Raw genomic sequence first — 144,012 nt, forward strand, 5'->3', positions numbered from 1 at the left:
TTCAACAACCAATCAGGTTTGAGATATCCAAACTACGTCATAGGTATCCCATTGCGCCCACTAAAATCTAGAACTGAGACGAATTGTGCAAACGACTATTTAATAATTCAAATAGTTACAATTAATTAACAACTTTCAGAATAAATGTCATAAACTAAATTAAATCATCATTTGACACATTTTTTACTTCGTAAAAACTTACTATGCTCTTGCCTGACTTATTATATGTTAATTTTAATAAGTTATAAATAATGCTTTATAGACCCCAATCTTAAAATCAAAGTTTTTATATGTTTTGCTGTACTGAAACTCATTTTCAATAAGTTTTCATGATTATTTAAGTAGTGTTCAAGATTTGCTAAATAAAAATTGCTTATGTAATATAATGCATTTAATAAGCAATGTCAACTAAATTTTACTGTAACTTAAAAACGTCATTAAAGTCGAGATTTATTTGTCTCTACTTTTTTATAAACATAGATGTTAGTGTCATTTTATTCTTCAGTGTATATTTTACATAAAATATGCCATGGTGATTTGCTCAGATATTTTAATAACACTAATATTTATTTCCTTTGTTATTTTCTTTCAATTATAAAATGCCCGTCATTTGTCATGGATTTGAGAAAATGTCATTTCTGCCAGCAAAAAAATAAGCTTGATCTTTTTTGTGTCATTACTAGAGATTTATAAGAAGACACAATAGAAAAAAAATATATAATAGAATTGACTCCAGGTTTAGTTGCATTATTCTAATGCTAGAAAAAAAACCAAGCTTTTTTAAGTTTTCTTTCAATTATAAAATGCCCGTCATTTGTTATGGATTTGAGACAATGTCATTTCTGCCAGCAAAAAAATAAGCTTGATCTTTTTTGTGTCATTACTGGAAATTTATAAGACACAATTGAAAAAAATATATAATAGAATTGACTGCAGGTTTAGTTGCATTATTCTAATGCTAGAAAAAAAACCAAGCTTTTTTTTATGATTTTCCGATATTTTTTAAGATTGGAGGCTAAAACTGACGATGAAAGTTCCAAGTTTTAGAACTCTAACATAAATGGTTTTGGAGTAATAAGATAAACTCTTACATTTATTATTAATATAATATTGATTTATTTTACCTCATTAAATTTCGGAGTTCTCAGTGGATGGAGGTATTTAAGTGAAAGAATGTTTCGAGTGCATTTGGAAACAAACAATCAGCAAATAACCTTAAATAAAACCTGTATTTTGGTAGTAAATTATAACGCCACGAGAGCGAACAGTTTAAATAAATGTCAAGAATTAAAAAAAATCTAGCCAGTTAAACTGAAGGACAAGAAACAAAAGCGAGGCATTATCTTTACTTCCTCTTGTCACTCTCCACTCAGATCTTCAATTTACAATTCTTGGATTAAAACATGAATATCGAAATAATAGACATATCGAAAAAGACATATAATAGACTTATCAAAATAGACATATCGAAAAAGAGAACAACACAACTTAACGGAACAGTGATTTATTGAAATTTGTATTAAAACAAATGAATCGTATTTCTGTGAGAAAAAACTTATGCTTCCAGAAGAAACAAATACATTTTAAAATGACGTAGCGTAACATTTGTTCATTTTTTAGATCTTAAAACTTCCTTGAATTCATTAATAGGAATTTCGTTGATTTCTTTAAAGTCTGGAACTTCTGATTTCATTTTGTTTAGCCAGGCAGTGATTTTAGGGTAGGCAGCATAACTGAAGTCCTTTAACTGGAATAAAAAGGAAACAGAATTAGTATAATTGTTATGTTACAGTACAATCTTGGAATTGTTTGTTCCAATAATGGCCAACAATTAATTAAGGCTGTTTTTCGAAGGCTACATCGTAATATGAAATGACGCTTTTTTAAGAATACTATGCTATTTTGATAACTGCTGTGAGTTTGCAATCGTTACTCATCATGACTGTTAGCTCAAGTTTAGTCTATCTAAAGCCAGCACTGTCAACGCTTATTTTGAAATTGGCGTAAAACGTCAATATGGGGAAAAGCCAGTTGTGTGAAAATGAAAAAAGTGTTTGTAGTCTAATTTTGTAAATATTTTACGCGAATCTGTTAATAATTTTAAAAAAATAAAAAGTAATTGTTTTTTAATTTTCAAATTCTTTTTTTCATTAAGTTTATTATGTATTCATATTTTCATTATTGATATATAGGACCAGAGAGATGTGAGTAAGAAGAATTTCATCACTTGAACGATGTTTTCATTTGCTTTGTTTATTTAATAGTCAGAAATCTAATCTATGAATTCTGACTAATCGAATTCTGTAGTAGGATCGTCCAGAGTTCTGGACAGCCATACAGTGTACAGTTTTCCTTAGTTAGCAGCAGCATCTGATGGCAAAATTAGTAACTAATTATGAATTTCGGTAAGAATACGCCTTTTATTTTCCAAGCAAAAACGCGTCAAATTGATTTCTATCAATCTCTGATTAATCAAATCCCCGATTTTTCACATTGCTACTTACTTTTGAGACAATCGGTACTTCTACACTGGAATACTTTCCCGTACCTTAAGAACTCCGAGGAGAAGACTGCCAAGAGAAAATTGCTCATGTTTTTTTTACAAATTTGTAGAAAATATATTTATGCTAAATTTATTTCCTTCTATTTTACTAACCGATGTTAAAAAAAAATTTAACACGTAATAATTTCATTCGATTAACGGGTCTGGTTTTCAAAGTATGTCAATATTGTCTTTCTTTGACAATTGCAGTTAATTATTTTGCAAATTTTCTGTTGCCTACCTTTTAAAGATCATTGTCAACTGTAGATTTATTTATTTACTAAAACTAGAGTTTTTACTAATATAAGTAAATTAAATATAAATATTGAATAAAAAATTACTTTTATAGTTAATACATTTATTAATTATTACACCTTATTACTTATTTTTTAACTGAAATTTCACTTCTATGGCAATATAAAACTAACGAAAAAAAATATGTTAAAACGTGTGCGTACACGTGTAAAAAATACAAGCAAGTAACTTGCGAAAAGCGTGTAAAAAATACAAGCAAGCATAAAAAATAACATTCAAAGTTGAGCAGAACTCTTTTATCAAGAGAAACTGAATTATTCGGAATTGCAACCTAGTTGCACCAAGACATACCAACAAAACTGAGAACTAAATTTATATGACTTTGGCTTTTAACTGACGCGTGAGATCATATCATATATCATATCATATATCATATCATATATCATATCATATATCATATCATATATCATATCATATATCATATCATATATCATATCATATATCATATCATATATCATATCATATATCATATCATATATCATATCATATATCATATCATATATCATATCATATATCATATCATATATCATATCATATATCATATCATATATCATATCATATATCATATCATATATCATATCATATATCATATCATATATCATATCATATATCATATCATATATCATATCATATATCATATCATATATCATATCATATATCATATCATATATCATATCATATATCATATCATATATCATATCATATATCATATCATATATCATATCATATCATATATCATATCATATATCATATCATATATCATATCATATATCATATCATATATCATATCATATATCATATCATATCATATATCATATCATATATCATATCTATAGTAAGTTAGAAATTGAAACTAGAAAAAAAAATTTAAAAAAAAAACACTATCAAAATCTAAGGAATCATGACTGAGGAAAGTGAAAATTGCAGAAAGGAAACCTAAAAAAAACGGAAAGGTAACTATTAGAAACACCATGTCCCATCAGGCAATCTAACTGGATTATGATATTTTCTGTCATTGCCACTTTACTATAAAAAATGTGATGCAACATATGCAACAATTATAGTGATGCAACATATTTTGATTACGTTTTTGTATCTTCCTCGATTAAACTCTGATTTAAGACCCCTACGGTTTACAGTTTTTCTTCCCATCACATTTTTTTTACAAGGATTCTAAACAAACGAATTTAGAGCGTTGATCTTAGAGCATATTGTACAACATGTTCAGCATAACGAAAACGCTTTATAGCTAGTTACATTTCAGCTACTCAGCAATAATTAAGTAAATTTTAGTTGTCTTACTTCTGCAAAAGTTAGACTTGCAAGGATGGAGAGGTCAGCAACAGTCAGATGATCACCCGCAACGTATGGAGTCTTGGAAAGAAACTCTTCTAAGAACGCCAAGGTTTTCTCAAAAGCTTCCTTCTTTTCGGGATCTTCTGCTTTTCCCATGAATAATGTGGGATACTGAAAAAGAAGAACATCACATTAGGAAAAATTACAGAGATATGCAATAATTTTTGCTAAGAGAATGTAAAAAGACAAATTTCAAAGCGTGGCAATAAGCATACACTTTCTAAACAAATGGGTGCAGCTACGGTAATAATATTAAATACTAATTAACATGATGGGGTTATCGTTTTTTTAAAATATTGGTAATTGAACTTACGAAATTTTTATTAATCTTATGGTTATTTTACTTCAGTTTTGTAAAATGCACTTGAATATTTTTTTTCTTTAAGCAATTTTGAATTTTAATGAAGACCAAGTGCATTTTTATCCTGGCACTAAAGACAAATTACGATTGATTAAAATAGTTTAATTTCTCCTGTATTATTATTTTTTTAAAACTTTTTACTATTTTGAATAATCATATTCATAAGTTTGACTTGCACCCTTTTACACTAATAGAAAAATAAATAAGGGTTATTTTTTCCAATTTCCCTTAAATGTTACTTAGTTTTTTGTCTGAACGAAGTTCCAATATAATTTATTTCAAAACCGATGTTGAACAGTCGACCCGATACTGAGCTTACGATCAGGAATGTTCAAATCTGTAGCCTTGTAATTCAACCCAGAAGAAAAGGGAACTCCTGGATTGAGCATTTGGAAAAAATAGCCTTTGTAGAAGACATTTTGATGGAACTAACCTGCATTTGCGTTACAAGAGAGGAAAAACACGAAAACCTCCCACGATCAGCCTGACAAATGATCCGTCTACCACTTAGGACTAGCACTCTGTTCCACTAGCAATGCGTTCAGTGAGAGTAGGAAGCAGAATTAGTTATAATCAGCCATCTCGCACTTGATTTGTTTAAGAGCATGTCAGCTTAAGATGCACCATTTTTAGTGAACCAATCAAATTCAATGTTCTTGCAGTAACATATAGTTGCTTCTTTTTCAACGAAACTATAACCCATTTTAAATAATTCTTTGATATACATCGTAAGAGTTAGTGTGAATTAAATTTCCGTCTGACGTGTTTAACTTTAAAAAGGCTTTGATATTGTTTTGAAAGTATATTTGTATAGTTTGATACCTAAATAAACGGAAGTATATGCTGTCACGGATGATCTGATTAACCGCGATGGTCATTTCTTAACTTGCAACGGAGTATAGCGTTACGTCAATAAGATATATAGAGGATATTAAAATACGAACCAGGTATTCACCCTCAGCCTTATAGAGAGTGCCAATATCGAAGTAAAGCAGCCTGTCGACAAGGGCTCTTTCTTTTGGATCCTTGGGATACAGAGGACTGTCCGGAGAATATTTGTTCACAAGGTATGTGCAAATAGCACGACTAAAAAACAACAAACATATTAATTATTCAAGTAAGTCAGTAAGCACATAATTTAATACAAAACTTGATTTATAGTTAATGCTTTTTATGTGAAATAATTAACATTTCCATGAAAAGTGAACAACTTAATAACACTATTTAGTACATTATTTTTAACTTTATATTTCAATGCTGTGACTTAATTTTTTTAAAAACAAATATTTTTAAAGCCTTTTGGTCTTAACAATATCTGAGGTTTTTGTCTTTGTAATTTTGTTTATTTTTGTATGATAATTAACCAGATATGTATTTATCGCTTCTCTCATTATCACCCCCCGGGTTAACTCCAGGTATTGCAAATACTTATTATCCCTAAAAAACTGGGGAGTGTGTCAAATGTGCTTCATGTTTTTTTTTTTTTTTTAAACAGTAGTTTACTTTTTCACTAAGATTTTGATTTAAATTTCCTCTTACCTTTCCCAAAGATAGAATCCATTATCATCAATAGTGGGAACACCATGTTGTGGATTCATCTGCAATACAAACAGTAATTAAACGTTAAGAATGATTTTTTTTATAATAATTAGTAAAATTTAATATAAAAAAAAACTAATTATAACCGAGCTATAAAGAATACATCAATTGTTAATGTCAATACACTTTTAGTTGCAAGGTAAAGAGAAAAATAAGAAATTTAATTAGAAAAAATTAGTAGCAAAGAATTCAATACATCAACATATTATAAGAGGTAATAACAAGTAGAGGATAAAGAAGAGAGTTTAGGAGGTTAAACAAAATCTTAAGGTTTTTATTATCTGGATACTTTAAAACGAATATTACCACCCTACAAAATTTTATCATCTTGTGATACTCGCCATGCATTTTTCGCGAATTCCGTGAGTGAAAGTTGGAAAACCCTAACGGTAATATTTAAAAATATCCAAATACTATGCGATTTAGAATAAGGTGAGGATGGTTTTCAAGAATGAAAAATGTTTGTTCTGTGCCATTCAGGTATTAACTGCTCTGATAGAATGAATTAAGAAAAGATAATCAAATTTATTCAGTATGCTATCCACGTAACTAGAGTTATTTGTTTTAATTATTGCGAGTCATGAATTTAGTTTTTAAAATTTTAACATCACCATTAAAAGATAAACTATGATTTATTTCAGTTAAGGTTTTTTTTCTTGCATTTTTAAGAATATAATTTTTGAAGAGTAGACAAATTTATCCCATACTAATTTTCAAAATGCAATAAAAGTTCCCGAAATTTAATTGTATGAAAGAGCTTGGAATGGTAAATCAATATTTATTATTAAATGCACATTTAAAAAAAAATATATTCAGTGTTTACTGAATATAATTTTTTTAAACTGGATTGGATTAATTTCTTTAAACTGGATAATTTTTTTAAACTGACTTTTTTGATTTACTGAAGTAAATCAAAAAGCTTCACATGAGGCAGTGTACATTTTAAATAACGCAAAAAAGGTAACTGAAACATAAATTGATTAACAAAAATCAATATGAATTATTGTAACTATATATTAAGCCAAAAATTAGTTTCGGTGACTCCATAAAAAATGTCAATTAAATTATTGCTAAATTCAACTCAAAATTTTAAACTTTTTTGAAACTCTTTCGACCCTAGCGTCCTACAATTAGAACACATCATTACATTACTCTCTAAATTCTCCATTTTTATAGTTTTTTTTTATGGCGATTCGGCAGAATTCGACACTAAAAATGAGGAACATTGATAGATGCTTTAATTTATTTTATAACCGTCGATGAACAACCGACTCAATTTTGGGTTTTCGACCACTAATATTCAACTCCCCAGCCTAGTAATTTTAAATCCAATCCAGAAGACAAAGAAACTCCTGGATCAAGTATTTAGAGAAATGTTGCCCTCATGGAGAACTTTTTGATGGAACTAACCAGCATTTGTGTTACATGAAGAGATAACCTCCCACGGTTACCTGACGGCAATCCATGATCAGTCTACCACTGAGAATATTTTATCTTAACACTGTGGTGGTGCAAGGCGGGTGAGGAATTCGCTATCGCTGGGATTCGAACCCGGTTCACCTCATTGGAAAGTGAAAGCTCTATACCCTCAGCCACCATGGTTCAGGTGCTGTAAGATTTTATATGTAACGATATATAGAATGCAGTGTTTCTAACCAGTCATAAATTTTTATCTACTCAATTCATATTTCAAGGCTGAAGGAGATAAAAGAATGTATATTATGTTCCGCATATTATTTCAAAATTTGGGAAAGAACAAAATAATGAATTTGTAACAATACAAAAAGATTGAATTGTCTTATTAATCTTTATGGTTTTTTCTATTATCGAAACAATGAAGAAGATAGATAAGAAAAGAGAATGGATTCCTCAATACCAACTCCCTCCTCTTTTATCAGAATGACACTATTTTATTTTGTAGTTTTTTTAGCGTATCATAATAATTGTTCAATTATTTTTTAAAAAAAACTTAAATGCTAAGAATGTTTATTATGTAAATGTGATAATATTTCCAAATACTTTTGAATGAAATTACCCCCATAGTAGATTACAATAAAGTTTCTAAGCAAAATTTTAACTTAAAATATCTTTTTAGCAAACTTTAATTATCTTAATTTTTATTCTCATCGAACACATGTATTTAGTAAGTGTGTTTGAGTTGATTGATTGAATGTGCAATTTAATGGTACAACTGCTTTAATGTTCATAGCAGGAATAGTTAGGATGTATTCTAAGTAACAAAATCTTATGGTATCAAAACCTATCTGAGAAACCAGAGTAAGAACGAAACTAAGACAACTAACTGAGAAACCTATGTAAGAGCAAAACTAAGACAACTAACTGAGAAACCTATGTCAGAACAAAACTAAGACAACTAACTGAGAAACCTACGTCAGAACAAAACTAAGACAGCTAACTGAGAAACCTACGTCAGAACAAAACTAGGGAGCGTCAGAACAAAACCAAGACAACTAACTGAGAAACCTATGTCAGAACAAAACTAGGGAGCCGTGAAACATTTGTATTTATCACAAGAAGACAGCTATCGAACAAAGGATAGCATTTCAGCATAAAAGTGATAAACTAAAACTGGTACTGTAAGGTACCTTTTTATTTACTTCTCACTAGAGCTGCACAATGGGCTTATAGGCGATGGTCTGGGAAAAATCCTTGACGATGATCCGGAGGAAACACAGATAGATTATATCCCGTTTTGCAGGACACATTTACACAACATACATCCATACGCAGATAGTAATTTAGTCCTGAAACAGAGCATGATCAATCTCCGATCCAGTAACCCTCTAGAGGTATTGATTTGTTAAGGGAATTTGGAGGACATCGTGACCTCGACAGATTTAGTGTGCGCCGGTTACCATTTTGTACACGGGGAGTCTTCGGTCGACGGGGATCGAACTCACTACCTCTCGAACATGAGCTCAACGCCTTACTAGCTAGGCTATACCAGCCAAACTATGACTGCCAGGAATGAAAGCATGAGAATAAGACTAGTAAATAAGTATGCGACCAAAGCTGGAAAGTATAAAATTTTAGACTGGTGAACATAAAAGTGTGAGAGACTAAGACTTAATAGGAAATAAGAAATAAAAAAAGGTAAGCATAAAGGTAAAGTTGCTGCTTCGTAAAACAAAAAATTATTTAACATAATATAAGCTCTTCAACGTTTATTTCATAATCATTAAAATGACTAGCACATAAAAGGTTAAAAAAAAGCAGTTTTAAAGAACAAAAAAAAAGATCTATTGATTGAAGAGCATAGAGAGTCACAGAGAAAGAAAGTATTAAAAGAATTAATCAATGAACAAAGTATAATATTATGCGAAAGCAGGACAATGAGCATTTTTTCGCCAAATTATTAAAAGCCTCAGAAACATGTGACATAATTGACTAAGCAACTAACGGAAAAGTTAAGTTTTAATACCAGATTAATCCCGCCCTTTTTTTCTGACAAAGTTAAAATTTTCAACTTTTGTTTTCGTCTTATTAATTTTTATATTAATATTAATATTCGCCTTATTGTTTTAAATCCCCTTAAGCGACAATGGTCTACTTTTTTATCAATACCCAGTTTAAAGCTATTTTACTTATTTCTCAGTAAATAGAGTTTGGATCTTATGCTCTATAATGACAATCCACATTTTTAATAACTCAAGATAGCATTTTTTCAAGATCTTGCTTGGTAAAACGTTTATGTATCTAGTGGAAATTATAGAAACTTGTAGAGTAACTGTGAACAATATTAAAGAATAGTGTGTGTATATTTTACCAAACCTTTCACACCATGGAATACAAGAAAAACTATAATAAAGGATCTTGACTGTTCTGAACATTCTGATGAATTATTACGTAGTGAATTTATTCGATCCCTAAGTTTTGATTTTACCCCTTTTCCTTTCTTCGAAACCTTACACAAGTCTAATAGAATAACTTAAGGGGTCACAGTACCTTTGCAAAATTTTTTTTTGAAATAAAGGTATAATAATTCATTTTGTGGAAGCTTTACATGTTCATTTAAATTTAATCATTTTTTGAAGATATATTATTGATTATAACTGTTTGATTTTTTTAAAATTTAAAAAAAAAATTAAATCCGTATAACTTTTTTTTAACATAATTTCCGTATTTTTTTTCTTATTGCTTGCAATATTCATCTCAATAGTTTTGTGCATTCATTTGTTGATATATCAGTTAGAATATTTTTTTATGGATTATTTTGTAAAAAAGGTAGAAAAAAAGGTTAAAAATTCCTGTTAGGTATATATAACATGCTGTAAAAATTTTAATACCTCATAAAATGCTTATTCCATGCACAATTGAAATAAGTGTATTATACTTAAGATAAAAAAGTTTACTTCAAAGATTTATCTTAAATAGAAAAAATTCTTTAGGGATTCAATTAAGATTAAAACACAAAATTATCATCTATGATAAAAAGCACTTTAAAGTCTGTCTGCCGAGCAAGTTTCTGTATTAGCACAATCTAAAATCATTCATAACTTTTTTAAAAATGTAGATAGAGAGGTGATTTTTTTTCAGTGCATTTGAAATTGTTCGAAGTTTTAATCTAAGCAATAATTTTTTCCCTCGATATTTTGGTCATTTTTTGGCTGACCCCTTAAATCAAAATATTTTCATTAAGGAAACAAAATTGCTATTGATATTGAAAACTGAATTATGATCATTAACCATTTCCGAGTGCAATTGGTAGTTAACCCTCAAGGGTATGAGTCATTCTAAAGAATTATGGCACATAATCCGCTACCAACCGGTGTCCCAGATATTTAGAATTAATCTCTTGCAAACATGTAGTGACACTCATTATTTAGAATTGACTTAAAAAGAAAGTTAAAATCCACAGGTCGTGAGATCAGGTCATGTTCTTATTTTGAGCGTTAAGAAACATTGACACTTTAGAAATCCCATCGATTGCAACACATTGAATGAATTACCTGACTTTGACGAATCAACCCACCAATGCTTTATATGTTATTGAAACTGAGATGCAAATGTTTTCTTTTTATTAAAATCAAGTTTATTCATTGGAGTGGGACGAGATAAAGGTGAAAGTAACAGCTGGCCATTCGCCGTGCGGCGAGTCAACAAAAAAAAAAAAAAAAAAGTGGCGACTTCAATTAAATAAACAACTAGCCACTTTTAATTTTTTTTTGAAAATTATTAAATGATAAAAGTACATCAATGCAAAAAGAGTCTAGAAAACAGAATTTTAATTAAAATTCCCAATGATTAGATTCAGAATTTTGATCTTTCAGAATCCATCAATTAATAATGAAAAGATTCATGTGGAAGGAGAGTTCTTTAATGATTCACATATTTCAAAGTTGTAATGAATACATTACATGAATTTAGCTGCCAAATTATTTTTTCAAATATTTCAGTTCGTTTAACTAAATTCTGTCAAATATTTATATAATTTTTTATAATTGAATTAGCTTTTTATAGCTGTAGATTATTTAGAGTGATTAAAAAAAAATTGTGGCTTTTAAATCGCAAAAAGTGTCGATAAAATGAAAAGGACCGATCGATATCGGTCACTGACTCAATAGGATTAAGGAGAAAGTGGCTACTAATTTGTCTACCGTCCACTGGCTACTCACTGAAAACGTGAATTTTTAGGTCTAGAACGAGATAGCCACGATGTAGAAAAGTTGCAAAGTATGAAATAGAAAAAGTAGTACGTTACTTTTTCAAAACGGTTTTACAAGATTATATTTTAAAAATGTAAAAAAAAATCTTTAATTTATTTTATTTAACCTTGACACCGATGGGATACCGGTGTCCCTTTCACATATTTTTTTCTGTCGCTCTAATTACAAGAGAAAAAAAAACATATTTTGGTATTTTTTAAATTAAAATTTCTACATTATCGGAATTATATTCTTACTAAAATATAAAATTCTAAAAAAATAATTAAAATTTTTTTTCTTCCATTCACATTCAAAGTTTATCAAAAATTGATTTTGTAAATAAAAGAACTTTAAATGATGAATTAATTGTTTCTCTTAAATCATAAATAATTGTGAGTAAGTGCAAATGTTAAAAAAATATTCCTTGGAAGTGAGCTATTTTTGAAAGATTTAATCTTAAACGCAAATATATATATATATATATATATATATATATATATATATATATATATATATATATATATATATATATTATTATATATATATATATATATATATATATATATATATATATATATATATATATATATTTATATTGTAATATTGTAATATTGTAATATATATTTATATTGTAATATTGTAATATATATATATATAATAATATATATATATATATATATATTATTATATATATATATATTACAACTGGCTTCAGTGGTACATGTTACTGCCATCTACCGGCAACTGCTTAAATTAAAAATTGAATACTTTCGGAATAATTTCATATGTTCTTTTTTGCCATATTCGTCTTTGTTTTTTTACGGTAACGCTTCGAAACCCCGGAAGGAATTATGAATAACCCTGTGTATATGCATATACATTAGTGCTTTATGTTGTATTTCATAACCATAAATAATCAAAACTTTGAAAATAAAATTTTCCACTTATTTTGACGTAAATTAATACAAAATAATGAAAAAATATGTTTAATAAAAATTCTCCGTCAAACTCCCGAATATTTTCCCAAATTTTTACCTCCAGTGGAATAAAACTTAAGGAGGAAGAGCCTTTTGGAACTCATCCCATTTCATCGCACAGTCAGAAGATAAAGTAAGAAAAAAATGACTTTTACTCAAAAATTAAATCATCGATGGTATTAAAATTTCGCATACTTCCAAGATTTGAGAAGTGATTTACCGAAGGAATTTTCGATCACCTTATTTTACAGGGCAATAAATTGTATAATTTATACTAAAATTGTGTTTTACCTTCCCATATAACTCTGCCGAAACTTCAAATTTAAATTATATCTTAACTGTTACAAGGATACGATGCAATTGATTATGAAATTAATTTCTGAATAAAATGATTTGCGATTTTTTAAAGCGAAACAACTTTTCTATGGATCTGCACGAAAAAGTAACATATAAAATATTGCTTGCATAAAAATAGAGTTTATGTAGTCTCGGCTAATTTTTCAAATAATAGAATCATTTCATGTCAAGTTCATATAAATTATACGTAGTCTCGGCTAAGTTTCCAAATAATAGATTCCTTCCATATAAAGTTTATGTAGTTGCGACTAATTTTTCAAATCGAATCATTTCCCGTAAAGTTCATACACAATTCATGTAGTCTCGGTTAATTTTCCAAATAACAAATTCATTCCAGATAAAGTTTAGGTAGTTTCGGCTAAATTTTAAAATAATAGAATCATTTCACGTAAATTTCATATTAAATTTATGCAATCTCGGCAAATTTTTCATATAATAAAATCGTTTCTTGCAAAGTTCATATAAAATTTATGTAGTCTCGGCTAACTTTCCAAATAATAGATTCATTCCATATAAAGTTTATCTTAAGTTGTGTTGTAAGAATTTCTTATAAAAATTTTAAAAGATTTTAAGTACCGTCATGTGGGGCTACTTTGTGCAAATTCGAATTTGGCACTTTTCAAGTGGTGCTATTCAGTATTATGTTTTTTTCACGTTAAAAATGTGTGAAATTTGAAGATAGAAGTCTTCACTACAAACTACAAACATTACTACAAACATTTTTTCGAATTTTAAAGCAATCTTAGAGTGTGTTTTGTTTATCCAATGTCAACAACTTTCCGAGAACGTCGGACGTCGAGAAGTGTGCGAGGAAACTTCAGCTGTGAAATGCAAAGACGTTGATAAAACAATTGTCGTAAGCGTAAAATTTTTTACTTATATATTAATAAACAATTATATCATGTTAGCGTTAAAAAATTTGAAAATTAATAACAAATAAAGGGAGAATGAAAAAATGTACTGTGGGGCTACTTTGTGCAAAGTTTCATTCGTTTTTTTTTAACGGCAGAAAAATTGTCAGACGTTATAAAAAAAATACATGGAAAGAGAAACTACCGTGATTACACTTTAGAAAATCTGCAACAATGTTTGCAAGCAGTTGCTGGTGGTATGTCGATTGCAGAAGCTTATCGGAAGTACAAAATCCATAGAAATACTATCTCTAATAAAATTCACAAGAAACACGTGAAACGTGCAAGTAAACTATTATTTTTCTTCTACAAAGATTTCTCTAATGAATTAATCAAACGATTTTACACATAAAAATATATTTTACAGGACATCAGGTGATTTTGACAGAAACTGAAGAGCAAGTTCTGTCATGTTCATTCAAGCATGTTATGTTCAAATTTATCAATATTATAAATGTTAATGAATATTAATAATTATTATTTTTGGAATTTCATTCATTTCAATGTTCAAAAATGCATATGGTTTCTTTTTGTTTAAACTCCAATGTTTTGAAATAAACATTCTTTTTAAGAAAAAATTCTTTATAAAAAATTGTTTTTTAACGATGAAAATTATTTTCAAACTAATATCTTTACATATTTTTATGTTTTTGTTATTAAAATGTCAACAATTAACTTTTTTAACAATTTTATATCAATATTTTACTAAAAACATGGTTATTAAACTGAATTCCTATCAATGCACAAAGTAGCCCCACTTGGGGGCTACTTTGTGCAAGGTATGTTTTGACTTATCATTTGTAAATATTACATGCAAATAATGCCTATATTGATCAAATTCACTCGTCTGAGTCCAGTTATGAATATAATATAGATAGATTTTACTAAAGTTTAAATTAACATAGTTTTTTTACATGTCAAAGTTCGAAAACTGCGAAATCCTGCACAAAGAAGCTCCACATGACGGTAAATGATAAGTTTGTGGTTTATTTGAATTTATTTATGTTATTTAAAAACCACTTAATTTTCATCTGCTTTCTTTAAAAATTTCACAAGAAATTCTTGCAACACATTTTAAGATTAACTTGGGTCGACTTCATAGCATCATTTATTGTAAAAGTCTTTTGATTTCTCACTATTTCATTTAAAACTCAAGATCCTTGGAACGATACGGAGGACCTTACAAGACCTTTAATCGTATCTTTTCATACCTATTACATACAATCGATGCCTGAATCACAAATGATAGTCTTTTCTAAGCATTTCCGTGTGCGTGATCATAACACACGCAATTGTTTTGAAGAGAAATAAATTCTCTAAAGATTGCCTTATTATAAAAAATATATAAAAAGTTAATTTGCCTGATATCAAACAATTGCATCATCAACTTCGAAGACACTTAGGATTAACTATTTCCTTAATGTTGCATTGTGATAGAAGTAATATAAGCTTTCCTTTCTTTATCTTTAGTGAGAGACTTTATTACGAAATGATAACGTTAAGATAAATCTACTAAACACATATAAAGCAGGGATCTTTGAAAGTTGAAATTTCAGGAGGGAACTTTTAAAATATAATTTTGCAACTATATATTTTATTTTTTCATTTTATAACCGTTGTTGAACAGCAGACCCCATTGTTTGGGTTTACGACTCCGTAGTTCAACTCCGTAGCCTTATAACTTTGAATCTAGACTAGAAGACAAGGGAACTCCTGGATCATGTATTGGGAGAAATTTGCTTTCGTGGTGGACTTTTGATCGAACTAACCCGCATTTGCGTTACAGGGAGAGGGAAACCACGAAAACCTCCCACAGTTAGAATGACGGAAAGGGGACTCTAATCCATGATCCGTCTACTACTGAAGATATTATACCTCAACACTGTGGTCGGTGCAAGCCTGATGCAGAGTTTGTTTTGATCAGCCATTGCTGGGATTCAAGACCGGTTCACCTCATTGGAAGGCGAACGTTCTATCCCCTGAGCCATCACGGCTCTGCAACTATATATTGATGGCTAACGGGGTCAAATATATTGAGGCTCTTTGAATTATTTTGCTTATAGCTCGCTTATTGTTGAGTGAGAGATAGGATGAAGTTTACAGAAGATGAACAGCTTTACGGAATTGTGGAAATGATTATGGTCTGTGATTGTTTGAAGCAACCAATCATCGATGACACTGCATTTCTTTTTCATTTAAGATTGCGTGGTATCTGACTTAACCGTTAACCGCACCGTTTATTTATAGGTACAAATTTTTCAATACAAACTAAAGAACACACATATGAAAAATTATAAATTTAAAAATAAATTAAGAGCATACATTAGAAAATATAAATAAAAAATGTTGATCAGTAAACTTGGCATTATTATTTTTCCAATTACAATTTAAGTTTTACGAAAAATTTAAATTTAACAAAAATTGTGGTCAGAAATTGAATGCTCTCACATGAACAAAAAAATATGTAAGTAAAATAGTTTCATTAATTACAAATAGTAATAATTCTTCCTCTTTTAGGATAAATAATGAAAAAGAATTTTTTTAAAGAAGAGAAATATCTCTTAGTTGGTCTAATTTAAATTTCCTTACTGTCACAATTTATATGAAAATGACTTATGAATTCAAGCTCAATTAATTTTGGTATTCCATAAAAATTATAATATATAAAATATGACATGGATTTCAAAAAGAAAACAAAACTCTCTCGTTAAGGGTTGAAAAAAAATTATTCATAACCGTTTAGACGAAATAATTTTAAAAATGTTCATAAAGACTAGAAATCCTTAACTATTACCAAAATAATAAAGTAATTACAAAATATAACATTTGACACATTTCTAAATTAAAAAATAATTCTTGAATAAAAAGTTCATGAAAAAAAAGCGATTATGCAAAATGAAAAATTTAGAATATGGTCAAACATTATGAAAAGCGGAAAAAATGTAATGCATTATTCGAAGGGAAGAATTTGTTGCAAATTGAGCAAAGCATTAAATTGAGTCTAACGAAAACCAGAATCGCCTTTACTGCACAAAACATTTGGGTAAACATATATACTCTCTGTAAGCTGATATATACTAGCCTGTTTTTGATTAAACAAATATTTAGAAACTATCACATTGAGTACAGGAGTCGTGGGATCAGTGTTAACTCAAACAAGAAAATTCTCCGGAAAAAGACTAAGCAATCTAGTTTCATTATACTAAGCAAAGAGCGATTTATTTCTTATTAATTTTTAATAATTTTATTCGAATTTAGGAATGATACTGAATGTTAAAGAAAAAGTTGTAAGTCAATAATTTAAATTATGGATTCTATTAACAAAACCTCCTTGATTTTATAAATATAGACTGAACTAGATCATAATTTAACTGCTACTTATCATTATAATTAAGTTCAGTATTGATAAAACTACTAGCATTAATTTAGTTAAGCGATTAACTAACTATGTAAAGAATTGTTTTCTTTCTAATATTAAAAAAAATATGACAACAAAACAAAACTCTGTAAAAATTGCACCTTCTGTGTAATAAATTTCTGGATCAATATTCTCTAATAAGAAATTTCATTAAAATGAGGAATGCTCATATCACCTCCAACTCATATTTCACAGCAAATCAGAGAATTGTTAGATAATTATTTTTAATGAACTCAGTGGCGCGACAGCCCGCAGAGGGCCAAAGCCTACTGTGCCCATCTCAGTTTTCTTGACCTTGGGCTCTGGGGTGCAGGAGCAAATGTTCCGGTCAGGTGATCAGCCGAACGCGGAACCCCCAGTGTTTAGTTTCCTAAGCATGCTTGGTACTCATTTAGCGACCCACTGAAGGGATGAAAGGTTGAGTCAACCTTTCCCGGACCGAGGATCGAACCCAGGGCCTGTAACACGGGAGCGCGAAGAGCTACCGCTCAGCCACAGGGCGTCCATAATTTTTAATAAGTCAACTATTTTATAAGATTTAATTAAACAAATAATAAATCTAGATATATTTAAAAAAAACAAGATTTTAAGAATACACATAATCAGCTCTACGTACTTTAAGATATTCAGGTTTCAATTGCTCTCCAGCTAATAAATCAACATATTTCAGGTTTAAGTCAACACCCAAACATTTGGCTGTCATTAGAACGGCCCTGGTGGGACCGCTTGCAGGGTGGTAATACAAATCGATCGTCATCTTTGCTGAGTCTAAGAATCTGAAGAACTAACTTCTATCTTAAACAGTTGATAATTCTATCTTAATCCTTATCTTCTATCTTAATCAGTCTTCAGCTTCTTATTTACTCAGCTGATAATTTTGACCGTCATTCTTCAGACGGGGGGAGGGAGGGAGACGCCGCCAAGTGAGAGGGATGTTAGGCAAAAGTTATCATTGTTTCAATTGTAGTTGAAGGTTGACATCATAAAACTTCAAAAGCCACTTGTTTTGTTAGTTTATCTTTTCACGGTGATTATCCTCCCTCCCTTGATGCTTTCAGACTTTTTATTCCGCCGGCTATATCGGTGTTTCAGTGGGGGGGGGGGAATCGTGTACATCAGGGCACAAAATGTTGAAAATTTTTAAATGTCCCATCGAGCATGTTACTCACGGGGACATTTTCGGTAGATTTATTTCGCTACAGAGATAATAAAAAAAAAAAAAAATTCATTATGAAGTTTAAAAATAAAAAGAAAAAAAAGAAAGATTCCTTTCTTCTCAGGAAAGTTAATAATTCTTTAAAAAAATATATTATATTTGTTTCTTTCTTATGTACAAATAAATTTCTTTTCGTCTTAGAAAGTTTAATTATAGCTGGTCTCATATTTACAAGAAATGAGTTTAAAATCAATAAACGAAATGTAAGAAAGTTATGATAACTCAGAAGCTTCATAAGTTTGGTGACCAAAGATCTACATCGTACAAGCTAGAATGAAATTTTCACTTGCCCAAGCAATAGCTTATTACTGAAAAAAAATAATGATAATAGCAATTAATACTCTGTCTAAAAAATGACCTTAGCTGCATTGTTTGCATCAGCACTTTTATTTCAAGCATAAATCTGAAGTATTAATAATTATTAACAGAAAAATTGGTATTTACAAGGAAGATACAAATAATCAAGTCTAAGCCTGTCCTCCGCATGAAATTAATGTAAGTTATAAGGGTATTTAAATGAAAATTAATTGTATCCCTGATTTATCGATATTGCCTGCAAAAGTTATTTTTCATTTCTCTTAAATATTATTATCTATTAATACGTTTTAAATTTGGAATATTCATGAAAAATTAAGGTTTAAAAGCATAAATGTTTTATCTTAATAAAGAAATCTCGTGATGTTACCTTATTATGCAACGTTCTATAATAAAGATATGAGTTACCGTTTTACAATCATTAAACAGTACATAAAATGGATAAGAAAAATAAATATTACTTATGTAAAACTGTGTTTTGTAAAAATATGCAATTAAAATAATGAATACAAAAAAAAAATTACTATTTGAAATTCTAGAGCGATTTCAAGAATAAACTTTCGCATTATTGCTAAATAATATCATCCGGCAAAAGAATATTTGGAACAAATTTGTGTTCATCAAAAATTTGAACAAATTGTGATTGAAGCTGTAACGGTAACAGCAAAAAAATATTTTATCCCTATAGAATTGTAAAACTCAATCTGTGAAGCCAAATAAGTGTTAAAACTGTGAAAACAAAATTTTAATTTAATAGTTTTTATTTTTAATGTAAAAATATTTATGGACAAAAATAAAAAATTATAATGAATCAATCTGCAGGTTTTGATGGACGATTTCTTTAAATAGGGCACATAATTCGGATGTTAGTATTTCAATTTTCAAATTAGGTTTGTTCTGAAAGCTACCTTTTTTAAAAAATCAAAATCATATTTTTAGTTTAGTTTATTTTTTTATCTGAATATACAGGTTAATAAAGAATACAATGGCATATATATATATATATATATATAAAGAAACAGGCAAGTCCATACGTATATATATATATATATATATATATATATATATATTGATATATACGTATGGACTTGCCTGTTTCTTTGAAAATGACACGTAAAAAATAAAACATATGACTTTGACGCATCGCATCCTACACTAAAATGTATTATTGCTTTTTTCCTACCATTCCTTCCGTTTAAGAGAAGTGGGGAAGCTTAATATCCACTTGAGTGCATTTTAAAACGAATCCTGTTTAGAAATATATGATTAAATTGTATAAAAACTTTAATTCATAGATAGAAACCGATTACAGATTTGAAAACAGAGACACGGTAATGTTTAAAATCCGCTCAAAAATCTTTTAAAAAAAAAATAAAATAAAAAAAACTGAGAAGAATAAAACTTGGAATTTCTAACCAAAAACCGATATATTAAATCTTTAAATACAACAAAATATCTTAAATTCTTTATTACTCAAATATTTGCTTACGTAAAATGAAGAATAAAAGAGTAATTTGTAAGTAATTTGAGGAATAAAATATAAATTTTTAACTAAATTTAATTATGAAAGTCTTAAGTCATTGTTTATATGTAATATATTACACATATATAAGAAAAAATAAGAACATTTTGCTGGAAATAATAAATTTTTCTAATGGAGTATTTTCCGCATACATTTACTTACAAATATTTTTTAAGCGAGGATTTAAATTTTTGAGAATACATGCCCTTTATTCTTCCTTCTCTTTTTAGCTTTATTGTTTTTTCTTCTCTCCTAAATTTTTTTTATTTTATTACCATCCAGGGGCATGTAATCGAATAGTTTACGGAAATTCATTCATACATAGTTCATTACTGTGCAAAATAAAAGAACAAAATTCACTACATGCGTTCTTTATTACTAATCATTTAAGCAAAGTTAAAAATGAAAAAAAATTCTTTGGTCATAAGAAAGGATTGAAGTGCACAAAAATAATTCCGCAAGTGAGTGAAATACGTTTTTTTACGAGAAATTAAAAAAATTTAACAGGTCACTTTGATTAAAAGTTTTAAGATTTAAAAATGTATCATGAAAAAAAATCTATATTTTCCTCAGAAAATCAAAATTCCTTACACTTGAAAATTATTTCCCAGAATTTTTTCAGAAATTAGAAATTTCACACATTTTTAAGAATTTCAAAGGTACGGAGAAATGCAGGGACGTCACTAAACTTAGAATTTCGCGGAAGTAGAAAGTCGCGAAAATATTTCGTTGACCCTTTATTTGAGGGTTAGATTATAAAATGGATATATAATCAATAAGATAGAATAAGAAAAATGGTTAAATCCGTTGAATTAAAATAGATAATGGGAATCATTACAGATTTTAATTCCTAATTTTATTTTTAAATTTTTGATAATTACTTACATTTTTTTTTTATCAATGATGTATCAAAAGCAGGGCCTTTGGAAGTCAGGAAATTTTGGAATAAGAGACCCGCGAACTCAAAAGAAAAATAGCCCATTGTGAAGCTCTAGTGCAACGTTAATAAAATTACCTACCTTCAAACACAAGAATTTAAAAAGATATAAGATGATCTTATTTTCTATTATTATGATTTTGCTAAATAGAAATGTTGAGACAATTAACAACTGCATTTAAGAGGCAGGCCTAGGTATGGCTTTATTGCAATGATAGTTTCTAATTTTTGAAACTAATATTCAAAGAAACTAAGTTTTTTTTTTTTGAAGAAAAAAAAAACGCAATTTTTTAAAGTTATTATTCTTATTTTTGATTCGGATATCATCGGCATGGGACTCCCATGCGGTCCCTAGCGATGCGACGTCAGCTTAGTGGATGTCTTGAATTTTCCTTTCACAAATTTGAAAATACATAAAGACTTTAAAAAGGAAATGAATAATAATTGTTTTCTTACCCTTATGTATTCAGGCTTGAGTTGTTCACCACCAGCCAAATTCACAAGTTTTTTATTGACATCTAGACCAATCATTTTGGCAGTCATTAATACGGCCCGGCATGGGGCGCTTACAGGAGCAATGTAAACATCGACAGGCATGTTGATTTCTTGAGTTTTACCACCGACTGAACTACACGAACCCAGGGCTGATAACGAGTGTCTCACTTTTTTATAAATACCGGTCCAGATATCTCAAAAATTCTCAGAGCGTTGATTGGAGAAAATTTCGTGAAAAAAGATAAAAGATTGCGTATCCGGTAAGTATAACAAATGCAAGAACTCCAAGTGACAACATTCACTCAACGTGTCAAAAGATTAAAAACGAAACAGGTTTATCAACAGAATTGGACGTAAAAACAATTCAGGTTAATGGCGGTAGATGGCGCTTGCTAATGAAATGTTGCAGTTCATTCTCGTGGCTTTTGATAAGGATATGCACGAGTTGAGAGCGGAACGAGGGCCCATCTCCATATACAAAAAGAATGTATAGTAGATATTTTCAGTAAAAGTTAATTTCAAATATAACAAGCAGGATTTAATGTTTAGAAATAGGTGCTTTTAGAAGAAAAAAAAACTATTTGAGGCACTAACTATTATTTTATTTCTAAATTAACTATAATTAGAACTTTTTTTTTCTTCAATAGTTAAAATTCAAATTTAGCGAGAAGGAATTAATGTATAGAAATAGTTGTTTTTATTCCAAAATAAAAGGTGATTTTCTTACTTTTTTTCAAAAAAATAAATAAATTAATAACCATTTTAGGTACAAATTAATTTTACCTCTTCAATTTTTCTTTAATTTTTAAAGTTCAAATTTAACAAGCAGGACTTAATGTACACAAAAAGTTATTGATATTCCTAAATAATATGTGACTTTTTTTTATTTAATTTCAGTGAAAAATAGTCATTTGAGGTACAAACTATTATTTCATTTTAAATTAACAATTAAAACACTTTTTCTTCAATTGTTAAATTTTGAATTTAACTATCAAGACTTAATGCTAACTATTATTTTTATTCCAAAATACTTCTTCATTTATTTTCAGAAAAATAGCCATTTGAGGTAAGAACTATTTTTTTTTTCTTAAAAAGAACCCTGATTAAAATACGTTAAAAATAGTTTTTTTCTATTAATAAAAGTTTGCTAAAGTTTTCTAGTTAAGGGAATACGTGAAATTTAACCAAAATTCTTCGTAGGAGTGATTGTGGTGCCGCTTAAATAATTTTCCTCTGCAATTTATTAAATGTCCAAAAAAAAGGGCAACAACTTCTCTGATCCATCAGGAATAAAATATAACATGGCGACATAATTGTTATCTTGGTTTTGCTCAGCTAAAGTCAGCAGTGAGAGTCCAACAAGGTCACACTCTTCGCTGTTGAAAGAAAAATTTTTCAAGTGCTTTGCTGAGTAATCACGTAAAAAAATTGCGATCGACATCAAAAATTGAAACTTCTTTTCAAATTCTTTGAAAATTTTTGTTATTATCCCAATATGTGATCTACCTGCGTAATAGATATTTACTTTTTTAATAGTTGTTTTTTTAGCTTTGCTCTTTGAGTGATGCTGCCCAGTATACATTTGCCCGGTATATACCCCACACTGGTATATTGTTTCAAGGTTAAGTGCCACTGCCCGGTGCAACTGATGCCCTTGCAACTGATGTTTTTTTAAGATCAAGTACCGTGCGAGGAGAACTTTGCCATACTATAGTAGCGCCACCTAGTGATCCGTAAAGTAACTACACATTATCTCGCATTAATATGTGTTCACAGTATGTCGGGATTTGGCCAAACGAAGATCGATCATTTAGGTTTCCATAGCCGAAAAAAATCAAAAATGTTACTCTAGTATACTAAACTTTTAAAATGTATTCTGAAATATTATATATTGAAAAAATAAAAGTTTAAAATGAATAAAAGAAACCTAAATTTAAATTACTTTGCTGACGTGCCCAAATTATACCAATATTTTTAAAATATTATTTGAATATTTAAAATAAATATTAAAATTATCTATAAAATTATCTATAGAGAGTCTATTTAAGTAGTGTTCAAGATTTGCCAAATAAAAATTGTTCGTATAATGTAATGCATTTAATAAGCGATGTCAAATAAATGTTATTGTAAATTAAAAACGTCATTAAAATAGAAATCTATTTGTCTCTACTTTTTGCAAACATAGATGCTAGTGTCATTTTATTCTTCAGTGTATAATTTACATAAAACATGCCATTTTGATTGCTCAGATATTTTAATAACACTAATATTTATTTCCTTTGTTATTGTCTTTCAATTATAAAATGTCGGTCATTTTTTCATGGATTTGAGACATTTCTATCAGCAAAAAATAAACTTAACCTTTTTTGTGTCGTTACTAGAGATTTATAAGAAGACACAATTGGAAAAAAAATATGGTGGAATTAACAGTTAGTTAAGTTGCATTATTCTAATGCTGAGAAAAAAACTAAACATTTTTTATGATCGAAATTCACATTTTCCCATCCATACATTGAACATGCATATCATGTACATGTATACATATACATATTGTACATCATACTACATATATTGTGCATGCTACATATATACCTATATTGTACATGTATACATATATTATACTGTTCATAAATAAATTGTACATGCATGCATGGGACATACATTGTCCAGACAATGTATGTATGTTTGTACAAACAACAAGTACTTGTATATACATGCGTACATGAACATAGATGTACATTTTACATACACAAATATTTGCATAAAATGCATATATTCATTGTGTATAAATGTACATGTCTACATTGTTTGCGCATACATACGTAATTATTAGCTATATACATACGTACATATATTTTATACTTACAATATAAGTGTATGTACATGTGTGTGAAACTAAAATGTCTGTACATATGCACTAGATAAAATCATATGTGCATACATTTTAATTACATTCATTTGTACGTATACAAATACGTACAAAATGCAATACATGTAAATACGTGCAAAATGTATCATTATGAAATACATTATACTATCTACTGTAAAATATAATCATTTATAAGAATACAATAGTCTTGTAATCGTGTATTTTGATTACATGTAATCATAATTACATAAAATCAAATTACCTGTAATCATGATTATGTGTAATCATATATTTTGATTACTTGTAATCATAATTAACCGTAATCGTTTTTGTTGTGATTACTTGTAATCGCAATTACTTGGAATCATGATTACAGTTGTAATCGAAATTTTGATTACAGCTGTAATCAAAATTTTTCGAAAGTTGTAATCACGATTCCAAGTAATTGATTACTGTAATCGATTATGTAATCATGATTACAGCTATAATCAAAATTGTAATCACGATTACAAGTAATTGATTACTGTAATTAATATTGTAATTATGATTACAACTGTAATCAAAATTTTTGAAAATTGTAATAGATTACTGTAATCAAAAAATGTAATCGATTACATTTTTGTCCAACTCTGCACATACTTTCATACATTCCCAAGGCAAAATTCTTGAGTGGACCATTATGTGGTAATGGATTTTGATAGGCCCACAAACTTCCATCATTTCATGTTGGAAGATAATGTTTTACAATATGATGGTCAGCCAACATGTTATGTAAGAATTTCTTAGACCAACAAATTCCATCATCTCACGATGGAAAATATTGCTTCAGGACTGTGATGATCAACCACCAAGTTATGTTAGAAATTCTTTGGCCGACAACTTCTATCATTTTATAATGAAAAATGTTGTTGTTGTCTTTCAAATTTTACAAACTGTCAATCTTACCAATGCTGATTTTCAATATTTAAATGTTGTCAATGTTTTATAACCTTGCACAAAATTAATGTAAAATTTAAATGGTTTAAAAAATGAATGATTTTCTCTTTAATCATAACGTGGTTACTATCTCATTCACTTCAGATTTCACTTTAGTGAATAAATATGAATGACTGTAATAAATATCGTATCATGTCTTATCATAATGGATAAAACTTATTGTCAATTTTACAATTATGGACGAAAGACTGTTGAATTATATTACAGGTGAAAAAAATTATTCGTACTAAAAACTTGTGTTCCAAAATATAATAAGGAATTATTGTTTTAATTATGGATAGATTTTAATGCTTTTTTTCGAATTTAATATACAGCTTTTAATGTCTTATAATTGATAAGCGTGCTAATCTTTTATTTTGGTAACATAATTCAATTTTTTTTTAGTTTTGTCCATAAAATTTGCTTTACGGTTATGCATTTTTTTTAAAAATCATTTTAAGAAAAAAAATATTTGAATGAGAAAAATGAAAGTGTTATCCCCCGAAACAAGCATAAAAACAATCGATGGAAAAGCAATTTTTTTGCCCGGAAAACTAATTTTAATGTTAACAAAAAACGCTTTTTTTTAATTTCTTCCCTACAGTTTTTGAATTTTGAATAAAAGTACTGTTTAAAGCCATTAACCGCTTCTCAAATAAATAAGAAATTGCTGTTTTCTATTTCCCAAAAATAATCTTGTATCGAGACTTTTAACTCTGTCTTAAAACAATAAAAATAATGCTTATTTCATTTATTATAATTTTTTTTTTCATGAAATCTTAACTTTTTGTTTCCGTATCTACATTAAATTTTATACGATATTCAAAATTTGTCCTACAAATTTTTAGCAGATGACGTCAAAATCTAAAACATTTATAAATTCATGAATAAATAAAACCCTGTCACCGTGAATGTCATCTTGCACGCGGGTGGTCAGTATTTTGGTTGCTTTCATGAAGTTTAAGTAAAATATTGGACAAAAAATACCTTAGATTGAATAAGTAATTTAAAGGATTAAGCATTTATAAAAGTAAAAATACTTCTGCTTTAACATTTCCAATCGAACTTTTCAATCCAAAGTGAAAAGAAAATTATAATTCAGCTCAATACATACGCCAAAAACAAATCTTGGAACTAACTGATGCTTCAAGTATTAAATTACATGACATAAAACCTTATTCTAAGACTAGAATTGATAAAACGATGAAAATTTTTGTTATTATCCCAATATGTGATCTACCTGCGTAATAGATATTTACTTTTTTAATAGTTGTTTTTTTAGCTTTGCTCTTTGAGTGATGCTGCCCAGTATACATTTGCCCGGTATATACCCCACACTGGTATATTGTTTCAAGGTTAAGTGCCACTGCCCGGTATACCTTGCAACTGATGTTTTTTTAAGATCAAGTACCGTGCGAGGAGAACTTTGCCATACTATAGTAGCGCCACCTAGTGATCCGTAAAGTAACTACACATTATCTCGCATTAATATGTGTTCACAGTATGTCGGGATTTGGCCAAACGAAGATCGATCATTTAGGTTTCCATAGCCGAAAAAAATCAAAAATGTTACTCTAGTATACTAAACTTTTAAAATGTATTCTGAAATATTATATATTGAAAAAATAAAAGTTTAAAATGAATAAAAGAAACCTAAATTTAAATTACTTTGCTGACGTGCCCAAATTATACCAATATTTTTAAAATATTATTTGAATATTTAAAATAAATATTAAAATTATCTATAAAATTATCTATAGAGAGTCTATTTAAGTAGTGTTCAAGATTTGCCAAATAAAAATTGTTCGTATAATGTAATGCATTTAATAAGCGATGTCAAATAAATGTTATTGTAAATTAAAAACGTCATTAAAATAGAAATCTATTTGTCTCTACTTTTTGCAAACATAGATGCTAGTGTCATTTTATTCTTCAGTGTATAATTTACATAAAACATGCCATTTTGATTGCTCAGATATTTTAATAACACTAATATTTATTTCCTTTGTTATTGTCTTTCAATTATAAAATGTCGGTCATTTTTTCATGGATTTGAGACATTTCTATCAGCAAAAAATAAACTTAACCTTTTTTGTGTCGTTACTAGAGATTTATAAGAAGACACAATTGGAAAAAAAAAATATGGTGGAATTAACAGTCGGTTAAGTTGCATTATTCTAATGGTGAGTAAAAAAAAAAACTAAGCATTTTTTATGATCGAAATTCACATTTTCCCATATTTTTTAAGATTGGGGGTAAAAACCGATCTTAAATCTGTTCCAAGTTTCAGAACTCTTAGCATAAATGGTTCTGGAGCAATAAGACAAACTCTTACTTTTATTATTAATATAATATTGATTTATTTTGCCTCGTGAAATTTCGGAGTTCTCTGTGGATGGAGACATTTAAGTGAAAGAATGTTTCGCGTACATTTGGAAACAAACAATAAGCAAATAACCTTAAGAAAACCTGCGCTTTGGCAGTAAATTATAACACCATGAGAGATAACAGTTTTAATAAATGTTAAGATTTAAAGAATTTCGCCAATAAGAACAAAAAATTAAAGCTATACATAATCTTTACTTTTTCTTATCATTCACACAGCTCTTCAATTTACAATCTTTGGATTGAACTGAAAGCATGGACTAAAATAATTTATAAAAAGGAGGAAAACATAAAAAAAAAAACAGAACAACACAACTTAACAGAACAGTGATTTATTTAAATTCGTATTAAAACAAATGAATCATATTACTGTGAAAATAACTTATGCTTCAAGGAGGAACAAGCGTATTTTAAAATGACAAATGTGCAACATTTCTTTATTTTCTAGATTTTAAAGCTTCCCTGAATTCGTTGAGAGGAATTTCGTTGATTTCTTTAAAGTCTGGAACTTCTGATTTCATTTTGTTTAGCCAGGCAGTGATTTTAGGGTAGGCAGCATAACTGAAGTCATCCAACTAGAATAAAAAAGAAACAAAATTAGTATAATTGTTATGTGACAGTACCTTTAACAGTTTGTTCCAATAATGGTCAGGGTAATTTTGAGAATACGGCAGCGAATTTGATAATTTTCATCTGTATTGAAAAATGACGCCAAATTAGCTATTTTTTAAAAAAAGTTAAATAGCTTTTCAAATATTAAAGTTATTTATCTGTTCTAAAGCCCAGATAATTCTTCACGGCAAGATTATGTATGTAGTTTAAAATAATCGCATTATCGACAAATATCGAATAAAAAATTACTTTTATAGTTAATGCATTTATTATTTATGACATCGTATTATTACTCATTTTTTAACTAAAATTTGACTTCTAGAAGAGTGTGAAACTAACGAATAAAAAATATGTTAAAACGTGAACAATTGAAACAATGCAAACAACTATAAAAAAATCCCATTTAAAGTTGAGCATAACTGAGAGGAACTGAATTGCACAGAATTACAAACGAATTGCATCCTTGTTACACCAAGACCAAACTGAGAGCTAAAATTAAATAATTTTGGCTCTTGACGGACACGTGAGATTAATATATATATATATATATATATATATATATATATATATATATATATATATATATATATATATATATATATATATATATATATATATATATATATATATATATATTGTATGTATATAACTATTGCATTAATATATTTTGTTTTGCCTATATTGATGCAATATCAGAAAGCACTCTTTTTTTGAGGATATAATCGTGTGGACTGATGAAAAGATTATATCTTTTATATTCCAGTTTTTTTTGAAAATTTCATCCTTTTTTTTTTTTTTTAAATCAGTTGTTAGCTATTTTTTTTCATTATTATTTCCCCCCCCCTTTTTTATGTCTATAATTTTCCTTTGTTTTGTCTTCATTTTGAACATATTCGATAAATATATATATATATATATATATATATATATATATATATATATATATATATATATATATATATATATATATATATATATATACAGTGGAACCGGTAAAAGGGACCACCTGGGTAAAGTGAGCACTTGAGTAAGGTGACCAATTTCTACAAGTTTTATTTAAAGAGTCCTTTTTAAGGAGTCTTCATAAAGTGATCACCTCTATACAGTGACCATTTGACTTGGTCCCGAGGGTGGTCAATTTAGACAGGTTCCACTGTATATATTTATTCTGGAGGGCTATGCGCCTGTTCGCTGTCGCTCACCAACCCCGATAATTGCTTCGCAATTATTGTCGTTTCTTATACTAACAGTTTTCCTATTAAAGTTAAAATTATTCGCTTAACATGTATGTACTAAAAGAAATCCTGTTTGCTTACTCTTGTGCCTTCACTTCCCACCCGAAAATCTTATTATCTGTTAGTATTATAAATATTTAGACACATTGGTAAGAAGAATTAATTTTTCTAAGTAATCATTTTTTAAAATAATAATTATATTTTTATAACAATATATAGTTATAACAATATATCGTTCAAAAAAATTTGATGAGTTTACAACCGTAATTTAATATTTTCGTTTACCAAATGGGCGGACATATTAAATACTGTTTTTGTTTGCATCTCATTGTGCATGATCATTAAGTTTTAAATCACTAAACAGATCTCTTTAACTGTAACTTATTACAGTATGTTAACGTTATTTGCACAACAATAATAATTGTAAAACGGTTAATGAGATTTGACGACCTTCTTAGCTAACTTTATCTTAAAATGTAGAGCAGAATTACATTATAATAATAATAATAAATGCAACTATTCTCTTAGTTTTGAACCAAAAATTGAATTAAAAACGTAATAATAGCTGTACAGGAAAACTAAGGCTCCTATTCTATCAGAGCTGACCTATCAAGCAATATTGGAGCAAACAAGTTCGCAAGTTAGCGTTATGTTAGTATTAGTTATGTTATGTGCTTATGTTAGCTCTTTGCTTGCTACTTATAAATGATAAGTCGGCCTGTCTAATTCAGGAGCTCTACAACTTTAAATAAGGGATGCAAAAATCTTTATAGAAAAGCAATTCGCGATCGCAACGCTCGAGTACGCCGTCTAGCGGGAGCCTGCAAATATCAGACATTAATTTATCACTTTTTCATTTAGCTCCATCAAAATCATTGACTGAATCAGACGACATTTTTTAGCAGCAAATAAGAAACAAAATTTCCCTAAGGAAAAAGCCGAAGAACTTGAAAAAAATCTCCAGAATATTAGTAAAACTTTCAGGAACAGAACACGCCAATCATTTGAAGAAAAATTCCTCAATAATTTTTAATTTTTATTATCAACAAACTTGCAACTGATGACTTCCGATTTCGGATACTGTTACAGATGTGTGTATTAAGGTAAAATGCATTTCTTCTGTCTTCAATTCATTACGAATTAAAATGAAGTCAACATTGCTTTCGTCTTTCCAGTGAATAAATATGAATTCAGAACATACAGAATTGTAATAGTTATAGCATATTCTTCTTCGTTATAGAATAGTATATATTTCTGTATCCATATAATTCGGAAAACAACGATAAAAAATTATCCAAGCTACTTGAAATAGTGCCATTTGTGCTGATTCGTAATTAATTTAAACGTTTTCTTGGTAAGTATTTTTTAGTTTTGAAAGAATAAGTTCAACTAGAATTCAACTATTCTGTTTTTAGCTACATATTCAAATTCATATCAATTATAAAATTTTGCTGTGTAGTATGTTATCTGAAAGTAATGAAGGGAAAAACTATGTATCTTTTATTTGAGAATAAAGTTTTCAAACAAGGAACTTATCATTTTGGAATTCTCCGGGAATTATAAATCAGGTAAGTGCAATGATTTTTACAATAAAAAATTTGCTTGTAAATATTTTTTTTTTCATTTGATGATGGTTCTATGCAGAATGGTTTTTTACGTCTGATTAAGAACTATAAGAATAAAAAAAAGAAACAATATGAAAGTTTTTATTTCAATGTAAAGAATTCTTAAAATCGTTTTTTCATCCTAAGAATTCTTTATTTTCCGTTTTTTAGTTTATAATTTTTTGATAAAAATTGTTCTCAAAATACTTTTTTTGAAAAATTAAATGGTATAACATTATGTGTTTATGTATACTTCTTGTATATTCCAATGTTTGAAGTAATATGATTCAGAAAAGTATGGAATAAAAATTCGGTACTTACGTATTAACGCCGCCGCCGCTACAGATTTGGCGATTAAGTGCCGCAAATTTACACTTAAAATTTTTGCGACAATTCATAAAATAAAACACTTTATTTAAAATCAAAATAGTCAATCTGATTTCAGTGGAAAATGAGCCGATATAGAGTTTAGCATAGATTCAAAACAATCATATCGCCATATGAACTCTGATAAATAAGATTCCAAATGAAATAACATTTCCAAAACGTACGTTTACCAAGATAAAGTTTTATGTTGTGGGAATTGGTACATTTTCGTTTTTTCGGTAAAATATTTCCCTCCTGAAAAAATAAAATTGCACCTTGTTTTGTTTTTGGCAAATCCCAAAGACGAATTTTCGTAGCACTAAAAATGGCGACAAAAAAGAATTGTTTTTTTTTTTTTTTTTTTTGTTTCGTCAGCATTCTTTATTTTACGTTTCTTAGTTTCTAAATAATGATTTTTATTGAAACTTGAAATATTTTGATAAAAATTGTTGTCAAAAAACTTTGTTTAAAAAATTAAATTTCATAAAATTATGAGGCTTATGTATACTTTTTGTTCATTTTAATGTTTGAAGTAATATGATTCTTAAAACTATAGAATGTAAAGTTTAAATGGGCCTTTCATGTTATATCAATAAATTTAGTAATACTATTTCTCGGGCATTAGGTTTTAACTGTTATAAGAATATACATATTTTTTTCTGTTAATGTACAAATATTTTTCCGATGTGTTTTGGATATTCCTTCTCTAATAAAAAGAGATACCATTTTGTTTTCGTTTGCATAAGAAAGAATATCAAGCATTTTTCTTTTTTAAATTTAATTAGCCACAATAAAGAAGGAACGTTGTAATGCTACGTGCTACATTAACGACGTCTCTAGAGTAACTGAATGACTGCTCATATAGAAATCGCAGGTATTAGTCTCATACAACAACGCCCCCTATAGTTCGTTGCGATCGCGAATACCTTTATGACTTTTGTTAGTTTTATGCTGATGACAGCCAAAACAATATGGAAATGAATGAGGAAATACTGGATCCTACCACGTGATTTTCAGGCCAATAAAAATGCACGGACAGCAATGTGAAACTGGTACAACATCATTAAACATAATCAAAATAAAATAAAAATCGCCACTCAGCTTTAGCTGGTAAGTTTAGTTGTAGCATTTTAGCAACAGCATTATTAAAAATTATTACCTTTTCACACACATGCGTTCTCAATTTTAATTGGCTGTTTTGTGCGTTACTAACCGCAAGTCTTCTGTGATTGGCTATTTGTTATCATTTCACTCTCTTGTTATATTATATAAAAGATAGATGTATATATAGAAAACTGATATTAAAAATGTAAGTTTATTAAATAAAATAAATCCTCACTTCTCTGAACAGTGCACAGTAATCAGCGTCCTTTTTAGAATCCTTGTCAAAAATGAAGTAAAAAAAGTGTGAATACAAGCTGTCGCTATTTAGAAATCGAAACAAGAAAAATTAAAAATAAAACTGCCATCGAAATCTAACAAATCACTACCGAGGAAGGCGAAAATGAAAACATCAAAATATCTTTGATTGCAGGAAAAAAGTGGAAAGGTAACTATTAGAAACACCATGTCCCATCAGGCAATCAAACTGGATTATGCTATTTTCTATCATGGCCAATTCACTAGTGATGCAACATATTTTAATTACGTTTTTGTGACTTCTTCGCTTAGACTCTGATTTGAGACCCCTACTGTGCATAGTTTTTTTTTGTCATCGCATTTTTGACATGGATTCTAAAAACACGAATTAAGGGCACTGAATATTGTACAACATTGCATAGAGCATATTGTACAACACTTTTAGTATAACGAAAACGTTTTATAGCTACTAATTACATTTAAGCTACTCAAGAATAATTAAGTATATTTTAGTTGTCTTACTTCTGCAAAAGTTAGACTTGCAAGGATGGAGAGGTCAGCAACAGTCAGATGATCACCCGCAACGTATGGAGTCTTGGAAAGAAACTCTTCTAAGAACGCCAAGGTTTTCTCAAAAGCTTCCTTCTTTTCGGGATCTTCTGCCTTTCCCAAGAATAATATGGGATACTAAAAAAAGAAGAATATCCTATGAGTGTAAGTTACAGAGAAGCGTAGAGAGTTTTTACTTAGTGAATGTAAAAAGACAGTTTTCCAAGGGTTGCGAAATGGCAACACTTCCCAAGCAAATGGGTGCAGCGTCTTGCCAAGGTAACAAGATTAAATGCTAATTATATGTTGGGTTTATCGTTTTTTTTAATTATTTGTAATCGAATTTAAGAAATTTTTGTTAATTTTACGGTTGTTTTACTTCAATTTCGTAAAATGCTTTGATGTTTTTTCTTCCTTAAAAGATTTTGAGTTAGAACAAAGACTTCGTATATTTTTATCTTAGCACTAAAAGTAAATTCCGATTTGATTTAAATATTTTAATCTCTCATGTTTTATTTTTCTTAAACTTGTTACTATGTTGAATCTAACGCATATTTATATATTTGACTTGCAACCTCTTAAACTAATAGAAAAATAAATATTGTTAAGGGTTGCTTTTTCCACTTATTTAAATGTTACTCAGTATCTGTCGGAACGAAGTTCCAATATAATTTATTTCATAACCGACGGTGAATAGTCGACCCAATACTGAGCTTACCCAGCTTATAATCAACCCAGAAGAATTGGGAACTGCTCTACTGGAAAAAATACTAACCCGCATTCGCGTTACATAAAGAGGAAAGAACACGGAAACCTCCCACGATCAGCCTGACGTCACTCAGATTCTAACAAATGATCCGTCTACCACTCTGTTCCACTAGCAATGCGTTCGGTGCGAGTAGGGTGCGAGTAGCGCGCATGTCAGCTTAAGATGCGCCATTTTTGTGAACCAATCAAACCCAATGCTCTTGCAACACCATATAGTTGTTTCTTTTTCAAGAACGTTCTCCTCATTTATCGAAATAGGCCCTCAAGTCTAGGAGTTCAGTAAAACTACGAAACGGTAATCTGTTTTAAATAATACTATGATATATATCGTAAAAGATAGCACGAATTAAATTTCTGTCTGACGTGTTTAACTTTAAAAGGCTTTCATATTGTTTTGTAAGCATATATTTGTATAATTCGACAACGAAATAAAACGGAACGACAGGCAGTCGTGGATGATTACTTAAAGTGATATTAGAGTATAGTGTATGTCTATAAGATATATAAAGGATATTAAAATACATACCATGTATTCAAGCTCAGCCTTATAGAGAGTGCCAATATCGAAATAAAGCAGCCTGTCGACAAGGGCTCTTTCTTTTGGATCCTTGGGATACAGAGGACTGTCAGGAGAATATTTGTTCACAAGGTATGTGCAAACAGCACGACTAAAAAACAACAAACATATTAATTATTTAAGTAAAGGAGTAAGTACATATTTTCATACAAAACTTGATTTACAGTAAATACTTTTTATGCGAAATAATTGACATTCCATGAAACAAAAATAGAATATAATAAATAACGGAAAAGTAAACAACTTGATAAAACTAAATTTGGTATATTATGTTTGGCTTTAGATTTCAATGTTGCAATTTAAAATTTTTTGAACTCTTTTTAAAGCCTTTTGGTCTTAAAAAATATCCGTTTTTTTCTTCTTTGTAATTTTATATTTATTTGTATTTTTCTGTATGATAATTGTATGTATTTACAGCTTCCCCGATTATCCAGAGTTAACTCAGGTATGTATATATTTTATTACCATCGTTGAACAACCGACACAATTATTTGGGTTTAATGCTACTCGGTAGCTTTGTAATCCTGAATCCAATCCTGAAGACAAGAGAAATCCTGGATCAAGTATTGGCATAAATTTGCCTTCGTGGAGGACTTTTTGATGGAAGTAACCATCATTTCAGTTACATGAAGTGGAAAACCACGGAAACATCCTACAGTTAGCCTGATTTCAAGGGGACTCTAACCCATTATTCGTCTACCACTGGAGAAGCACTGTGGTCGGTGCAAGCCGGATGCGAAATTCGTATTCGAACCTGGTTCACCTCATTGGAAGTCGAACGCTCTACCCCCTGAGCCATCCCGGCCCAGGTATGTATACATTGCAAATATTTATCATCCCGAGAAAACTCGGGTGTAGCAGAAGTTTTCAGAACTTTTTGTTTCATGAAGCTTTTTGTTTCATGTTGAAGCAAAATATTAATAATAATTATAGTAATAATAATTATAATAATAATAATTATAATAATAATAATAATTATAATAATAATAATTATAATAATAATAATTATAATAATAATAATTATAATAATAATAATAATAATCTGCTGTGATTAGAAGATAGCCAAGTTTTGAATTTGTTTTTTAAAAAAATTAGTATGGGAAGCGGTTAAAGGTGAGTTAGGGCTCTCTTCCAAAGGTCCGAATCCGCCTGTTTAAGATATACATAGGATTACTTAGAACCAAAGTCAGCCCCGAACCTGAAGTTGGATTAAGGCCAAATTTATCTCGTTGGACTTTGATATCCAAACAAAGAAATTAGTGAATAAAAACTTTTCTATCACCAACCTGCGAAAGTAAAAGCAAAGAGAAAAATTGAACCAACCGAAACTTCAAGATGTTTAAAACAAAAAATGAAAAATCAAAATATTAAGCTAAATATAAATCATTTGAGAATTAATGCTAGACTCACGAGGCAAAAGAACTGAACAAGCACTGTAAATTTTATACTTCATAAATTTTACATTTCTTATACTTAAAAAGAGAACCAAATGTTTGTTTAAAACAGTAGTGTATTAGAGAAACAGTAGTCTAGTTAGTAAGTTTGTAGCAAAGAAGTTAGTGAAAATTTGATCATGAATCCGAGCTAGTCTCATCTCTAATGTGTATGTATTGATTTCCAATAGAGCCATAAGTCGCAACAAAATTGCGAACTGCAGCTTTACGCTTCGAAAAACATGTATTCTTTTTCTAAAATTTCCTTTTAGTAGCCTGCGCATAAATTTGAGAAATTAGGTCTATCAGGTTTAAAATATCCATACGAAATATTTATATCTGAATTGCATTAACAAGATTTAAACCAATGTTACAAATGTAATTTATGTTTAATCTTCACAAGGTGCTATATAATTAATACAGGAATTTTCAACAATATATATTATATATATATTATTAGATTAAATATATCATTAGATTTTTAATGGGCCCGAATAGCCTGAATGGCAAGTTGCTGCACTCGCGTTCGTGAGAACGAAAGTTCGAACTCCGCCGATCAAAGACTCCCCGTGCAACTGGTGCACGTTGGATCTGTCGGGTCACAAAATTCTCCATTTTCCTTTAACTAATTGTACCTCTGGGGGTACTGAATTGGAAATTGATCATCTCTGGTTCAGGTCAAAATTACGATCTATGGATGTATGAATGGGTCTACCCTATAAACGGGTGTGACGAATGGGTGTGGCAGGAGTCAAATTCTTGCATAGATGGTGCCACTGTAAAACAAGAAAAATCGCACCATTTGTCTTAATGGCCTACAACAATATATTATTAATGAATAAATTTAATACAAAATTTTTTCTCATTGCTTGATGTCACAGTGATGTGTGACGTTTTTTTTTCTAATTGTTTTAATTTAATCCCTTTTTAGTTTAATGTTGGTTGTTTGATGTCACAGTGTTGTGTGACAATTTTTTTTATGTCCGGAATTTAATTTTAATTTAATTTTAATTCAATCTTTCATTGTTTATAATATTTGCACTTTTCTTTTTATTTCTCTTCATTTTTTTTTCTCTGTGAAGAGAATTGAAAATGTCTCTTTTTACTCTTAAGTTAGCAACACATTTTGTGTTTTTCTCCTTTTCACCTTTTACAATTCAAGGTCGTCTGACCCCACTGTCCTTCAAGGACGAATTCTCTTCCCTCACTTTCTTTTACGTCACCACTTAAATTCTTTTCCCATCACTTTCAAGTAACCTCCAAATTTTTGCACGTAGTGATTCTTCCGGTTGGTTTTTCTAGAATTTTCCAGAATTTTTTTTAGCGTGTTCACGCCTTTTTGTATGTGTGGGAGTACTATTTTTTGCACTGATTGGTGGTGACCTAATCGTGTAGTAATCCCCCCATCCAATCACAGTCATTCTCTCTCCTGCTTTTCAACTCGCATTTTCCCGCGCTTAAGTGACGCCATTATTATTAACGTTTTTTGGTACTGAAGAGTACACACTTCTCTCGGGGATTGCGGTGCGGCTGGTAAGCTGGCCCTCTTGGTCAGCGAGCCACGCCAAACCACCCCAAAGCTACTTTTTTTGCCATTTTTTTTTGATTCATCATTTTTTTATTTTAGATCAATTTTGTGTTTAGCCAGTTGCTTCCCTTTATTATTATAACTACACCCCTCCCCACTCAGGGGATTCGATGGTCCTCTGTAAAAAAAATGTATTTTAGAAATTAAATAAGTGAACCTGAATACTTTGTATTTTTTTTTCTCAACGTCTTTGTCGTCCCTCGACGTCTTCATGTTTGTTCATCGAGGTGAGTAACTCATTTTTTTTTTTGTGTATTTATTTGACTAGAGGATAGTTACAACTCATTTATTGTCGTGTATAAATTTCATAGATGTTATTCAGTCGTCCCCTAACTTTATCTTGACCACGAGCCCTTGCTGTTGGGTTAAATTCACGTGGCACTTAAGCAATTGTCCTCCCACTATTTTCGATCACTTTTGGCCTTTTCTTTCCATCAATTTATGATGCTCCAAATTTATCATCAAAATTTGTTATTTAATTAATCTTTCATTTTTCTTTAATTATCTTAAACTTGATCGACTGGATACATCTATCAAATTTTACAACCCAATTCTCTGTATATAATATAATCTCAATCACTTAATCTACTACGGTACCTCTCCTTTTAAATTTATAATTACTTTAATTTTCGGCACACAAATAAATCCTAATACTGCAATAAAATTTTAAAATTGGTACACTTGAATTAAAGAAGCATTAGCGTGCAGGTTAAATAACAACTCTTCAGTAATCAAATTTAAAGACGTAAGTTTCGAAACATAAGCGTAACTTATTCGAATGCAATGTGAAAGCAAAGGAAATGTAATAAGAACTTACAAGTTTTGCGTCGGCAGAGCTATGTGTGATATCGTTTATGTTACGATGTTGTGCATTTTATTTCAGTTTTCTATCAAATGTGCTTCATATTATTTTTAATCAGTTTACTTTATCGCTAAGATTTTGATTTAAACTTCATCTTACCTTTCCCAAAGATAGAATCCATTATCATCAATAGTGGGAACGGTATGTTGTGGATTCATCTGCAATAGAAACAATAAAACGTTAAGAATAATTGTTTTATAGTAATTAATAAAATTTGATAAAAGAAAATTATTACAACTGAATTAAAAAGAATACATCAATTTTTAATGTCAATGAACTTTTTGTTGTAAGGTAAAGAAAAAAACTAAGAAATCTAAGTTGAAAACATTAGTAGTAAACAATTCAATATATCAATATTTTATAAGTATTAAGAGCTAATAGCAAGAAGAGAATTTAAAAGGTTAAACAAAATGTGTATCTTATTAAGGTTTTTATTATCTGGATACTTCATAACGAATATTATTACCATACGAAATTTTATTATCTAGTGATACTCGACATGCATTTTTCTCGAAATCCGCGAGTAAAAAGTTGGAAGACCCTAACGGTAATATTTAAAAATATCCAAATACTATGCGATTTAGAATAAGGTGAGGGTAGTTTTCAAAAATAAAAAAAAAGGTTTGTTCTGGGTCATTTAGGTATTAACTGCTCTAATAGAATCAATTACAAAAAGATAATAAAATTTATTTTGTAACTGGTAAGACTGGAGTTATTTGTTATAATTATTGCGAGTCATGAAGTTAGTTTTTAAAATTTTATAGTCACCATTAAAAGATAAACTATTAATTATTTCAGTTAAGAATTTTTTTTCTTGCATTCTTAAGAACAAAATTTTTGAAGAGTAGACAGATTTACCCCATGCTAATCTTCAATAGTAAACTTGCAATAAAAGTATCGGAAAATTATGTATATGAAATAGCTTGGAATAGTAAATCAATATTTATTATTAAATGTACCTTTTTTTTAAAAATTTATATTCAGTGTTTACTAAAGTAAATCAAAAAGCTTAACATGCAGCAGAGTACATTTTAGGTAAAGCAAAAAGGTAAATGAAACATAAATTGTATTAACAAAATCATTATTCATCATTATGTGTATATATTTAGCTAAAAATTAGTTTCGATGAGTCCATAAAAAATGTCAGTTAAGCGATAGCAAAATTCAGCTCAAAATTTTATTGTTAAAATTACATAAACCCTTTCGGTACTAGGGTCCTAGTATTAGAGCGCATCATTACATTACTCTCTAAATCCCTCATTTTAATGACTTTTTTTTTAACGGTGAGTTAGCAGAATTCGACGTTAAAAATTAAGAACATTGTCAGATTGTTTTATTTTATTTTATAACCATCGTTAAAAGGCCGGCTCAATTTCGGGCTTAGGACTAATAATGTTCAACTCCACAGCCTTGTAATTGTGAGCCCAATCCAGAAGACAAGGGAACTTCTGGATCAGTATTGGGATAAATGTTGCCTTCATAGAGGACTTTTTAATGGAACAAACCCGCATTTGCTTTACATGGACAGGAAAACCTCTCACGGTTAGCCTACGGCAATGGGCCTCTAATCCATGATCAGTCTACCACTGAGAATTGTGGTCGATGCGATCCAAGTGCAGAATTCGCATCGACAAGCTATTTCTGGGATTCGAACCCAGTTCACTTTATTGGAAGGCGAACGCTCTATACCCTGTACCACCATGGCTCGATTTTCTGGGGTTGTAGGATTTTATATTTAAAGATATATAGAATGCAGTGTATCTCACCAGTCATCGATTTCTTTTATCTGCCCAATTCATATTACAAGGCCGAAGGAGATAAAAGAACGTAAATATGTTCCGCATATTATTTCAAGATTTGGGGAAGAACGAAATAATAAATTTGTAACAATGCTATAAGATTGAATTGTCTTTGGTAATCTTTATGGCTTTTTCTGCTATCGGAACAATGAAGAAGATAGATAAGAAAAGAGAATAGATTCCTCACCAATAAAAACTTTCTCCTCTTTTATCAGAATAATGCTATTTTATTTTGTAGTTTAATTAACGCACTAAAACCATTGTTTAATTTTTTTTAAAACTTAAATCCTAAGAAGGTTTATCATGTAAGTGTGATAAGGTTTTCAAATACTGCTGAATAAAATGTCCCCATAGGTGATTACAATAAAGTTTTTAGACAAAATTTTAGCTTATAATACTTAAAACAAATTTTAATCCTCTTAATTTCGATTCAGATCGAATACATTTATTTAGTAAGTGTGGTTGAGTTAATTGATTGAATGTGCAACTTAATGGTACAATAGCCGGATACTGCTATAATGCCCATAACTATAAGACTTAGGATGCTGAGTAACAAAACTTAATGGTAGTAAAACCTTTGTTATGGTAAGTAAGAAAACTTAATGGTAGTAAATCCTATGTGAGAAACCTAAGCGAGAACAAAACTAAAAAAGTATGGGGCCGTGAAAAGTCTGTATTTATCATAAGAAGACAGCTATCGAACAGAGAATAATAAGTGGGAAAATAAGAAACAAATATTTCAGTTTAGAAGTGGTAAACTGAAACTGGTACTATACAGTACCTTTTTATGGACGTCGCACTAGAGCTGCACAATGAGCTATAGGCGACGGTCTGTGAAAAATCCTTGAGGATGATCCGGAGGCAACATGGATAGATTACAGGGAGGACACATTCACACACCATCCACCCATGCGCAGATCGTAATTTTGACCCGAACCAGAGCATGATCAATCTCCGATCCAGTAATCCTCGTAGGTATTGATTTGTTATGGGAGATTGGAGGACTTTGTGATCTCGACAGATTCAGCATGCACCAGTCACCTTTTTGTATAAGGGCAGTCTTCGGCCGACAGGGATCGAACTCACGACCTCTCGGACATGAACTCAACGCATTACCAGCCAGGTTATCCCTGCCAAACTATGTCTCCAAAGCTAAAGAGAATAGTAGGGCTAGTTCACTCCTTTGAAGAAACTCTCGCCGGCGCCAAACTTCCGATTTTCGCCAGTGACGTCACGGTGGCGCAAAGCTTGAACTTTTACTTCAAGAACGAAGCGTTCGATCTAACTAGCTTCAACTAATATTGGAGCATTCTTTTTTGTGACATATTCCAAGACATTCTCTGTTTCCTATAATGATTCTTCTCAGTTTTGTGAAGTGAATTACAAAAATTTAAAATTATTTATGAAATGCCAGTTTGTGCCATTGCAACTTACAAAAATTCTGATAGAAACACAAAAGGAAAAAATATAATTTTCCACGTGTTCCCTAAAGTAAATGAACAACTATGTAAAGAATGGCTTCAACATTGCAAACGAAATGACCCAGTTAATATTAAATATGAACGAATATGCAGTTAGAATTTCTTAAAACAAGATTATGAAGATAATATGAGAAATCGTTTGCTTGGATTGCCGATTAGAATGATTTTAAAATTGCTCTAACTCTACCGAGTGCTCTCTTATCTAAGAGAGGACTAATTGTTCCGTCATCTGCATGGATGAAAGTGTCTCAGGAATTTGAGAACATTTTTCAAAGTGTGCATGCAACAGAAAATCAAAAAGTGTCAAAGAATTTATAAGTGTATTTATTAGAGGGACGATATACCGCAGTGAATAGAACAGAAATACGTTTATTTTGCATTTCAGAACTTTTATAAGAATTCGCCATCTAAATTAAAACAGCCCAACTATTTCAAAAATTTAAAAATGATTAAGTCAGAGAAAAAAAAACTTAAATGAAAAGTATAGATAATTAATAGTTAAAATTCTCCTAGTTTCATAACTTAGTTTTAAATGTAGTTATTCTAAATATTTATTATTTTTTTAATTATAATATAATTATTTTTTTACATAATTATATTCTTCTAAATTTAAATATCTATAAGCAATTGCAAAATTTCTAATATTTTTATGAATCTAAATTATTATTTTGTTAGAATAATTAGCGTTTAAGGCTGTTGTTTCCCAACGATTAAGTATAAACAAATTGCCTTAACAGCATATTTTAAAATCAAGATTCTGAATTTAACCTAACTTTACAAATTATTGTTATCGAACAATATGTAGCTAAAAATGCGTCGATATACGAATTAATTTTTTGCTTAATAATAAAAGTTAAAACTGAAAATTTTAACATAAAGTATTTATAGCGTCATTTACGACAACTAGTAAAATATTTTTACTAGTTTGAAATGGTATTTAATTTAATATTTTGGCCAAGAAAATTATTTAAAACTATGTTTTTGAAAGGAAATAATATGTTAATTGCATGAAGTTCGAAATCTAATATCAAGAAAAAGTCGAACTTAGTTTTGTGGAAAGAATGATACAAAGTTTTCATAATATATTTGCTTGCGATCTCCGAGATCTGTGTGCAGCGTGACGTCATGAGGAGGGAAATCGTAGCTTCAGCTCTAAGAGCGGAATGAACTAGCCCTTTAATTTTTTTTAGCCCTGCTGCCAAGCGTGAGAATAAGACTAGTAAATACGAAAGTAGGTGACTAAAGCTGGTAAGTATGAAATTAAGAGTATGAAGAAGGTGAGAGAAACTAAGACTAAATAAGGAACAAAAATTAGTATTGAAATTAAAATTTGCTGCTACGTAAAATCTCAAATAGGAAATAAAAAATTATTTACTATGATATGAGCTCTTCAATGTTTATTTCATAATAATTAAAATGACAAAAACATAAAAGGTTAAAAACTGTTTTAAAGAACCCCCCCCCCAAAAAAAAGATCTTTCGATTGGAGAAAGTCACAGAGAAAGAAAGTATTGAAAGAATTAATCAATGAACAAAGTATAATATTATGCGAAAGCAGGTCAATGAGCTTTAGTTGTCATTTAGGGATAGCGTGCAAACATTGAAAAATGATAAGCATGTGGTTTTACGACGTTTTTTCGCCAAATTATTAGAGGCCTCAGAAACATGTGACATGATTGACTAAGTAACTAGCGGAAAAGTTAAGTTTTAATACCCGATCAATCCCGCCCTTTTTTTTTTTTTAATCAAAACTAATTTTGTCTTCATCTCATCGTTATGTTTTAAAATACTTTAAGTGATAATCGTCTACTTCTTTTAATTAATACCAGTTTATAGCTATTTTACTTATTTTTCAGTAAATATGAAGAATTTGGAGCTCAGGCACTCTAATGACAAGCCACATTTCTAATAGTTCAGGATAGCTTTTTCTTAAGATCTTGTTTGGCAAAGCGTTTCTGTGTATTGCGTTTCTGTATCTATAAGAAATTCTAGAAACTTGTAGAGTAACTATCTGTAAGCAATATTAATGAATAGTGTTATCTATATTTCCCCAAACCTTTCACACCATAGTACACAAAAAAACTATGATAAAAGGTCTTGACTGTTCTGAACTTCTGCTATTTATGATGAAAACTCAATTATGCTCCTTAACCATTTCAGAGTGAGTGCAATTGGTAGTTAACCCTCAAGGATACGATTCATTCTAAAGAATTGCGACACATAATTCGCTACCAACCGGTGTCCCAGATATTTAGAATTAATCTTCTTTTGTAAACATGTAGTGACACGTATTATTTAGAATTCTGCAGTTCGTGAGATCAAGTCACTTTCTTATTTTGAACATTTAGATACATTGATATTTGAGAAATTCCATCGAATACAGCCTACTGAATCAATTACCAGAGTTTGACAACTCAACTCACCAATGCTTTACTTGCAATTAAAAATGAACGGATGCAAACGTTTTCTTCTTACTTAAATCGAGTTTATTCGTTGGAGTGGGACGAGATAGAGCTGAAAATAGCCGCTGGCCATTCGCCATGTGGCGAGTTAACAAAAAAAGTAGCGACTTCAATTAAATAAACAACCGGTTACTTTCAATTTTTTTTTCTAAAACTATTAAATGATAAAAGTACATTAATGCAAAAAGAGTCAATAAAACGGAATTTTAATTAAAATTCCCAATGATTAGATTCAAAATTTTGATCTTTCAGAATCTATCAATTAATAATGAAAAGATTCATGTGGAAGGAGAGTTCTTTAATGATTCACATAATTCAAAGTTGTAATGTATACATTACATGAATTAGCTTCCAATTTTTTTTTTAAATATTTCAGATCTTTTAACTAAATTCTGTCAAATATTTATATTATTTTTTATAGTTGAATTAATTTTTTATAGCTGTATATTATTTCGAGTAATTTTTTTAAAAAGAAAATAGTAGCTCTTAAATCTCAAAAAGTGTCTATAAATTGAAACGGACCTATCGATGTAGGCCACAGACTCACTAGGATTAAGGAGAAAGTGGCTAAGTTATTAGAGTCTACCGGCCACTGGCTACTAACTGAAAACTTTAATTTTCAGGTCTAAGACGAGATCACCACGATGCAGAAAAGTTACAATGCATCGAGATAATAAAAGTAATACCATACTTTTTCAAAAACGTATTACTTGGTTGCATTTTAAAATTTAAAAAAATCCTCTTTTTAAATTAATTTTATTTAACCCTTTGACGCAGATGGGATACCGGTGTCCCCCTTATATGGATTTTTTTTTTGTTGCTCTAATTTCAAGCAAAAACATATTTTGGTATTTTTTAATTACAAAAAAAAAAACAGTCTAATAGTTACTAAAAAATTCCGTGAAATTATGGGTACTATATTTTTACTAGGTAAAGGGTTCATGGTTACAGTTTAAAATTTAAAAATAAGAATTTTTTTCTTCATATCTTATTTAACCCTTTGACTCAGATAGGATACAGCTGTTCCTTTCTTATATTTGTTTCTGCCGCTCTAACTACAAGAAAAAACATATTTTGGTATTTTTTTAATTAAAAAAAAACAGTTTAATAGTTACTAAAATAATCTGTTACTATATCGGAATTATATTTTTATTAAAATAAAAAATCTGAAAAAAGGAGTTTTTTCCATTCTTACTCAAAATTTACCAAAAATAGATTTTGTAAATAAAAGAACTTTCAATGACTGGATCATTGATGATGATGATGATGATTAACCGGCATTTTTGAGGCAATATTTCGCTTAGATCGCGCTTATAGTAGAGTGAGAGATGTAAAGTGAACTAGTACTACCACTGAGGATGAAGTTTATAGAAGATGAATAGCTTTAAGGAATTGCAGAAATGATTGTAGTCTGTGATTGTCTGAAGTATCCATCAGATAGGACTAACCGTTTATTTAAGCTTGCGTGGTATCTGATTTAACCGTTTATTTATAGGTACAAATTTTCCATTACAAACTAAAGGACACACACATGAAAATAAGAAATTTTTTTTAAAAGAAATCAGAGCATACATTACTGATCAACATTTTTTATTTTATTTAATAAAACATTTTTTATTACTTTTCGATTACAGTTTTTTATAAATTCGACGAAAAATTAAAATTTAACTTTCTTGTTATTGATTTTTACATGATTTCGCTAAATTAAATGAGAACGAAGAGGGTGGCTAGGTTCGTACAGTGGGATAGTATTACACTAAAGTGTGGCTGAGACTTGAATGTTTCGCCCTTACCAATTAGGGTTAAACTCTAAAATGTTTAATGTTAAACATGCCTAACCTTGCTCCGGAACGCTGAGAATTATTTTAAGGGGCACTAAGTGCTCCGCAAAACTTAGTCTGCAATCAAGAATGATTTTTATGGTAAGGCAAATTATCAATAGAAAGTATATGTCGTTTATAGTAATTTTTTAAAAGCCTGTCACAGTCTGATCTCAAATCTATTCCTTTATACCGCAGTTCTTTTTTCTTCTTGAATTTAGTTATTTTATTTTGAATTAAAAAGCTGGATCGAGAATACTTATAATTTTTTTATAAATGCATATCCCTTTTATATTTTACTTAATTTATTGATATAATTTTTTTTTTTAAATTTTTTTACTTTTTTTTTATTGACATTTTACAGAAATAATTTCTTAAAAACAATCGAAATGTTAGATGAATTATGGATTGCTGAATTATGGATATAAATATTACTGGTTTAAAAAAATCCCAACTCTCGGAATACATGTGATCCTTCTGAGGAACTTCTTTTACAACAACATCAGAAGTGTCAAGATTGTGAGACAATCTGAGGTGATTTTACAGACAGAGGTGATTGACATTTTTCAATGAATAAATATAAAACGAAGAAAAAATTAATGAACTAAAAGTGAATTAGTACACTAATCCAAAGTCACATGGTGAATTCATTACATCGTTACCATTGACGTTACATCGTTACCATTAACGTTACACAGTTAAAATTAACGTTACACCATTACCATTAACGTTACACCATTAACATTAATGTTGCACCGTTACCATTAACGTTACATCGTTACCATTGACGTTACATCGTTACCATTAACGTTACACAGTTAAAATTAACGTTACACCATTACCATTAACGTTACACCATTAACATTAACGTTGCACCGTTACCATTAACGTTACATCGTTACCATTAACGTTACACCGTTACCATTAACGTCACATCGTTATCATTAACGTTACATCGTGATTTTGTTCCGATAATTTGTTTATGTCAGACTAAAGTCGGAATTTCAATAAACGAGAGATGTCCTTTGGTGATATTGCTGATAGTAACAATCAGGAAAAGATCTAAACTTGTATTTTCAGAGACAAATTCAATTGAAATTTGAGCACACCAGCTACTCGGAAAATGGTCGAAATTTGGATTAATTATAAATTATCTGTTCCGATAATGGAGAAATAAATTCTGTTTGTAGCGGTCAGGAAAGGGTTGTAATTTACATTGTCAACAGACACGGAAGTCAAGCAAAAAGTTGGTCTCTCATGGGATTGGGTAAGTGGTCTAAAATCAATTGCACTCACATAAACAAAAACAAAAAAAATAAATATAATAGTTTTATTAATTAATAATAGTCTTCCTCTTTTTAGGGTAAATAATGAAAATGAATTTAAAGGTAAATAATGAAAAAAATAAAAAATATCTCTTAGCTGATTTAACTTAAATTTCTTTACTGTCACATTTATATGGATATGACTTATGAGTTTAAGCTTAATTAATTTTGAAATTCCACAAAAATTATAATAGATAAAACATGGCATGAATTTCAAAAACAAAACAAAACTCTCTCGTTAAGGGTTAAAAAAAATTTTTTTATTCATAAATGTTTAGACGAAATAATTTTAAAAATTTTGTAAAAGACTAAAAATCCATAACTCTATTACAAAAATAATAAAGTAATTACAAAATATCACATTAATAAATAATTCTTGAATAAAAAGTTCATGAAAATAAAACTCTGATCATGCAAAATGAAAAATTTAGAATATGATTAAACATTATAAAAAGCGGAAAACATGTTATGCATCATCCGAAGGGAAGAATTACTTACAAATTGAGCAAAGCATATAGCTGAGTCGAACGAAAACCAATATCGCCTTTACTGCGCCCAACATTAGGGTAAACATATATATTCTCGGTAAGCTTATAAATATTAGCCTGTTTTTGATATTTAAAAAAAATATTTAAAAACTTTCCCAATGAGTACCAGTGTCGTGGGATCAGTGTTAACTCAAACAAGGAAATTCAAACAAGGAAGGAAGGAAACTAAACAATCAAGTTTCAATATACTATGCAAAAGAGCGATTTGTTTCTTATTGATTTCTAATAATTTTATTCGACTTTAGGAACGACACTGAATGTTAAGAAAAAAGTTGTAAGTCAATAATTTAAAACATATATTCCATTACACTAGATCATAATTTAACTGTTACTTATGATTATAATTAACTTCAGCCTTGATAAAACTAAAAGAGCACTACTCTATAGCATAAATAGAGCAGCGATTAATTATAAAAGCAATTGTTTTCTCTTTAATGTTATAAAATGTGGCAACGAAACAAAACCGGTTTAAAAATTGGACGTTCTATGTAATAAATTCCCGGATCAATATTAATAAGAAATAATAATAAGAAGAAATTATAATAAGAAATATTATAAGACATTTCAGAATCTCCGAATCTACGAAATTTCATAACCTCTAATAAGAAATTCATTAAAATGAGGAATTCTTATATCACTTCCAACACATATTTCACAGCAAATCAGAAAATTGTTAGATAACCATACATCGTAAAAGCCATTATCTATAATAAGTCAATTATTTCAACTGATTTAACTAAACGAATAATAAATACCGACATATTTAAAATTAAAAAAAAAGATTTTAAAGCTTTAACGCTTAAAAAAACGCTACGTACTTTAAGAAATTCAGGTTTCATGTGTTCTCCTGCGAATAAATCAACATATTTCAAGTTTAAGTCAATACCCAAACATTTGGCTGTCATGATTACAGCCCTGGCGGGACCGCTTGCAGGGTGGTAATACAAATCGACCGTCATCTTGCTATGAGTCTACAGAAAATCTGAAAAATTAACTTCCATCTTCAGCTTTTATCTTCTATCGTAATCAATTGACAATTTTGACTTATCATCTTTCAGAGGGGAAAAAAATACGGAGCCAAGTAAGTAGGAAGTTAGGCAAAAGCTATCGTTTCAATTGTAGTTGAAGGTTGATATCATAAAGCTTCAAAAGTGCCCCCCCCCCTCCGGATGATTTCAGACTTTCATTTTATTCCGTCGGCCATTTATATTGTATGATCTACTTAGTAAAGAAGGGATGTATTTTGTAGTGGTAAATGTTTATTTATGGATGTTACTAAAGTAAGAGAAATCGGTCTTTCAGTGCGAAAAAATTGCCTTCATCAGGGCTCAAAATTCTGAAAATTTTTATACTTCCCATTGGGCATGTTAGTCTATAAAAGTCCAGTGATCTCCAAATCGTTGATCGCGAGCTACTAGTAGCTCACGCAGACATTTTCGGTAGATTTACTTCTCTACAGAGATTAACTTGATAATGAATTTTAAATTTTTTTTAAAGAAAAAAATTATTTCTTTTTTTCACAGAAAAGTTAATAATTCTAAAAAAAAAAAAAAAAAAAAAAAAAAAAAAAAAAAAAATTATCGTATTCTTTATTTATTACTAATTACACTTCAGTTTCTTTCTTATGTACAATTCAATTTCTTTCTGTTTCAGTAAGTTTATTTAAAATAGGTTTCATATTTACTAGAAATAAGTTTAAAATCAATAAAAGAAATGTAAGAAGGGTACAATTGCTCTGAAACTTCATAAGTTTGATCACAGATCTACATCATACAAGCCGGAATGAAATTTTCACATGCCCAAGCAATAGCTTCTTATTAAAAATAACTAAATGATAATGTTGTTGATAGGAAACTGCAAACAGCTATCACAAGACTAATCAGTGGTCATACCCGCGGACTAACATGTGTTCAGAGTCAAGAAACTTTCCCTGTATGCCTAAAATGTAATGTGCACCAGGCTACACCTGATCATTTGCTGTCCTGTATGGACCTAGAGAAGAATTTTATCTTGGAGGGACCGGCGATGGCATATGATTTTCTGTCGGTGAACGATCTTCTGGACTTGGTCTGGACTCGGACTATTAGCTCGGTGAAACCGAGCAAATTTAAAGCAGAGGGTGCTCCTCTTGTTTTTCAGTGGCGCCATCCTATGGCCAAGAATTCGACTTCAGCCACGCACACGCCACAGCCCGTTTTATAGTGCTGGCCTATTCACATGCCCATTCATTCATCCACAGATCGTAATTTTGACCTCAATCAGAGAACGATCGATCTCCAATCCAGTAACCCCAGAGGTATTGATTTGGGTGTCTTGGGGTATTAATCCGTTTTTAGATGCACCTGGATTTCAGCCCCCACCCCTCTAAGAAGCTACAGCCATGATGGAGGAGATAATGATATAGGGACTTAAAGAAGGGTGGTGCACGTAGGGTTGCACACCCCTTCGTTTTGGCGTACGAAAGGGACACCCCTTCGGGTTGGCGTCCGTAGGGGTGACGCTCCAGTAGGTTGACGCTCCAGCAGAGGTTGAATTGAGGAGTCTTACTTGCTGATAAAAATATTCTTAAATGTATTTTCGTCAAACATGAAGTGACTATTAACTATTTTTCATTATATTTTTAGAGATATGTAAATTGATATATTAAATTATTTTAAAATCAAAAGTTTTAACTATAAGGATAAGATACGATTGCCCGATATTTTTATCATATATAAACTTCAGAGCATGATGACCACATTTTATGTATTTATCTAAATTATTTAATATCCTTCCTTATCCAAATGCTTTTTTTTTATATAAATTCCGGAAAAATATGTTATTAATTGCCAACAATGTTTAATTTTTTTTCCCCCATTCAAATGCAGCTTTTGCTGAATTTGTAGAGAAAATTTTTTGATTTCCACATCTGGGCTGTTTCAAAATAATATTTTAAACACAAAAGACTTGCTGAATTATTATTGGTTATTTTGTTTATTTTCAAATTAAGTGACAAAATGCTATAATTTATCATTTTGCTATCATTTATAGACACAGCGGTCGCTGTGTCTTATTAAAAATATAGCGGTGGTACAGAATATTAACAAATTGAATAACAAAGTTGAAAATTGAATGGTATTTTAATTTTATTTACTTTTAATAATTAACAATAGATTAAATAATTATTTTTATAACTTATCCACAATAGCCCCCCTCCCGTGTCTACAGTAGTGTTTAATTATTTTAAACAAAATGATTATTGAAAAAGCATACTTCCAAATTATTAAAATCATAATGTTCGATTTTTCATTCAAAATGAAGATAAATGTTCGAACTTTGATTAAAAGAATACTACAAGAGTTGCACAAAATAATCGAAAGACTTCGATACTAACAAATTTTTTGATATTTCTCAGAAAATACATAGAAAATCAAATAATAAATTTAGATCCTGCGATTTCTTATACATATCAATGAAATTTAAAGCTTTTTGAGGGCTGAGGCACCGAGAATGAATGACAAACGGAAAAAATGCTTTTGAACACACTATGACAAAAAAATGTAGTAATAAATTTGTAACTTATTATTTTGGTTCTTATATACAATAATTGAAATAAACTTCGTAAACGTAGCTTAAATATTTTTGAAAATATAAACATTTTTATAAAAGAAAAAAATTTAAAAAAAACTTATTTTTTTGTTTTGCGTTTTTTTTAATAACTTTAAAAAAATTCAATAAAATAAAATAAAAAACGTTTGAATCAATTTTAAATTGATTAAAAAATTATTGACATAAAAATTTAAAAAAAAGTTTGTTTAAAACTGCTCCAAATACGTGTAAGTAACGTTTTTTTTATACTGCGCATATACGCAAAAAAATAACTAAGTAAAATAAATAAATAATTTTCTTAATTTTGTAGTGAATCTTATTTGACAACTACTTAAGTCCGATTTGAATATCTTAAACAATTTTCTAAGGAGTTTTTTTTTTCTTTTTAAAAGAAACCTCAAAATAATAAAGGATTTTCCACAAATTTCATTTTGTACTATTAAACAAGATTTATAAATGACACCGGTTGGAGATTATGCCGATTAAAGTATCTTTTCTTTCGCATGTTTTATTTCCTAATTCCATCACACTTTGTTGTCCAGACCATCATTTCTAGCGTATTATCATTTGTTAATAAATCTTGTTTAATAGTACAAAATGAAATTTGTGGAAAATCCCTCATAATTTTGAGCTTTCTCTTAAAAGAGTAAGAAAACTACTTAGAAAATTACTTGAAACTTTTTTCATTTTTAAGATATTCAAATCGGACTTAACTTATTAGTTGTCAAATACGATTCACTGTAAAATTAAGATAATTTTTTTTTAAATTTTTTTCCGCACATGCGCTGTATAAAGCAACTACTTCAATTACTCTTATCTGACGCAGTTTTAATTATTATTTTTTTTAATTTTAAAGCAATAATTTCGTTATCAGTTTAAACTTGATTTAAACGCTTTGTTTAATTTTTTTTAATATTTAAACTATAGCAAAAAACCTAAAAAATTCTTTTTTTTATAAAAATTTTCATACATCTCCATAAATATTTAACCAAGGTGTACGAAGTTTTGTCCAATTATTGCATATAATATCCAAAACAATAGTTATGAATTACAAATTTATTGCCAAATTTTTTGGCACAGTTGTTGAAAAACATTTTTTCCGTTTGCAGTTCATTGTCGGTACCTCAAACTTCAAAAAGCGTTAAACTTCATTGATATGTCGGAGAAATCGTACCATTTAATAATTTTTAAATTTGTGAACTGATTCTCTAAGTATGTATTTATTTTTTAAATATTAAAAAATGCGTTAGTATCGAAGTGTCTCAATTATTTTATCAAACTCCTGTATTTATGATTAGACACATACATATATATAAATTTAAAATAAAATTTTTTATTAACGCATGTCATTCCAAATTTTTTTTTCATTTTTATTTAATAAAATCTCCTCTCCTAGAGATTACATTATTACACTATTCTTTTCATATCCTTCTTATCTTTATTAAAATGACATAATCAGAAAGCTATAATGGGTAAATGTATTATATAATTTTTTCCCTGTCTTAAAGCATTTTAAAACATGTGGTGAATTTATTTTGCTAAAAATTTTATAACACAAATTAAATCTAAGACACATGTTTATTTAATTTTAATTACATATGAAGCTTTAATGAAAAACAAACTTTTTATTTTAGTGAATCCTTTTGTTTTAAAATATATCTGTGAATAACAAAATAAAGCGATTGAAATAAAGGGAAAAGAAGAAAAAAAAGAACTATAGAAATGAAGATTGGTACTTGGTCAAGTAAGCGAAGAATCACTTTAACAAAACAGAAACTAGCATCCGCACAGAAATCGGAACTTTTCTGCTAAAGTTTTCATTCCGGATTCAAAAAATAAAAATAATTGGTTTTGTTGGCGATGATCTCGTAAGGCAATAAAGAATCATGCATAGTACACACGCAGAGCATTCAGAATTCGTCGCTAACAGCTTCTAATCGCTTTCTAAACGATAATAACAGGGGCTTCGATATTCGACGGGTAAGGAAGGGGGAATGAAACTCTCCTCGAAGGAAAAACGGATTAATACCCCAAGGAACCTAGTGGGGTGTCCCTGCTTTTCTCTGTACCTGAAATGTTTAATTATTCAAATCTTAGTGCAGGGTGTTTAGCAATCTGAACATACAAGATAACTTTTAAGACCTCTAAAATTCTAAAAAAGTGAGTGAAATTTCCAATTTCTGAAAAAATTCTGGGAGATAATTTTTAAGTGTAAGGAATTTCGATTTTCTGAGGAAAATGTAGATTTTTTTTTCATGACACATCTTTAAATCTTAAAACTCTTAAACAAAGTGATCTGTTAAATTTTTTTAATTTAATGAAAAAAAAACTTATTTTACTCACTTGTGGAATTATTTTTGTGCACTTCAATTCTTACTTATGACCAAAGAATTTTTTTTAACTTCGTTAAAATGGGGTGTAGTAAAGAACTTATGCAGTCAATTTTGTTCCTTTATTTAGTACAGTAACGAAATATGTAAGAATGAATTACCGTGAACAATTCAATTATATGCCCCTGGAGTGTAATAAAATAATAAATGAAGGGGAGAAGAAAAAAAACAAAGCTTTAAAAAAAAAAAAAAAAAAAAAAAAAAAAAAACGAAGGATAAAGGACATGTATTCTCAGAAATTTAAATCCTTGCTCAAAGAAAATTTGTAAGTAAATTTATGCGGAAAATATTCCATCTGAAAAACTTATTATTTCCAACAAAATATTCTTATTTTTTCTCATATATGTGTAATATATTATACATGTTACCGGCAAAGTATGATAAGGCCGGCATTGTATAGAATAACTATAGGCTTTGTTCTTTCTGCTGTTTTCAGGCAATGTATGAAATGTGAGAATTATTACATACTTTGCCTAGGCAATGTATACAATACTAGGCATTCTACAGAATGCCAAATGCTATTTAGGCAAAGTATGAAATGAACGTCCTGATGAGGTTATTATGTAAATGATGTGCATGTTACTGTGAATGACCGAAATCGGTGGTTGTTGACTTTCAGCGGTGAATGTTGACTTTCAGCCGTGGATATTGACAATCACATAGTCGCTTTGGTGAATGTCTGAAATATCTATTGCATCCGGTTACGGGCAATGTAATTATTTAGGTCAGTATTCATAATGCTTAGTCATTATGAATAATGACCATTAAAATTGGGCAATTTGATAAATTTGAATTACTTTACGATAATTTCTCACATTGCCCGGTCATTATAAATACCGGTATTATTTCTTTGGGCACTTTGATTATTTGATAGCAATGAGACAACCACGTGCGTGTGTTGTGATTTTGGCTGGCCAATGTTCACCGGTGAATGTTGACAATCAAATTAGTCGCTTTGGTGAATGTCCGAAATATTTATTACATCCAATTTGATACTAATTTATTCGTGGATATAATTACATTTATTCGATATTTTAATACTTACTGACGATAGATTAGAACAAACATCAGTGTTTGGAGTATCGGGCAAATATATACCGGGCAATGGCACTTGACTTTAAAAAAATATCAGTGTGGGTTATACCGGGCAGTGGCACTTGACCTTAAAAAAACATCAGTGTAGGGTATACCGGGCAAATGTATACCGGGCAGTGGCACTTGACCTAAAAAAAACATCAGTGTAGGGTATACCGGGTAAATGTATACCGGGCAGTGGCACTTGACCTTTAAAAACATCAGTGTAGAGTATACCGGGCAATGGCACTTAACCAGACCTAGTATGACAAGACCTTTGGTAAATGTCCGAAATATATACTAGGTCTAGTGCCACTTTTGCTATAGCTTAAATATTTAAAGAAAATTAAACAAAGCGTTTGAATCAATTTTAAACTGATACCTAAATTATTGCTTTAAAATTAAAAAAATAATAATAAAAACTGCGCCAGATTAGAGTAATTGAAGTAGTTGCTTTATACAGCGCATGTGCGGGAAAAAATTTTTAAAAAAATTATCCAGGTGCATCCACTCATTTGGAATCGCTCGACCGGGCAATGTAATAATTGCAACGTAATTTATCATTTTGTCATATCCTTTTCGGCACTTTTTAAATTGCGGCATTATTTACATTGCCCGTGACACACACGCACGCACACACACACACACACATATATATGTATATAAACTTGTATATTCAGACAAAAAAAAATAAACTAAACTAAAAAGATTATTTTGATAAAAAAAAGGGTAGCTATCGGAGCAAAACTAATTTAATATACTAACATCCAAATTCTGTCCTATTTAAAGAAATCGTCCATCAAAACGTGTAGATTGATTCGTTATAATTTTTTATTTTTGTCCGTAAATATTTTTACATTAAAATTAAAAATTATTAAATTAAATTTTTTTTTACAGTTTTAACACATATTTGGCTTCACTGATTGAGTTTTACAATTCTATAGGGATAAAAAAAAAAATTTGTGGCTACCGTTACAACTTCAACCACAATTTATTAAAAAAAATTTTTTTAATTTTTGATAAACACAAAATTGTTCCAAATATTCTTTTGCCGGGTGATATTATTTAGCAATAATGCGAAAGTTTATTCTTGAAATCGCTCTAGAATTTCAAATAGTCTTTTTTTTTTTGTATTCATTATTTTAATTGCATACTTTTACAAAACACAGTTTTACATAAGTAATATTTACTTTCTTATCCATTTTATCTACTTTTTAATGGTAGTAAAACGGTAACTAATATCTTTATTATAAAATGTTGCATAATAAGGTAATATCATGAGATTTCTTTATTAAGATAAAACATTTATGCTTTTAAACCTTAAGTTTAATGAATATTTATTATTCAATATTCATATAATATATCAGGAATATATTTAATTTTCATTTAAATACTCTCATAACTCATATTAATTTCATGCTGAGGACAGGCTTAGACTTGTTTATTTGTATCTTCCTTGTTAATATTAATTTCTCTGTGAATAATTATTAATACTTCAGATTTATGCTTAAAATGAAAGTGTTGATGTAGACAGTGTTGCTAATATGACTTTTTTTGTATGTTGTTACTTATTTCACTTTGGCCCAGAACGAGGCTAGACCGGGCCGGGATAGCCTGGTCGGTATTGCGCTGGACCCATGTCCGAGAGTTCGTCGGTTCGAACCCCACCGGCCGAAGACTCCCCGTGTAGTAAAGTGATTGATGCACGTTAAATCTGTCGAGTAGCAAAAGTCCTCCAAGTTCCCATAACAAGTTCCTTGGGGTATTAATCCGTTTTTCCTTCGAGGAGAGTTTCATTCCCCCTTCCTTACCCGTCGAATATCGAAGCCCCTGTTATTATCGTTTAGAAAGCGATTAGAAGCTGTTAGCGACGAATTCTGAATGCTCTGCGTGTGTACTATGCATGATTCTTTATTGCCTTACGAGATCATCGCCAACAAAACCAATTATTTTTATTTTTTGAATCCGGAATGAAAACTTTAGCAGAAAAGTTCCGATTTCTGTGCGGATGCTAGTTTCTGTTTTGTTAAAGTGATTCTTCGCTTACTTGACCAAGTACCAATCTTCATTTCTATAGTTCTTTTTTTTCTTCTTTTCCCTTTATTTCAATCGCTTTATTTTGTTATTCACAGATATATTTTAAAACAAAAGGATTCACTAAAATAAAAAGTTTGTTTTTCATTAAAGCTTCATATGTAATTAAAATTAAATAAACATGTGTCTTAGATTTAATTTGTGTTATAAAATTTTTAGCAAAATAAATTCACCACATGTTTTAAAATGCTTTAAGACAGGGAAAAAATTATATAATACATTTACCCATTATAGCTTTCTGATTATGTCATTTTAATAAAGATAAGAAGGATATGAAAAGAATAGTGTAATAATGTAATCTCTAGGAGAGGAGATTTTATTAAATAAAAATGAAAAAAAAATTTGAAATGACATGCGTTAATAAAAAATTTTATTTTAAATTTATATATATGTATGTGTCTAATCATAAATACAGGAGTTTGATAAAATAATTGAGACACTTCGATACTAACGCATTTTTTAATATTTAAAAAATAAATACATACTTAGAGAATCAGTTCACAAATTTAAAAATTATTAAATGGTACGATTTCTCCGACATATCAATGAAGTTTAACGCTTTTTGAAGTTTGAGGTACCGACAATGAACTGCAAACGGAAAAAATGTTTTTCAACAACTGTGCCAAAAAATTTGGCAATAAATTTGTAATTCATAACTATTGTTTTGGATATTATATGCAATAATTGGACAAAACTTCGTACACCTTGGTTAAATATTTATGGAGATGTATGAAAATTTTTATAAAAAAAAGAATTTTTTAGGTTTTTTGCTATAGTTTAAATATTAAAAAAAATTAAACAAAGCGTTTAAATCAAGTTTAAACTGATAACGAAATTATTGCTTTAAAATTAAAAAAAATAATAATTAAAACTGCGCCAGATAAGAGTAATTGAAGTAGTTGCTTTATACAGCGCATGTGCGGAAAAAAATTTAAAAAAAAATTATCTTAATTTTACAGTGAATCGTATTTGACAACTAATAAGTTAAGTCCGATTTGAATATCTTAAAAATGAAAAAAGTTTCAAGTAATTTTCTAAGTAGTTTTCTTACTCTTTTAAGAGAAAGCTCAAAATTATGAGGGATTTTCCACAAATTTCATTTTGTACTATTAAACAAGATTTATTAACAAATGATAATACGCTAGAAATGATGGTCTGGACAACAAAGTGTGATGGAATTAGGAAATAAAACATGCGAAAGAAAAGATACTTTAATCGGCATAATCTCCAACCGGTGTCATTTATAAATCTTGTTTAATAGTACAAAATGAAATTTGTAGAAAATCCTTTATTATTTTGAGGTTTCTTTTAAAAAGAAAAAAAAATTAGAAAATTGTTTAAGATATTCAAATCGGACTTAAGTAGTTGTCAAATAAGATTCACTACAAAATTAAGAAAATTATTTATTTATTTTACTTAGTTATTTTTTTGCGTATATGCGCAGTATAAAAAAAACGTTACTTACACGTATTTGGAGCAGTTTTAAACAAACTTTTTTTTAAATTTTTATGTCAATAATTTTTTAATCAATTTAAAATTGATTCAAACGTTTTTTATTTTATTTTATTGAATTTTTTTAAAGTTATTAAAAAAAACGCAAAACAAAAAAATAAGTTTTTTTTAAATTTTTTTCTTTTATAAAAATGTTTATATTTTCAAAAATATTTAAGCTACGTTTACGAAGTTTATTTCAATTATTGTATATAAGAACCAAAATAATAAGTTACAAATTTATTACTACATTTTTTTGTCATAGTGTGTTCAAAAGCATTTTTTCCGTTTGTCATTCATTCTCGGTGCCTCAGCCCTCAAAAAGCTTTAAATTTCATTGATATGTATAAGAAATCGCAGGATCTAAATTTATTATTTGATTTTCTATGTATTTTCTGAGAAATATCAAAAAATTTGTTAGTATCGAAGTCTTTCGATTATTTTGTGCAACTCTTGTAGTATTCTTTTAATCAAAGTTCGAACATTTATCTTCATTTTGAATGAAAAATCGAACATTATGATTTTAATAATTTGGAAGTATGCTTTTTCAATAATCATTTTGTTTAAAATAATTAAACACTACTGTAGACACGGGAGGGGGGCTATTGTGGATAAGTTATAAAAATAATTATTTAATCTATTGTTAATTATTAAAAGTAAATAAAATTAAAATACCATTCAATTTTCAACTTTGTTATTCAATTTGTTAATATTCTGTACCACCGCTATATTTTTAATAAGACACAGCGACCGCTGTGTCTATAAATGATAGCAAAATGATAAATTATAGCATTTTGTCACTTAATTTGAAAATAAACAAAATAACCAATAATAATTCAGCAAGTCTTTTGTGTTTAAAATATTATTTTGAAACAGCCCAGATGTGGAAATCAAAAAATTTTCTCTACAAATTCAGCAAAAGCTGCATTTGAATGGGGGAAAAAAAATTAAACATTGTTGGCAATTAATAACATATTTTTCCGGAATTTATATAAAAAAAAAGCATTTGGATAAGGAAGGATATTAAATAATTTAGATAAATACATAAAATGTGGTCATCATGCTCTGAAGTTTATATATGATAAAAATATCGGGCAATCGTATCTTATCCTTATAGTTAAAACTTTTGATTTTAAAATAATTTAATATATCAATTTACATATCTCTAAAAATATAATGAAAAATAGTTAATAGTCACTTCATGTTTGACGAAAATACATTTAAGAATATTTTTATCAGCAAGTAAGACTCCTCAATTCAACCTCTGCTGGAGCGTCAACCTACTGGAGCGTCACCCCTACGGACGCCAACCCGAAGGGGTGTCCCTTTCGTACGCCAAAACGAAGGGGTGTGCAACCCTACGTGCACCACCCTTCTTTAAGTCCCTATATCATTATCTCCTCCATCATGGCTGTAGCTTCTTAGAGGGGTGGGGGCTGAAATCCAGGTGCATCTAAAAACGGATTAATACCCCAAGACACCACGCCACTAGGCTTAGCGAGACCCTGGGAAAAGCATTTCACAAAGCCTCTATTAAAGGGATCGATTATAAAATGGATATATAATCATTCATATGATAGAATATGAAAAATGGTTAAATCGGTTTTATTAAAATTGATAATGTGAATTATTGCAGATTTTCATTCCTAATTTTGGGTAATTGTTTAATTTTTTTAAAATCAATGATGCATCAAAAGCAGGGCCTTTAGAAGTCAGAAAGTTTTGGAAAAAGAGACCCGCGAACACACACACATAAAAAAGCTCATTGTGCAGCTCTAGTGGCAAGTAAATAAAATACCTTTTTTCAAAAACAAAAATTTAAAAATATATAAGATGCTCTTATTTTCTATTATTATGATTTTGCTAAATAGAAATGCTGAGACAACTAACAACTGCATTTAGAAGGCAGGCCTAGATATGGCTTTATTGCATCTAAGATTGCAATGATAGTTTCGAATTTTCGAAGCTAATATTCAAAGAAACTAAGTTTTTTTTTAAAAAAAAAAGGGGGGAACATAATTTTTTAAGTCTTTATTCTTATTTTTGATTCGGATATCATCGGCATGGGACTCCCAGGAGTTCTAACAACGCGACGTCAGCTCTATGTTTTAGTGCAGTGCTTCCCAAAGTGTGGTACGCGTACCCCCAGGGGTACGGGAACAGTTTAGTGGGGGTACGCGTTTTTACGCGAAAAATCTTGCAACAAACGAAAATTTCAAAAAATTTTATTCAAAAACAAAGCTCTCCATGAAAATTTACGATTACGTATTTTTCTATTGGCTATTTTTTTCAGAGTTAACAGTTAATTAGCGGTGTCAACAGCCAGTTGTGGTTTTTAACTTTTGTGCAATTTTTTGTAGTAAAAAATGCGTTCATTTTTTTATTAGTGGTACACAGCGTAACGAAAAATTTAGAAATTGTACACAAAAGTCATAAGTTTGGGAAACACTGTTTAAGTCGATGTCGTGAATTTTCCTTTCATAAATTTGAAAATACATAAAGACTTTAAAAAGGAAATGAATAATAATTGTTTTCTCACCTTAATATATTCAGGCTTAAGTTGATCACCACCAGCCAAATTCAAAATTTTTTTATTGACATCTAGACCAATCATTTTGGCAGTCATCAATACGGCCCGGCATGGGCCGCTTACAGGAAAAATGTAAACATCGACAGGCATGTTGATTTCTTGAGTTTTACCTCCGACTGAACTACACGAACCCAGGGCTGATAGTTAGTGTCTCACTGTTTTATAAATACCGGTCCAGATATCTCAAAAATTCTCAGAGCGTTGATTGGAGAAAATTGCGTAAAAAAAGAGAAAAGATTGCGTATCCGGATAAGTAAACAAATACAAGAACCCCCAAGTGACAACACTCACTCAACGTCTCAAAAGATTAAAAACGAAACATATTTATCAACAGAACTGGACATGAAAACAACTCAGGTTAATGGCGGTAGATGGCGCTTGCAAATGAAATGTTGCAGTTCATTCTCTTGGTTTTTGATGAGGATATGCACGAGTTGAGAGCAGAACAAGGGCTCATCTCCATATACAAAAAGAATATATAGTAGATATTTTCAGTAAAAGTTTATTTTAAATTTAACAAAGACTTAATGTATGGAAATAGTTATTTGTATTCTAAAATAAAAGGTTATTTTTTCATTTTTTTTCCAGAAAAATAACCATTCGAGACATTTACTATTATTTTATTTTTAAACTAACTATTATTAAAACTACTTTTTCTTCCACAGATAAATTTCAAACTTAGCAAGCAGGAATTCCAATAGTTGTTTTTATTCCAAAATAAAAGATGATTTCTTCATTTTTTTCCCAAAAAATAGCCATTTGAGGTATTAACTTTTATTTCATTTTTAAATTTACTATTATTAAAACTATTTTTTCTTTCAATTCTCAAATTTCAAATTTAGCAAGCAGGACTTAATGTATACAAATAGTTATTTTTATTCCAAAATACTCAGTTACTTCTTCATTTATTTTCAGAAAAATGGCCATTTGAGGTAAAAACTATTTTTTTCCTTTATAAAATGTCGATTAAAATATAAGTCAGAAATAGTTTTCTTTGTTCATTAAAAAAAAGTCTTCTAAAATTTTCCAGTTAGGGGAAAAAATTTAACCATAAAACCATCGTAGGAATGATCGTGGCACCACTTAAGCAATTTTCCTTCACAATGTTACAAAAAAAGTAATACATTCTCTGGTATTTCCTTGTCCATCAGGAATAAAATATAGCTTGACGACATACGTGTTATCCTTTTCTTGCTCGGCTAAGATGAGCAGTGAGAGGTAAAGAGTGTCAAAGAAGGTCAGACTCTGCAAAAAGAATATTTTTCGTAGACAAGAGCTTTTCTTAGTAATCACGTAGAAAAATTGGTATCGACAAGAAAAATAGAAGCTTCTTGTCAAATTATTTTTTTTTCTACATTCAAAAAGGAGAGAAAAGTGCCATGAAGTTTGATCTGATTATTTGGCAAGATTCCTTGGAAGCACCGCAATTTATTCCCTATGAAGAATTAATTACTCAGTCTAATAAAGCTTGGCATATACTTTCATACATTCCCGAGACAATATTCTGGATGGAACCATCAAGATATTTTGATGGTTTATGTTGGTTTCTTGTAAGCTACCAACAATTTGATTGGCTACCAACATCCAACAATTCCCATCATGTGGTAACGGATTTTGATGGGACAACAAACTTCAATCATTTCGGGTAGGAAGATGATATTTTACGATATGATGATCAACCAACAAGTTATGTAAGAAATTCTTGGGCCAACAACTACCACTTCCATCATTTTGCAATGAAAAAATGTTGTTTTAGAATCTTTCAAATCTTGCAAACAGTCAATCTTATAAATGTTGTTTTTCAATTTGTAGTTTAATGTAAAATTTTTGTGATTTAATAAGAAAAAAATGAGTGATTTTCTCTTAAATTATAACATGGTTATTATCTTATTCACTTCAGATTTCACTTCAGTGAATAAATATGAATGAATGTAATAAATATCGTATCTTGTCTTATCATAATGGTTCAAACGTATTATCAATTTTACAATTATGAATGAAAAATTATTGAACTATAATACTGTTGAAAAAAATTATTCGTACTGAAAACTATATTCTATAAACTATAAACTATATGTTCCGGAATATAATATGGAATTATTGTTTTACTTATGAATAGATTTTAATGCTTTTTTTCTAATTTAATATACAGCTTTCAATGTTTTATTAATTGATTAGCGTGCTAGTCTTGTTGTTGTTGCTTATCCTCTTCTGGCCTGACGAAGTCAGACCAGATCTATGAACCCGTTGACCTGAAGAAAATCAAACACCAAAAGAGGAGTAGAGTCTTCCCAGAGAAGACAGTTCAGGATGTGATCGGCGGAAGCCTGGTGTAGATGGCATTTAGGGCAGAGGGGGTAGGTTTTAGTTCCCTCAGAAAATAGTAGACCTTCAAGATGTCCGGTAGCTAGGCGGGAGATGGTGTGCTAGTCTTTTATTTTGGTAGCATAATTCAACAGTTTTTTAGTTGATCTATGAAATTTGCTTTGCGGAGATATATTTTAAAAAACCACTTTAAACAAAAAATTATTTTGCATAAGAAAAATGAATGCGTCAAAATTTTATCCCCCGCATCAAGCATATATTTTTTTGTCCGGAAAAGTAATTTTAATGTTAACAAAACCCCCCCTTTTTTTAAAAAATTTCTTCCCCATAATTTTTGAATTTTGAATAAAAGTACTGTTTAAAGCCATTAACCACTTCTCAAATAAATAAGAAATCACTATTTTCTCTGTCCCCAAAAAAAACTTTGTATCGAAACTTTAATTCTCTTTTAAAACAATTAAAAAAATGCTTATTTTATTATTATTATTTTTTTTTTAAGAAATCCTAACTTTTTGCTTCCGTATCTACATTGAATTTGATACCGCATTTAAACTTTATCTTACAAATTTTTAGCAGATAACATCAAAATCTAAAACATTTACAAATTCATGAATAAAAAAACCTTGTCACCGTGAATGTCATCTTGCCGGCGGGTGGTCAGCAACACATGAGCGATTTTGCCAGCACAGGTACCCCCCTCCCCCTAGTGTCTGCAACCCATTGACTTTGCACTCAACCGAAAAGTTTGTAACAATCGTCACGCCAGACTTAGCTCATTAACTGCCAGATTTCGGAATTGTTTCTTTGGTATCGTTTTCAAAATCGAATGAGAAGCCTCTAATTTTTATACCATTTTGTTAGATCGTCTGCTAAAGATTAAACAGACACGCGATCAGATATAATGAAACGAAGGTAGTTATTGGAATATTTTTGGCACGAAGATTTTTTTTTCTTCTCATTTTTTTTCCTAAACAAAATGTGGAACATACTAAGAAATTACCTTCCAGGTTTCTTAAGTTAGTTTTTTTGTAGCTTTTTCTAAATTAATTTAGCTACGCATGGTAAATTTTCATAATAAGGTCACGATACTTCCATTACAGTGTTTAAAACCGAAAATTTTAAGTTTTGTTCGTAATTTTATTTAAGATTTGAGGTCAAGGTAAATAAAATAAGGAGTTGTGCATTTTTAACATGAATGAAGCTGTTTTTATTATTCTGTATTTAAAGTTTAAAAGAAATAAACTTAAATAATGAAGTTTTTCTCTGGACTATCTACAACTAAAAAGTATACCAGGAAAGGACACACAGGTTTGGGAAGTTAGGACTTTGTATGTCTAATTATGATCTTTGAAACTCGTAACTATTTTTATATTACGTCAATAATCAAAGATTTCTTTAATATTTTAATTGTTTTCCTAAAGTTAAAGTAAAATATTAGACTAAAAAAATACCATATACTGAAAAAGTAATTTAAAGGATTAAGCATTTATAAAAGTTTAAAAAAAATTCTGCTTTAACATTTCAATCGAACTTTTCAATCCAAAGTAAAAAGAAAATTATAATTCAGCTCAATACATACTCCAAAAACAAATCTTGGAACTAACTGATGCTTTAAGAATTAAATTACTTGACATAAAACCTTATTCTAAAACTAGCATTGATAAAACGATGAAAATATTTGTTATTATCCCAATATGTGATCTACCTGAGTAATAGATATTTACTTTTTTAATAGTTTTTTTTTTTTTAGCTTTGCTTTTTGAGTGATGCTGCCCAGTATACATTTGCCCGGTATATACCCCACACTGGTATATTTTTTCAAGGTTAAGTGCCACTGCCCGGTATACCCTACACTGATATTAAAGGATCTTCAAGTACCCCTGCCCGGAGAACTTCGTCATATAGTAGCGCCACCTATTAATCCGTTAAGTAATCACACATTAGATCGCATAATGTGATAATATCAAAGATTTGATACTTCACAAGTAAAAAATAATTAACTGTCTATTTTAGATAAATATGTGTTCACAATTTGTCGGGATTTGGCCAAACCAAGATCGATCATTTAGGTTTCCATAACCGAAAAAAATTAGAAATGTTACTCTAGTGTACTAAACCTTAAAAAAGTATTCTGAAATATTATGTATTAAAAAATAAAAGTTTAAAATGAATGAAAGAAACCTAAATTTAAATTACTTTGCTGACCTGTCCAAATTACACCAATATTTTTAAAATATTATTTGAATATTTAAAATAAATATTAAAATTAGAATATTAGAAAAGTAGAAGCATAAATATCTTAGTATCCATGCATAAAACCTATTATTATAAAAACACTTAAAAAAAAAAAAAAAAAAAAAACTCAGCACTTAAAGTGAAATCTAACTATAACTTTCTAACTATTTGTCAATAGTTGTTTATGCATTTCATCTAAAACATTTTAACTGCTGGTAAAATTCATTCAAAACATTCAGTGGCCGTCGGTTACCATGGGTTACCACCAGACAGGAAGAAGTAACAACATTATCCGAATAATAGAACAATAATACTAAAAAAAAAGGTGAGTCGTTGTTGAGATATACATCGATTTGAACAGTGATGACGCGTTTCGTGCTAGGGGAGGTAGTACCAATTAATAAAACGAAAGACCGTCAACTGTCCGAATAATAGCAATAATTGGCTTATAATAAATTACACCCTGATGATCGCTAAATAACTTGTGCAGTGCTCTCAACGGAAAAATAGTCCTGATTTGCTTTTGAAAAAAACAAATAAATAGACTCCTGTTTTATGAATTGATTTTGGAGGTCTCTATTAGTTATACAAATAGTATTAAAAAAAAAAAAACGAACTATTTTGAATGACTTTTGATCTAATGATCGAATCTTCACGTTTTAGGACTCAATCTTAATGGCTCGAAAGGGTGACCTCAAATATGCTAATTAATTAGTACAGACGATATTTTAAGTTGCGAAATCAGACACAAAAACGTACCTTCTCTAAATAAATGTGTGCCTTTTTTTTTCAGCGGATTCGGATTTCTGATCTACAAAATATAAGGGGTAGCTGAAATCTGAGAAATATGGTCCCCATAATTTGGTTGGGAGATTGATCCCAAGTTTGGACTCCTTAATGCTAATTTTATTTTTTGCGTATCTCGCCATATTTCGCCAGTTCCTGAGAAATCAATTTTTAAAAAAAAAATCGTATATTTAAAATCCGATTTCTCAGGAGCTACTCAACCGATTTCACTCAAATTTTGTATCAAGATTGCTCAAAATTACAAACTTTGAAATGATATAAAAAAATTGCATATCTTCCGATTCAAAAATGTTTCCACAATTATTAAATAGTATAATAAAAAATAATAAATATTTACTAAAATTTATTCTTCGTATGGAATTATCTCTGGATAAACGAATCTTATAATTATGCGCAAAAATATTTCAATTCTCTTCAAAAGATCTCGAATTATGGCGAAATACGTGAAAAGTTAAATTAACTTTAAGGGATTCAAACTTTGGATCGCTCTCCTGAACTAACTGTGGGAGCCATATTTCCCAGATTGCGGCTACACCCTATAATTTGGGAATCAGAAGTTCAAATCCGTCGAAAAAAAGGTATGTTTATTCATGGAAAGTACGTTTGTGTGTCTAATTTCGTAATTTACAATACCGTCTGCACTAATTAATTAGCATATTTGACGTTGCCCTTTCGAATCATTAAGACTGAATCCTGAAACGAGAAGATCCCATTATTAGATCAAAAGTTATTCAGGATGGTCCGCTTTTTTTTTTGTTTTTTTGGTACACTGTACATAAAATTTGGAAAGCACTTTTTTAAGATGTTACATAATAATAATAATTTATTTTGAATCAATGAAAAGAACAATCGCATTTAATCAAGCTATTTAAAAATGGAACTATTTTGGAACTAAAGCAGCGATTCCCCAAGGAACTGTTGAGCTTTATTCGGCATAACCCCGACTTAAAAAGCTCATTAGCAGCTGTTAATATGCTGGAAAAACTATTAGTTTGGATACATTTATTAAAAAGAATAAAACTTATTAATTGTTTACTCAATAACAGTCTTTAAATTAGGTTTTATGTTAGGCAGTTGAATTCTGCTGCGGCTTTTCGGCTAGTTGGTTTGGCATATACGTAAATCAAATTGAATAAAATAAGCTGAATTGTGGTTTTTAAAAAAATATTTCTTTTATACTGTTAGAAACGTTATTGGAGAAAAGTAATTCTTTATTCTTGAATTTGTTTATTTTATTCTGAATTTTGAAGTTCGGTTAGAAATACTTAATGCATGAATAAAATGGGCAATTATTGTGCAAATTATTTTTTAAACTGTGTCATTTCCTTTTTAAATGAATAATTTCATTAAAAATAAATGAAAAATAAATTAGAGTGGCCTATTAAAGATTTCAAGAATAATTACTAGTTAAATAAAAAGCCCAGACTCACGGAACCCTAGTGAACTTTCCACGGAACCTTAAGGTTTAACGGAACAACTTTTGGGAAACATTTAGCTGAAGTCATTCTTATAATTAAAGTAAATTTTCTAACAATTATTTTAACGTTGCAAAATTTTATAAATTTATGTAGCTCTTAAATTTATGACGTAAAATTTTCGATATTGATCACAGTTTTGCCAACTTTCACAAAACTGCCTTTTTTTTCCTTAGAGAACGAACTCTTAATAGCAAGGAATGCAGCGTAAAGAGCTAATATATTTTTATAACAGTTTTTTTTAAAGTAGTAAAATTTGCTTAAAATTGTAAGTTTTTTTAATATAATTATCAAGTTGGTGATAAGGTTGTAAATTCTGAAAAAATTTTAAAATTTGTAAAGCGGTGTAATATGTTTGTGATAATTATAAACATTTACAATGACTAGTGTTTTTTTTTTATAGTCAACAATTAACTCAGAAAAAAGGGGAGGGAAGAAGGGGAAAGTCTTTATGATGTAATACATTTTTATTACAATTTTCTTTAAATTGTAAATTTTTTAATTTTAAATTTTTTTTTAGAATATTTGTTATATTTATCTCAACTTTGCCACTTTTACAGTGATGAAATTCCTCTTTCTATCCAACAATCGATTCTTAAAAAAGAGGAGAGACGAGTTAAAGTAATTTATGAAATCATAGATTTTCTTTATGATAGTTTTCTTTTTTTATATAAAAAAAAAGTTACCCTGTATAGGTTTGCAAAATTTTGAAATTTGTTAAGATGTATTTGTCTGTGATTATTATCTCAGCTTTATAACCTTTTACAATGGCGTGTGTCTTATTTCCCAAGTCAACAACCATCTAAAAAAGGGAAGGAGTTAAAATAACTTATGACATAATATATCTTGTAACAATTTCTTTTTAAGTTGTAAGGTTTTTTAAGCTATAAAATAATAAAGTTTGTTATAATTATCTCAATTTTGCCACCTTTACAATTATGGATGCTTTTTTCCTACTAGTGTACATACTTTTAAAAAAAGAGAGAAGAGTTTAAATAGTTTATGAAGTCATGAATATTTTGTAATAATTTTCCTCTCCTTTTTTAAAAAAAAGGGTAGTAAAGCTCATATAAGTTTGAAAAATTGTGAAATTTTTAACGATGATTATCACAGTTTGCTTTTTACGAACGAAACGAATGCTTTTTTCTAGTCAACAACTAATTCTAAAATTGAGGAAAGAGTTAAAGTAATTTATAAAGTAAGTTTATTTTTGTAACAGTTTTTTTTCCACTTAAACTAACAGCTAAACTTATAATAATGTTATTTTAATTTGCTAAATGTTTGCGTATCAAAGTAATGTTAGCTTCGTTATTTACATTTCATTTTAATATGTTTGCGTAAAAATGAAACCTTTAACTTATGCATGTTTTTGTGAGAACATGTTTGCTTAAAAGCAATTATCTCTATGTATAAAAGAATCTAACTTTTGACCTCTTGTGTTTTGCATTTATGTTTCTAAAATACTCTATGATATGAGAAGGTCATGAAGTTAAATTTAAAGAGAATGGTTTAAATATGTTTTTCAAGGAACTCTTTTGAATAAGAGTTTTTAAATTTTTCCAGAACTTTTGAACAATATTGCAACAGACATTTTGAAATTAAAATAGTTTAATTATCCTTTATCAATTTAAGATCTGAACATTTGTACACTGAGAAAAAATATGGTCTAAACTACCAGAACTATTAATTTAGGAACTGAGCATTTGTACACTAAGAAAAAAGTATGGTCTAAATTACCAGAACTATCAATTTAGGAACTGAGCATTTGTACACTAAGAAATAAGTATGGTCTAAATTACCAGAACTATCAATTTAGGAACTGAGCATTTGTACACTAAGACAAAAGTATGGTCTAAACTACCCGAATTATCAATTTAGGAACTGAGCATTTCTACGCTGAGAAAAAAGTATGATCTAAACTACCAGAATTATCAATTTAAGAACGGAATATTTGTACACTGAAAAAAAAATATGGTTAAAACTCCCAGAATATGATAAATTTTACCGTGTTTCTGGCTCTATGGGTGTACCAAGCTCTGTAATTTTTACTTCGGTAAAGATTTTGGTAAAATTAAAAAAATATGATTTTATAATACTCGTATATGATAAAGTTTGGTAAACGTTGTAAAACTCGGTAAATTTATCAAGATATCTTAAAAAGCGACATAAAAACCATTTATTCGGTTAAATATTTTTTAAAGTTTTGTATTTTTACTAAATCTATGGTAATAAAAACAATAATTTTGAAAACCAGAATTTCTGGTAAGCCGTTACCATATGAGCGGAAAAATTACCAAATGAATGGTTTGTATACTGTATATTTTGGTTAATATCACTAGAGTTATGCTGTTATTTTTTTACCATAAATGCCATTGCCATACAGTACGGTTATTTTATAAGATTTTGCTTTCGCACTCAATGTGTAAATTTTTTAAATAGCTTCTTTCGTTATATTTATAGATTTACTTAAGCGAATCAAAACACGTTTGCCAACAATTGTAAAACTTATTTATGGAAGGAGGAAATAAATTTTAAGAATTATTTATCATATTTTTTTATGATTATTATTAAGCATATTGGTCACAACATTTTCGAATATTGAGGTATACAAATATTTATTTCATTTCAGACGACGTAATTTTGATATTTCAATTGGACAAAGTATTAAATTCGAGGGAAATCAGTTGAATAGTTTTCGTGTCATAAATTTAAAAAGAAATATTTCATTTCCGCTTTCCAAGAATTATTTAACCGATTCCATCAAAAAATTTATAGTATGATATATAAATTTATGTCTTACACATTCCATAAAGTTTTCAATTATTATTAGATTAAATTATAAAAAAAATAAAGAAATTTCAAGCCCTAAATTAAAAATTAAGGCTTTTTTAATATTGATTTTGTTGAGTAATGATAAATTTCCCATTTTGATTTCAGATATTTTAAACTTGATGCATGAATCGTGAAGATGGAAATTCCGATAATTTTTTAAGATAATCTGAATTGCGTGATAAGCATGACTCGCATTTTAATGTACGGTACAATTTACCTTTCATAACCCAATTGAATAAATGAAGATTGTTAAATTTATTTAATAGATATGAATAAGCATATATTTAAGTGTAAAAATAAAACATGATTTTAAGATTCCTAATCTAATCTATTCCCATAAACAGACTTATTGTAGTATTTTCCTTACAAGAATACAATTATGATAAGTCTATTTTTATCTTTTTTTTATGAAACCAGCTCTGAGATGTCTTTTTTGATGCTTTAGTTGATAAGGATATCGCTTAGTCATTAAATTGCACATGAGTATGGTTTTATTTTGCATTTGTCACAAAGATAAAAGCTTGAAAGTGAATGATACATACTTTTTATAAATATGTTATGCAAACATATCCTTTTATGATTATGTATTTAATAAATACACGTCCTCATAAAGTAAATATAGGTTATTTTTGAAAGCAACATAACGCGGTAACTCTCATTCATTTAAAATAAATTTGTTTCAATAAAATTTACTTTCTGTAATTACGCGGAGAAAAAATTTCTGGTAAAATTACCGAACTATATGGTAATGATCAAAAAAGATCTATCAGGTAAAAAGAAAATCGTAATTCTTCTATTAAAAATTGACACATACGGTATTTAAGTCATTCATTTGGTATTTTTTTCTTCTTTCATATGGTTTACTGGATATTCTAGTATTCAAAATTATAGTTCTTATTATCGCACATATAGTGGGAAATACAAAACTGAAAGGTAAAATTAACAGAATAAATGGTTTTTATACCATACTCTGAAGTATCACGATAAAATTAGCAAATTTCCTCACATTTACCAAACTTTTTCCTGCATAATAAAATCATACTTTAAACTTTATCTGAATCATTACCATAGCGTTTCGGTAAAAATTATCCAACTTCAGCCGATAGAGCCAGAAACACGGTAAAATTTTACCATACTCTGGTAGTTTTGACCATACTTTTTTACAGTGCAGAAATTTTTTTTTTTTTTTTTTTTTTTTTTTTTTTTTTCTACAAATATAACTATCAACGAAATTACAGTCTGAACTATTTTTTTTACACACAAAAAAGACATCTTACTATTTTAATCCTGAAATTAAAGTATAGTGAAAAATGCTAAAATTTGATGCCCAAAAATATAACCTCACACTAATTTTTTTTAATCGTATTTTTGCTATTATGTTTTCATATATTATCATAATTTCTTTTGATTTATTGACTGAAAGGTATCCTAAGAGTCTTAAATGCATCTATTGGGATGAATGTACCAAATGTAAAAAGTAAGACAGTTAAGATAAAAATTAAAACTGAGGGGGAAAAGTGAAAAGCGTTGCAAGAGCCAAAAATATTCTTTTTTTTAATCCTCTATTTTTTAGGTATAAATGCTTCGAGCTAAATCATAAATAACTGAAAAACGTTTGAAATGTCAACGCTCGTTCAGTAGGGTTAAAGCAACTAATCAAATAGTGTGACGAGGTTTTGCATGGCGTGTTAACTTTAAAGTTAACACGGCATGCAAAACGCCATGCAAAACACCATGCAACACGCCATGCATAACTTCATAACTTTAAAGTTTGGGTTTTTATCACACTGAATCAATTTTCCGATTAGTTTAAATTGATACCTGCCAGAGACGTCATGCTTGTGTGTCGAACTTGATTGGTGGACCCACGTGTGACGTCACTTTTGCGATTATCCAATAGCACATCTAATTATGGCTGCAGAAAGTTTGCTCAATTTTATGGTTTTCCGTACCGTAATTATGATTCATACTAGAGCCGATTCTTCTGAGTTTAAACTTAAATACTAAAATGCCATCAAGGAAGGAACCCAAGAAGTCACTCGCAAAACAAGTTTGATTTTTTTTATAAATACAATTAGATTTTTCAGTCATGAAATAGTAAAAATAACAATTTTTAGTTAATTTCACATTATTTGCAGAGTTATAAAGTACTGAAAATTTAAAGTTTTGGCACAAAAAAGTTAAAAAATCAGTGAAATTTTGCCAAATGCTCGATAAATAATACTCTCGGATTGGAAGAATTATGTTCAGGATACTTGTAAAAAAAATAATTAGCAAACGATTTCTAGAAAAGGTTCTTATACAGCAAATAAATTGCAGACTCGAAAAAAGAATTATGCTCGAACTTACTGATTTATTGTTCAAAAAAATGCAATTTTTATTTTTATTTTCATCCTTTTTTTTTATAGACTTTAACGACGCAAATAATAAAGTTTTCGATAAAGAAAAGAATCCTTAAATTAATATTTTCTTCCAACAACATCTCGCCTTCGAAATGATTAGAACTTGGCAACGTATTCAAGATAAAAAATCGAAGTTTTTGCCATAGTTTGAATCCATAGAAGTTAGCAAGCGTCTTTTCTCTAAATCTGTAAAAACACCACCTCAATTTTCCGCTTATTTTAAATGTCATATAGAGCAAACGATGTTTAGAGTGAAAAACAAAGCAAAATTAAACCTAAAATCTAAAATGGTGAGAAAATAGGGCTCTTAAGGGAATATTTCGCACCAAGAAAAAGTTTTATTTGCTTTATGTTAACCTACGCAGATCTATATGAACACAAATTTTATTATTTGTGCTTTTGATTAATATTTTCGATTCATAGAAATAATTTCTAGTAAACCTATAGTTACCAAATTTTAAATCTTGAGGTTGTATTTTTATAACTTAAACTATTGAACTTGAAAAAATTTCAAAGATATATTTATAAACTTAAAGTTTGCTAACTTGTTTTTAGAAAAAAACAACTTAAAAAGAATTTTTAAATTATTAAAATGAAGATTGAACTTTATTTACAGTGTTTTTAGGAAAAAAACTTCTTTGTTTAAAAAACAGGAAATAAGTACGTTTTTTATCCAATTGTAAAATCATATTTTTGGTGTAAAGTCGAAAAAAAAGAATGATAAAAAGAAACATTCTAAATAGCTTTTCACATAATAATCAGAATTTCAATGAACTGAAACTTTTAAAACACAGTAGAATAAAGTAATTTCGAACAAAATCTGAACAACATTTTTTTCAGATATTTTTCAATATTATTTTATTCCTGTTTCATTAAGCAAAAATTTTTTCTTTATCTCAAAAAGAAAAAAAAATATTGCAATGCTTCATGAAAAATGTGTTTCATTTTTTAAAAAAAAGAAAAACCAAAGCTATAACTATATTTTTCCCTTATTAAAAAAGTGTTAATGATTTCAAGTCTGAAAAACACTCAATATAACTTTTTATATGATGGTCAGAACAGCAACGAACAAAAACTATCAAAACCAATCTGAACTGTTGAACAAAATAGAACTGCTGAATAAAAAAAATAGAACAAAAACAATTTTCCTTAAAATACCATGCAATGCTTTAATTTTTAAAATGATATTGTAAGAAAATATTGATGTAAATCTATTGTAAAAAAAAATATGTATAGATATATAATGCTTTCTAAAAAATGTGTTTTATAAAAAAGGAACTTTTTTCTTATTAAATAACTGTTTTTGACGTCAAGTTAGAAAAAAACATTCTCATTGCAACTTTTCATATAATTGTCTGAACAACAATGAACAAAAACTATTAAAACTAAACTGTTGAACGAAACTGAATAAAATTAAACAAAACTGTCCCCTCACATGGGAGAAATAGAACTACTTTTCTGACTAAACATTACCTTTAAATTAAAAAAAAACTTTATTTTAATCAAATCAAAGTATCCGGTTGAAATTATTTTTATTAAAAAAATATATGGATAATTCATTCTAAAGTAAGCCGTTCGTAAAAGGATCCTAAAAAGAAACGGCAAGCATGGAGAATAGTTTTTATCACAATTAGTTGTTATGTGTTGAAACATTTCAACTAGTGAATAAGCACAAATGAAAAATATAGGTCGAAATTTTATAAAGGAAATTACGTACAATGGCAAGGAAATGTTCGAATACTGAATTCAATTATATTTGGGAAATCATCAGAACGTAGAATCATTAATAAACTAGAACAACCGTAAAAATGAGAAAGGAATTATTACTCTAAAATTTAATTTGCTAACGGAACAACTATCAGGGGTCTGCAACTACTATTCTGGATTACGTTTAGACACCTAAGAGTGAGTCATCCGAATTGGGTGAAAAAGATATTAACGTAGGTTTCAGTTCGTTGCCATTCCGGTCAAGGAAATAATTATGAAATTGAAATCTAATTTGACTCGAGTTCTCGTTTCACTTGTAATTATGTCAGTAATGGCAATTGAAGATTGGATTAGAAATTTATATTATTGATGATATAACTTTTTTTTTCAACGAAGTTTTTTTTTATGCTTTAAGAATAAGTAAAGGAATTTATGCAAGGTAGGCAGGGACTTTATTTACGTCGCACTAGAGCTGCACAATGAGCTATTGGCGACGGTCTGGGAGACATTCCTGAAGATGATCCAAAGACATGCCACCGCAATTTTGATCCTCTGCAGAGGGGAAGGCTGCCCTGCTTCGGACGACCTGCGCTCGAGAATTTATAAAAGGAAATCAAATGTAGATTTAAATTTTTAAATAATAATAATAAAACTAGCTTAAAAATTATTTTTTTAAATCACGTTTATTTATTTATTAAATTTTCTATTGTTTTCTAATTATATATCCGTGTAGAATAATTTAAGGTCGTCCCTAACCTGAAGAAGCATGATGAAATTGTTAGCAAAAAGGGAAAAAAGGGAAAGGAAGGAAAAAAAGAAGAAAGAAAAAACACTAAAACAGTAGTTAATTTTTGACTGTTTTTCTTTTTACACTTTTTCATTCCTGATACTTTATATCGCATTAAGTGAACCTTAAATCATTATCCTTCAAATTTCAAAAAAAAAAAAAAAAAAAAACGCAGAGTAATTTTAAAAACAACTTAAACATTTCATTTTTATTATTTAAATTATAAGAAAATACCCGAAATTTAGTTATTTATACTTCGTTCGTGAATTTGTTAAGAGTGTGATCCGATTTTTCTCCTTTTGTAAAAAATAATTTTTTTTTTTTCCCTACTACGTGTTCTGTTCTAACATTATAAATTGGTAAAATCCATAAAAACTAAACAAAAGGGGGTAATAAAGTTAAAAAAATTCACTTGGCAGACTACGAGGCAGTTATAACTATATAAAGCCTTAAAAATATTATTTCAAAAAATAATTTACGTTGGTTTCTGAAGAAAAAAAGTTTTTCAGTGTTTATAAGAAATAGAGATGGAATGTGAAGCCATTATTTTATTTTATTTATTAAATTTTTTATCAGTATTTTTTTTTCTTTTGGTGTCAGGATAAAAGGGAAACTCTAAACAATTTTCATGTAATCAACAGAATTTTTCGTACAAAAGTTGCAATATTATTAATTTAAAATATCTGAAGTACTTCTCCATTAGTAGAAACGATAATTTAAAATTCAAAACAGGAAATAAAAACATACTTCCTTTGAGTAAAGTAAGGCCTGACAATTCTTGTTTACTCTACTTTTTGGTATTAAAGAGAGAAAAAACTAAAATAAATTAGAAAAATTTGAAAAGTTTTGTATTTTCTTATAGTGAGATAAAAATAAATTAATTTACTTATTTATTTTGTGATTGTATTTCAGTACTACAATATATTTCTTTAAATTCTGTTTTATGAATTCAGATAGTGTTTTTTAATCAAATGCATAAGTTTTTTTTACTCATTATATAATTGATAAAATTTTAATTTTTCTACGTCTTCTTGGAGAAAAAAGATTTTGTAAAATTTTCGTTCTGATAGTTCCAGTAAAAGAAATATCGCAATTTTGGTTCAATCAATTCAAAGAACCATTTATATTGTATTTAAACCATTCATTTTGTATAACTTGATTAAAAACTTTATTCGCTTCAAGAATATACAATTTGGAAATAACAGTTAGTGCTCAAAAAGCGGTTTTTGAGGGCTTGAAGTGTTTGACTGTTATTTCCAAATTGTTTATTTTTGAAGCGAATAAAGTTTCTAATATCTTATTGATTCAGTTTTTTAGGATTATTTATTTAGCATTCATTTCGTAATATTTTCCTTTGTATGGTTGGTTACGGTTACCGGAAACTCTGACTTTTAAAATTATAGTTTTTATTAACACACATTTAGAAAAATAAAAAATGAACCGAAGAGTGAATTTAACAGAATAAATGGTTTTAATGTCATGCTCGAAAGTTGCATGAACTAAAATTACTAAATGTTAACATATTTACGAAATTTTATCACTTATAATAAAACCAGAATCAGTGTATATATACGATATTCTGGTAGTTTTGACCATATTTTTTTTCTCAGTGCAGTTTTCTGACGTAATTTTTAAAAAATAATATTTTTTAATTTCACACCTTTTCTTAACTTTAATAGAAAAACATTAATTTATGTTTTATTTATGTCTTATTAGATACTAGTATTCAGTTCAATGTTTCCAAGATTTATATAGAGCTCTTGTAATAAAGCGCTGAAATAAAATTTTTCCAGATCTCGGTTGGAATCACAATGCCGTCTATTTAACCAAGGAAATTTTTCGTGGTTTGCCTGTTAATTTAAAGTAAACACATAATAGTTAAAAAAAATGATGCAAAAGTGTTTTTGCTCAACTGAAATACATATATATATATATATATATATATATATATATATATATATATATATATATATATATATATATATATATATATATATATATATATATATATATATATATATATATATATATATATATATATATATATATATATATATATATATATATATATATATATATATATATATATATATATATATATATATATATATATATATCCACACTAACGAAAAAAGTCTGGATATTCACAAATTTAAAAAAAAAAATGATAAATTATGTTCAACAAACAATTATATTTCAATTTTTAAATGCTAATTCATTTTATTCTTGTCTTTGTAAACTATTTGTACAATGTTTTGTGAAAATGCCTTCTTTTTTTTTTTTTTTTAAATATTTTGTGTGTTAATAATATGTATAAAAGAAATAATTCCTTTTAACTAACAAATGCTGTGGGTTAAATTATTAGGTAGATGAGTAGCCTGCCTTTTTTTTTTTTTTTTTTTTTTTTAAGAAGACTTTTATGAACTGTAAAATTCAAACAGAAATAGATGTTGGAATTTAAACATAATATTCTTTAAAAACTGAATTGATTTGATAACCTGTTCAAATTGACAGAAGTTTCCAATAGATAGCGCCACTACTGCAACATTCTTATGTGTAGAAAAATTAATTAATTCTGCAATACGTGGAAAAAAAAATTAAAAATAATACCAATAAAAAATAATAATAGTAAATAATTGCTTTTCAAAAATGAATTTCAAAGCTGATAAAGATTTATTTTTATGTAATAGCATGCTAAAGGAGATGAAAATTGTGAGATTTTCCTTTAGAAATCAATGTTACATTGCGGTATGACTAAATAGTTTTACATATCCCTTAAAGATGGCGACACCATAAGAATAAAGAAAATATACTGTAAGTATTAAAAAAAAATTTCTTTACTGCGAAATTTTCACAAAAGCAAGTTAAAAACGGTAGGTTATAGAGAGGTATGAATTTCGTTTTTTTACGATTTCTTTTTCTTTCTGTTATTTATTTATTTATTCTTCTTTTCAGATATAATTCAGGACCGAGTAATTTAGGAAGCCACATGAAGCTGTTTCAAACCGAACAAAAAATGAAAGCAATTTATTCCGAATAAACAAAATGTTAGGTAAAATTTTGGTTATGAAATAGTTTTAATTCTGTATGAATTCGAATAAAAAAATATATTAATTTTATCCATTTATGTGTAATTATAATTTTATACAAATGTAATTTTTTGAAAGACAAAAATAAAACACAATTAATAAAAAACATATTTCCTTTGAAAATTCCAAAGTAAAGAATTATTCAACTACATTATTTTAAGCAGAGTTTAAAGTAGACAAATTATGAAAAAAATCCTTCTTCAAAATCATTAAATGACTACATTAATGTCAATTTTGCATCTTATACATATTTTTAATCTATGCACAAGATCTATATATTAAATCGTTCTTAATATGTCTAGGGTAAAAATTCCTTGGCAGAAATGAATAGATAGGAAATCAAACATTTGAGGTCAGAAACTGATATTTTATGAAAAAAAATAATAAAAAGAAAACTTTGCGAATTATTAAGAAGGAAAATGATAAAAATAATATTGAAACCAGTTTAATTGCTGGAAGAATATAAGTCAGAAGAGTATATTAAGTACTATTAAATATTTTTATGCCAGTATATTATCTTAAATACTTCGAAGTATTTAAGATAATATACTGGCATAAAAACATGATCATGTTATGATATTCAATTAGTTTCAAAATTTCCAGTATGTTTACAAACCGGTATCGATAATTTATAGCATTGTTCCGTACTGGTTTTAAAGTTGACGTCACCAACACATTCCATTTAGGGGTGGACATATTTCTTGCAAGAATTCATTTTTGCATCGTTTCCGAGGAAATTTCCTCGTAAAACTGAAACGTACTGTTTTCATTGAAAAGATAATTTTCTTTCTAATGAACTTTTTTAAAAAAAAAGAAAATTATATTTGTGAGTGATTTTAAGTAAGTATTTAAGTCGAATTCGATAAAAACAACTATTTAGTGCACATTTCTCCAAATTTCCATTTTTTATGTTTATTCATTTTCAAATTGATATAAAAAACAAGTTGTACAACTTTTGAAGGGTAATGTAGGTAGATATTGTTTATTGGATAGTTTGTTTGTGATATTTGAATAAATATTAAAATTTTTTGTTCCATTTGTCCAATTTATTTCTGACTAACTTGTACGGAAACTGACAGATTTATACATTATCATGTACAAAATCTAATACTTTCAAATGTTTAAATTGATTTAAGATATTTCTTTACAATGCCAGATGTTTCCTACTTTATGGAGTTTTAATAATATAGCTATTAGTCAATATATGTCAATATATTGATAATATATGTCAAGTTAATCTATAGTTATAAGCATGATTGATTACAGTCATTAAATACATTTATATGAGGAAAAGTATTTACATCGATTAATTTTTTTAATATCGAAATATATAGAACGTCAGGATTGTAATTACGTTGTCCTAGCAACGCGCTGTTTTCATTTATATAAAGTGAAAAAATGAGATTCTGTATTTGGGGTTCAAAAAAATAGGAATACAGAATTGTATCAGTGATTAATTTATCAAAAATGCATTAATTGACATTATCGGGAAGGCTCTTTGATGTGGTAATTAACAAATTAGTAACAATTTAAAAGTTTTCACACTTAAGCGAGCATAATTGTGTGACTTAACACATTTTCCAGAGTACCCTGAGAGACTACCCTAGAGTACACATTTCGTACGCTGAGAAAAAAAAAGTCAAAACTACCATAACTATGAATGTAGGAACTGAGCATTAGTACCCTGAGAAAAAAAGTATGGTCAAAACTACCAGAATATGGTAAAATTTACAGTGTTTCAAGTTCTATGGAAGTACCAAACACAATAATTTTTACTTTGGTAAAGATTTTGGCGAAATTAATTATGAAATATAATTTTATAATGTGTGATAAAATTTGGTAAACGTTGAAAAATTTAATAATTTTATAATGATACCTTAGAGCAGGGATGGCGAACCAATGGCACGCGACATAATATTTTGGGCACGCCACCGATCACAATTGTTATTGCACTATGAATTGTTATTACACAAATGTCACACACTATGAAACATATGTAACAATTTAATTAAAATTCACAAAAAAAAACAAAATAATAAACAATTATTAATACAAAAATTAACAATTAATGCTAAAAACCAATTAATAACCATAAAAAGCAAGCTAACAATAAATAACTAGCAAAAAAATCAACAGTCCTGCTTAAACTAATATCTTACAATCTATAAGTTATTTGTCATTTAATCTGCAATAACAGAAGTCCCACTGATGTTACTTTAAGTTGAATTACGCGTATACCTGAGACATTGCAAAATGTATTTTCTTTTCAATGTAAATAAAGTGTTTTGAGTTGATAGTATTTTAGTATTATTATTTTCCCAATAATCATGAAGTCACGTCTGTGATTTCATTAAACATTTTTTTAGAAAAAATGGCACGTTGGTGTTTAAAGGTTCGCCACCCCTGTCTTAGAGCAAGGCATAAAAACCATATATTCGATTAAATTTGCTTTCTAGCTGTCTTTTTTTTACTAATTCAATAGTAATAAGAACAATAATTTTGAAAACCAGAATTTCTGCTTATTTAGGAGGAAATAATTTTTAAAAATTATTTATCATCTTTTTTTATTATTATATAGCATATTGGTAGGAGCATTTTTGAATTGTGAGGTATACAAATATTTATTTCATTTTAGACTACGTAGTTTCGGTATTTCAAAGAGATGAAATGTTAAATTCGAGGAACATCAGGTAAATAATTTTTGCGTCATAAATTTAAAAATTTTTTATTTTTTTCTTCTCATTTTCCCTATCCGAGAATTACTTGACCGTTTCCATAAGAAACTGCATAGTCATGATGCATAAATTTATGTACCTCACATTCCATAAAACTTTCTATCATTATTAAATTAAATTATGAAAAAAAATAAGAAATTCAATCACTAGATTAAAAATTAAGACTCTTTTAAATATACACTTGTGCTGCACACAACTTGTGCTGCAGGGAACCTGTCGGAACTCTTTGATTGCCTCTCATCATTTCATCAACAGCAGTGATTGATTCTTGAGATGTCATAACATTTGCTTAACCAGGGTCTAAAAAGGTCTAACCAGGGTCTTTGATACACACCTTTTCCAAAAACTTTAGTACAATTTATTCATCATCGTAGCATTTATTCAAGTATACGTCATCTTTTATCCCTAAAAATCATACCATGCGTTAATCTGCTTTGAACGTGTTTATCACAGCACGACTTTACATTCATTTTAAATGCTTTCATGAAAATTAGTTAATAAGTTGCATGCTAACTGTAGCACACCCCTCTCATCTTAATTTACAACCCTGAAGCATGGTTTTGTTATCGCTACTATATCTCTGACGCTAACACATGTGTTAATGATTCACTTGAGCAACTCTAATGAAATAAAATCCAATCATTCTCTAATGTAAGCAAGTGTTGTTTGTATTGCGAGATATTCGTGACTGTGATATTTCCACTTAATTTCATAAACGCTAGCAATAATTTACTTTCATCATAACAGATCGCAGGTGTTGAACTTTATATTAGTAAGGGCTGATGAACTTTAATTAACACATTTTAAATTAAAATGCAGTGCGCAAAATTAAAAACAGACCACCCTGAATAAATTTTGTTCTAATGATCAGATCTTCACGTTTTAGGACTCAATCTTAAAGTTTTGAGAGTTTGACCTCAAATACTTAGTGCTGACGATATTTTAAGTATCGAAATAGACACAAAAACGTACTTTCTCTGAATAAACATACCTTTTTTCGACGGATTTGAGCCCAAAATATAGGGGGTAGCCGAAATTTGGGAAATATGGTCACAACAGTTTGATTAGGAGAACGATCCAAAGTTTGAACCACTTCATGTTAATTTCACTTTTTACGTATTTTAATATATCTCGAGAACTTTTTAAGCGAATTTAAACACTTTTGCACAATATTATAAAGTATGTTTATTCAAAGATAATTCCATCCGAAATATAACTTTTAGAAAATATTTATTATTTTTTAATATTTTATTTCGCGATAGTCGGAAAAATTTTGAATTGTGAGGTAATTTTTACATCATTTCAAAGAATGTAATTTTCAATGGCAAAATACAAAATTTGAACGAAATCGGTCGAATCCTGAAAAATCGAATTTTAAAAATACTACTTTTTTTGAAGGTTTTTGACTGTTCGAAGTTATCGTCGGTGTTGTGTTAGAATAAGTTACTTTTAAACTTCACTTAATTATGAACAAATTCATTTTCAAAAATTACTATCTTCAAGTTACAGCTCTGAATGGCGTTTTTCATCAAAAGTCTGCTTAAATTTAATACACCTTAGGTTGCCCCTAAAATTAAATTAATGGGTTTTTAAAACTCTCAGTCTTTGGGATAAAATCGACCTCCGAATACAACCAGTTGACTGAGCAACGCAAATTTTATAAACGATATAAAATGAGAACTAGGTTTGAGAATGAGAATGAGGTTTTAAAAATTAGCGTTTTTTAGTAACATCTCTCCTGCTAATACTAGATTAAATATAGTTACTACGTAGATTCTTCTTATAATTTAGTACTTGAATTCAAGTTTATCGAAACCATTATAAGCTAAATTTATCTTCTTAGGATGTACTTTGTTTGAACTATTGCTTTTGTCTATCACAGTTACTTATATAATTACCAAACTATCAAACAGGGATTCCTAAAATACAAGTCAATATCGATAATAATATAATGCAATATCGATTTTACTAATTAAACTTACTAACTATAAGCTTAGAGCTGCTGGGTTAAGGAAATGAGCTGTCGTTATGTGGGAGTAGTGTTCTAACTTCAAAGACATCTTGAAGCCTTTCTATCAACAGATTGATGGTCACCTGTTTGTCTAGTGTGCAATACTGCTCACATTGCCGTAAGTCTCGAAATAGTGAAGTCTTAACCTTTATGACCATTTTTGTCCCAATGCCCACCCGGATATTGACTATCGTCATTCGGGTATCAGGAGGGCAGATTAATTGGCCATTCTCTCAGGGGCATCCTATTAGGTGAGCCAATATTGCTCCCATGGTAATAAGGACAGACAGCACAAAGAAGAGAAGAAAAGAACATCCATGCCTTAACCGGGAATCAGACCTGGGACTTTCTTGACTTGAGGTCAGCTCCTTGACCTTCATAAATACCTGTATGTCACCTCTTTGACCAGTAACTGGTTGTTTTGACTTTGCTTTTAACAATTAACTAAAGCAAAAAACAAAATTTGGTAACAATGATATAAAATATCGAGTTGTAAAATCATTAATTGAGTATCGATAATTTTCTAAAAGTATCGCTGATATCGATAGTTTTTTTAAACTTTTTCTTAGCAAAGTACCAATACTTTCTTTCGAAACTACGTCACTATTCAATTTGAAATATCTTTTAAAGGCATTATTTCACACATTAGTTTATCAGAATGTGTAAAAAAAATAAATAAATGCCTTTGAAAATCTTGATATGCTCTTTTTAGGAGTTGTATTGATTTAAGTCAATTTTATAAAACTATATCCTGTCTTATATTTTATTACACTGTATTCATGTTTAAAAGTTTCACAGAAAATTGTACTAAGAATGGGAATGAAAAACTTATTTAAAATAGATCGAAACTGAAAGTATATTATTTCATTGCTGAAGTGTTAAACACTGATAAGTAGAGTTGATTTTTTTAATCATTCAAATGACAAAGAAACTTCCTTCATAGAGCAACATGCATATATATCAAGGCGTCTTTGCATCGAAATACATGGCTAAATGCATTAAAACAGAATGTCAGAGTTCTGTCAGAGTTGGTTTGCATACATATGATTTGAAACCTACGTCACACTTTCGAACTTATGCGTCAAAGTCTTAGTCCTTGAAATAATGAATGCTTTATTTATTATTAACAGAAACATAAAAAAATATGATTGGTCAAGGGAAGCAAGGGAATTCTTACATAATACCGTCTGAAGCAAAGTAAAAAAATTTTTTTTTAAAGAATTCTAAGCAATCTCTTATAAAAATTGTTTTCAATTTGGAATAACAATCGTATTTTTTGTTTAAATAGAATCATGTCAAGTAATTTACAACGGTTATTATTACAACGGGTTTGTTTGAACTTAATACTTTTTTATGGTTCACTTTTTAATGAATTATTTTATTAATTCTATTAGCTTAGATTCTTAGAATCACGTTATTTTATGTCATTTAAAGTACAATTTTATTAACAGTGGAAGTACAATTTTATGTAAGTGATTATTAAGAGTGTTGATTTTGATATGAACACTGTTTATAATCCGGAAGTCCGATTTCAAGCCAGTTTATTAGAATTGGTTGCTTTTGATTTAAGCCACTGATTTAAAACACTTTACAGAAATAGAATTACTGGAATCACGCGAATCAATTCCAAACCCGAATTCTCAGACTATTCTTTAGGAACGGAGATTTCTCATCTGAGTCACTGATTGAAATCACTTTAATGAACTGATTCATTCAATTTTAATCATTTTGATGACTGACTATAAGAAATGGAAAATGGAATTTAGAATTAGAAATGGAATTGTTTCTTGAATCACGTGAATTAGCTTAAATAGAATTTATTTAAAATACAATTCCAAACACAAGTTCTTAGACTACTGTTTAGATTTTGAGATTTTTCTTCTGAATCACTGATTTAAGTCATTTTAATGAACTAATTCATCAAATTTTGATGATTTTGATGACTTGTTTCTTAATCTTAATGAATTATTTTGATGTTTTTCTAGCGTAGTATGACCTTAATTCTCTAAGTAACGTGTATGCATGGTATTTAAAACGGAATTCAATGTAATTCCAAACACAAATTCTAAGACAATTTATTTACTTTGTAATAATTAGAGGAAAATTCTCACGTATTAATCTTTTTCAAGAAGTAAATAATCTGAATTCCTACTGATAGCTACCAAACGACTTTCAATGACTAATTTAAGGCTGAGATTAATTTATATCACTTGAATAATCGTCATCGAATTACATAAGAGTGATGTTTCTCAGTAGAAAGAATAATAAATAAATATTACTCCAGTGAGAAATTATTGCTATTCAACCGAATCGAATTACTTGGATAAATTTCAATTAGCCTTCCCTCAGAGGAATTAGAGATATCATAGTAAATCCTAGAGATAGATTGTGTGATAAAAAATGATATTCTTGAATTCATACAACATAAATATTAATTCTTAATTTCCATAAAACGTGAGAATAAGGCACGCTGTATAAATCACAACTTTTTCACTTAAAGTTTAAACAGCTTTTGATTTGCCTTGGCACTGTCCTTCTTAGCAAAGATTTGGAACTCCACAAATCTCCGACCTTCAAAAAGATCAAGATAATGAAATCTTTTTTTTTTTTAATTTTTTTTTCTATAAACATATCGATTTTTTAACTTTTCTTTCTTCAGTTAGTCAATATTTTTGCCCGACCCTTACAGATAGAATGTCCGTTCAGACACAGGGGACAAATTCTTTATCAATTCTATCTATGTTAATAATAGAGTAAATAAGCAGATTTACGTAAGCCTCTTTCTAAATACAAATACAATACAAATACAATACAAATACAATACAAATACAATACAAATACAATACAAATACAATACAAATACAATACAAATACAATACAAATACAATACAAATACAATACAAATACAATACAAATACAATACAAATACAATACAAATACAATACAATTACAAATACAATACAAATACAATACAAATACAATACAAATACAATACAAATACAATACAAATACAATACAAATACAATATACAAATACAATACAAATACAATACAAATACAATACAAATACAATACAAATACAATACAAAAACAATACAAATACAATACAAATACAATACAAATACAATACAAATACAATACAAATACAATATAAATACAATACAAATACAATACAAATACAATACAAAAACAATACAAATACAATACAAATACAATACAAATACAATGGTGGATCAGTCACCATTTACTGCCGGGATAGCCTGATTAGTAAGTTGTTGGGCCCGTGTCCAAGAGGTCGTGAGTTGGTTCCCAGCCGGCCGAAAATTCCCCGTGTGGTAAAGTGACTGATGCACGTTAAATGCATTGGGTCACGAAGTCCTCCATGTCCCCATAACAAATCATACCTCTGGGGGTACTGAGTTGGAGATTGATTGTTCTCTGGTTCAGGTCAAAATTACGATCTGTGGATGAATGAATGGGTCAGCCTTATAAACGGGTTGTGACGTGTGTGTAGCTGAAGTCGTATTCTTGTATTCGTAGTACTGTCATTGAAAAACAAGAAACGCACCCTCTGCCTTAAATACACTTGGTTTCACCAAACTGGCTTGCTGGATTAGCAAGTCGCATTAGAAACAACAATACACCTGACTTCAAATCGAGGTTTACGGTAAGTACGAATCTTACCAAGATGAGAAAAATATGGAATGAAATTGAAAAGCAATTTTTTTCTTAAGAAAAAAAAAAGCTTAACGAAACCTGAGGCGAAAACGCAGGAAATAAAATAATGTAAACAAATATTAAAAAACAAAATTTTTTCTATGGTTTTGTTCGAAAAGTAAGATATAAAACTAAGAGATTGGTGGAAGAACCGGCTAAGTGACAATTTAGTGAATATGAGTAAATGAACGGGTTAAAGCTCATAAGTTCGTACTTTTTGTTTTTTCTCTGAATATTTATGTCTTTAGTATGTTTGTGAAGACATAACTCATAGAATCTTTGGGATCTATTTATTTGATTCCAACTCTTTTATAAAGGAAGATTTATAATGATTTTTGTGTGTAGTATTTGCGCATTTTCATGGAAGATTTTTAATGTTTTTCATCGAATAAAATTTTGTTTGAAAAGATAAAATAAGTATACGTTTATTTATGTTTATATTTATGAAATAAAATTTAAGCAACCTTAATTTAGAACAAACTGGCATGAACTTTTATCTAGGCTTGTTTGTCCGAAAAGCGATCAAAAACGATGCAGAGGCAGCGTGAGCTCAACTTTCGTGGAGTAGATGTTCCACCGGTATGTATCGCTTTAATTGGCGAACATTCGGTAATTTTTGATATTTAAAAAAGTATTATTTTAAATAGCGCTGATTGTTGTCAGAAATGTTATGTTTTTTCGTTACATTCGAGAGGTAATTCTGAACTTAAATAAAAGTGTTTTTATTACTTTTTAAATTTTTTATTTTCACAATTTTTCTTCCTTACCGCGCTTTAGGGTTCCATGCTTGCCAAGCAAGTGATTTCCAGAGTTGTTTGAGGACTATTTATCGCCAAGTCACTTAGCCGATTCTTTTATTCAATGAATACTCAAACAATATCACTCAGCTGCAGTGACGTAGCAAGGGGTGCATCATGCCCTGGGCGCTACACACAAAGGGGCGCCAAATGGTCAGCAAAACAAAAAATATTGTTGGATGATTTTTATTTTTATTATAATTTATTTCTGGAAAATATATTTTAAATTTAGTGCCGGTGAAATATAATAAATGTTAATTCGTAAATAAAAAGGAACACTAATCAAATTGTAATAATATATTCATAATAGAAATGACACGTCTTTTCTAATGGCAGGGCTGACTCGACCTGTGTCTGTCAGCACTTCCTTATGGCATCTACGCTGTGTGGTTACATATATCATCTCCAAATATTTGCAGTGTACAAAGTGTTTGTATGTTTGTACAGTGTACAAAGTACAAACATTCTTTCTTTCAGAACACTATTTATTTTTGTTTCTATAAACGCAATGTAGCTTACGCTTGTTATTTTAAAACGATAACAATAGCACTCTAATGTACTTATATGTACAGTCACGGAAAAAAGTATCCCGAAAATAACAACTAAAAGATTGTCTATTTTTTAATATAGATACTTCTCAGACACAAAACAAATACAGCGTTTTGCTGTTTCTAGGAAAGGACACAAACTCCGGATACTTTTTTCTGTGACTGTACATATCCGTGACACTTGCGACAGGTTGTGGAATTCCGCTACAAGTTAGGTAAATACCCGAAATATTAACGTTTAAGTTATTTTGTGCCTGTATTTTTCAGTTTTGCGTCATTGTCATCGCGCTCTGATTGGAATAAAAATGAAATATTATTAAATGTTACAAGTTTAATGCTAGCATAAATTTTAGTGTAAGTTGCTACCTTTCAAGTTCAAGGCATTCTTGGTTAGTAATAAAACAAATAAGATTACTTACTACATCTACTCGACGATTCTATTATTCAGTGAATAGGGTAGGAAAAAATTTGAAGTGATCAACTTTGATGATATTATTGATAAATTTGCTTCATCAAAAGTGGAAAATTTATACATAGTAATTAGTTTTATTAATGTATTATAATCATATTATTAAATATATGTATCTCCTTAGAGATAATAAATATTTACTTTTTTATTGTTTTAAAACTGCGTGTTTTTAAAATATTTCTTTATAAATATGTAAAATAAATAATAGGTATTTTTTGAACTAATTCTAGATGACCATATACATTTCAAAATCTAGTCTTGTTTTCTCAACTACATTTTTTGTCTCAAATTTAATGCCTAGCTTGAGCCTATGACTTTATTTTATTTTACTTTATTTATTTATTACTTTGCAAGTATATTTTACTTATAATATTAGATGGTTTTCGAATGGGGGGGGGCGCTAAAAAGGTATTGTGCCCCGGGCGCGAGTTAAGCTCGCTACGCCACTGCTCAGCTGTTTATTCCATTGAGTATCTTCGGAATTAATAAATTTCGCAGTATAATTAAATGTTAAATATTTAATTAAGGCAAAAATAAAAACTTTCACTGATAAATCAAATATTTTGTCAATCAAGAGTGAGCATCTGAGTAAGGTGAACATTTTCTTCAAGATCATAGATACCTTGATACTCTTTCAATATTAGAATAATAAATGCAATTAATAGATAATGCACAATTTTAAAAATATATTCTATTTACATATATTGCGTACAGGTTATTCTGTAACGATCACATGTAACGTATAATTACACTAGTACTGTTAAATGAATTAAGTAATTAAAAGCATAATTAAACAAAATAATATATAATTATGTTATTTTTTTAATTATTTAATTCATTTAACAGCATTTGACTTTATATATATGATTTAATAGAAGAGCGAATTTCCCTTATTTTCCCATAATTTTTGGTAATGGCATTCGAGAAATTTTTAGGAAGATCCGTTTCATTGAAACTGTGAAATGTCGCATCCATATCTAACTTGGTGAATGATACTGTACCAGAAACAAAACAAAAACATGAGCACACAGCTGTTTAGCGATTGTCGAGAACTCTCCCTTAACGCCAATCGAATTTTTCGCCAACTGCTTCCAATCCTTGGTAGGGTCTGCTTAGACGCCTCCGGATAACCCCTGCGGGGGCGGGGTTTGGATTAAACTAGTTATCAGTATTTGTAAACCCCGAAATTTTGTTGGTTGCTCAATGATGGTTCTGAAATATAAAAAAAGTATAATTATAGATTTAAAATTACCCTGTACAAAGATTTTACTCTTTTTTTTTTTTTGTGTGTGTGTGTGTGTAGAGCACTGACATTTTCGCGGTAAAATCCTCAAAAATACAACATAAGATTAAATTCTACGGGAGCCGCAAATTATAAAATACATTTCACGAAATTAAAATAAACATTCATTGTTTTCAATCAAATTACTGATAAATATATTAAGCAATGCCTTATGAAACACAATGAATAATATTTTAAAATAATAAAATCTGCTACTGGGTTATTACATGTATTTTCTAATTAGATTTCGAGACAAAATATCAATTGCGACATTCGGAAAAATTTGAAAAATTTCTTTTTCATTCTTTGTTTGACAACAGACTGTAACGCGGATAACACGAATTCATAGACATGATTTATTGTGTAAACATTATAATGTTGATACAACGATAACCCTGTTTGACTGGATCATAAAAATTGCATAGAAGTGTTTAATTAATGTGTTATATACACATTTTATAGCATATTTTTAAAATGTAAATGCAGTTTCAAATGTTTTATAGTCACCAAAAGAAAAAGAAAAAAAAATTGAAAATCATTTTTCAATTTATTCATACTGGCATTTTTAGAATACACAGTAGTCCAAGAAACAATGGCAATAGTATTAAAAAAATTTACTTCATATTGTGAAATTGTTCCTGAGTTGTGAAATTTTTGTTTTCTGATATTTTGAATAAATTTCAGATGAAAAATATTGTTCTTGAAAATATAAAGAAGTTTGATTTTGAAAAGTGTTTATGTTATTATTTATATTCGTTCTTAACAAAATCGAGAAAATTTCCCCTTGAAAAGGTCACAGTTGCTTAATGTCTTGCATCTGCTTAAATTAGCAGCTTATGTGAACAAAAAAAAATATGTTGAATCAGAATTTAAAATTTTAATGTATGAACGAAATTCATTTTTTTATGTCAATGAAATATATAATTACAAATGGAATAATTAGTGCTAAAAGGGAAAATTCTCAATTTTTTTTTTAAAATTTAAATTAGCATTTTTAGAATACAACGTAACACAAGAAACAATTCTCTAAAAAAATAATGTGTGAAATTTAAGTCTACTTCTTATTGTTGACATTTAATTTTGTTTTGAAATAGAAATGAAATTGAATTGTTATTGAAAAGAAAAATAATAAATTTGTTCATGAACTAAATTTTTTTTTCTGAATCAGTATTTTTTTTTATTAAATTTTTTTCACAGCAACTGCCAATTTAAATGGATGCGAAATATTGTCGCCTTTTCCGATGGAAAATTTTTCTTGGTCTTATTGGTGATGAATACAAAGTATCAATTTAAAACTCATTTCGTTTCAAAATTTGCTTCGTTTTCAAGAATAATTTTTAAAAAAATAGAGAATTTTCCTTTTTAGCAATAATTATTAAATTTATTAGTAACTATACGTTTCATTGAAATAAAATAAAAAATTCTAAATTCTGATTCAAATTTTCTTTTTTTCTGTTCATACAAGCTGCTAATTGGAGCAAATTAGACATTATAAAACTGTGACGTTTTCGCGTGGAAGTTGCCTCGGTTTTGTTGGATACGGATATAAATATTAATTTAAACACATTTCCAAAATTAAACTTCTATTATTTTCAAGAACAATATTTTTCTTCAACAACTGATTCAAAATAGCTGGAAAAAAATTTCATAACTGAATATCAATAATATTTCATGATATTATTAAGTGGACTTAAATTTCACTCATTATTATTATTATTTTTTTAACTAACTTGATCATTGTTTCTTAGGTATTCTAATAAGAATGCCATATGAATAAAAAAAAATGAGAATTCTTCTTTTTCGCAATAATTATTGAATTTGTAATTATATATTTCAGTTAAATTAAAAAAAATGAGTTTAGATCATAAGCTTAAATTTTAAATTCTGATTCAACATATTCAAATAAGCTGTTAATATAAGCAAATGCAAGACATTAATTCATTTTTTTTCATTCCATTCACACGTATTGTTACTAATAATTTGAATAATTAGTGCTGAAATTCTCTATTTCTGATGTAGATAATTTTATTTGATTTTTTTTATGTAATTTTACTTTGAAATCCGTTTAAAATTAATTAATATTATTCATGAAATTTGTTTCTATTTATTTAAATTAATTGAAACGTGTTTATATTAATTAATATATTAAATAATTAATATTTTGTATTTATTACCAATAGGTCCAAGAAAAATTTCCATCTGAATCTATAATAGTCTTTTAATTTCGCATCCATTTAAATTAGCAGCTACTGTGAAGAAAATTTAATACGAAAATATTAAGTCAGAATAAAAAATTTAAGTTTATGAAAGAAAAAAAAATTTCTTTTCAATAAAGCGTAGTTGTTAATATATACAATAATTACTCTTTAAAATAAATGTTTTTTTAACTTTTCATAGACAATTATTCTCTTAAATAAAAAAATTTCTTGATATATATTCTTTTATAATTCTTATATGTATTCTTTTATAATTCTTATATATATTCTTCTCTTTCTTTTAATATTCTTATAAATAAGAAGAAAAAAATTGAATTATGTTTTATATTAATATTCATATTCATTACCAACAAAACAGAGAAAGGTTTGTATCTATAAAGGTGACAGTTGTTTGGCATTACGCTTGTGATTAAATTAGAAACTTCTACGTAAAAAAAAAAAATTATAAAAAAACCTGTTAAGTCAGAATATTAAAGTGTATGAACAAAATTAATGTTATTCAATTCAATGATGCATAGTTGTTTATGTATAAAATGATCATTCTTGAAAATGAATATTCTCGAATTTTTCTGATGTTGACAATAATTATTATGGGAAATAAAAGCAGCTTGATTTTGAACAAGTACTTTAAATTAATATTTATCTTCATTTACAACAAATCCGTTTGAAAAGGTGAACGACTCACCTGTTTATATTATCAATTTCCGTGTTAATAAAATAAAATTCAAAAACCGTTGAGTCTGAATATAAAATTGTACTTCATGAACGAGATTATTATTTTTTAATATCAGTTGTTGTTTATGTAAACTATCATTATTCTATAGAATGAATATTTTCGAATTTTTCAGACTATATTTATTCCTGAAAATCAGAGAAGTTTGATTTTGAAACGTGTTTTAAATTAATATTTATATTAATGACCAAGAAAACTGTGAAAATTTTCCATCCGTTCAAGGTGGCAGATGTTAAGTGTCACGCATCTGTTTAAACTAGCAGCTTCCATGCGACAATTGTCATACTAATAAAATCAAATAACCGGTTGAGTCAGAATGTAAAGTTTGAGTTAACGTACGAAATCCAACATCTTTATTCATTTCAATAAAACGTAATTGTTTGCATGGCCAAACTAGATAACAATTTTTGATCCGCCTTTATCGTGGGAAAAATAAATCATGTTGTGAGGGAAATTTCAACATCTCGTTAGGGATTACTGCTTTCTAATGCGACAGAATACTTTTTTCACACCACGAGGTTTGTTTCTATTTGGTTTCGTTACATCTGGGATTTTATTTTAACTCACAACAGCGCTTCGTGTTCTTCGTTTATATTTGTGACGATTTTTGGTTTATTGACGGTTGATTTATTTCGTAATGAAAGATGGTTCTTGTGTTATATATGATGGAAATAAGTCCTCCTTGCAGGGCTGTGTTGATGACAATTAAATATCTAGGAATCCAAGCGGAGCTTAGAGAGGAGAATATTGTGATAGGGAATCCTCAAAAACATCAGGAATTTTTGAAGGTAGTTAATTAATTTTTTTCCCTTTTTTAATTCATGTATTATTAAAGGTAGTTAATTTCGCAGATTTATTTAATAATATTTCTGCTTCATTTTTTTTACTTAAATGATATTTCCGTTGTATATGAATTTACATAAAATATTAATATACCGAGGATTAGGTAAAGAAATTTTATGTTCACTCATAATACTTTTTTTCAAAAGTAAATCATAATAAGTACATAGAAATATTTTTCTAATGTTAATCTTAGCAATAACAATAACTTATAGGCTTCACCAAGCATCAATATAAATTATAACATACCGTTTTACATATATGTGTGCATCAACAAAAAGTATTCATATTTAAAATGAATAGAAATTACATTTCTGCATAATTCGGTTGAAATTAAACGCATTTCTACTTTCATATATAAGCGTTTTTTATTTAAATCATAATCAATACATTCAATTATAAGCACTATTTATCTTTTATATAAATCGTAGCATGTACGTATTGATAAAAAGTATTTATAAATAATATGAATAGAAATGATTTCGATTAAATTTTAATATTTTTATATTCATTTATAAGCAAAATCAAAATTATTACGCCCATGTATAAGCTTTTAATTATGTAAATAATAGTAATTCTTTCATAATAAGTAAAAAAAATACATTATTCTTTATCACGGATTCAGCAACAACAAATTGTAAAATTATTGTGAAACAATTGAGAACAATTTCAAAAATTTTCTACTTATAAAATTATTTCCTAAAAAAATTAAGGCATTTTTCATTACTTTTACTTTATTGCAGTGGAGGCTAACTGTAAATGTTTATTACGCCATTTTGGGTGAAAATAATCTTGGGCACTCCATTCTTATAATTCTAATTTAAACTTACATCATAGGAATATGTACAATAAACGGGGGAAAAAAGGTATCACATTGAATAACATTTACTCTAATATGATATCTTTTTCAATGTGAACCCAATTTATTCCAATGTGAATCCACTTTACTCCAATGATTAGGTTTTTCACATGCTTGAAAACAATCTTTTATTTACACATAAAAAAAGTTTTTAAATCCTATATTTACTCATAAAATATGTGGCGGAAATATAAAATTCGGATGTTCTATTTATTTGAACTGGTCTTTTAACCTTATATTATAAGAGTTATAATTTTTATTTTTAATTTTCAGATGAAAAGAGAAAAAATATGAAAGTCATACTTTGCTTAAACAAAACAATATCTTTTATTCTAGTAATTATATAAACAATTACCTTAACAATATTATAAAAAAATTAATTAACTGTGATTGTGGAAAAAAATAAATTAAGAGAAAAAAGAAACTTTATAAAAAGGAAGATCTCTTGTTTATAAATTTCATCTTATCTCTTCAGCCCATTGTGAGTTAAAAATATTTTAACAAAAATTTGTATCAAGAGAAGCCATAAGAATTGTGATTTTTTTAGGAACATTTTTTGGAACAATTTGCTCTATATTTATTTTTTTCAAAGCTTGGAGAAGTTGATTTAAAAATATATGTTTAAGAAAATAAAAATTATTGCAATATTAGTGACTTTTATTATTGTCAAAAACAAATAGAAAATTTTTTTATATCATTGCCCCTAAAAGGGTTAAATAATCAATTATTTTAAATGCCTATTTTTTTTAATTTTTAAAGTCTCTGAATTCACGGAAAGTAAATAGTTGATTGTGCAATCAACACCATTTATTTATTTCAAATGTATTTGAGACTTCTCACTTCCGAAAATGTTATTGCCCTAAAGGCTATCTTATTACGAAACTTCTTAAAAGTTATTGCCCTAAATGCTATCTTATTACGAAACTTCTTAAAAGTTATTGCCCTAAAGGCTATCTTATGGCGAAACTTCTTAAAAATTATTGCCCTAAAGGCTATCTTATTACGAAACTTCTTAAAAGTTATTGCCTTAAAGGCTATCTTATAACGAAACTTCTTAAAAGTTATTTTATAAACGAAATATTATTTAAAATATACTTATAACTTGTTTAATAGAATCACTGTAATGTAGTTTTATTCTTCACAAAATTTACTTTCCTTTTGAAGATAATAATTTGACTTTTATAGTTGTTTTAATAGAGTTATTGTATTAAATCTTAATTTCGCTGTTTATCGATTTCATTAGATTTTTAAAAGCATTAATTATAATTCAAAGGTGATAATTATTAATTTAAAGGTAATAATTATTATAAAGGTAATAATTATTAATTTAAAAGTAATAATATTATAGCTTTTTTGAATAAAACTATAATTATGTAATTTTTTTATGTATAAATTTTACTTCTCTTTTAAAGGTAATAATTTGCCTTTTATAACTATTTTTAATTGAACTATCTTTCTGTATTTTTGTTGTTTATAAATTTTATTTGCATTTTAAAGATAAATCCAAGATCTTGCGTGCCAACCATTGATGATGATGGATTTTACCTATGGGAAAGGTACCATATCATATGTTTAAATAACTTTTGAAATTGCAGTTTTTCAAACTTATAGTTAAATCAATTATTTAATAAGTGAATAAGTAAGTTTATGAAGAAGGTATAACTGACTATTAATGATACTAAAAACAATTCTACACAATAAAAAAATTCCGGATCAAATTACGGTATTAAGTACCAGCACTTAGGGCTCATCATCAGTAAAATCCATTTTTGAGGTAAAATATTATACTGTAATTTTTAAAATGGATTTTACTGTAAAAAATACCCGAACCCCGAGTACCAATACCTTTTTACTGAAATTTGATCTGGAATTTTTTACAGTTTTGATAGAGAAGTTTTATTACCGAAGAGAAGAGCAGTTACGAAAAGTTAATTTTTCGTCTCATTACGACGTTTATGGAGTCGAACGCAATTTTGCAGAAGTTGAAGACAAAAAGATTTGCTTCAATTAGTTGAAAATTATGTCCTATTGATTCAAATAAGAAAAAAAGTTTTGATCTTATAAAAATTATTTCAACAAATATTTATCGATCTGTAAAAAGAAAAATTATACAAATGAGCACTTTATATTAACCTTAAAGTTTACTGTAAAGAACATTTCTATCTTTATAGTTTTAAACCCGTTTGCAGCTAATATGGTTATAAAACCATGAATACAAAACTGTACGGATTTTTTACCATTTACAACTAGCAAGGTTTCCAAACTGTCAAAAAGAAATTTAACTGGGCACAACAGCTAAGCTTAGCTTTACGTTAAGTAACAGGCATTGGAGAGTGCAGGGCACTGTAAAGTATTCATGTGTTAAAGGGAATGAAGGAAATATTGTGGTGTCAACGCTTTGACTCGAAATTCAGTTTTGTCAATCGTGAGACTGACAGATTAGCCTTCTCGGTATTTATATGGACACAGTTGCAAGGGGCTTCCTAAGGTGGGCTTAGTTGGTGCGAATAAATTGTGGTTATTTAACCGTATTAGGTAGAAGCGGTTAATAAACGGTTTTTCTCAGAGTTAACGGTTTGATTTCCATTTTATTTATGGTTATTTGACTGTTTTGTTTGAATATGGCAAAATTAGAATTAAATAAACTGTTATTTAACCATTTTTTTCCCAAGAAATTTCTAACAGTATATGATAGTGATTTAAATTATAATACTTATTGCTAAATTAATTTATTTTTAAAAAATGTTTTCAAGTCTTTGTTTGCTTGAACTATGGTATCTGTGCGTAGCGTGTGGAATGTATAACTAAAAGCGTAACTTTAATTAAATAAAGTTAATGAGTTACTTTAGGATTAAAGTTTTCATATGATTAAATTAAAGCACATTTTAGTCGCAGAATTTTTACATTTTAGCCATTTATTACTAATAAAATACTTGTAATTAAGACAGGAACTGCACGCTTTTCTCTGAAAATGATACATAATTATTAATTATTCAGTTATGTATTTTAGTATAAATTATCTTTAATCTAAAAAAAATCTAAATCTTGTTTTTTTCAGCTGATTGCGATTTTTTTTAGCTTTTTAAGTTGATTAAAAAAATAAAACAAATGAGTTAAATCAGTTGAAATTGTTTCCTAGTTAATAAATATTCAGTCAATAACCTTCTTCCAATAAGACTTTTAAATTTGTGATTATGAGATTTTGTCCATCTAGATTTTCTCCTATGATAGTTTAGCTCTGTTATTTTGTCTAATTATATTTATGAAAGTTTACTTCTTCAATCGTTATGTTATGATATGTTATGTAATTTTAAATTAAAATTTCTTTAATTCTAATTCAACATTAAAACATAGAAACAAGTAATTTCAAATTTTGAAGAGTTTGCGCATGCTTTAACAAAGTAATTACAAAAATGTAACAAAAAATAAAAAATAAAAAAGTGTGTTGTTTTTTCTGCTTCAATTTTAAACCACAACTTTGAAGAAACTGAAAAGGTTATGAAATAAAATAATAACTTTTATGAATACATTAATAATAAATACATTAATAATAAATAAATAAAATAATAACTTTAATGAAACTTACTTGTGAACGGCTCCATTCATGATTTTGCAGTTGATGGTGCTAGATATTAAACATTGATTCAAAAAGAACTAAATAAGACAGTTAACTGTAACTTTCTTTTTCTTCCAGTCGTGCCATAATGACCTACCTAGTGAATAAGTATTCTCCTTCAAATGCTATTTATCCTAAAGATGCGAAGAAAAGAGCTGTCGTCGACATGATGTTGAATTTCGATCAAGGTACACTCTACAGATCTCAAGTAGAATTCATGGTATTCACCCATACATTTTTTTCTTTTGTAAGCTAATAATTCTCTACGAAATATACAGAGTTTTCGACTTTTAAAATCACCCTGAGAAGAACATAAATCAAATAAACTGTTCACGCTGGAGATCTTAAATTAATAAAGCGCGAAAATTAATAACAAAACTGACGCTGAAGTCTGTGGAATCATGAGTAAAGAAGGCAAGATGAAAAAGACTTAAACCAGTTTCATTGCCTGGTGAAACTTGAAGTTTTTCTAATGATTGATTTCAATTTTTCTCTTTCCTCCAGAAATGAAACAAGTTTTCCAGTTTTCAGTAGTGATTTCTATTAGATTTCGAAAGCTTTAGTTTTTTCTTTGCGTATTTAATACTTCTCGATCCTTAACTCTTCGATGCAGAATGGTTATTAAATATATTTTTCTTGCTTTTTTTTTAATAATTTTGTGTTCACTAAAGTCAAAATAAGTGAAAAATCTTATATTTTGTATTTTAATAATTTATGGTTATGAAATACAGCAGGAAATATTGGTGCCTTTTTCTGTGTGTAAAATGTAAAATCTTCCAAACACGGCTCACTTCCAAACAATATTTTTTTCTTCTTCAAATTTGCAATTATTTGCAGTTATTTAGATGTAAGAGAAACAGTTATTCGTCATTGAAATGTTTTTGATTTACAAAAAAAGTATGAATATAAACTTTTCTTTTCAAACTACTTTTTTTGGAATTTATGCTTTAGTAAAAATATAATTCGGGTAATTTTTTTTTTAATTATTAGACTGTTTTTCATAATGTAAAAAGGAAAAAAGAAAAAAAAATAATATATATATATATATATATATATATATATATATATATATATATATATATATATATATATATATATATATATATATAATAAATAAGTAAATACAAGAAAACACGAAGAAAGTTAAGAAAAAGTTAAGAAAAACAATAAGTTTCATTTATTGCGCTTAAGCAGCAAGTAAACAGAACTCATCAGATAAGTTCAAAATGAAGAATAAAACAAAGAAAAAGTATAGACATATGAAAAAAAGGGGGGGGGGAATAATAAGTGAAAAATAACAAACAACAGTTTATATAATATATAAAAAAAAGGATGAAATTTTATTTAAAAAACCGGAAAAATAAAACCGGGAAAAAAAAGATATAATCTTTTCTTCAACTCACACGACACTGTTTTGCGGATACAATCGTGTGGGCTGAAGAAAAGATTATATCTTTTTTTCCCGGTTTTATTTTTCCGGTTTTTTAAATAAAATTTCATCCTTTTTCTTTATATATATATATATATATATATACGAATATATAATGAAGATAACTGGAACTTTCTAGTACATATTAACCTTAACAACAATTATATTCTTTTCAATGACCACCTTTTTCAACAAATTAATGGTATTCCCATGGGAAATAATTTTAGTACTAACATCTGCAATATTTTTCTTTTTCTACAAGAATATAGATTTGTAAAATCACATGTTAATTTTCCAATTGATTCTCTCTTTCTCAGATTCATTGATGATCTATTAGTTATTAATTTTAATGATTTCGATATTCTAGCAAAACATATTTATCCAAATGAATTAATTCTTAATAAAACAAATAATAGTAATTCTTCAGCAAATTTTTTAGATTTGACTCTTAATATTAATGCAGATAATAATATTACATTTAAACTTTTTGACAAAAGAAATGAATTTAAATTTCCAGTTAAAAAATGCATAGATTTCAACTCTAACTTAGCCAATAAGGTTTTTTCTAATATTATTGCCAATCAAATTCATAGATTTTACAGGAATAATTCTAACTATAACGAGTTTTTATTAGATACTGATATATATAAAAACGATTTAATTAATAGCCATTTTCCTAGTTCATTTCTTAATTTCTATTTTAAAAAAATCTTAAAAAACTTGGTACATTAATTTTTAATTTTTATTTAATTTTTCTGTTTTAAGAATAAGCTCTGATTTTTTCAAGGTAGGAACTAACTATGATAAACTATTCCTAAAGCCACTGGACGGAATAGTTTGGATGTATGACCTTTTATACTGGATTAGTTAAATATTTTTTAGTTACTTTTTAATATTTGTAGCCTCTTAAAATTAATTTAATTTTAATTGTCCAGTATAATAAACAGTTTATTTATTTATTTATTTATTTAATTATTTTTTATTTTTGTATAAGTGGAATGGGCTCTGGTTCGTAAAGAACCACCCCAGATAAATGCAGGTGATACGTGTATACTTTAAAATTATGTAAGGTTGTATGAATGAAGAATAAAACCTATAAACGGTTTTCTATTCCTGTATGCAGGCTCTGATTTTTAAATAAGTCACCCTATGAAAGATGGATATGTGTATTCTGTAAAATTATGAATGAAGGATGGGTCTATAAACGGCTTTCTATCCTGACAGACTGACTTTTAAATTAATTTCCCTATTAATGATTTTTTTAATTTTTTTTATTTTTATTTTTTTATTTATTTATTTATTTATTTATATTTTTTTTATTTTTTTATTTATTTATTTTTTGTTTTTTTAAGACTGCTAATTTATTCAATCCGTTAAACATTTTTATTATTATTTCAATTTTATTACCTTTTTACTAATTGTTTCTCATAGATGGCAGCACTAATATTTTACCTAAACATTTTTTTCTTCTTCTTCGATCAAATGTTTTTTTAAATTTTATTATATTCGATTCAAGCTATAAGCAATATTTTACATCTTCGCGATTTTTGTTAACTGTTTTATTATTGTACTTTTAAACCTAAACCGCGTTTTAATTCACGCCGGTAAGTTTGATTTCCTATTACATTTTTCTTTTATTTCATGATTTTTTTTCAAAATAAGGTTTTTTGCGATATCGACACATATAAAGAATAATTTTTATCTTAGGATAATTATTCTTTATTCAGAAATATCGCATTATTTATGGCAATTAGATGTGTCTTGACAACGACTATTTGCTTATACCATTCTTGTTTCTCTACCATTTAGTTTTTTATTTTTATTTTATTCATGTTTTTCATGTTAATTTGTGTATATATATATATATATATATATATATATATATATATATATATATATATATATATATATATATATATATATATATATATATATATATATATATATATATATATATATATATATATATAAACGAGACGACGATGTCTGCGTCAAAGGGTTATGGTGAGCACTTTTTTCACCTCATTTTTGACAAGAATTCTTAAAATATGTATTTAGCGTGATCATTACGCGACACCCGGTATAAATTTTCACATTATCGTATCGTATGAATCGTATGAACCGCTACTCTGGTCAACCAACTTTATTCTCATTGTTAAGACAAAGAAATAATTTAGTAATGGAATGGAATTAAAAACTTTCAGTGGGATAAAATTAAATTTCTCAAAGGAACGAATAAATTCCTGTAAATAGACTTTTGGAAACATTTTTCGCTGATTTTATCTAAGGAAAAGCGAAAGGAAAAATTTTCGTTGAAGATTGAAATTTTAAAGTAAAATATAGTGAAGAAACAGAGAATCACCGACAATTCAAAAGCTAAAATTACCATTTCTTGCACAAACAATATTTCATAATGTAGAGAATAGTTACAGACATGAAGATACAGGAGTCTGGTGAGCTCACAGTTTAAATTTATCTGGCCATGTTGATGCCGCAATACATTATCACAGAAACTCTGAGCTACAAAAAAATTTCGATCATAAATATTCAGAACTTGGGTTCATCCCGTCTTGACATTTGTATAAAGTAGCAAGTTTTATCAAAATTAAAAACTATGGGCAGGGTTAAACTGATCTATTTCATATGAATTTTTTTTTAATCAGTGAAAAATACATTGTTGTTCAAGAAAAAAAGGAATTTTTTAAATAATATCTTGTCACAATATGTCATTAAAAATTCTAATGTTTTATAAATATTGCATATATATGAATTTCAACGTATTATTTCATTTTTATTCTTTACGTTTCCTCTAATGGGTTCTTCGAAAAACGGATATTATTTTCAAATTTAGTGTACTAGCTGTTTTTGAATCCCAAACTACTTCGGAAAATTATTTTTAAAATGGAAATACACATGCAAGTTATTAAATTTATTAATAATGAAATAATAACTCATGCTTTTAATTAATTTATTACGTAAGTTACTTAATTAATTTCCATAATGCAAGGAAAAAGGGTGGGGAAATTTTTTATTCAATGCATGTAAAGGGAAAATTGATTCAATTGATTATTCATAGAGAGAAGGTTGAGCGTAAAAAATATACTATCGAAGAATATTCATGGAACTGGAATTTACCAGATTGTCCTAAGTAGTTCAAGGTTTTTTTCCTATGTTTTCTCCCAAGCGTAAAATACAAAATATGCTTGTGAATAGTAATTTGATTTCTAAGATTGCTTTCCCATAACTTATGCTTATTGTCAAATATGAAACTTTAATTTTCGATATCTCTGAATAAGACAATATGTTCATAAAATTGATTTTGAGTTCGTATGAATGCTATAATGTTTTATAAATTCAACTATCCAGAAAACAGACTTTTGACAATTTTAACTATCGTTATTTTCTTTGCCCATTGTGCCTAATAGCGTTTAAAATTTTATTTTGAAAATGACGTCAGAAAAAAAGTTTTTTAAAAGGAAATAAAATATATTAAATTAGAATATTATTGAATAAGAAATATTAAAGAATAAGAATAGAAAAGTGAACTTAATTTAGAATAATATTTGAGAAAATGCAAGTTAAACTGATCCTTTTATGTCTTAAAAAGATAATCGGCGTCTTATCGTTCCATGTGTTCTCATTGGGCAGATAAGTCACATGATATGATCAATAATAAAGATCTAGATATCGTTTGCTGTAACATTAATCAAAGTTATAACAGTATTTAACTGTTATTGACTTATTTATCATTCATTTAACGATATTTACCAGAATATATTTTCATCGGCCTTTCTTAATCTATTATTTATTGTTATATTTCTATGCTATTAATACGCGTTTTTAATTATAGTTAGTACTCAAAATTAAAGGCTTCAAAATAAAACTGTCCTCATTTTGTTGTATTATGAAATAATCACGTGATTTATGCCTTTATTTTTCAAAACTTTGTTGTGATTCAGATATTTAGTTATTGTTTTAGAATTAATAAGCTTTAAATAGGCTGTATTAACATTTTAAAAGTTTCATTTATAATTTTTATAATAAATTTTAAGTAAAAATAAGACTAATCTGCCCACGCAAATGAACACAGAATCACTATTAAGGATAAGATACTTTCAAGTGATGGTGTGGGTGTCTCGATCCTGATTGGTGATTGAAACGGGGCATATTTTTTCATTCTATGAGTAAGTTAGGCCCGTCTAGAATCAATTTCTTTAAGTGACACATTCTACATTCTTTCACTAAGATTTCAATTCTTTCATTATATATTTCTTACTTAACACCCAGACAGGTACGAAGCCATGTGGAAGTAGAAACTAATTATGCATGAAAGTGGTCAGGTATACGAAACAAATATATATCACGGTTACAATAAAATTCATAAACAAATCAAGAATCTAAGTTAAGTAAAAGACGTAGACGAGAACGAATACTATTTCAGGAGATTTGATGTGTAATACGGCAGTGTATTAATTCACTTTACGTTAATTAACATTATAACTTGTGTGGAGACACTTAGCTCAACTTTAACATGCAATTTTGCTCCGCAGGGGATAATTAGTCAACAATATTAGAATAATTATTTTTTTAATCTCTTATAAATGACATGCATTTTCTCTTAAATGGCAGGGCAGCAGCAGGGGATAGTTTGTTGAAAAATTTAATTTTATTATTACTATTATTATTTTAAATGGCATGCTCAGCAGCAGATAGTATGTTGGCCAAGTTATTTCAATTATTATTATTATCATTATTTTGCACTTTTATGACATGCTCAGCAGCAGATAATATGTTGGCAAAGTTATTTTAATTATTATTATTATCATTATTTTAATTTTTTTTTAAATGTCACTCGCTCAGCAGGAGATAATATGTTGGCCAAGTTATTTCAATTATTATTATTATCAATATTTTACATTTTTTTGACACGCTCAGCAGGAAATAGTATGTTGGCCAAGTTATTTTAATTAACATTATTATCATTATTGAAAATTTTTTTTAATGACACGCTCAGCAGGCGATAGTATGTTGGCCAAGTTATTTCAATTAATATTATTATCATTATTTTACATTTTTTTAAATGACACGCTCAGCAGGCGATAGTATGTTATCCAAGTTATTTCAATTAATATTATTATCATTATTTAAAATTTTTTTAATGACACGCTCAGCAGGCGATAGTATGTTGGCCAAGTTATTTTTATTATTATATTATTATTTCAAATTTCTTTTAAATTGCATTCTCAATAGGAGATGGTATGCTGGCTAAGTTATTTTAACTATTATTATTATGAAATAATTTAGTAATTATTTTAAATATTTTGTTTAAATTGTCTAATAGGTGAAGGATAATATGTAGGCAAAGTTATTTAAAAAATAACCTCTATAAAATGATTAAAAAAAAACTATTTTCGATTTATTCCCTAAACCAAAAGAGTTGAACTATTTTTATCGAATAGATTAAGTTCAGTTGAGCGGATGTATGATTTTAATCTCTTTACAACTTCTGAAGTAGAGTTTACTGTTGCTTAAAGCCTGTTGTAAATAATGATAAAGAGTTGACACAACTGTTTGTGCTAACATCTCTTGTTGAAATATTTTTTTTCCGTTCATAAATTCGCAAAATTTGATAACAAACGTACATTTTTATCTGGCAGGCTATGGCATAAATAACTCTCGATTAAGGTTCTAAGTACAACTATCTACGTTTTTAAAAGTGAAATATTCCGCAAAATATTCAACACTTGTTTTGCATACAATAGGTAATTTGAATACTTGAAATAGATTTTAAAAGCCCGACAGAAAAAAAATCAAGAACTTATAATTTAAAAATTTCAATGGATAGAGAATCTTTCTCCGGTAGAATCAAAAAAATATACCGTGTCACTACATGACATGTTGAATAAACTTGAATAAACTAGTAAAATTTTATTTCGTAAATTAATTATATTTCGTTAATTTTAGTTACATTTTGGCTCTTAGCCAATAATAGATCCGTAAGAACGTAACTTCCCAAACTTGTTTAGATGTAGTATATTATTGCTCCGCTCAACAATTTTAACTTTATTTTAAAAGAAAGAAAAAAACACATTTGAGGATATTGAACATTTTGAGGATAAAAGAAAACTTGTTTCTCGTTATTGATGCTGATTTTTTTTTTGTTGTTACTTTTGAATCAGTTATCTCCGTAATTGAAATCATTAAAATAGTCGGAAAATGCTTACATTCCATGAGTAACTAAAAAAATGTTTAGGGATTAATATTTAGTGTACCCAAAAGCAAGTTACAGTTGCTATTAAGAAAATATGACTTCGATATATATTCGGAAGTTTAAAAGTTAACTCCTCATTATTAATTTTGCCTGTTTGCGTTTAGTGCCATTTGTCCTCAAATAATTAAACTCATGTAGAACTTCAACGCACAATTGGGTATTTGCAGCTCGAGAAGAAGTGATGTGATGATGCCTAACCATATAACTTAAATCAGATTTGATTAGACAACTGTAAGCAAAGTCACGTGTTTGTGTCGAACCAGATTGGCTTCTGAATCGACAAATGTCATGATTTACCTACAACAACGTCACTTAAAATTACCTAATTAGGTACTTGAAACTAAAAACGGAGAATACGTAATTAAATCCAAACATGTAATTTAAATTACAGGGTTGGGCCTAATCACGTGGTAGTACTTGGCGGATTAACGTTACAGTTACTAGATTTGGTTTATTAAATCAAATTTTGGTTCAGATTTAATTGAAATCTGTAAACAAATTCACTTGTGTGTCGAACATGATTTGCTTCTGAATCGTGGCATAAACGAACGCCACGATGACGTCGCTTGTAGGCATCCAATTGAAAACTGATACGTTAATTAAAGACATTTGGATTAAATTTGGGTAGATGTTTTTTTTAATGTTTTTATCAAAATGAAAGACGTTGTTAATTACTTTAAGGATAGTTTATGTTTTAATAATTCTTCTCAGTTTTATGTTGTCAGAGGGAGTATTGAATTCTGTTTTTATTGATAGATGGTTTTTGAATAATTAGTTTTGATGCCAGAAATTTGTTTTGAAGCATGTATCCTTCTAGTTGAATTATAGTACATTGTTAATTTTTAACCAGTATTTGGAGCAAAGTTTCTCTTTATCCCAAAGTTTAGTTAAATGAGGGATAATTTTATTTTAATTACTACTACATTGTAACTACATTGTTAGGTAAAACTACATCGTTAGTAGTTTTATAGCATAATGTCATGAAATTAATATCAAATTTGCTGCAAATTAAATACGACGCTTCATTGAACCAAATTATTGTATTTCTTTAACTAGATTATGCGTCAACATGGTTCAACTTGTACGGAAACATGGTTCAATTCAGCACCTTATTATAGTTGTAGTAAACTTGCACTGTATTATGGTTCATTGTACTTATATTCTGATTCAGCATTGAATCAAATCTTTTAATAGTGTGCGTTGTAAAATCTTTAAAAAAATTAAACTAAAGGCCATGTCATAAAACTATTTTGATTGTCCATTTTCCAGTATCCCTTGATATTTCGAGGAGAATCTCCGGACATAGGCAAAGAGACCAGTTACAAGCATTCTCTACAATACCTGGATCAGTGCCTGGAGAGAAATCCATACGTTGCTGGCAAACATTTAACATTAGCTGATCTATCTATAGTGGCTAGCATCTCACTCGCAGAGGTAATAACAGACAGCAGTCGTGACATTGTTATTTTTGCGAAATGTCTATTGGATTAAATTATTTGCCATGTTGAAATATGCATACCATATTTCACAACATTTAAGAACTAAATTATTTTCTTATTTAATCCTTTTTCAATATATTAAAATCATTAATTGGCAGTCTTTTAATCCCCAAACATTGAATTGAACGAAGAATAAAATCTATTTTTAGAGATTCACTCTACCTCTGTCTAACACATTAGCACAGAGAAGCACACATTAGCACACTTTAATTAAAATTTGTTATTATTTCTAATGCTTTCTTTACCTCCAACACTTTTAAATGCGCAAGGCTAAGTAAAAATGAATTGGCAATGGATTCATTTTTACGATCGAATTTAACAATTATGTGTAGAACTTTGCCGATTCGCTTTAAAAGTTCTTGGGGCATTGTGATATGTGCAAAAAGTAAAATTAAAATTAAAAGGTTCAAACTTTAAACCGCTCTCCTGACAAAACTATTGGGGCCATATTTCCCAGATTGCAACAACCCCCTTTATTTCGGAGATCAAAAATCCAAATCCGTCAAAGAAAAGGTATATTTATTCAAAGAAAGTAAATTTTTGTGTATGATTTCATTACTTGAAATATCGTATGCACTAATTAATTAGTATATTAGAGATCACCGCCTTGAAGCATTAAGATTGTGTCTTAGAACATAAAGATCCGTTCACTTGATCAAAAGTTATTTAGGGTGGTCCATTTATTTTTTTGCGCGCTGTTTATATAAAAATCCAAAGAAAATTCATGAAATGTCATTTGTACGTTAGCATAGTTTTCGCCAAAGAAAGTTAATGAATCCATGTATTGACTATTGATTGATTTAATCTATTGCCAAGGCTCTTTTTCATAGAGTTACGCATTCAAATGTCTTAGCGGAAAAGAAAGAGTGAGAAATAATAACGAATTTTAATTAAATCGAAACACTTTAGCAACCATAAAACCTTTTTTTGAATTCTATGCTAATGTGTCAGGCAGATGTCGAGGGAATCTAAAAATAGATTTTATTCTGCATTTAATTCAAGGTTGTTATATTAAAAGACCACCGATTACATCAATGATTTTTCTTTGATGAGAAAAGGATTAAATACGATAATAATTCAGTTTTCAAATGTTAGGAAATTTGTTATGCATGTTTCAACATTTCATTATTAATTATAGACTGCCCATCCATCAATAAAATATAGCTGTGAAATTGCTATAGGTTTCATAATTATGATGTCTAACTTTTTAATTTTCCTCCACCTACTACTATAAAACTGGAAATAAATCTATTTTGAAGGAAATCATATATCTGAAAAATAGCTTTTTGGGAGAAGATTACAATATTGTGCAGTCGCTTTGCAGTTGCCCGATTACCGTTTTGTTGTTAATTGGAACAAGATAAGAAAATGGAGCTTAACTTTTAAAAAGTCAAAGGCATTTATTTGATTTACAGTACTACTATTACTTCATTATTAATTTCCTAATGAAATTTCAAAGAATAGAAGTAAAAAAAAATGACGAATTTCCTTTGCAAGATAACTTGAAAAAATATGTGTTCAAAAAATAATTTCGGTACCTGTAATTCCGTTTATAATTTTTTTCCTTCTATCTTATGCCAACTCATTGAGCATATTTAATTTTTATCTTTAAAAATAAACATTCAATTTCTTAAATAATAGAATAATTTGGATTTAACAAATCATTTTCATCAAATTCCTGGACAAGCAGAAGAAAATTACAAAACCTAATTGAAATATAATGATAAATTTTCAATAATTATCTAGCCATACATTAATATTTTTTAGTTTGTAGTTCGGATATCTGAATTGTAACCGGAATTTTTTTTTTTTTAACTAACTGTATTGAATATTAAAAGTTGATCATTTTATCATTCTAACCCATTTCAGTCGCTTTATTATTTTATATTAAAGTTTTTTTATTGTAAAACAAAAAAATTGAACTACTGTATGACTGAAAAATTAAAAAATGATAAAAATAAAAATTAAACATCAGAATTATAAAGCTAATTTATTTAATGTAGGCAAAATATTTCCCCCTAAATTTGCAATGTTGAAGTATTTTTTTTAGCTCTACATAAAAAAATTGGGAAAACTTTGCCTAAATTTTTAAAAAATGTAAAAAATAAGAAAAAGATAAAAAAGAATTGCCGTGACCAGGATTCGAACCTGGGTTATTGCGGCCACAACGCAATGTACTAACCACTATACGATCACGGCTACATCTTTTTGTATTTTCAAAGATTTTTAAAGGCATATTAGCTGTTCTTTAGTGTCTGTTAATGGAGCATGACGAATTCCGAATACGCGTAAAAAAAAAAATTAAAAAAAACTGAACTTCTGAGAACTTTTTCTTTCCAATGATACGCATGAAGAATCAACAAATCGGAACTTCTCTATCTTAACAAAATATCTGATCATGCAAAGTACCAATCTAAGACTTAATGAAGTAACTCAGTATTTAAATTTTGTGTTAAAAAATTTCTATTGCCAAAGTATTTTTTTTTTCTTTGCAGCAGATATATAAAAAAAAAGTGCATCCTCTTAAAGAGAAACGCGTTCGCTAAGTTTGGTAATGAAATGAGCATGCAAAAAAATTATTCATGAATTGTTTAAATGTTAACATGCAATGCTTGAAAAATAACAATAGAACAAAGCAGTTTGTTTACTGTTCGAAAAGCAAACCTGTTGAAGCTTTCCTCGTATCAAATTAAGCAGATTTTATAAATCTGTGAGTACCGAAAAAAAGTGGACAAGAGTAATAATATCAGATATACAGTTGAGACAGCATCGGTTATGAAGAAAGATGAGGCGGTTATGTAGATTGCGTGTAACTGATTAATTATTTCACATGATAGCATTTAAAGTGAATGTAGAGTCGTGTCTTGAGTGGAATAATTCATTGCAAAGTAGTACAGTTTTTAGTGCCAGAAGGGTGATTGCACCGTTCCTTTGCTCAAAGTGCTGCACAGATGTCACGAGTTGCTTAACTCTCCTGTTGCCTCTAGCTATTTCTTCCAAAAAAAAAAAAAAAAAGAAAAAAAAAAAAGAAAGAAAAAAAAGAAATTTAATGGAAGATCATGGTGTTTGCTGACCCCGTGTCTTGAAAAATCTGATATTCATGCCATGCGATGTTCGCAGAAATTTACGCCATTTGTATTGAACAATATTCGCATTAGCAGTCATCATTTTGTCAGTAAGTAGAATTTCGCCTACATTCTTGCAATGAAAATCACACAAGTACGCGTTTTGTTCTTGTCACATCCATTTCAGCACGACTTTACATTACCTTTAAAGGCATTCATGAGAACTAATAACCCAGTTCTACGTAAGCTGCAGTGCACTCAGTAACTTTAATTTATAACCATGGATTGCAACATTGCTTACTATATTTCTGACGTTTTGTCATATTTGTCTATTTTTCATTCGGGCAACCCTTTTATATGTTGTCTCTAAATGCTCTTATTTTAAGTCACGATAAGTCTTGTGCACTTTCTTTAAAAATGTTAACTCCTGTTTCAGGTATTTCGTAAAAAAAAAAAAAAAAAAAAAAAAAAAAAAAAAAAAACTGTTGCTTTAATAAAACCAGTTTATACGTCTGGTTGATTTGATAACTAACTTATTAGACTAACTACACTAATGAACTATTTCCAAAACCTGACATTCAACGCAAACTGACTCTAAATCAAAGAACTAGTGGTGCTAGTCATTTCTCCTCACCGCTTACTTCGTTTACTTTTAAATAACCTGGAGCATGACATTAGATTGAATTCTGAACAACTACGGCACTTCTTTAAATTTCAAGAGAAAGAAAGCATTAAAAATTACCTACTTTTATTTCTAGGTCTTATTCTTAAGTCATTTTTTTATATATTCAAGCTTCTAGCTCCCTTTTTCTTTCCTGCACGTCCCCAAACCATAAAAATACTTAGAAAGAATTTTGGCTAAAAGTAATAATTTTGACTTTTGCGCAATGAATTTTACAAACTTTCTAGATAGAGCTTCATGAATTCTCACTCTTAATTAATTTTAGTGCAAATTGTTACAAATTATTTTTATTATTTTATATTTAAACAAATATACCAGATTAAAAAATCATTATTATTAATTATTATTTATTAATAGTACCATTCTAATTGATTAATAGTTCACAGAGTGCGAAATAAAAGAAACCGTAACAAGATCAATGCATTTCCAAGAGTAAAATGGAAAGAAATTTTTTTTTTTTCATTTATCCATAGTTCTATTCTAATTCAATAATAGTTCACAGAAAAGAAACAAAAAGATACGGGAACAATATTAATGCATTTCCAACTGCAAAATGGAAAAATATACTAATTTTTTTAATATTTGTTTATTCTCGCTATTGTAAATAAGGGATTGGGTAGTAGTTAAAATAACGTTTACTATTACCAGACAACATTTACAAAATATACTATTTTTACATTTAAACTACATTGTTTTCCATCTTTCAGGCGTATGATTATAACTTTAGACCTTACCCAAATATTTCTGGATGGCTCAAGACGCTGAAGTGTGAGCTGTCTTTTTATCGAGAAGTGAATGAAATACCATTGATGCAGTTCAAATTCTGGTATAGGCCATACATGGATTATGACAACGATGATACAATAACTAATGGTTCTTTACCTGCATGTACAAGAATGTGATACCCTATGCCATACCTATGTTTTACGATACCAGAAGCTGCCAAAACGTGTTTCGTTTGAACATATTTCATTTGTTGCATTTACAACTACTGTTTCACCTCCATTTTTTGTTTAAGTATGAAATAAAAGCTATTTTATTACTGTTTTTTTTTAATATTCTTTTATTTTTGCATACTTTTGTACATAAAGTCACGAAATCATCTGGTTGCAGGCAAAATACTCAATTTAATAGTTATTAAAAATTTTATCCTTTTTTTGTTCCAGAGAAATTAATATTACAAACGCAAGTTCACGCAACACAAAATACTGTTAGCATGTTTATTTTACAATTGACTGACTACTAAGTCCCAATTTTTGGACACAAAGCCCTGACTAAAAGTCCTAATTTTTGGAGAACAATATTTAATAGATGCTCTACAATTTTTAGTTAATATGCCGTTGGGCTCCCATGGGTCAGGAAGAGCAGGAGAAACCTTGAATTGTCAGGAAAAGTTACAATTTTTTACAAAAAACCTGGAAAATTTCTATATCATACCTGTAAAATAACCAGTCCTAGAATTATCAATATCAGTTATTGAGATTCGAGTTAAATAATTGTAACATCTTTTACAATTATTTGTTATAAAAATTTTGCATTTTTCCCATCCTCATTGGATGATATTTCTTTTGCTCAGAAAGTCTAATATTTGGAATTACAAATAAATAAAAAGATCAAAGTTTTCTAATGAAAAATTGCACAGAATAGATAAAGTATGATCTGGATTTTCATTGAAATTTTCTTGATATAATTGGAAAAGTCAGAGAATTTTTTTGTTTTTGGAATTTAGTAGAAACCCTGGTACATTTTTATACCAACGTTCCCTTTTTATATACCCAAGACAAAATTCTTGATGGGATCATCGAGATATTTTGATGGTTTATGTTGGTTTCTTGATGGCCAAACATTATTTAATGGTAACTATAATTTAACAATTCCCATCATATTTTAGTGGATTTTGATGGGCTGACAAACTTCCATCATTTCATGTCGGAAGATGATATTTTATTATATGATGGTCAACAAACATGCTATGTTAGAAAATCTTTGACCCTCAATCTTTGACCATTTCATGATGGAAAATGTTGTTTTAGTACTATAAAGTTCAACCATTAAAGGATGTTTGGTATTGGTGAAACAACAACACATACCATTTAATGATAGGACGTATTGATATAGCATTACTAGACTAGTAACCTATCAAGTAATGTTTGTTACTAATAATGGAGCTTCATCCTTTATTTTATTATAAAACATCTTATAATAAATAATATATCTAAACCACTTCACATTGAATAATGATGTATTCTTCATCTCATGCTGACTATATTTTGTGCTTAATATTTTTTTTAACAAAAAGTAATGTTTACGCAACAATATACTATATTTTATAAATATCAATTTGTTTTGTTATAAATAACAGTTGTCTGTTAAATAAATTGACAATTCATTTAAAAGAAAGTACCAGTAAAAACCTATTATTTTTTTTAAGTAGGCAAAAAGAGTAGACCAAGGATGTGTTGGTAAGCGGTGGTGGTGGAAAACACGCTTGCTTCGAATATCATCTGAAATTATTATTGCTTAGTAACGCGCCTTGTAAAGGTAAGACCCACTGTTTGAAGTGAAAAAAGCCCGTCCACCAAACCCAAGCGAAGAGAGAGTGATTGAACCATCATAAAGCTGGGTCGATTTCAATATCGGGTAGTTGGGCCGTCTTGATGGTCCTGACAAAAAGCATGATAATTTGTGATGGAAAAGTATTATGATAATCAGTAAATTATGTGAGATCATGATGGTTTTTTTTTTGTTTTTTGTTGTTGTCATATTTGATGGTCCCAACCAAAGCATTATAGTTTGTGATTGAAAATTATAATGACAATCAGTAAATTACGTTGGATCACGATAAAAAAAAATTTGTTGGCAGCCTTGATGGTCCCAACAAAAAGCATGATGGTTTGTGATAGAAAATTATTAGGGTATCCAGCAATAATGTTGGATCATGAAAGATTTTCTTGTTGTCCCATTATAAAAATCCATCACGCTGGAATGGGTATGCTATGTTGGCACAACATGAACAGGTGCCAATTCCTAATTTGGGATGTTGGGCAAATTTGATGGTCCCACCAAACTGTATCGTGGTTTTTGATGGAAATTCAAGATGGTAATCATCACATTTATGTAAGTTCATCAATGGAAGATCATCATGATTATTTGTCTTTAGTAAGTAGTAGTCAAATCAAATAAGTCTGTTGAAAATTTTAAAATATTTGAAATAATTTAAAATGCAATTTAGAAGTTTAAAAATTCGTATTATGAAACGAATATTTTTCACTTAAATATTTTTAGCATATTTTTTTTAATGAATGCTACCCATAAATTTAAATTGAATTACTAATTGCTGAAAATTTGATGAATTTTTTTAAAGTCTATTTATTCTAAGAAACGACTTACATTAGAATTTATTTCGATTTATAAAAATAGTAATTTTATAGATAAACTTTTACCTACAAAGCTTTTAAAAAGAAAACTTACTTCTTTATTTTACACATTTGCATAGCAAAACATACAAATGTATTTTAAAATGTTTTAATAATGCATCATGTTAATTTTAACAAACTGATTTCAACTGTTGAACTATTAGTAATAATTGCAACTAACAACTGAAATTGATTTTGTTTTCGTTTAAATTTTGGTAGAAAGTAATTTATATTGGATCATTATATCATTAAAAAAATGGAAATTGATTTAATTTTTTTTAAAGTTTTTAAATAAGATATATGATTACTGACGTACTATATGATATTTTAACGTAATGACTAGTTTAAATATCAGTTATGCATGATTCCATTCCATAATTCTTGTAAACGTTCAGTCACAGGAGCATCTTCATTGTCCATTGCCTAACCTGCGAAGATTTGTACCCATCAGATTCGAGAAATTAGCTGCGTTGGAGCCTTGTTTCTTTACTAAACTAACGATTAAAGTAGTTGTTAGAAATAGCTACAAACTATTATAATTATCATTTGTTTAACACTACTCATTACGCTACTTTTTTAAGAAAAAGAAGCAATCTAATCTGCAAACTACGAAAATTCAAAAATCTCAAAAGTAATCTTTCATTTCAAGATTTATTTTTTCAAAATGATTATTCTAACATATTGAATCATGACAGCAAAATTAAAAAATGGTAGTATCTTCTATTGAAAAATTAAAAAAATTATTATCTTTATTGACAGACCTGGCAGTAACATACCGGATACTTCTCCTGAACAATACAAAACAATATGCATTAAGAATTTTTTTTTTTTTTTAAGAATGAAATATGTACATTTTTAAAAGACACATTGAATTGATAACTTTTAAAATGCATAAGTGCTTTTAAGTTATTTTACTCATTAGAAATTGGCAAAATATAAAACAAAAATTTGACATTGTCGTTTTGGATAAGCGTATATTCAATGATTGCTCTTTGCATAGAAATTTAAAGAAAAAAAAAGCGCTAGACAAATTTTTATAATATTAGACGTAACCACTCTTAATCATATATACTTTTTGAAATCACAAACATTTAAATCAGCTGGTAATAAATTTCCTTAATAAAAATTCTTCTTTGTCGGATATCATAAATATAGTTAATTTGAAATCCACCCAAGCGACACTGTAGCGCTTTATGAGACATTCCACTTAGAACCAAAACAAATGCAAATGAATGAGACAATGCCCTTGTTTCGCAAATGTAATACAAAAACTTGTTTTTCTTCTGTAATTAATTTTAGCTTACTACTTAAGAAACAAAAATTTATGTAACATTGTATAGATACTCTGCAATATATATTCTAAAATAAATTTAAAAAGTTTATATATTTGTTTATAATTTTAAGATATTTCTTATAACAAATTTGTTCACTTAAATATATCCACATAAATATATGGTGGCGACATCTGTCAACTTTAATATTACTAGATTGGTTAAAAATAAATAGATTAAAATAAAGTGAATTTTTACCTTTATAAAGTTTTGTTTTGAAGGAAAAAAGCTTCAGAAAGCTTATTTTTAGGCACAAACTTGTCTGTAAAGTTTTCTAATATTAATATTCTCATTTAATGAAATAAACACAGGAGAAATAAAGAGCTAAAAAGAAGTTAAAATTACACTTTTGGTGGCGTCATCTATGGAATTAAAACTGATTCAAAATAAGTAGAAAAATTATTTATAAATAAAAAAAATATTTTCTTACTGATTTCAGAAATATCAATCAACATATTTTCTTCGTCAGCAAGATGGGATAAAATAAGTTTTGTTTGATATATTCCTTATTTATTTTAAACTAACATAGTTTTCATAAATTAAAGTGAACAGCTGATTTTTCAAATTAGATAGTGACATTAGCTACTAAACGACGTTTCATATTTTTAGTTATTTCCAATTAAAAGGAATGTTAAGCATATAAATTTAGTTTATTACTGTTTTGCTACAAAATTTCTGTTTATTATGAAGATACTTACATCATAATATAATGATATAATTATAATAACAATAATAATAACAATTATAATTAAACACATAAAATTCCTTATTGCCTAATTTTTTTCACAACTAATAATAAATTTTATATTAATTGATCAATTTACATAATTTTTTATGTCTTTTGTGTTCCTCATTCTCAAATTGTATTCAATTTAAAAAAAAAAAATTTTTTTGTTTATCAGTTAAAACTAAGCTCTGTTTTCCCGTATTACACAATTTTTTTCCGTATTAAAGAACGATAATTTAATAAAATTTACTTTAGATATACACTATTTCTTCTTTTTTTCCCCTGTAATTTATTTAATGCGTGCTTTGACACTGAAATAAATTGTAAAATAGTAAAATTATTAAACTTCTAATTCATATTTGAGTTATTACCATACACAATGCATGTTTTTGTGAGAAAAAATAATCAATATTTACTTAATATGGGGAAAATTAATTTGTCACATTTATATCATTTTAATATTATTCAACATACCACTCTTAAAACATTTGCTCTGATAATTATTTCCAATAAAAGCAAACCGGCAAAAGCAATAAACTTCCGATAAACCGATAAAAGCATTTGTACTGAATTTTTGTTAAATTTTCCTTTTATTTACTCAAACAAAACATAATTACACCATATAAAAAATAAGAAAATTAATTACCTGTAATTAAAAAGAAAAGTTTGAATTTAAAGAACGAATTTGCATCTTTAATAATCCTATCTAAATATTATTTTACACCATTCATTTTTTATATATATATTTATTCTATTATTGATAATAACTTTTTATTTATTGTTGCGAGATAATAATAGATTGTTGAAAACTTTGCTGAAAATTAATTTCAATGTTCTTCGTCAACTGTAACGAAACTAGACAGTTACTAATGCTTCCAGAGACTGTGAACGGTCTTTACTGAGGACTAATGATTCATTTATCTAGGGGTGGTCTGGACCCCCTAGTTCTCATCTTCTCCCTAATTTAATTGATAGAATCTAGAAAAACTAATTTCGAGTAATTAGATGAGTAAGTACTTGTTTACGTCCAAAAACTTGAAATAATCTACAGCTTTCAGATAGTCAATTAAAAATGTAGGTAGATTTTTATCGAATGACCTACATATTTTCAGGGAATTATACTCTAAGTTCAAGCTTACCTTTCTACTATCAATCAATTTATTGGTTCTCAAAAGATGTGGAAAGAATATTTTTAAATTATTTTAGTACACTTTTTTAGAATTGTGATTTTTCATCGCACACTGAGAAAAAGAAGGTAGGGTCAAAACTACCAGAATATAATAAAATTTACTGTGTTTCTGACTGTAGGAGAACACTGAAATTTTTACGAAGTGCTGTAGTAATGAGTTTAGCAAAATGGACAATAAAATATGGATTTATGATGTGTTATTAAATTTGGTAAACGGGGTTAAGTTTGGTAATTTCTAGCATGAAACCTTAGAGCAGTGGTCCCCAACCCCAAGGAACATTAAATTATTTCCATTTTATTTACTTTGATGTATTTCTCTCGGGATAGTGCAACTTTCCATAGACGAGAGGTTAACTCGGAGCTGATATAAGACTTTCGCGATAAAAAGTGTCGGCACTTTTCACCGTAAAATCAATTTTTACCTTAAAATTTTATGTAACAAAAAATCTAATATACCGTAATTCTTATAGTAATATTTACCGTAAAATTATTGAATCACTGTGATCAACTATATTACTGTAAAAATTACAATAAAATTTTTTATGGCAAAATGGATATTACGATAAAGTAGATTTTTCGATATTTTGCACCGGAATTTTTTACTGTGTAGAAACGAGTCAACGACTTTTTAGATTTATTGTGGACATATACTTATTGAAATTATTGTGATAATGTGGGTTAATTACTAACACATAAACTGAAACTGTAATTGGTATTAGATTGAGATTGTAAACTAACTTTTTCTTCAGCATATAGGTTTTAATTTATTAAATTCGATTTATTTTATTCGTTTCTTAGAAAAATCTTATCTTTATAAATAACAAGTTAATATTTTCATTCAAAATATTAATCACGTATCAAACTGTGCTATTTTAAATAGCAGTTATAAAATATGGCTCTTTTAAGTTCTTTGAATGATTTATTCATACGATCAGCGTGACCTGTTGTTTAATAAATATTAAATATTTATTTGTTGAACTACTTTATTAAATAAAATCCTCGTTCTACTTAATTAATATTTTCAACTAAATAAATATTAAAAACATATTTTTAATGTAATATTTTGACTTTAAATATCTTTTTTTTTTATCTGGTTCTGCTTTTAATTATAAATTTACTTTTATTAATTGAAGTAAATATTGCTTAAAATGTACTTTCAAAAATGTACTTTTTAATTTTAAAAAAAAATCCATTTTTATAAGTAACAACAAATTAAATAATCAATTTTATCTCCACATGTGTCTCATATCATGAAGCGTTCTCATGGATAAAATAAAGAATTGTTCAAAAGTATACAGTTATAAGTTAAAATATAAAATATAAGATAGTTTGTTGAAAATTAAGCTTTAGTTTAACAAATTCTATATACCTTGTCTCCCTAGTTTACATCTTTTATTTTAAATTAGAAATTTTTTGATTATGAAAAATAAGCAGATAAATAGTGATAAGTTGTCTGATACAAAAATAAATAATTCCACGATTTTTTTTATAGCCCTAATTGTACCAGTCTCTACCTAGACCTGAAAATAAGCATTTGCCACTCGTCACGTGGCGAGTCAGCAAAAAAAAGTGTCGACTTAAATTAAATAATCAACCGGTCACTTTTTTCTATCATTTTTTTTTTTGATAATTATTTTATGATAAACATACATCAATGTAGATAGACTCTGGAAAACAGATTTTTTTTTATTAAAATGTCGAATGTTTCCACTCAAAATTTTGAATCTTCATAATCCATCATCAATTTGTGTTGGAAAGATTCAACTGCAAGGAGAATACCTTAATAATTCACTTCTTTCAAAGTTATAATGCATGCAATAAATGTATTTTGCCTCTCTAAATATTTTTAAATAAGGTTCCTGAAAGTCAGCATGCTTAACTAAATTTTGTCATGTATTTATATTTTTTTTATTGTTAAATTTACTTTTTATAGCATTAGATTATTTCTAATATGAATTATTTTAAAAAATATATTTCTTAAAAATAAATTTCTTAAAAAAAAGTTTGTGAAAAGTGGATATTAAAAGGACTTATCGATATTGACCGAAGACTCTTCGTGTATAAAATGGTGATTGGTTCACGTTAAATATGTTGGGTTTACAAAGTCCTCCAAGTTCCCATTAATGTAAAAAAAAATCAATATCTTTGGGGGCACTGATCCAGGAGCTCTCTTGTCTTCTGGATTGGGATCAAAATTGCAAGGATACGGAGAGTTGGACATTGGTAGTCGTACACCCAGAATTGGCTCGGCTGTTCAACAACGGTTACAAAAAAAAATTTAACCGTGGCGCAGAGAATAGAGCTTTCACCTTCCAATGAGGCGAACCGAGTTCGAATCACAGCAATGGCTGATGAATACGAACTCCGCATCTGGGTTGCACCGACCACTCTGCTGAGGTGAAATATCCTTAGCGGTAGACGGATCATGGGTTAGAGTCTCCTTGCCGTCAGACAAACCGTGGGAGGTTTTCGTGGTTTTCCTCTTCATGTAACGCAAATGCGGGTTAGTTCCATCAAAAAGTCCTCCACGAAGATGAATTTCTCTCAATATTTGGACCAATAGTTTCCCTTGTCTTCTGGATTGGATTCAAAATTACAAGACTACGAAATTGAATTTTAACAGTCGCAAAACCAGAAAATTGGGTCGACTGTTCAACGGCTGTTAGAAAATGAAATAAAAAAATTAACTAGACAAAATTAAGTTTTAAAAATTATAAATTAATATGAAATAGTATATTTGTTGTCTCAGATTTTTTATACGTATAATACATACTATTTTTGATAATAAAGGGAGAGAACTATACCAAATTATTTACCTAAATTTCATTAGCTAACTAAACTAAACTTCTAAATTACTTAAATTTCATTCGTATATTTAATATTTTGACATCATTATTTTTGTGATTTCCGAGTAATGGATGGAAGCAGGTAGATGTATATAAGGAGAGTATGTGTAGTGTCGTAATAGGAATAAAAGGAGAGGAAACTGGCATGCTGGTAGGACAGATGTTGAAAGGTAGGACATCGTTCTTTTGAGAATAATACTCTACCCCCCCCCACACTCCTCGAGTACACACCCCCACATACTACACTACCTGATTTTCAAATGAGTATTGAAAGTCAATAAACGCATTAATTGCCTATTATTGAAATCTATTTATCAAATGATGCTAAATTGTATGATAGATGACCAGTGTCAATAATGAAATTTTTATAAATCAATTTACTGTTAATATTGAAATTTTTGGATAAATAATTACTGTCAATATGATATGATATTGTCAAATTAACGATAAATAACTACAGTTAATATTAAACTTTCAGGATAAGTATTTGCTTTCACTACAGAAATGTTACGATAATTAACAATTGTCAATGCTGAAATTTTTTTAAATGATTACAGTATTACACTGAAATTATCTGATAAGTTACATTTTGTTAATATTGAAGTTATAAGGTAAATAATTACTGTCAATATTTAAATTTTAAGGATAAGTAACTACTCTCAAAGTTTAAATTTTACAATAAAAAATTACTGTCAATCTTAGCATTTTAAGGTGAAAACGATGTTTGAAATAAAATTCTATAGTAAAGAAAATTTAAGACATTGTGTTGTAAATCCTTTTCAACTACTTTTAATTAACAGGGTGAAAATTTTATAATTGTTTAAATTAAAAATGATTGTAGTTTAAAAAAAAAAATTTTTTTTAATACGCATCAGTTTAAACGTCATAACGAAGTCTGGGGTCACAACAAGCCATTTTACACTCTAATAAAATATTTATCTTGAATATAAATCTAAAATATTTATCTTCTTTTTAAATTTTTAAATTTAAATCTGAATAATTTTTAAATGGCTAATCATATCTGAATCCAGAAAAAGTGTTTCACTATGATATTTGGTTAAAAAGAATTTTTAAAATGAACACATGACTTGTTTTTTGAGTGTCTAATATTGAATATAATTATTTAGCACCATTTTAATATCTGCATTACATTACAAATTTAAAATTTTTTAATTTAAAATATTTGCAGTATATAAGATTCATAGTTTTAGTAACATTTTAATTTTTTGAAGACCGTTATTCGAACTTTCAATATTATTTATTGTATCAGAAGCTTCCTTTCTTTCGTAATTTTCTTCTTCATATCCCTTTTTATGTAATATATAAGTTTAAATAATTGCAACTTCTTAAAAAGTTGATTTGAGTTCAGTATCTCATTTCCAAACACGCTTCGCATTGTTGAAGATTCTTTGCTGAAATTTTAAACATATTTTGAGGATTTTAAAAATTGTTTAGAAAAATTGTGTTAAAAATTGTCTATCCCCTGAACCACCACAGCTGAAGGGTTTGAAAAATTCTGAAACGGCCTTCTTGATTATAAACTAAGTGTGCATAGTTTCTTTTTTACCATGGTAGGCAGGGCGCTGGACTCATGTTCGTGAGAACAGGTGTTCAAATCGAGCCGACTGAAGATTCCCTGTGTAGTAAATGGTGACTGATGCACGTTAAATCTGTCAGGTCACACAATTCTCCATCTTCTAATAACAAATTATACCTCCGGGGATACTGAATAGGAAATTGATCAATTGATTCTCTGGTTCAGGTCAAAATTACGATCTATGAATGGATGTATGAATGGATCTACTCTATAAACGGGTTTGACGTATGGGTGCGGCAGAAGTCGAATTCTTAGCTATAGATGGCGCCACGGGTGTAAATTACATAAGCATCTAACAGTAGGCTTCTTTATTTTTGAGGAAAAAAGAGAAGTATGAGCAATGCTTAAATAAGATATTAAAATTTCTTATTTTTCCAAAAAAATAGCACGCAAAAATTTTTTTAAATTTGGAATAAAAGTTGAATATGGGGAAGGAAAAAAATTGTAAAAATTTTTTTTTCGAAGAGTTAAAAGTTGTGAAGACAAAAGGGTTTCCAAAGAATATTCATTTCAGATTTTATAAAATGGACGAAAGCGTAAATTTTGCTCCATGCAAATTTGCAAATTCCATTTGAATTTTATCCTAAAATTACATCACTACAGTAAAAGTCAAAGTTAAAGCAAAAGCCAGATAGGGGTGGTTATAACTTTTTTTCGTAAGCAGGCTTATGATTAGCTTATTTTTACTCTAAAGAAGGTCGAAAGAGTCTTAGATTGCCAAAAATTTGCTTACCTAATGTTTGAATGACTCTTCAAAGAATCATCTACAATGAATCATAACAAAATTATCGTTATAGGTTATAGTATTAGTATGATATAGGTATATTATATTATTAATATAGTATAGTATAGATAATAGTATAGGTATAGTCTAGTAAAATTATAATTACGAGGTAGTCACATATACCCATCATCACCCGCTTTGTCTTACTTATCTCAAACCAATTAAGGAAATACATCACACTATTAATAATGATTTGCATAAAACTCTAAGATAGTGTATTCTTCATAAATTTTTTATCAATATGGATAAATTAGTTTAACGTTGATCGGTAGCATGGACCATAATACGGATTAAACATACTGCAACCTTGATGAGGTGTTAAATTGAACCATATTTTCGTTCGAGTTGAACCATAACATCGTGCAATCATGTTTCAAAAGTAGTCAAGATTATATAGTTCAACTTAGCACCATAATAAGTTTGCATCAAATAAAAATAGTATGATGCAGCGCTTTAAAATTTTCAACAATGTGAGAAATACTGCACGTTTTTTATTGATGTCTAAGGTTTTTTATGAACTATTTCTCACTATTTTATTATGAACTATTTTATTATTAACTATTATATTATTAACTCATTTACATATCTCTGAAAATACGCAAACTGCATTTTGAATGATAATTTTTTTTAAATTAAACTACAGACTTTAGTTGTTAGTTGATGTTTGTTTAGTCATTCTGTTGACTTATCTTTAGAGCCAGTCCGTAAATGAGATATTTCTGATGATTATATACTTAAAAAAGTTTTGTGGCTGTAAACAAACATATTTCCGAGAGAAAAAACTCGTACTAGTCAGCATTAAATCAGCAGCCCCTATTCATTGAAGTGATATTAAATCAGCCTGATGCAAAACTACATCCAATGTGTCGTGTGGCACAAATGCCAAAATGATCCATGATTGACGCGTAACACTGCTACCTGAAACACATCTTACAAATAACTAACATCACTTGTCGCTTATGAATTTTATGATGGGCTGGCAACAGCTTTAGGTAAACAAAGTCACACCCTCTTTGCAACACCTATCACACACCTCAAGAAGAAGGAAAAAATTCTCGTCCGTAATCTCAAATTACGCTTAGTATAAACGTGTCGACAGTTAATAACAAGGTCAGTGGTAAAATGCAGTCGGTAGTTGATTTTTTTGTTCAGAGGGTGCAATTTTGTCCCGTTATAAAATAGGGGTTTGAAATTCGATGGGGGGTGTTGAGGTGATAGTGTCGCTTGACTCTTTTGAACTTCCCCGTGAAGTGTTTTGTTTTGCAACGCTACACGAGGTGTTTAGATGGTCATTGGCGATAAACATGAACTAATTAAGGTTATTTGCAGATTTGGAATGCTTTTTAGATTGACAATTTTGTACGAAAAGTAATCTAAATTAAGTTTAATCGGAATCGTATCTGTTAACTTAAGAGACTCTTTGAGGCACACCGCATTTGATAAATAATGGAAATTCTAATGCGATGCATTGAACTTCTATCTTGCTCTTGATATATTTTTAAAGCTTCTTGATGGTGGTGCCTAAAATATCTTGAACATTTCTACATGAAATCGTTTTAAATTTTTCTAACACGCATTTAATTTGTGATAAATATATTATTTTTAACATTTTTTCTATCATATGGCATTTGTGATAAAATATATCATAAAAAATATTCTATGCATGAATAAATTACAGTTAATAAAGTATGCTCACGTTTCGGAAACGAAAAAGGAGGACTCCTGTTAGGAGGCCTGAGGATCTATTTATTCGGATTATCACTTATTAAGATGCCGTCTTCGTGATTCGTACCGATAAACTTAAATATGCTAATTAATTAGTGCAGAAGATAAACTGAGAAAAAAATAATGGTCAAAATTACTAGAATATGGTAAAACTTGCCAGGTTTCTGGATCTGTGGAACCACCAAAGAACTTGGTGATTATTACAGAAACGCTTTTTCAAAGATTTCGGTGAAATTAACAATGAAATATGGTTTAATAATAAGTGATAAAATTTGGTAAATGTGTTTTAAATTTGGTAATTTTATCACAATAACTTAGAGCATGGCGTAAAAACCATTTATTCGATTAAATTAACTTTTTATTTTTGTGTTTTTTGCTAAGTGTGCGGTAATAAGAACTTTAATTATAAAATCCGAAATTTTTCCATTAAATCGTTACCATATGAACGAAAAAATTACCAGATGAATGGTTTAAATACCATATATTTTGGTTTTCATTTCCAGACTTATGTTTTTTGTCAGAAATTTTATTATCATACTGCACGGTAATTTTATCAGAATTTTCTCTCTCCGATTATTTTAAATTTCTAAATCAGGCGTGAAAATATACTTTCTCTGAACAGTGAAATCTTTTCGCAGACATTGGATTCTGAAGACAATTTCATACCAAATAACAATTTTTTTTAAAGTCTATTTTTTATTTTTTACAATTTATTTTAACAATCCCCCAAAATATTCTGAACAACCATAAACATATATTTTTACATACAAATAGAATTTTGAAGGTCGAAATCCAAGATTTTTGCGGTGATAATTAAACAGCTCATGAGCAATAAAATTTTAAATAAGTCAGATTCTTATTTCCATAGAGCTTAAAGTTTTATGAGAGCAGATAAACGATTCTGTTCAAATTTTGGATCTTATCACTTAAAACTTATTAGTTTGAAATGACATTAAAAAAATTGTGTATCTCTTATACTCAAAATGCTTTTACTTAATAATAAAACAAGTCACAAAAATCAATAAGTAACATGAAAAATTTGTATTTAGCTGTAAAGTTATTTTGAATAAATACGTTTTATAGTTGAGCGTCAAATTATTTGTTTGATTCGTTTAAATAGTTCCATCAATACAGTGAAATATGAGAGGAAAAAATAGCATTAAGAAGACCAAACTAATTCTGGAAATAATACTAGGGTGTTGTTTGATGTGAAAATGCCACGTTTGAGGAAGGAGTGGTTTATCACTCCAAGCCCTTCAATTTAAAGATAAAACAGAACATTTTTTGAATTCCTTTTCCATTTCATTTTATTTTATAACCGTCACTGAACAGCCGACCCAATTTTTTAGGTTTACGACTACTAATGTTCAACTCCGTAGCCTTGTAATTTTGAACCCAATCCAGAAGACAAGGGAATTCCTGGATCAATAATTGGAGAAAATTTGCCTCCACGGAGGACTTTTTATTGTAACTAACCCTCATTTGAGTTACATATAGAGGAAGACCACGAAAACCTCCCAAGGTTAGTCTGACGGCAAGGGGGCTCTAACCCATGATTCGCTTGCCACTGAGGATATTTTACGTCAGAACTGTGGTCGGTGCTAGTTTATAACTAGTTGTTCTTCTTCTAATAGACAACAATTTAGCTTGCGATAAAAAGAAGTTGCGCGAGATTAAAAATATTTACAAAATCAAAAAATAAAAGATTAAATTATCACTGAACATATATCTCACGAGACGCTTCCGACTTAGTCCGACTTCAGGATCAACTCAACATTTTTCCCGAGCTACTTTCCAGACACGTCTCCATTTTCTCTATCTCAACCTTTCAGAGGAACCGCTTAATATTCGGTTTTATTTATTTGTAGATATATTTCGACATTTTATAGTTTTTTCTTTCAGTCAGATTGAATAAAAAATACGGTTAAATGAGATACGTTTAAAATGGAGTGTATTGATAGAATTTTCGATCGATTCTGGCCATAATACTGTTTGAATTTGGTACGACCTACGACCTTTGGTGCTAAGCTTAACTATAACATTGCATTGTTTGAACTTTATGACACGATATAGTTCAAATTGAACGGAAATGAGGTTCAATTTAGCACCTAAAAGTTATGACTTATTATGTAAAACCATTATTATTAGCAAAGCTTATTAGAAGAATTGCACCTTTTTACACGTATAAGCAAATTCTGGTAAAATTACTGAACTTTGTGGTAATAACATTTCTGATAGCAAACACCATAATTCTGGTTCATGAAACCAATATATACGGTATTTAAGCCATTCATTTCGCAATTTTTCTGTTTATATGATAACACGTCATAAGAACCGGTTAAATGAGTTTAAATTGGAGTACACTGATAAAAACTTTGGATGGTTTTTAACCATAATATTGTTTGAATTTGGTGCAACCTCAATATGGTGCTAAGTCGAACTATAATATTGTACTATTTTAACATAATGACACGATACTACTGTTCAATTTGACCGGAAATGTGGTTCAATTTAACACCTTTCTAAGTTACACTTTATTATGCAAAGCAATATTATTAGCACATTTGCACCTTATTACACGGCGAAACAAATTTTGGTAAAGTTTTCATACTTTGTAATAATGACATTTCTGATAACAAAAACCATAATTCTGGTTAATAAAACCAATATGCACCGAAGAGTCATTACATTATGACCACCCTGCTAATAACATGTAGGACCACCTTTAACTCTCAAAACTGCTAGCACCCGCCGTGGCATTGATTCCACAAGGTGATGATAGGTAGTCTGAGGTATCTGGTACCAAGCGCTCGCCAACTGGTCGTGCAATTCCCTCACATTGCGAGGGGGTAGCGTGGCAGCACGAATTTGGTTTTCCAAGTAAGACCACAAATGCTCTATTGTATTAAGGTCAGGTGAATTTGAGGGCCAAGACATGACTTGAAAGTCACTGAAATGCTCCTCGAACCAATCCATGACGATTCGACCCTTACGACATGGTGCATTATCCTGTTGGTAAACACCATCCCCCGAAGGAAAAACTGTTGCCATGAATGGGTGAACTATGTTCAAGTAGCTTACAGACGTCAGGGATTGTTCTATGAGGATTATGGGTCCTAATGTGCCCCATGAAAACATTATTCCTGGGCGAGAAACCATGAAAACCTGGGAGAGCCCATTGTTATAGATGGAGGGTCGTCATAATGTAATGGCTCTTCGGTGTATACTGTTTTTAAACCCTTCATTTGTTAATTTTTCGGTTCATATGGCAACGGTTCACTGAAAATGGTGGTATTCAAAATTATAGCTTTTATTACCACACATATAGTAAAAAATACAAAACTGAAAATAAATTTAACTGAATAAATGATTTCCATGCCCTACTCTTAGGTATTATGATAAAATTACTAAACTTCACCTCATTTACCAAATTTTTTATGAAGCTATATTTTATAGTTGAATTTACCAAAATTACTAAAGCGCTTCGGTAAAAATTAACGAAGTTTTTGGTTTTCCATAGTGTCAGAAACATGGTAAATTTTACCGTGGATTCGGTTACTTTTTCTATAATTTTATCATATTACCGTATTTATTTCTAAGTTTATATTTGAATTTGAAACGAAATGTGATTCATTTAAACACCTTATTATTCAAAGCATGATTGTTAGCAAAGTTGCACCTTATTATGGTTCAAAGTAGAGGTAATATGGTTAAATATTAAACCTTTATTTAAGAGTGCACTGTATATTGCATTTTAAAAAGTAACAGCACCAAAATGATTTTAACTTTTAAATTAACAGAAAAAAAAATCCATGAAAGGAAATATATACATATGTGCACATAAATAACAAGAAGAAAGATTGTCCGACAGTAGACATCATTTTTCAAAAAGAAACAAGTTTGTTAGGAAGAGCAGAGAAGAAAAAAAAACAGCTTAACCGGCTAATTGGAAAAATGGCGAGACCTGTCGAAAAAGTCAGGTTTATCGCTTAATCCTGTTTATAGGTTGTGTAAGGTTTGAGTAGTATTTATTTTACTGCATATTTTGGGTGTACGCTGTTTGTTTTACTCAATAATTTTTGATTTATTCGAGGGAGAAGCAAAAAATATGAAAGAACTGTTTTCTCTATCGTAATTACAAGAAAACCTATTTTTTTTTATGAAGATGTTATCAACAAAAGATTTTTTTTAATCATTAGAAATTGACTCCTTGTATTTATAAAATACAGACTTATAGCAGCTTATAACCATTATGTCGCTGCGGCTTATGGCTTTTCATAAGCAATAGATTTATTGAGGTTTTATTTATTTGTTTATTCTTTCATTTATTTATTTTACTTCAATCACCTTAAAAAATAAAATGATTTAAAACTTTGATTTAAGAATTTGATTGATAAATGATTAAAAAAAAACGTTCTTGAATTTAAACGAAAAATATATATGTTAGGTCTAATACGTAAAAGAAGGGTGCATCACTTTATGAAATACGAGGGGTTATTTCTCGGTGGAAATGGAGGAGCTCTGTTTCTCGTTTAAGGTATCCAGCTAGTGCAAAAACGTGATTTTGAGTGAAATTTTTGAAAATGTGAAAAATTTGAGTTTATTATAAATTTGGAGTCCCTGTACTCTCAGCTTTCTAAAAATACTTTGCTTAAACTACAATTATTTATAAAGATATACCAGTTTTTCTGCAAGGTGGCAACCATGGATTCACTAATAATTTTAAGTCTTTATATGCGTTTTACCCAAAATCAGGCTTTTTTTTTTTCACATTTTACTCCACCTTAAACACGATATCTCATGCTTTATTTAAAATAATTGTCTACAATTTTTTTTCTGAGTGTTAATGATAAGAGCACGCATATTTTGAACTACATACTAGGAGTAGAATTTCATTTTTTTAAGCATGTTTTTTTGCAAAAACGAGTGCGGAAATTTTTTAAAATTTGCTTTTTTAACTACTTTTATCCTTAACTCAGTAGTATATGCATTTTCTTTTAAGAAAATAGTTCAAAACACCTTCTAAATAAAATCCTCAAAGGATTTTTCATTTCAGGCGATAGAATTTTTTTCACATTGTTTAGCGTTCAGGCAAACAAATGCCGTAATTTTACTTAAATATGGCCACACTGAAAAAAAATATAATGATAAAATTTTTTGCTGGTTTTTACACATAATATGACACATAATATGGCACATAACAAGTTTTTACACATAATATGACAAATAAATTAGTTGTGTCAAAATTTTACATTAATATTTAAAAAAAAAACTAGTCGGATGCATTATGGTTAAACGAAAATTGAAATAATTTCTCTTCTTTAATCTATTTAAAAATGTAAAGTTTTTGTCTTTTGTATATTTTCTTTCTTTTTTTTAATTTAGTGTTTGCTTGCTTTTGTCAGAAAATGGCGAAATCTTGATTGGCGATAAAATGTTGTTAAATTTTCTTGCACCATTTAGCAAACGATTATAACTTGCATTGCCATCAGGCATGGAACTCCAGTTAAACACTCTAGCTAGTTGGAAAGTTGTCGGAAACTTCAGTTGCAAAATTCAAAAACAATTTGAAAGAAAATTATGGTATATTTCAGCGAGAAAAAAAGTTTAATTTTTTTTTAAAAAGTAAGCATTGGAACTCGTTCAGTCTAAAGGAACTAAAATGAATAAAATATACTTAAAATTTAAAAGTTTCAATAAATTCTTAATCATTTAAAAATACGAAAACAATTGCGAAATAATATTAATTGGAAGAAGTAGTTAATTACTTTCAACACTGAATATACACAAACTGTATACACTGATTTCACTTCCTTTCAGCACTGAATATGCACCAACTTCACTTCTTTTCGAGTTGCAAGTATCCAATTATGAATTTTTAATAAAAAAAAAAAGTTTTCCTTTGTCTTAAATAAAGTAACTATAACAATAATTTATACAAATTGTTTTACTAACAGTCTCATAAGAAATTTTAAACCTTGAACGATTTTTTAGGCATTCCTATTTACGTTGGTTCTTGATTGGTTTGAAACTCCGGTTTGTGAGAGCTATTTTTCTTGTGTTTGCACATTAAATGTTCAAGAAAATGATGTACTTATTTTCAGCAACCCAAAACTTTCATTTTTGGGATTTTGCACTCAAAAAGAGATTCTTGGAGCCAGCGAAACCTTGCATTTTTCATTCTAATGGAAGCAGGCCATCAACCAACAGAGAAAGTACAAATAGATCTGTGCAAAGACTTTCTAGAATCTAAGTGAAGATTTAGCCATGCTCATAACTAAATACTGAAGATCAGTTTTTTTATATTTTATAACCGTCGTTGAACAACCGACCAAATATTTCTGATTTACGACTAATCATGTTCAACTCCGTTGCCTTGTAATTTTAAATCCAATCCAAAAGACAAGGGAACGAATGGATCAAGTATTGGGAGGCATTTGCCTTTGTGGCGGACTTTTTGATGGAGCTAACCCTAATTTGCGTTATATGGAGAGGAGGACCATGACAACCTCCCACGGTTAGCCTAACAGGGAAGGGGACTCTAACTCATGATCCGTCTACTACTGAGGATATTTCACGTCAGCACTATGGTTGGTGTGAACCGTATGCGGAATACGTATCGACCAGCCATCTCTGTAATCCGAACCCGGTTCACAACAGTGGAAGGCGAATGCTCTATCCCTTGAGTCATCACGGCTCCGGAGATCAGTTTCTGGAAAAAGGGGGAAGGCCAGGGCTCAAGGGGAACTACTGAAGCCACTGTTACTGCTGAGAATAAATAAATATCTGTTATCGTTAAAGCTCAGAAGTAGTTAATATGCACATTACGTAGCTAATCTGCAGATGAACTAGGATAATCCGTTAAAGTGTTAAATTTACCTCAATTTACCTAGTAGATAGTATACGCATTTACGGTTTCTGCATCGCTCAAGTCGAAAATTTCCTTCTATCACTTAATCAACTAATTTGAGATTGTTAAATTTTATTTACTTATTTGAAAAATAATGAATGACAAGAAACAAATTTGTTAATTCCTTAATTGTAATAATATTTTAAGTCATTCGATTTTTTGTAAGATAATTTTAAAATAGTTTTTTGATTGTTTGGTTGTAGTTACATTATTTATTAGATAGCGAAAAATAAATAAATAACGTCATGTTAAGCTAAGCGAACAGAAAATCAAATATCTTGTTTTCACTTTAACGAATGCCTAGATGTTGAGATTATCTAGGTAGTTTGCAAATTACCTAGATGATGTGGGAAATGAAAAAAAAATTCAAGCATTTTAACGAATCTTCTTATTTAATTTTCTCATTGAATCTGAAGAATGAATTATTTTAAAACTTTAACGTTAACATATATATGGAAAGAGAAAATATTTACAAGTAGCAGACACATAGTGTATTTAAAAAAAAAGGAATCGTAGAAGTGCGAACTGGCTTTAGAACAACACGAAAAGAAAATGGTACAAGCGATAACAAATATCCCTAACTATTTTTCTTAAAGAGAATTTGTTGATATTGATACGTTCTCTTGATATAATGAGGAAAGATTTATATCTGTTCTACCGAAAATCACTTACTAAATCGTCAATACGAAAAAACTACAATCTTCTCTCATCAGCTTTATCAAACGTCGTTAAAATTGGAAAATTACTCAAAATGTCATAATTAGATCCACCCTGGGCTTTCCTGCCTGCTTCATCTGTTAGACATCTACTTTTTTTTAAAGCTACGCCCCGTACTTCCTCCCCTACCTTCTAAGCAAGAAGAATGATTGTATCAGTAAGATATAATTCAATAATTCGTTTAAAAAAAAAGCAGTCAATCCCAACGTATACAAAAGACGTTTTGTCAATTAACATCAACTTGTTTTTTTTTTTTTTTTTTTTTTTTTTTTTTTTGCAACTCAGCGCGTGCGTTTCTTTAAATCATGATTTTTTTTTTTTGATTTTTTTTTATCGTGATAAATAATGAATGGCTGAGAGATTCTTCAGTATTATAAAACGTATTTTTCTCTGTTATATTACGCATTTTTTTCATATAAAAGATATTGACTTGCCTATTTGAAATTTTAACGAGAAACTAAACTGCAAAATGCATCTCAAGTTACGAACCGTATATTTTTACTGTCTGTTAAGAGCAATTGATTTAAATAAGATTTAATTGGATACCTGTAAGTGACGTCAGGCGCGCGTGTCGAACCTGATCGGCTTCAGAATCGACTACGATGACGTCCTTTGCAGGTATGCAATTGGGTCATTTGAAAAAAAAGAGACATTTAGAAAAAAATTTCTTAAAAAAATGAAGTATTCAATTTACTACTTTTAAAAATTTTATCTGTAATCGGAATGTTCCTTGCATAAGAAACTTATAACAAAAGTGCACTTTTTGATTTCAAACATAAAATAAAAAAGTAAAATATTAACTTGGAGAGTAAATCGAACAGATAGAGTTTATTCCAGCAATTCAGGAGTAAAAAGGCATTGAAAATGGAAGCGAAGGAGAAGCGAAGAATCGAGGGAAAGTGAATATAGGCAATTTATTTGGAGTATTGCATAAAAAAAAGAGTTAAAATTCTAATTTATTTAAAAAGCTTTTTATCGCAGTCAACCTATGAATCTTAAATGTCCCAGTTGTGAATTTTCGTCAAAAGAATAACGCGCGCTTTAACCAATAGAAAGTGAACTCTTCCGCTAAGCTTTCTCGCCACTCACCAACTCTTCGAGGTTGAATAACATTTCATGATTATAATAACAGAAACACACTTATAGAAATTCGAAACATTGCATTATTCCTCAGTTAGATTATTTATTTTTTCAAAATATCTCTTCATTTTTTACAAAATAGTGCAGCTAAAATTATATTAATTATGGTCAAATATCAAAAGAAAAACCCTGAGCTTCGATCATTGCAACGCTCTTCTTTTATAACATTCAGAGAAAAACAAATCAATATTAATTAAAAACAAGATGGATTCTCTCCAAAAACTGCGACACTGATTAAAACAGAATAAGATGTTATCGTTAATTATATGTTTCTCAAACATCCCATTACCTGCTTTCAATCCTTTTCAACTTTAATTATACGGGTGACAAATACGATATTATATGTAGAAGCCGATATCACCCAATTTATTGAGTTGCATCTTTAAAGTAATGGCTTCGAAAAAAATATGTAATTCAGATTCAACGAGACGCGTGGCTTTGGTTGAACAGGTATCAAAATGTTGTCTTTTTCGATGTTTAGTATTCTGTGCCACCTACGACTTGTCGTCGATTAAGTTGTCTTTAAATAGATAAGGAGAATTAGAAGCTCCTTTTCAGAGTCAAGGACGTATTAACAGCTGCTACTGTTTGACAATTTTAGAGAGAACTGAAATTAATTCTTCAAATATCCATGACAACTTGTCCATAGTATGTCCATGCATTTGAAAAAAATAGTGGTTTTATGAATTTTGCATGAAATTGCTACACTGTGGTAGGTTGTAAACCGTTGGCTGACACAACAGGACAATTGAATCGTTTAAGTTAAATTTCAAGTTAATTTCCTAATCCTGTAATTTTAATCTAGAGAGGACGACGTGTTGTAAGCCGAGTGGTAATTTAAGGTTGTTTTTTTACTGAGTAAAAACCAGTAAAACAATTTTGGGGTCAGGGTTTACTAACATTTGACATTAACTAACCTTGTTTCACAGTTTGAAAGAAATTTGCTGCAACGTCAGGTTGGCATCTAGTCGCTAAGCATCCAGTCATTGTATCACATGGATTTTATTCTAGACAGCTGCATGAAGCTCACTCAGCTTCAGTTTGTTCGTCTGATAGGTACCAGCTTGCCTAGAAAGTAAAGGAGGCCTCTGGGCAGTGCCTACGGTGTTGCCAACATACCGTGTTGCTCACAATAGCTCCAACTACTATGACTTAGTTGGACTACAATTGGCGGCTGTTTAATATAGTGACTTGCAAAGCTAATCTTTACTGCAATGTACAGTACGGAAAAAAAATAAACAAACAGACCACCTTAAATAACTTTTGATCTCATGATCAGATCTTCACGTTATGGAACTCATTCTTAAAAGTTCGAAAGGGTGATTTCCAATATGCTAATTAATTAGTATAGACAATAATTTAAGTTACGAAATTAGACACAAAAACGTACTTTCTCTGAATAAACATACCTTTTTTTCCCCCAACGGATTCAGATTTCTGGTCACCAAAATATAAGAAGTAGCAGCAATCTAGGGAATATGGTCGCAATAGTTTGGTCAAGAGAGCGGTCCAAGGTTTGGACCCCTTAATGTCAATTTTACTTTTTGCTTGCATCACCGTATCTCAAGAAATGTTTAAACGAATTGAAAAATGTTTGCACACAATTATGAAATTCGTTTATCCAAGTTTAAGCTAGTTCTATGCTAAAAACGAATTTTATAGTAAGTATTTTTTATTATTTTATTTCTCAATGTCGAAAAAATTTGAAATTTAAAGTATAGAATCTTTTACATCAATTTAAAGTACATAATTTTAAATGGTAAAATACAAAATTTGTGCAAAATTGGTCGAATAGTTCCTGAAAAACCAAATTTTAAATTTACACATTTTTTAAATTCGATTACTTTGATTCGACCGATTTTGCTCAAATTTTTTATCCTGCCATGTAAGATTTGATACTTTAAAATTATGTAAAAAGGTTTATAGCTTACTATTCAAAAACATTTTTGACTGTTATTAAGTGAAGTAATAAAAACAAAATAAGAAATATTTTCTCTCTTTGGATAAACGAGTTTTATTTTTGCTTGCAAAAATTTTTCTATTTGCTTAAAAAGTTCTCGAGATGTAACGAAATAAGCAAAAAGGTAAAATTACCATTATGGCATCCAAACTTTGGATTGCTCTCTTGGCAAAACTATGGGAATCATATTTCCCAGATTGAGATTACGCTCCATAATTTGGGTTTCAGAAATCCGAATTCGCTGAATAAAATGCATGTTTATTTAGAAAAACAACGTTTTTGAGTCTGATTTTGTGACTCAAAATATAGTCTGCACTAATTAGTTACATATTTGAGGTCACCACCTCAAATTAATTTAGAATGAGTCCTTAAACCTGAATATCCGATCACTAGATCAAAAGTTATTTAAGGTTGTCAGTTTTTTTTCCGCACTGAACCTATCACAACTGTATTGCGCTTTACTGATTACACAAAGTTAGCTTGCTTTAAAACAATTTTTAATTTAATACTTTATTAAGGTTGTATCAATTTTGCATGATATTGCACATCAAAGTATATTATTGTTCGATATTTCTGAAAATGCAGATTCTTGTTCGATTCATTTGATTCTAATTCAGGCGGCGTAAAATTAAAGTTTCAAGAACAGGTGGGATAGCTTTGAGAAATCTATTTTCAAGAATTTTTCATGGTCCTTCTTGAATGTCAGGGACAGTCGCAAATAAAAAATGAAATGTTATTCACCTATTTTCAAGGCCTGACAGGTGTTGGGACTTACTTTATGTTTAGTATTTTCATATAAATTAATTACTTTATATGAGAAATGAAAATTGATTCTGAAAAGGAACAAAATTTATTTTGAACAAAATCGCCGCATTTAAATTCGTTTCTTTTAATCTTAAAACGTTATATTGAACATCTGCTTACTTCAGAAAACAAGATTGATTTAATGCGAAATGAAATGCTATAACATAATATCAATCCGTTTTTCAATACCCTGAAAGTGAGTTCAAATTAGGTATTCAAAACATCCATTATTTATTCTCTATTGCACTATACCACATAATAAACAAAAGTTAGAAATCTCATTTTTTTTTTCAGATCTTACACAAAAGGGTTAACTCATAAATCCTTTTCGAACCAACGCATAGTGAGCAAAAGAAAGAACGCACTGACCAGAATAACTTTTGATCTAATGATCGGATCTACATGTTTTGGGATTCAATTTTAATGGTTCGATTGGGAGACTTCGAATATGCTAATTAATTAATGGAGACAATATTTAAAGTTTCGAAATCAAGCACAAAACCATATTAAAACATATCTTTTTTTACGACTGATTCAGACTTCTGATCCCCAAAATATCGGGAATAGCCGCAATCTGGTAAATATGGTTCCAGCAGTTGGGTCAGGAGGGCTGTCCAAAGTTTGATCCCCTTAATGGTAATTTGACTTTTTACTTATTTCGCCGTATCTCTAGAACTTTTTAAACAAATTTTTAAAGAAAAATTTTCACAGAATTATAAAATTCGTTTATCCAAAGATAATTTTATGCAAAAAATAATTTTAGTTAATATTTATTATTTTATTTAATAATAGTTGAAAAATTTTGAATTGTAAGTTATAAAATTTTTTACGTCACTTCAAAAAATTTAATTTTACATTGCAAAATGCAAAATTTGAGCGAAATTGGTTGAATAATTTATGAGAAATCGAATTTTTACAAAATCATATTCTTAAAATTCAATTTCTCTGTAACTGATAGACCAATTTTGCTCAAATTTTGTGCTTTGTTTGCGATTGGAAATTACCTTTTTTTAAAATGATGTAAAAGATTCTATGCCTCACATTTCAAAACTTTTTCGACTAGTATTAAATAAATAGTGTAAATAATAAATACTTACTAAAATTTTTCTCTTGCATGGAATAATCTTTGGATAAGCAAATTTTATAACCGTGTAAAAAAAATCCCATTCGCTTAAACAGTTCGCGGGTCATAGTGAAATACACAAAAAATAAAGGCATAGGTATAGTGAAATACACAAAATATAGGTAAAGTATAGGTACAGTGAAATACACAAATAAAGGTATAGTGAAATACACAAAAAATAAAGTTAGTGAAATGCGCAAAAAATAAAGTAACAAAATCCTAATTAATTTTGTAAAACTTAATGAAAATTGGTAATGCTCAGATCAATTCAAGGACGGCTCAAATGTATAGAATTATATAAATATAAAGAATTTAATGCATTTTTTTCTAATAAAATATTATAGATAGGGTGTGTTCCATGAAGACCGCCCTTAACGTATATTTTTATATCCCTTTAAAATTGAAGTAAAGAAAAAAGCTATACAAATTAGGGATTATACTAAATTAATATTTTACAGACGAAGAAACAAATGCTTTTTTCTAATTGCCTTTATTCGAATAACCGGTTAACTATCCACATTGACCACTTCATGCAAAGTAAACTTCCTCTCTGAAAATACATCTAACTGTATTTTTTGTTTTCATTTATTTTTTTAAAAAAAAATGCAGAATGAAAATAATTTATTGGTGTGCTTTCTCAAATTTAAATTCTTACTTCCAGTCTTCAACTGCTAAGTCACGAACGTTAAATTATTTTGCGAATCACAATTATAATACACCAATAAAAATTGTCTATTAATGGTTTAGGGCAACTAAACTCAAACAGTGCATTTAAAAAATCGCCATGAACACGTTTCATAATATTAGTTAAGACAATCATGCATAGACATAAAAAAATGTAATAAGAATTTAAATATTTCTAAAAGTTTATTTTAATTCAAATATAATTTCTATTTTTATGAAATAAAGCATAAAACTAGATTTACTGTTAAAAATCGCCTAAGTATTAATTATAATGCAATGTATAATGCATAGTTTTAATTTAATTTTACCTTTTAAAAACTATTATTTGCTGTATCGGGAAACGGTTTAAATAAAGAAACTTTCAACTAAATTATTATATGCTTTATGAGCAGTATAAAGTCTACGATGTGGCATATACTGTAAATTATTACTCTTTAGAAAGTTAATGAAATTGAGTTTTTGACTGAATATTCAGCATTTTTAATATTTTATTTTCTTCTAGACATAAGGTATTTTCTAAGCCTCCTTCCTTTAAAGTTTTTATACTGTTCGTAGGGCTTTAGCCCTGTATTTACACGCAAACAAACGTTCTCGATTCTATTTCTGTGAAGATTTATGCCACTCGATATTTTTTAAACATAAGGCGAAAATCGTTGTCTATATTGCTAGTAAAAATTTCATTATTTTCTTTTTACGTGTATAGATTACACAAGAGAAATTTTTGTTCTTGTTGCTCAAAATTTTTTACAGATCATACTTTCGTATCACTAATTTCAAATCTGTAATCGGTTTCTCTCTCCAAACTTCAGCTTTTTTTTTTCTTTTTTAAAAAACAAAAACAAACAAAAAAATCATTTTAATCCATATTTTGTGGAAATGTACAAGATTAGAAATGGTATATACAACATGGGTAGGTTGCCTAAATACTGCAATAAAGGGCACATGGGAGTTAGGGCACATCATCAGGATTGAAGCTGCATATGAACCCGTTCCCGAAAGTATCATGATACGCCACTAGATACTCTTCTCTATTATGACCTGTTTCTTCTTGTGCTTCTGAACAGGTCATAATAGGGATGCACCCCAGCCGCGTTCGACGACATTTCCAGCCATGGGTTCCTGTACAATTTTAATCCCGATGATGTGCCATAATTACCCTAGATGTTTGTCGCACTATTTATACGACCTCCTGCTGTATGTAACATTTTCAAACTTGTACATTTCAGCAAAAATGTACTAAAAATGTTGTGAAAAAATCTGATGCCTAAGGAGCAAAAATAATTTCAGATTTTAAATCCGCACACCCGAATTGAGCAAGATCAATAATTTATGTAAGTGCAACACATAATTTGTTCCGCAGTGTTATGTATTGAACAAATCTATTGAAAATAATTGCGTTTGCAATTTAAAAATGTATTTGTAATAATAAATAAGAACATTCAATTTGAAACACAATGTATGTTTGTTCAGTGGGATGCATTTTCTTCCTTTTCTTTTTTTTTTCTTCTTAAAGAGATGATAATCTTGTTTTACCTACGATGAACAAAGTTGTCGCCACTCTTAAAAAAAATGGAAAAAAAAGAAAAACCTGTAAATATATTGAATATTAGAAAAAAAATTTGGAGTAAAATAGGAAGGTGCCCAGGGTCGAGTACGTGATTCCGATGACTAATAGTACGAACGCGCCTAAAATTTCAACTAAAGAGGAAGAGAATGAAAGAAACGGGGAGCTTTTTGGACCGCAAACATAAATGTCAGTATTCGGTGACAATCCTATGCTGACAGTGTTTGAGATTGAGACAGATTAGACACGGTTATTCACAGGCATGTTGATTGCGTTGAAATCGTCGTATTGATAAGGCTTATAGAGCTCCTTAGATACGTTGTTTTTTTAGGATGCTTTGTCGAAAAAAGAAGGGAAAAAGACTAATAAAAGTAAAAATATGTTTTTTAAAAAAAATGAGGCTTGAACTTTGCTAAAATTAAAAATGAGCACCAGCCTTTTACCCCCTCTCATTTTTGCAAAGCACAATATTCCTGAAACTCCGTGACAGATAAAAAATTAAAACTGAGTTAATAATTACTTATACCTAAAACCTACACTGAAAAACAAAATATGGTCAAAAACTATTAAAATATGGTAAAATTTACCGTGTTTTTGGCTCGATGAAAACACCAAAATCCCTGGTAATTTTTATCGTTGCGCTCTGGTGATGATTTTGGTTAAAGTTAACAGTAAAATATGGTTTCGTAACCATTTTGTTTGGTTTTTAGTAATGAAGGCGATGATATTTACTAATTTTAAGCAAAAAGTCGGTAATTTTAACGGTGCTAGAATAAATTAAAATGACGTAAAATGTATTGGTTGTTATATATAATTATATATTATATTTCTATATTTATTACCACAAATCGATATTATATAACTTCAATCGAAGAAGCCCTTTCAAGATTAAGTAAAGCCCTTTTATTTTGAAACTTACATTTCGATTTAGAAAAATCTTCAAAGTAAAAAATGCTACTTATTTATCACTATTTACTTAAAAATTGTTTGCAAGTCAGCTTGATTTTCGTTTAATTTTTTATACAATTGCTAAAAACGATAGTATTGTATTTATTTACTATAATTTCTTTATATTTCTTTTCTGCATTCGTTATTTTTTTTTAATTTTCCTGTTTATTTTATAAATTATTAATTTTAGGAAATAATCTAGAATCAATCTGAAGCTTTCTTTAAAAAAAAAGTTTTAAATATTGCTTTGTTCGAAAGTGTTTTTATGCGTTTGCGTATTTACAATAAAAGAAAATTATAACGTTGAAAGAAATACTTGTTAAATAGCTAAATAAACTCTGAAATCTGAGCCAACTTCTTAGGGATAAGTTCAATGTTAAGTTCTTGAACAAAATTATGTTTAAAAATTATTCAGGAAGCAAAAAAAAGTAAAAATCTGAAAATTTTGGTTTATACGGCACTACTATTAATGCAATTTTACATTAAATCAATTTATTAATTCTATATTGTATTAATTTAATTTACTAATTCCATATTTTCTTAATTTAATTTATTAATTCTATATTGTATTTATTTAATTCCTTAATTCTATAAATGAAATTAAACAATGAGATGCATAATTTTATTACAAGTTTATGCATAATAAAATTACGAAAACATGCCGCAGAAAAAAATTCATGCAAATGAAATATGTTATTTATTAATATTTTTCATTAAAATATTATACAAATGTTTTGTTAACTTTGAAGTACGATCTACGTTTTTAATTATATGATTGGCATCTCTTAAAGATACGTATTGAATGTCCAATTATTTTCAGTTCAATCATGAAATAATCACGAAAGATAATATATATATATTTTTTTTAGTAATATGCTAAAAATTCAAAGTTATGATATTAGCACTGGTTAATGATAACAAATTCTCCGTTATTGTCATTTATTCCGAAGATGTTATTTACGTCACGAGTATTAATGCTAATTCTGGCGTGCCGAAATATTTCCTCGGTTGATGGAAATGTTATTAGCATTAACAGTTGCTTCGGATATCAATGCTTCTGCATCATGTTCCCTTATCAATTCTTGATTTCTGTCCTTTCAAAGTGTTCTTTCTTCGTTATTGGCACGTAGTTGATTTTGAGCTTCTTCATGTTATAATTCTCCTACTCGTTCTTCTTTTTCTATTCCTTCCGTTCCGTTAGAGATATATTTGTTACTGTGATTGACCAAAATCAAGAGAATTTCCAAAATTACTTTCACCGGTGAATGACAACAACCACATAGTCACTTTGGTGAATGTTCGAAATATTAGTTATATCCAATTTGATATTAATTTATTCGTTGATATTATTATATTTATTCGATATTTTAATATCTGGAGAGATTAGATTAGGAGAAACATCAGTGTTTGGAGTTCCGGTTAAATGCATACTGGGCAGTGGCACTTGAGCTTAAAAAAACACTGATGTTTGGCATATCAGGCAAATGTATACCGGGCGGTGGCACTGGACCTTAAAAAAATTGGTGTAGGGCATACCGAGCAGTGGCTCTTAACTGTACCTAGTATATATTTCGGACATTTACCAAAGGGACTAAATGATTGTCAACATTCAGCGGTGGAAGTCAATAACCTCCAATCTTGGTCATTTCAAATAACATATTCATGATCGTTTTCTGCAATACCATTTCCTCATGGTTTGAACCCAAGACAATTATAACGGCAAACGGGGCATGTAGATTTTTTCATAAACCATTTAAATATGCATTTTGTATGAAAGACATGTTCGCATGGTAATGCATGCATCTCTGTTAGAACCTCAGTATCTAGGCATATTGGGCAATCTTTAATAACGTTGGAGGTGTTGTTAGAAATATTGCTCATTTGACCTGCCATGTCTTTTTTTTTCTGTATTTTAATACTTCTTCAATCTTGTTTCTAAAAAGAGTTAAACATTTAATGCTTTTCTAGACTTTTTAGCATACATACAAAAAATATCAATTGCCTTTTTATTATTAGCAACAGTTTTAGAGCTTGTTTCATAAAAGCTTAATGCTTTTATGAAACAATGAAATTGTATTACCAAAATTATTTCAACGCGTGACATACCCATCACATCGATGTCTACATATAAATACTTTCTGAAATATGGCAATGAGTGAGGTGTCAAGATCGTCGTAGAAAAATAATTAATAGTCACAGAAAATGGGGAAAATAGCTTTTTTTAGCAATTGGGATCAATTTAAAAGTATGTATACTGAGTACTCCAGACTGCTGACCACCTTTTTAAAA

The 144,012-nt window shown here is 28.7% G+C and overlaps 3 protein-coding genes and 1 non-coding gene across 6 annotated transcripts; 1 reads left to right on the forward strand and 3 right to left on the reverse strand.

Annotated features, from left to right (window-relative positions):
* Window positions 1–1,488: 1,488 nt before the first annotated feature.
* LOC122270700 (glutathione S-transferase 1) lies at window positions 1,489–22,122 on the reverse strand. Of its 2 annotated transcripts, none has more exons than XM_087165478.1 (5): window positions 21,949–22,122; window positions 6,114–6,172; window positions 5,519–5,660; window positions 4,160–4,324; window positions 1,489–1,747 (listed from the first exon to the last, which is right to left on the reverse strand). In XM_087165478.1, the coding sequence occupies exons 1-5, from the start codon at window positions 22,087–22,089 to the stop codon at window positions 1,610–1,612; spliced, it is 645 nt and encodes a 214-aa protein (XP_087021604.1). In that variant the 5' UTR covers window positions 22,090–22,122; the 3' UTR covers window positions 1,489–1,609. The 2 variants fall into 2 exon arrangements, with proteins under 2 accessions (XP_087021604.1, XP_042905059.3); XM_043049125.3 differs by lacking the exon at window positions 21,949–22,122 and adding an exon at window positions 18,119–18,581.
* Window positions 22,123–28,532: 6,410 nt separating this feature from the next.
* On the reverse strand, window positions 28,533–62,200 carry LOC107440091 (glutathione S-transferase 1). Of its 2 annotated transcripts, none has more exons than XM_043049129.3 (5): window positions 61,781–62,200; window positions 39,269–39,327; window positions 35,236–35,377; window positions 33,915–34,079; window positions 28,533–28,791 (listed from the first exon to the last, which is right to left on the reverse strand). In XM_043049129.3, the coding sequence occupies exons 1-5, from the start codon at window positions 61,919–61,921 to the stop codon at window positions 28,654–28,656; spliced, it is 645 nt and encodes a 214-aa protein (XP_042905063.2). In that variant the 5' UTR covers window positions 61,922–62,200; the 3' UTR covers window positions 28,533–28,653. The 2 variants fall into 2 exon arrangements, with proteins under 2 accessions (XP_042905063.2, XP_042905061.2); XM_043049127.3 differs by lacking the exon at window positions 61,781–62,200 and adding an exon at window positions 49,423–49,722.
* Window positions 62,201–94,279: 32,079 nt separating this feature from the next.
* On the forward strand, window positions 94,280–113,305 carry LOC107440136 (glutathione S-transferase 1). The gene is made up of 5 exons (XM_016052972.5): window positions 94,280–94,785; window positions 97,194–97,252; window positions 99,391–99,532; window positions 108,282–108,446; window positions 112,966–113,305. The coding sequence occupies exons 1-5, from the start codon at window positions 94,642–94,644 to the stop codon at window positions 113,158–113,160; spliced, it is 705 nt and encodes a 234-aa protein (XP_015908458.3). The 5' UTR covers window positions 94,280–94,641; the 3' UTR covers window positions 113,161–113,305.
* TRNAH-GUG (transfer RNA histidin (anticodon GUG)) lies at window positions 110,639–110,710 on the reverse strand. The gene has a single exon. It is a non-coding gene; the product is annotated as a tRNA-His (tRNA).
* Window positions 113,306–144,012: the final 30,707 nt, after the last annotated feature.

The sequence above is a fragment of the Parasteatoda tepidariorum genome, chromosome 6 (genome assembly GCF_982258835.1).
Source record: "Parasteatoda tepidariorum strain Cologne lab strain chromosome 6, Ptep-v5.0, whole genome shotgun sequence".
NCBI classification, from domain to species: Eukaryota; Metazoa; Arthropoda; class Arachnida; order Araneae; family Theridiidae; genus Parasteatoda; species Parasteatoda tepidariorum.

What these genes read in the sequence shown, in the direction of transcription:
- LOC122270700 (XM_087165478.1), bottom strand. Translation starts at nt 22,089, where the DNA reads ATGCCTGTCGATGTTTACATTGCTCCTGTAAGCGCCCCATGCCGGGCC. An exon ending in TCAAGCCTGAATACATAAGG is followed by an intron (nt 6,173 to 21,948) that starts GTAAGAAAACAA and finishes TTTGTATTGCAG; the next exon opens with ATGAATCCACAACATGGTGT. An exon ending in CAAGTCTAACTTTTGCAGAA is followed by an intron (nt 1,748 to 4,159) that starts GTAAGACAACTA and finishes TTTTTATTCCAG; the next exon opens with TTAAAGGACTTCAGTTATGC.
- LOC107440091 (XM_043049129.3), bottom strand. Translation starts at nt 61,921, where the DNA reads ATGCCTGTCGATGTTTACATTTTTCCTGTAAGCGGCCCATGCCGGGCC. An exon ending in TTAAGCCTGAATATATTAAG is followed by an intron (nt 39,328 to 61,780) that starts GTGAGAAAACAA and finishes TTTCTATTGCAG; the next exon opens with ATGAATCCACAACATACCGT. An exon ending in AGGCTGAGCTTGAATACATG is followed by an intron (nt 34,080 to 35,235) that starts GTATGTATTTTA and finishes TTCTTTTTTTAG; the next exon opens with TATCCCATATTATTCTTGGG.
- LOC107440136 (XM_016052972.5), top strand. Translation starts at nt 94,642, where the DNA reads ATGGTTCTTGTGTTATATATGATGGAAATAAGTCCTCCTTGCAGGGCT. An exon ending in GGATTTTACCTATGGGAAAG is followed by an intron (nt 97,253 to 99,390) that starts GTACCATATCAT and finishes TTTTTCTTCCAG; the next exon opens with TCGTGCCATAATGACCTACC. An exon ending in GATCTCAAGTAGAATTCATG is followed by an intron (nt 99,533 to 108,281) that starts GTATTCACCCAT and finishes TCCATTTTCCAG; the next exon opens with TATCCCTTGATATTTCGAGG.